Raw genomic sequence first — 140,744 nt, forward strand, 5'->3', positions numbered from 1 at the left:
TCTGTCAGTCCGGGCTCGTCGTGTCCTTGACCACCTCCTGGATAGCAGCAGCCTGTTGCTGGGCTACTGTTTCAGGGTCTGGTTTGAGGCCTTTCTTAGGGTGGCGTCGTCTCCTTACTTGCTGCCATCCATCAGCTTGCGATGAGGAGGGACCCCCGCCTCGCCGCCTCTGCGACAGTCCCCCAGGCGGCTCCTCCTCCTCAGCGTCGAGCCCCAGCAAGGTACAGGTGTCAACGAAGGATCTCATCTGGTGTAGGGCACCCTGCCACTTGAAGATTATTCGAAAAGGATGGCCCCATGAATATGGTATCCCTTTCTCTTGGAGAAAGGTCGTGACAGTTCGGAAGGATTTCCGTTTCTGTAGTGTGATGGCCGAAATAAGGCCACCGAGTGGCCTCGGAAGGTGAGATGCTGCTTCTGGCGTGCCTCCCTCAGGTTACGTTCTTTCAGCGGGAAATCGGGGAGGAAGGCCAGAACGTCTGGTGGAGGGGCAGGGCCCCGTCTGTTCAGCCCCACTCTGTCTGCTCGGTCAATGCGGACCTCAAAGTCGGCTGGTTCCCCAAGGATCTCCCTGAAGAGCTCTTGTAGGTAGCATGTCACGCTGTTCCCCTCGGCTTTTAATGGAATTCTCCGCACGCGGATGTTGTTCCTCCGGGAACGGTTTTCGAGGTCCTCCGCGTGCGCCTGAAGGTCTACCTGTTGTTCTCGGAGCTGGAGCACCTCTTGCCGCAAGAATTCAACTTCTTCGCTGCGAGCTTGGTCTGTGGTCTCCACTGCCTCCACCCGTTCACCCAGGCTGTCCACGTCTCTGCGCAATTCTAGTTGTTCCCCGGCCAGATCCTGTTTCAGGGCCGTAAAGTCGTCCCGCAGGGTACTGAATAGGGTTTCCAGGAACGCCTTCGTGATTGGGGCGCTACCGTCATCCTGCAGTGTAGCGGTGGCCTGGGTGGTAGGCGATAGGGGTGTGCGGGCCTTATTTCCTTTCGTGGCGGTCTTGGCTAGCATGTCCGGTATTGTGCGTGCTTCCCTGCGACTTGTGTTTGCCATAACCCCAGTCATCGGGGTGGATCAGGAGGGCTATAAAAACAGAGCGTTTCCTAGAGTCTCAGTGAGTGAAGCTGGGTGCAAGTGGGTGCAGAGGTGACGCTTTGGGGGGACTACGTCAGCCAGTCCAGGATGGTGCTGTGCAGCGGGTTAGGGCCCGAGGTATCTTCCACTCACCGCCCAGTCCGGTGTTCCTTGGGGTGCTGCGTGCGGCGGCAAGCAATGGGGGCCAGTGGGGTGGTTCTATCGGTGCTTGCGTTTCCCCCTCTCCTATGGTGTAGGCCTCTCCGGGTGTCTGGGTCTAGTCTTTTATTCCTTGGGCAGTCGGGCCAGGTCCGGCAGGGTCAGCCCAGTGGCAGCGGGACACCGGCAAGGCTTGGCTCAGCTCAGCGATGGCAGGGACCTCGGCAAGGCGTAGTTCGCTTAAGTGCCCTAAGCTTATTCCCTGTGATTGCCGCCGTGTGGGTCCGAGGCCGCAGGCTCCTGGGACTGGTCAACCGCTCTCAATACGCCGCTTTGGGCCGCTTAGGGTCAAGCTCCCAAGGCCGTGCCTCCTGCGGTATTGGGGGTGCGCCAAGGCGCCGCTGCAATGACCTGAGCTGGGGGGGCCTCGGAAGTGTGGGCCCGACTTCATCAGGACCGGGTCCGATAGCCCATCGGGGCGTCGCTGCCAGTCGTAGGCGCCAGTGGTGCGATGCCAGTGTACAGGTGTAGGCCCGTCTGTGCGCTCGGGTACAGCTGGAGGCCGCCTGGCCGGCTATGTTCTCCCGCCTCCCGACTAGGCCCGGCACCGGTGTCTCATTTGGCGCCTATCCGCCGGGAGGGCCGCTAGCTGGTGTGTGGGACTCGGCCCTCCAGGTCCGGACCCCTCGTCTGTGTCTGGGCGCGGGTCCTTGCGTCGGTGCATTCTGATGGCTGCGTCTGCCCAGGGATGCTGCGTGGGGGGCTCCGGTTCGGCACTCACCTGGGGTCGAGTCCCGCAGATGTCCAGGCTAGGCCCAACGCCGGGGCCTCAGGTAGTGGAGGCCGGCCAGGGCCGTAGGTGGTGCTCGGGCCCGTCGGACCCGTTGATCGCCCAGGTTGGGCCTCCCGCTGCGCCGGCGGTCCAGTTGCCCCTAAAGGTCCCCGGCAAGGCAGGATCCCACTCCAGCGGATCGTCGTCAGGCCACGGGCTCCGCTGGGCAGTTCGGCGCCGCCATTGCGCCGGTCCCGGCTTCTACGGTGTGAAGGCACCCGCCGCCGTTGCAGAAGTCGGCGAAAAGTGCGTTGCTTCGTGGCCCAGCCCTGTCGCAGCGGCGTGGAGGAGTTTCAGGGGGATTTCCCAGCTATTACTCAGGATTTTCGGGGTTAGGGCCGGGGAGCCACGCGAAACACGTCCGCTCAAGCCGCCATCTTAGCCACGCCCCCCAGGTTTTACTTTAGACAAAAGGTCCTGGAACACCTGTGTACAGTAGTTCTCTGCAATCTTCTATGCTGGTGCAGATCGGTAGTGCCTGGCTCTTCTTAGGTAGTCCGGAACGGAAGTTCATGGACTGGTGATGCCACCTAAAAACTAGATTTAAGGGTGTTACAAGAGAGTGACAGGTAGTGTCCAATGGGCCCTTTGCCTGGGTGTATTGTCCTCTAACATGCCCACCTTCTGTAAGAGGAGGACACAGTCCTAGCCCTAAGTAGATAAGTCCCATCATCTTCAAGATGGTGGGCACTGAAAAGTGTACTTGACCTAGCCTCCAGCACCCGAGGGGTGTAGTTGGCAGAGGGGGGCACATCTCCTATTCTACCAAAGGTTTCCGCCTGTCCTGCCACCAAAAAGGGGGTAAGGACAGGATGGAAGCCAGCTCCTTCGAACAGGAGAGGCTGGGGTCACATTACAAAGGAGGCAAGACCTCTGAAGCTCCCCACCACGGATGGCTCTTCCTGTCCAGGGGGAGATGTGAACACCTCCACCCAGGAAAGGCATTGATCTCAGCCTCAGAGTGCGCAGGCACTCTCCCCTGAGGTCAGAGCACACTCTGGTGGTAGCAGCCTGGCTCGGGCCAGTCAATGACCACACTAAGGATTGGTAGGTTTCAGGGGACACCTCTGAGGGGCCCTCTGTGTGCAATTTGTAATAAAATCTACACTGGAATCAGCACAAGTTTATTATGTTGAGATGCTTGGTGCCAAACATGACATATTTCAGTGAAGCCATCATGGAGCTGGCGAACTCATAATGACTAGTGTCCAGCCTATGTACTTACTATGACTTCCCTGGTCACTTACAATATCCTGGAATCGACTAGGATATTGCAGGGGCAGCAGGGGCATCATGCCCTCACAGGGGGGAGGGGATGTGGTGCAGCAGCCAGAGCTGCCGACTCGGGAACTGGGAATCCGGGTTCAAGTCTGTGCTTCAGCGCAACATCCTGTGGTTCTGGGCAAATCACTGTATCTCCTGGTGCCCATAGACAGCGTCTGTAAACCCTCACTGGTGATGAGCTGCAATATATAGTGTTCATGGGAATGGCACACAGGGATGTGTGCCAGGTCGGCTCTTCAGTTTTGTCAGTAGGTGACGGAGTCTGAATTTAATATTTGTCCCACTCAGTAAGGAGGGATCTATCACCCACTCCCCTTCTTCTCTGTTGTCGTCAGTTGTGTGTGCGTCCTCCGGGTGATGAGACATCGATGCCACCGGAGGGGGCAGCCCGATGATTGATGAAGGCAGAGGAAGAGGCGTCTGTGGGACAGATGAGGCCTACTCCGAGGGAGGAAATCGGCGGTAGTAGTCATCAAGCACATGTTGCAAGTTAGTGATGAGAGACATGGGCATCCGCACAGTTGGATTCTCAAGTGGTGGTTGAGTATTAGGCTCAGGGTAATAATCATATCCTTGGTCATCATCAATATCTTGGCATTTGATAAGAAGCTCAGAAGGAGTACGAGCAGCACGGAGCCTGTCATCCTCTTCCGAATCCTCCTTATCAGCCCCATAGTCAAAAAGCTCCACAGAAAGATTTGGAGATGGTTGAATTGGCAATAGATCCAAAGAAGAGTTCCTACGTTGACATTGAAGTAGGTAAACATCCGTCGATCCTGAAGGCGGCAAAAGTGTTGCTGAAGATTTCAAGGGGACTAGAGACATCAAAGCTGAAGGTGGAACCAAGGATGCCGCCGCCGACTCAGCGGTCGACAACGAAGAGCGTGGTTGAAGTTCCGTAAGGAAAGGCGTCTGTGCTGTCAACGAGGCAACCGTCGACGAGGCAACCGTCAACAAAGCAGGTGGAGCCTTGAGAGCCATCGACCGTCTCGTCAGCGAGGAGGCATCCATCGATGACTGACCGGAGACAGACCTCTTTTATGTCAACGACGAAGTGAGGGAGGTGGCAGACGAGCGAGGCTTCACCGACACCATGACAAACGTCGACGGAGAGGACGCTGACGACATAATCATTGTAGGTTGAGGAGAAGAGAAGGTGGAAGTCGTCGTTGTAGAAGTGGCGACGGAAGTCATTGTCGACGAGGAATAATTTTTTAGGCAAATTTGTTGCAGGAATAGACTAAGACGTCTGAGACTTAGAGGCAGATCTCGGAGGCGTAGAGGGCATAAGTAGTCCCTTAGAAGGAGCAGGAGCCCTTTTTGAGGAAGAAGTCTGGCCTTCATGAGTAGAGGTGTGGTGTTTCTTGAGCATCTTAACCTTAGCAGATACCGTCTCCTCCTCACAAGCCCTCTTCTTAGAGATAACAGTCCTGAGAGCGGAATCACTCTCAACATCTGATAAGGGATTATCCTTGGTCTTGAGTTTCTGTAACCACAGAAGTAGACGTCTCTCTCTGTCTCTTAAAGTCTTTCGAGGAAAAGTCCTGCAGATTTTACAATCTCTCACCTGATGCTCAGGGTGGAGGCAGTAGATACACTTTTTGTGGGGGTCTTCGGAATGAAGCCAGAATTTCCCACAAAGACTCACAGTGTCTGATGAGTGACCTCTTTGTAGTAGACAAAGCAGTGAAGATATTCTGAAGAGTTTCTGAAGGGAAAAGGGAAAGGTGCTGAGCAGAGCTCAGGGAGACTCCCTTCACACGACGTGCGGCAGACAATCTGAGAGCCTGAGCCTCTGAGGAGAAGATTCCAGAGGGTGCTGTAGCCTGATTGGCTGGAGTTTGTACCATATCCAATGACTTGGACAAGTTATTAAAGTGGCAACTACCCATTGTCTGTATCTACTCGGGTCCAGAGATATATCCACACTCGGGATCTTAGGTCTTCCCATTTGAATCCCCTAGCTACTTCGTCCTTTAAACGCTGAAATTGGGGGGACTACGATTTGCGGTCCTGGCCCCTCAATTTTGGAATTCTCTCCCTCAGGACATTAGATTGAGGATATCATATCCTCAATTTTGGAAACTCTTAAAAACCTGGCTCTTTCGCCAGGCTTATGAATGAATCACTTAGCGGCAGGACTCCCTTGTCCGCAGCGCCATGAAACCTTGTGGTGTGCACGCGCTTTATATGTATTTTTAACATAACGTAACATTTAACATTGTCTAAATGGGACAAACTGGTAAGTCCATCTGCATTGGCACTCCCAGGTCTCTGTTTCACTTCAAAGTCCATTCCCTGTAGGGAGATGGACTACTTTAGCCAATTGGGATTTCCACCTTTCATTCGCATTAACCATCGGAGAGGCCTGTGGTCGGTTTGAACTAGGAAGTGAGAGCCAAACAGGTTTGACCTAAACTTCTTAAGGGACCAAACCACAGCAAAGGCGTCCATCTAAATGGCAGTTCAACGCTGATCGCTGGGGATTAGCCTTCTACTGATGAAAGCCAGTGGCTGATCTTGACCTTGGTCATGTTTTTGGGATAGCACTGCTCCTATACCATATTCAGAGGCATCGGTCTGCACAATGAATTGCTTGACATAATCTGCAGCTTTCAGAACAGCTGCAGAGCACATTGCTTCCTTCAGCATTTCAAGAGCCTTTAGACAGCTCAGAGTCCAGTTCACTATTTTTGGGCATTCTTTTGGAAGTCAGTTCTGTGAGGGGTGTCACAATGGTGCCATAATCCCTCACAAACCTCCTATGGTCGAAGGGAAACCAAGGAAGGCCCTCACTTGAGTCTGGGTCGTTGGAGCCACCCAGTCCAGAATGGTCTAGATCTTGGATTGTAAGGGTTGAACCTGGTCTCCACTCACAAGGTGACCCAAGTATGCAACCTTTCCCTGCCCTATCTGGCACTTGCAGGCCTTGATAATGAGGCCTGCACTTCTCAGAGCCTCCGGTACTTTCCTAAGGTGGATCAGGTGCTCCTGCCAGGTGGAGCTAAAGACAGCAATATTGTGTAGATATGCTGCCCTCAAGGATTCCAATCCAGCAAGGCTTAGTTCACCAACCTTTGAAAAGTGGCGGGTGCATTTTTCAAACCAAAGGGCATTACAGTGAACTGATAATACCCATCTGGGGTTGAAAATGCAGATATTTCTTTTGCTCCTGGAGTCGTCAGACCTATCAGCCTGATGTGAGATCAAACATACTCAGATACTTGGCTGCTCCCAACCTGTCAATAAGTTCATCTGCCCATGGAGGTTGGTATGCATCACTTTTGGTCACAGCATTCATGCCCCAATAGTCCACACAAAACCCCATTTCTTTCTTACCATCCTAGTTATGAGGCTTGGGGATTAAGACAACTGGGCAGGTCCAGGGGCTCTCAGAAGGCTTTAGAACTCCCAATTCCATCATCATGCTTACTTCAGCTTTGATGATCTCTTTCACATGTTCAGTCTGCCTGTATGTTTTATTCTCGACCGGTAGGCTTTCATCAGCGTCTACATCATGGATACACCAGTTATTCTGGCGAGAGGTCAAAAAGAAGAGCTCAGCAAACTGATTTAGGACTTGCCTGCAATCAGTCTCCTGATGGGCAGGTAGGGCGTCTGACAAGACCACACCTTCCACTGACCCATCTTTTGGATTGTTGGACAGGTCAGGGACAGGTTCGCTCTTTGCTTCCTGATCCTCATCAGTAACCATGAGCATGGTCACATCTGCCATGTCATAGTAGGGTGTAAGGGGGTTGACATGGATGACCCTCTAATGATTCCTGTCAGAGCCAGGGTCTACCAGGCAGGTGACCGCCCCTTTTCTTTCTAGGACAGGGTAGGGTCCACTCCACTTACCTAGCAGAGCCCTAGGAGCCACAGGACCCAAACCCCACACCATCTGCCCTGGCTGGAACTCAACCATAGCAGCCTTTTGGCCTTACCAGAGCTTCTGGAGATCTAGGCTGGCCTTAACGTTTTTGCTTGCTTTTTCCACGTACTCATACATCCTGGAGCAAAAGCCAAGCACATAGTCCACTATATCTGCTAGGGTTCAACAAGAGGTTTCTCCAATCCCTCCTTCACAAGGCACAGTGGTCCCGGCAGGAAACGCAAACAGAAGCTAAAACAAGGAGGACCCCACTCCTTTCTGTGGCCCTTCCCAATAGGCAAAAAGCAGGCATGGAAGTAAGACATCCCATCTTCTTTTGAGTTTTTCAGGAAATCCACCGATCATGCCCTTCATGGTCTTGTTAAATCTTTCAACAAGGCCATTACACATAGAGTGGCTTTGGCCACACTGACCAGGACGTATGCAGCGGGGGATTGGAGGTCCCACATTTGGACCCCTAATATTATGCCGTTCAATTGCAACACGCAGCTCGATGGCTCAACGCAGTCCCTAGTTGGGAAATGCGGCTCTCGGCGGGAATGGTGGACGCTGGTTGTCTTCCAGAGCTGTTAATGGATGGAATCGGGAACACCGAGAGATACTCCATATATTGTGCGACAGACGGCAGAGTATGGCAATGGTTTGTAGTGAGAGTACTTCAGTGCGCACCATTCCATAGGGAGCTCCTAATCTGGATATTAAAACCAATCAGGCAGATGGCACTCAGTATGTCCTTCCAGGCATGGAGGGAGGGGGATGCGAGCAATAGGGTGAATTGTACCCAGATGAGACTTATCGCCTTTAACATGCCCGCAAAGAGTTTGGTCTAAGCCAGGGGCAATTTTAACAACATGTGGTGCTTGGCAGACACAACTAAGCACACCTGGCCATGCTATGTGAAAGCTCCGCCGCATACTCAAACCCTTGAGATACTGCTAACCTATGGAGCGTGTAGACACCTAATTATGCATCTTTACAGAACAATGCGATCAGATACAGTAGGCACTACACACGGGCCCGAGAGGCCTGGAATTTAGACTTTGACATTCCAAAGGAAGATCAAGACTGGCAGCGGGCCTGTGAACTAATACGCATGGTTTCTAGTAATGCCCATTTTCAAATGATACATTATAATTTTCTGCGAAGAACCTACTTAACGCCACAAGACCCTCATCGAATGGTCGTGTCTTGCCCAGATATATGCCTGCGCTGCAACACTGTGGGGGCTGATTTCTTACATTAACCGTGATCCTGCGATGCAATACACTCCCCTTCTGGCAACTAGCTGTCAAAGAAATGGTGCATGCCACATAACTAAGTATTGAGCTGACACCCAAATGTGGTTTATTAAGCCTTTTTAGATGCCAGAAGGGCGCAAGATAACCTATAAATTTGGTCAGTCGCCTATGGTACTGGCATGACTTAGAATTGCAATCACAATGCTGCCCCAGCATGGCCCAACGATTGCGCTCTGGGATAGAGATGGGCCTCTTCTTCTGCGGCGGACGCTTCTATCTCGTCTTGGTCAGATTCTTCCCCGAAGATATCCAGAGTGTGTTGAATGCTTTGACCCAGCCTCTCTCATCATCGAGCCTGATGATCGGGTAGAATCCTCTTGGACAAGCGTCGCAGTCTTCCTCCTTGTGCGCTGGAGAGAGGCACAAGTTACAAACTTGATGTAGGTCGGTGCGAGGGTACTTGGCGTGGCATTCAGGACAGAAATGGAATGGAGTCTGTTCCATTTGGAGATGGCTGGCCCTACGCAGCAAGGCCCAACGGTTGACCACGAGGGTTTCTATCAAAAATGGAGAGTTTGACGATCGATTTGAAACGCGGAGGACACGGACACGCGTACTAAAACAATACCGTTGAGGGTAAAGTGGACTGTGCACTGAGGGGAACCCAAAGAGCGGTTTTGGAGCGCAGCAATATGCATCCGAACCCGTTTGGGGTAAAAAAAACAATTAACAGTGGAGTCGATGCTCATGCGCACTATCACCGAAAGGATGAGTCACCTTACCTTGTGACTGGAAAGACTTCTTCAAAGAAAAACAACTTGCAAACATCCAGACCCAACACAAGATGGCAGGAGTATGCAACGCATGTGCATCTACAGCATACATGCCTTGAAAAGAGGATTAATGGCCCCAAATCCCTGCCGTGGTATCTTGTCATGTTGTGGCTGAGTGTGCCATGTGATACGGCTGGGTATAGTGCTTGGTGTGATTTGGTCATTTTTTGACAAGGTGGCGCGCTGAACGGTTAGGAACATTTTGATTTTCTTTGTTTTTGGGATCGTGTGATATAGTGCGGTACCTACCATATGATGTAAATAAATTACATTGCTAATATTCCATCAGGATGTGGGGTGAGTGTTATTAGGGCCGAAGCCTTGTTGATTCTATGCAGAATAACAGGTCTTGGAGGTCACTACTGACTAGGGAAACTGATTGGAAACTTTAGGACACAGTGCAGAAGCACTACAGAGCGCAGCACGCTTATAGGAGCTCGGAAAACGAAATTTTAAAAACTGTGATTTTATGTGTGTGTAAATTGTGAATAGCTGCCGTTTTTACTGGCTTTGAACCACTACCCACTCACCTGCACGATAATCGTTAATTACCGCGTTTGGAGCGGGTCATTTTCCCCGAAGCAGCACTGTAGCGGCCATCTTGGGTTGGGGGGGGCTGCTCAGAGGAGCTGCACACGGTCTAGTCGTCGCAAGGACGCCAGACCGGTATTTAAACGGGGCAAACTAGGTGGCCTGTGATTGGAAACTTTAGGACACAGTGCAGAAGCACTACAGAGCGCAGCACGCTTATAGGAGCTCGGAAAACGAAATTTTAAAAACTGTGATTTTATGTGTGTGTAAATTGTGAATAGCTGCCGTTTTTACTGGCTTTGAACCACTACCCACTCACCTGCACGATAATTGTTAATTACCGCGTTTGGAGCGGGTCATTTTCCCCGAAGCAGCACTGTAGCGGCCATCTTGGGTTGGGGGGGGCTGCTCAGAGGAGCTGCACACGGTCTAGTCGTCGCAAGGACGCCAGACCGGTATTTAAACGGGGCAAACTAGGTGGCCTGTGATTGGAAACTTTAGGACACAGTGCAGAAGCACTACAGAGCGCAGCACGCTTATAGGAGCTCGGAAAACGAAATTTTAAAAACTGTGATTTTATGTGTGTGTAAATTGTGAATAGCTGCCGTTTTTACTGGCTTTGAACCACTACCCACTCACCTGCACGATAATCGTTAATTACCGCGTTTGGAGCGGGTCATTTTCCCCGAAGCAGCACTGTAGCGGCCATCTTGGGTTGGGGGGGGATGCTCAGAGGAGCTGCACACGGTCTAGTCGTCGCAAGGACGCCAGACCGGTATTTAAACGGGCCATGTTGACGCACGGCGGGCACGCGCGGCGGGCTCGCCGGAGCACCGCCGGAGTCACGCCAGAGTCCAGCCCGTCTGCGCCCGTCCGCGCACAGACGGGCGCAGGGGCTGGGACGGCTGGTCAGCGTCACACTTACCCCCCCGGGGAGCTGAAATCCTTGAATAGAGGTGAGCCCGTGGTAGACCAGGCGGTCTCAACGCTGCTTAAACACTATGGTATATCCCGGAACGGTAGGTGTACACCTGCCGTGGGGAAACATCCCATCTTAAAAATAGCTAGTCTGAACACCCGCTCGCTTCACTGCCACCATCTGGAGGTATATAACATGCTTCAGGACAGTGAGATCGATGTCCTGACCCTCTCGGAGACCTGGACGGATGAGAACTCACTGCCGGACATCATTGCCGCTGTTCCAAGCGGATATGATATAATGTGGCACAACCGCCCAGGGGGCTCACGGGGGGGCGGGGTAGCTATCCTTTATAGGAAGACCATGACAGTGGAAAAGTTAGTAACAGAGACGATCGACCTAGCCGATTTGATCGGGGTAAAGGTCACTGTAAACAATGTGTGCTGGGTGATTTTGTCTGTCTATCGCCCGCCCAAGGCAACCCCAACATTCTTTGACCTCTTTTGTCCTATCATATCTGACTTCAGGTCAAGATATACAAAAATCCTGGTAACAGGGGATTTTAATTTACACTGGGACAAACCCAACTGGGACTCACCCATGCGTCAGCTAGACACTTTAATGTCTGCCCTGGGTTTTAAACAGGTGGTGGATGTTCCAACGCATGTAAAAGGCCACACTCTCGACCTCATGTGGACTACAGACGCTGCCCTAATATTTAGGGAGGCAGCGCCCTGTGTCTGGTCGGATCACCATTTGGTCTCATGTGAGATCCCCCTTAACAGTGGGGCTGTTTGCAGCCCACATGGGTCTAGAAAAACGCGGAAATGGGCTGAAGTCAACCTGCTGTCTTTGACCAAGGCTCATTTGGCCCCTCCCCAGGCCTCTGAGTCGGACTGTAACCTGGACCGAGAATACTCCGACCTAACGAGATGTATGACTCGAGCGATCGATCAGATAGCGCCAGTGAGAACACAGCAAATAAAGGGATCAGGGAAAGCTCCCTGGTTTACACCACTCTTAAGGGAAACCAAAACAAAGCTAAGGAGACTAGAAAGGTTATGGAGGAAATCCAAGCAGGACGTAGATAGGAATATCTATAAGGCCTCCCTCCACCAATACAAAAAACTTATGATCCAAGCTAAAGCGGACTACCTTGAGTTGCGCCTAAGTAAAGCCACTAACATCCAGAAAGAAACCTTTAAAGTATTGGCCGAGCTGAGTAAAAAGCCGGACAATGCTAAGGCCCCTTTTGACTGCAACACCTTCCAGACCTACTTCCTGGAGAAGGTGAAGATCATTGTCCAAGAGATGGAGAGTGTGGCGGCAACAGGGCCTGCGACTAGCCTAACATCTAAAAATGCGAATGACTGCTCCTTTGATGTGTTTCCAGAGATGGATGCACTAATTCTGGAACAACTGATGGGCAAAATTAAATCTGGCTCCCCAGCTGATCCGTGTCCACCTGAGATCTTTCGCATCGCACGTCCCTTATTAGAGGAGTATATCATCTCTCTCCTCAATAGATCGCTAGGCATGGGATATCTGCCGAATGAACTTAAGGAGGCGCGGGTAAGACCTCTATTGAAAAAGCTGGGGTCGGATCCTGCTGTGTTAAAAAATTACAGACCCATCTCCCAGCTTCCCTTTCTCTCAAAAATCCTTGAGCAGCACGTTCTTCAGTCCCTGTCCTGCTATCTGGAATCTCACCACCTACTCCATGATAGACAGGCAGGGTTTCGAGCCCACCACAGCACCGAGTTAGTGATGCTCTCGGTGCTGGATGATCTAAGAGGTCGAGCTGACTGTAAGAATGCGAGCGCCCTGATATTATTAGACCTATCAGCGGCGTTCGACACTGTCAGCCATGCTTTGCTCTTGGATAGATTGAAGAACTTTGGGATTAAGGGCTTGGCTTTTCAGTGGTTGGAATCCTTCCTTATAGGAAGGACCCAAAAGATACAACTGGGGGATGAAACATCAGAGGTGGGGATCTTGGAATGTGGGGTACCGCAGGGGTCTGCCCTGTCCCCGCTTCTATTTAACCTTTACCTGCAACCACTGATTGCTTCGCTAGCTGCGATGAACTGTAAAGTTTTTAACTACGCTGATGACACGCAGCTACTGCTAAGTATAAACGACACCACGGAGGCACAACTCCAATCCCAGAACATCCTGAGGTTCACGGTGCAATGGATGACGGATAACCTTTTAAAAGTCAATCCTGACAAAACTGAGATCTTGGTTATCCCATCCACTTCTTCACCTTGGAGTGACCTTTACTGGCCTATGGAGTTGGGCCCTGCCCCAAAACCAAGCCTGGCTGTGAAAAGTTTAGGGATTAAACTGGATGCCGACCTGTCAATGGCTGCTCAGATCGCATCGGTGGTAGGCAGCTGTATTAATATCATTCGGCAACTGCGGAAGCTATCCCCTATCCTTTCAGAGCCCATGATGCGATCAATAGTGGCTGCCACCATCATTTCCAGAATCGATTACGGAAATGCTCTCTATCTTGGCTTACCGAAAACCCTTACCAACAGGCTCCAGGTCTTGATGAATGATGCTGCCCGCTTGATCTTTAGACTTCCTAGGAGGTCTAGAGCCACTCCCCTACTACAAAGCCTACATTGGCTTCCAATTAAAGAGAGAGTGGAATTTAAGAGTTTGTGTACAGCTCATAAGGCAATTTACGGTAAGGCCCCAGCCTATATCAAGGAGCGCCTGCAGCTGTACTGTCCGACGAGATCACTTCGGTCCTCGGACTCGCAGCTGCTGACCTGCTCTCGCTATAGGCTGGCGACGAAGGGAGGGAGAGCTTTTTCAGTACTGGTTCCCCAGTTGTGGAACAGTCTGCCTGGAGGGTTGCGCGAGGAAGGAAACCTCCTAAGATTCCGAAAGAGCTTAAAAACGCTATTGTTTAGGAGAAGCCTGAGCATAGCATAACCGGAATGCTGCTCTTTGCTCTGACTTCGTTATGTTGTTGTCCTGTACCATCTTTTCCTGGCGCTTAGAGGCCTGCAGGTGATTAGGCGCGGTATAAAATTAAAATAAAAATAACAATAACAATAACAATAGGGCAGGTTAGCAGCTGCACAGGCCTTGGGCATTGATCCTAAGGAGGATAATATGTGACGGGCCACTGTTGACTGGAGCTGGCTAGCAACAACGCTGGCCTCTGGTATTCATTACAGGCAGGGTAACAATACATGTCAATATTGACTGGAACTGGTTGGCAGTAGAGTTGACCTCTGGTTTTATAGATTAGCAGGATTTAATGTACAGGGTTCACTACTGACTGGAGTTACTTAGCAGGATAATAGGTCTCAGAGGGCCAATACTGACTGAAGCTGGTTAGTATGATCACTAGTCCCAAGGTGCTACTAATGACTCAAGTTGGCTAGAATGATAACAGGTCCCAGGGGCCAGTACTAACAGGAGCTGGCTAGTAGGCTTACATACAGGCCCAAGGGGCCACTACTGACTGGAGCTGGCTAAAAGAATAACAGGCCCAAGGGTGGTGGGGTGCGAGTGGCACCAGTGACCGGAATTGGCTAGAAGCATTGACGACCTTTGGTATTGATTAAATGCTGGATTACAGGTCACAGGAGGCACTGCTGAATACAGCTGGATAGCAGCAGTGGGGGCCTCTAGGAAGGAGGAATTGAGAAAGCATAACTGGATATAATGGTTTCTTTAATACCGATAACTGGTTATACATGAATGCCACAACGTGCATTAATATATTACATTACCAAATTACAATATTCTTATATTAATTTGATGTGTCTGTTCGTCTTAATATGCCTACAAAGTTACATGATTCTATTAGGACCCAGAACCAATTTATTTAGTGATGTCCATCTGCACACTTTCCTGCATCTTGTAGTCAATTGAATATTGACAAACAGAAGTGTTATTTCCAGAAACAGTGAATTCTGCATCTTGTCTGTGTATCTTTTATCTGCACCTCACGGACTCCTCACATTCCTCTCGAGAGAACATCCTGCCTCCTACTGATTAGTGTTGTTTCAGTAACTGTTTCTATCACGTGTTCATGTTTCATTGACTTGTATTAGGAGAAAAGTGTATAAAAATACATTGTGTAGCATTAGCATTATATACTCCAACTTGCTTTAGAGTGGATGCTCTCGTCCATTGCAAAGACAATTGTCACTTGTTAGTTTGCTTGGCCTTTTGCTATTTTTGCAATAAATGTATGATAGATTTGTTGGCCTCCAGGTGTGTTGTGTTTTATTTTACATATCACAAGAGATGACGAGGAAAATGACAGTCCAGTATACACATTCTTCATATAAATCAACTCACAAAATACTGTTCTGGAGGTTCAGTCCCACAGACATTATCTCTAACTGAACACCCTAGGAAGAATGTGCTTTTCAAACCAGTTGCCCTCTGATGCGGCGTCCTCGCTATTGGATAAGTCAGTATGTCCTGACCCTTTGGAGGGTTACCGTATCTAGTGCACCCTATTAGGCAGTGCTCACCTGTAGTAGTAAGATGTTAATAGGCACCTTATCACCTATGTATGGTGCAGGGCTTTGAGTTACAGAGCTCCTCACGCTGTGGAGAAGATTAGGTCACATTTACCCACTTTCCCATATTTGGTCCTGATGAAATGCCAACAGATTGCTCCATGACTACACAAGGCATGAAAAAAGTTGACCTGAAGTATAGACCCCAGCTTACCGGCAGGTCCATAGGTGATCGATACTTTCACACAGTGATAGGGGCCATTAGTTCCTCAATTTCTCTGCCACTGTTTTTAAACTCAACATGGACCAGGAAGATCACATTTACTATATTGTGGCAACTGGTCAATAGTTGATCTTATATTCAGACTTCACCAATCTCACATCTTATGACACACCATCCTCTGTCCTACTATGCTCATCCAGCGTACTTAATAAAACATCTGCGGGGGAGGAGCCGAGCCGGCGACCATGATTGCCGCCTGATGACCGGCTCCGGCCGAACCTGCTTCACCGGCCTATTATCCGGTTAATCATCCTGCCCCCCGCCTTGTGCAATAGGCGGGGGAAGCCTTGCGGTGCCGGGAGCAACCATCCCGGGAATCCTGTGTGCCCCCGGGACTGCGCAGCGCCGCCTGGAATTCTGCGGCCTGTGCGGCTCTGAAGCCAGGGACTCGAGTGGCCGGGCCCCCCGACCTGAGTGAGTCAACTTCGGCCGCCGGGACGGCCTTTTGCCGCCCCGGTCGGCGACCGGCTGGCGCTTTGCCCCGAGGGCACTCTCTGGTGGCACGGGACCCCCACCGGACTGGTGGGGGGTCTGGTATAATAGTGGGGGTTGAGTTTGGTCCTCTGAGAGCCCCCGAGATCGTCATTGGAACCGGAGCAATTGCCCTCGCATCGCCGCCATTGGGGAGGGGCCCTGAGGCTTGGAGCGGACCCCCCTGGTGGCGTGGACTTGCCGGTGCTGTGCTAGGCATGGGCTGTGGGACAGGCGGCCTCCCCCCTGTTGGAAGTTTGGCGCGGGATCACCGCTGGACATGGGTGGTGTCTTGCCTGGCACCCCCTGGGATCCTTGAGCTGGCGTGGGCCCCCGTGTGGAGTGGGCCCCGCCTGAAGATCTTGTTGGCCTCAGATTAGTGTGGGATAAGCGCTTGATCCTGGTGGTGTTTTGCCTGGCACCCCTTATTATCCTGGAGGTGGCGTGGGCCCCAGTGTGAGCCGAGCAGAACTTCTCGGCTGGGGGGCCCGGACCAGTCGGAGCTCCGCAATTTGGCTGCTGGTGAGGGAGCGGACTTGATCGGCCGGCGCCCGCCTGTGCAACGCGATCCACGGCATCCTTGGCTGGAGCGTGGCCCTGGGTTGGAGATTGTTGGGGTGAGGTGCGTGGCCCTTGGTCTGAGATCGTTGGGGAGGAGTGTTCTGCCTCTGCTGTGGCTGTTTCATCCTACTGCGTTGGTGGCCAGAGCTGCCAGCAATGGCGACGAAGACGGACTCTGAGCGGCGGGGCCCCAGGACCACCTGGGGGGGCCGGCAAGTCCAGTCTAATTAACTTGATAGATATACTCTGCCTAAGGGTTCGCCGGCCGAACTTAAGAGGGGTCCGAGTGGTGGCGCCGGCGACGGTTCTGCAGCAGAGGAGCCCACACTGACGGATTTGATGGCGGCCATCACTGGAGTCCGTACATCTTTGGGGCAGCAGATGGGGACTCTGGATGCCAAGCTTGACACGGTGTCGATCGAGATGGGACTGATCAGGGCCAATCTGTTGAAAGTCAACGAGAAGGTCAAGTCGCTGGAGCTTAAGACGACTAGCCTCATTGACGATGTGAGCCAGCTCCAGCGTGAGGTGGGTGATCTTAGATCCTCGAGGGAGACCATGGTTCGGCGGCTGGACGAATACTAAGGGCGGGCCCGACGCAACAACGTCCGCATCCTTGGCATTCCAGACAAGGCAGAGGGGCAGGCCACATACCTCTTTGTGGAGAACCTTATCCTTGACCAGCTTAAGCCGAAGGGGCTTCGCAAGTTCTTCACCGTGGAACGAGCCCACCGAGTGCCTGGTGGCAGGCCCCGGGTCGGGGCACCTCCTCGGCCGATTATTGCCCGAATGCTGAATTTCCAGGACCGTGAAGCTATCCTGCAGGCGGCTCGTTCGGCGGATCCCCTGAAATTCGAAAATGCAACAATCTTGTTCTTTCCGGATTTCACCCAGGCGGTTCAGAAGCAAAGACAGAGGTTCATCGCAATCAAAAAGAAATTGAGGGACAGGGGCATGCGGTATGCAATGATGTTTCCAGCACGCCTTCGTGTGGAGCTCGATTGGAAGGCCTGGTTTTTCGACAATCCTGAGGTGGTGGCGGACTGGGTGGACACTCTTCAGCACCCGGATCAGGAGGCAGCCGATCGAGAAGAGGCTGAGGAACAATGATGTGGTTGAGTGGGGCTTAATGGGGGGTGTTGGATAGATGTGAGGGGTGTGTTTCTCCGGGTAGAGGTGTTAGGATTTTGGGCGGAATTTGGGTTCGTGATTTTGAGCAGTAATTATGATGTCCCATTGCATTGGGGGCCGGTGGGCGGGGGTGGGTGGGTCGGTCTGTAGGCCCTCCTCTGTGTTCTATTTTTAGATTTTCGTAGTTAATTAGGGGCGACAGGCACACTGCTCGTTGGGGATTAGCGGAAGTTATATGCAGGGGTGCAGAGAGGGGGGTGGGGGGTTGTAGGGGTTTGTTATTGTTTTTTGTATGTACATTTTTTTTGCACTGGGCGCTTATGCAGTATAATGTTTGCTTTTGCCTTTTCAATGTCTTCCGTTAAAGGGGCAGTATGGATCTCCACGCTGAGCTGGAATGTTAATGGGTTGGGGGACAAGATTAAGAGGGGTATGGTGAGTCAATTAATCCGTAGGCATTCCCCGGACCTTGTGTTGTTGCAAGAAACTCACCTTATGGGTAGGCGTTGCATGGCACTTCACAGGGGAGGCTATAAATTGGTTGCACACGCTGGCTTTACGACAGAGTCACGATGGGTCGGGATCTTGGTCAAGAACACCTTCCCTCTCTCCATACAGGCTACATGGATCGACAACAGGGGGAGGTATGTTGGTGTCTCTGGTTTGTGGGAGGGGAGAAGTGTGACCTTTTTGTCTGTTTATGTTCCTCCGACCCTCCAGACGGACACATTTCATGATCTTTGTAAAATTTTCCTGTCCTTGCCGGTCGGTTTGCTAGTTGTTGGTGGGGATTTCAATGCTGTGATGGATGGGAATGTTGATCGATGCCCGGCTCCTGAGCTGTTATCCGCCCAGAGGTGGTTGGCTGATGTTGTGGGCACTACGGGCCTGGTAGATGGTTGGAGGCTCAAGCACCCTGATGAGATACACTATACACAAGTCTCGGCGGCGCATAAATCCCTTTCTAGGTTAGAATATGTTTTGGTGCCGGCGGCTCAGGCTGCATGGGTCCGGGAGGTACGGCACTTGGCCAGGGGGTTCACGGACCACTCACCTGTTTGGCTTAGTTTGGCTTAGTTTGGATCTCGGCGGGAGTGATGTGGCCCAGGTTTGCCTTTTCAATGTCTTCCGTTAAAGGGGCAGTAGGGATCTCCACGCTGAGCTGGAATGTTAATGGGTTGGGGGACAAGATTAAGAGGGGTATGGTGAGTCAATTAATCCGTAGGCATTCCCCGGACCTTGTGTTGTTGCAAGAAACTCACCTTATGGGTAGGCGTTGCATGGCACTTCACAGGGGAGGCTATAAATTGGTTGCACACGCTGGCTTTACGACAGAGTCACGATGGGTCGGGATCTTGGTCAAGAACACCTTCCCTCTCTCCATACAGGCTACATGGATCGACAACAGGGGGAGGTATGTTGGTGTCTCTGGTTTGTGGGAGGGGAGAAGTGTGACCTTTTTGTCTGTTTATGTTCCTCCGACCCTCCAGACGGACACATTTCATGATCTTTGTAAACTTTTCCTGTCCTTGCCGGTCGGTTTGCTAGTTGTTGGTGGGGATTTCAATGCTGTGATGGATGGGAATGTTGATCGATGCCCGGCTCCTGAGCTGTTATCCTCCCAGAGGTGGTTGGCTGATTTTGTGGGCACTACGGGCCTGGTAGATGGTTGGAGGCTCAAGCACCCTGATGAGATACACTATACACAAGTCTCGGTGGCGCATAAATCCCTTTCTAGGTTAGATTATGTTTTGGTGCCGGCGGCTCAGGCTGTGTGGGTCCGGGAGGTACGGCACTTGGCCAGGGGGTTCACGGACCACTCACCTGTTTGGCTTAGTTTGGATCTCGGCGGGAGTGATGTGGCCCAGGTTGCACCGATAAGCACTTGGCGGTTCCGGGACCCAGGGGCTAAGAGGGAGATAGTGCGGGTGGCGGACTGGTACTTTCAGGAGAACGTTGACTCGGTGGCCTCCGCATGCTCCCTTTGGGAAGCTTATAAAACAGTCCTTAGGGGGGAATTGCTTTCGTATATTTCGGGTAAGAAAAAGGAGGGGCGTGCCGAGGTTGATAGGGTGGAAACAGATCTGCTTGAGCTGGAGCGAGAGGTGGCATTTGCTTCCACGCCGGAGGGGTTGCATCGCTTGTCTCTCCTTAAGGATGAATACAGGTCCTTTGCCCGTGATAATGCTAAAACACAATTGGCCAATACCCAGAGTAGAATATATGAGCATGGTGATAAGGCGGGAAGCTGATTGCTTGGTTGGAGAGGGGGGATTGGGCGTCCCAGCTAGTTCCGGTGCTGCGGTCCCCCGGGGCTGACAGGGTCACTGACCCGCAAGAAATTGTGGAGGTCTTCGGCAGATATTATGAGAAGGTCTACGTGGCCGAGTGTCCTTATACGGAGGTCGAGAAAGCAGATATGATTAGGGATATCCCGATGCCTATTCTTTCAGACGACGACAGGGGATTCCTCGATTCTCCCCTCACCAATGATGAGGTGGCGCAGGCGATCAGGGGGGGTTTGTTCAGGTAAAGCGTCAGGCCCGAATGGGCTTCCTATTGAGCTTTACAAAGTCAATGCGAATAAGCTGGCTCCCTTTGTCAAGGGTATGTTTATGGAGAGTAGGGGGAGAGTTCGGCTTCCATATGATCAGCGTGTGGCGAATATTATTGTCCTCCATAAGGAGGGTAAGCCGAGGACTGACTGTTCATCCTACAGGCCGACCTCTTTGTTGAATGCCGAACCTAACATTTTGGCGAAGTTGTTGGCAAACCACCTGGTTAAGGTGATTACTACACTGGTGCATCCCGACCAATCAGGTTTTATGCCCCGCCGTAACACAGCTCTCAACTTGCGCAGGTTACACGGGGTAATTGGTGGGGCTTCGCAGATACACGACCCGACAATATTGCTCTCTTTGGATGCCACTGTGGCCTTCGACAGGGTGGAGTGGCCTTATCGGTTTGCTGCCCTTGGTAAGTTGGGGATAGGCCCAGAGTTCATTTCTTGGGTTCGCCTCCTGTATTCTGGTCCACTGGCCCAAGTTGTCATCAATAATCACACGTCGTCAGATTTCGTGTTGGGGAGAGGCACCAGGCAGGGCTGTCCTCTCTCCCTGTTGCTTTTTGCACTGGCGCTTGAGCGGCTAGCGGCCTGGGTTTGTTGCGATAGGTCAATCAGGGGGCTCCGATGGATGCCAGACTGGGAGGACAAGATATCTCTCTATGCAGATGATATTCTTTTGTATTTGTCCTCTCCTCGAGCTTTGCTTTTGGCATTTCTGGATGTCCTGGAGGTTTTCAGTAGGTACTCAGGCTTTGCTATTAATTGGACGAAGTTGGTCCTGTTTGTATTGAGCGGTGATCCCCCGGAGGTCCCCCCGCGCTGTCCGGTTAAGTTGGAGGTCGCAGGTTTTAAATATCTAGGCATTTTTATATCCTTGGACCCCTGTAGCAGGTACTCTAATAACCTGTTGCCTCCGTTGGTTCGGCTCAGGCGTGATGTGGAACGCTGGAGGTCACTTCCTCTTTCCCTTCTTGGCCGAGCTGTTTTGTTCAAAATGATGGCTCTTCCTCATTTTCTTTATGCACTCCAGAATTCTATGGACCCGGTTCCGTAGTCGTACTTTAACGTGGTCGAATCTCTCCAGAGACAACTTCTCTGGGAGGGGAGGCCCCGAATTGCCCCGAATTGCGTATGTGAAATTGACGCTGCCGTGGTATAATGGCGGGATTGGCCTGCCCAATATCAGGAAGTATTATTGGGCATCACAGCTGGTGGCGGTTAACCAGGCTGTGTATGGCTCGCCACTAGACCCCGGCTACATTATGGACCGTGGCCAGATTCCTGGAGGGGACTTTACTAGGGTGCTGTATGCTAGGCGGGGACGTTTTCCGATGGTGGGACCAACGGCGGTGGCTGTTGGGGTCTGGCATGAGGCTAACCGCTCCCTTGGGTGGGAGGGGAAGATCACGTTGGCAACACCCCTCTGGAACTCGGAACGTTTGGGAAATCAAAGGGTTTCGATAAATGGGACCTAATTGGGATCTCCTGAGTTTGGGATCTATGGGGAAAGGATGGTATCCTCCCATTTGAGACCCTGCAGGAACGATATCAGATGCACGGGAGCGAGAGGTTTCGCTATCTTCAGATTAGGCATGCGCTGCTAGCTAATATCCCCCTTGGCGTGGCACCTCCGGAGGCCTCCCCGCTGGAGGATCGTGTACTAGATGGTCATCTTCCGACGAAAACGATTTCTCTGATCTACAAAAAACTAATTAACCATGCGGAGGATCCCTTGGTGGCCCTGAGAGACCAGTGGACGGCGGATGGTTTACTCCTGGATGATGAGGACTGGAGGGAGGAAGTGGCCTCTCCGAGGGTCGTTGCCATTCAGATGAGGCTTCGGCTGGTCCAATTAAAGATTCTCCATCGCTGTTACGTGACCGGCCCCCGGTTGGTAAGAATGGGTTTGGCTGTGAGTGGCGAGTGCAGGCGAGGGGGTGGTGAGTCAGGAACTTTTTTTCATGTATTGTGGGATTGTGCTCTAATTCAGGGGTATTGGTCAGCTATTCATGCCAAGGTGAGGGAGGTGTAGGGAGTGGGGTTTGAGTTGGAAGCGAGGCGTTGCATCCTGAATGTCTGGGACCCGACTGATTTTACGTCTTATGGAAAGACGTGGGCCACACTGGCTTGTAGTATTGCGAAGCGTAATATAGCTCAGCTGTGGGGGGCGGTTCAGCCACCGACAGTCGGGAAATGGATGGATGATTTGGATTGGTGCATGTTCAGAGAGCGGGCTGTGGATGTGGCACGGGGTAGGCCCCAGAAATGGGGGAAGATTTGGGGGCCCTGGAATGCTTACAGGGGTGAAATATGCACTCCCCCGGTGGCCATGGAAGACCCGGAGGTGCTGGTGGATCCCTGATCCCGAATATAAATCTTATTGTTGATCGGTATGGAACGAGAAGATGTGAACAGATTTGTAATGCAGATTGCGGCTCAGTGCATTTATTGTAAGTGTATTATTTTTGTTTGTGTTTAATAAAAAGAATTTAAAAAAAAAATAACATCTGCGACAAAGTGCCCTCTTGTGGTGCCCGCCAGGCATTGTAGCGCCGGCCTGGTGAGGAGTATAGCCCAATGATTAAGCATGTCACCTTCAGGTGAGTAAACGCAACTTGTCTTAAAAGCACATGCTTCCTAGGGTGTCTGCGTTCAGTTACGGATAATGTCTCTGGGACGAACCTCCGGAACAGTATACTGTAATTTGACTGTTTTATTTTAACAAATGTACATAGCAGATATTGGCCCTTCCTTGTTTCACAAAAATGATCGGATACCTGCCTCAGAGCGCACTTCTTACAGACAGTATGGGGTTATCATGTTGCTGCTACAAGCTCCTTACCTGTGTGAGTTATCAGGATCGATGCAGGGAGCAGACCCAAACTAGCTACACATGGAGATCAATGACAAATACTGAAGAATTAACCGAGCTTCCAAGCTGGTGACCATTACATAATTGACCTTGAAAATAAAAGACACGTTTTTAGTATTCTGGTGACTCATGACCATAAAAAACAAAGGTTATAAATTCAATATTGTGTCAAATACTTAAAATATGGAACTGGGTGTGCTGAATCGGATGTTGTCCCAGGTCATGTGTGACACCTTCCACCACTATTGCTTATGTGAGTTGTATTTTTTATTTATTTATTTATTTATTTTAAAAAAAGTTTTATATAGCGCTGGCTAGACCCGGAGGTATCAGAGCGCTTTACATGAGCATCAAATCATAGTTACAGGTTACATCATTACAAAGGTTACACAGTTCTTAGAGAATGGCAACATAGTTACATGTAAGGTCGAGATAAACAATAAGCACAAATACGTAAGGGGAAAAGCAGGCAAGGTGAGAGATTCCGGGGAGGGGGGGTTGGAGCACGGGAAGTAGACAGATAATGAGGGCGGGAAAGGGGAGGGGTGGGTGAGAGACACAGCATGGGAAGAGGAGAGGAAGGGTGATGGGGACACAAACAGGTAGACGAGTCAAGGCAACGTCCAAAGTCCAGTAAGGTGTGATCCCAGGGCAGACAAGGGGAGAGATTCAGGGGAGAGAGGATAGGAGCTAGGGAAGAGACAATAAGGAGAGACGAAAAGAAGTCTGCCTAAAGACCGACTGGGTAGGTGACGACCAAGGAGGGAATCCACGGCCCATCTCCTCTATAGCTAAACCAAGTAGCTCCATCGGGCGTCAGACAAAATAGTTCAGTCTCAATACATTGAGAGAGGAGGGAAGGAGAGACATAAATAGAGGGAGGATGCGGTAGGAGACGACAGGAGAGACGAAAGGAAGTGTAACTATGTGGTTCAACAATAAACCAGAAAAGATCAACAAGTAAACATTATATCAAACAATCAGCAATACAATTAGGGGAGGAGAGAAAGGAGAGAGAAAGTAGTGGGGGGTAGAGGAGGAGGGAAAGTGAGGATAAGGGAAGAGACAACCGTAGAGACGAAAGGAAGTCTGTCTAAAAACCGACTGGGTAGGTGACGACCAAGGAGGGAATCCACGGCCCATCTCCCCTATAGCTAAAACCAGGTAGCTCCATCGGGCATCAGACAAAATAGTTCAGTCTCAGGTGGCGAGGGAAGAGGTTCACAGAAAAACAGGGTGGGGACAAAGGACAGGCGCAAGCGAGGGCAGAGGACAGAAGCTGGAAAGAGTAGGAGCGGAGGGGGGGGGGAGGTTGGGGGAAGTGGGAGCACATATTTCAGCAGCCGCAGGTTCATTTCTTTTATATAGCGCTGGCTAGACCCGGAGGTATCAGAGCGCTTTACATGAGAGTCAACAATGTAACAGAAAAAGTTCAACAATCACACAAACCAATCAAAACATAAGCAATACAATTAGGAGAGGAGAGAAGAGAGAGGAGAGAGAAAAGTAGTGGAGGGGACAGGGGAGGTGAGAAAGGGATAATAAGGAAAGAGACAATAAGGAGAGACGAAAAGAAGTCTGTCTAAGGACCGACTGGGTAGGTAACGACCAAGGAGCGATGTTGGTTAAAATCAGAGGCCTGACGGAGATGAAGCATGACATGGCTCTGCTTAGCAGTGAGATGAATGACAGTTACCCAGCCCTTCCATTTTTTGACCTACAGAGGCTCATTGGCCATTCATATTTTTTTGCAACGACAAAGAAACTTATATTGCAGCTTGTGTCAACTGAAGAGATAAAACGTCTGGGCGTGTTTCATTAACTACTGACAAACATGAACAATCAAGAACATGAGTTTCTGGAAAACTATCAAGCACCCAATCAGAATCAGCCACCCTTCACACCCAGGAATTCTTGAGGCTTTGGAGAGGGTGAATTGCACGTGGTATAAGAGGAACACTACATTGACTCAAAGCTCACTTCTCAGGGATGTACTGTAATGCCAGCTTCATGGCACACTTAGCCAGCTCTTTGCCTCCTCCTCCTCAAACTGTTGACCAGCTATCAGGGCAAATAAGCCTGCAGCAAAGCATCGCTGGCTTGGTTCCACTCCAGACCAGGCAAGGTGGTCAACTCCATACTCCTCCAAGTCAGCAAGCACTCCGGTCGAGCCAGTCCTAACCCCACATGGATGTTCCCCATCACAACTATTTTAATGGTACTAAGTTATGTTTCTGCCAAATGATTGAGTCAAAAATTGAAAGGTTTTACTATGAAGAGCTGAAAGAGAAATCATGAAGTTTTTCGATATTTCTGAGTCTGCAACAGTACACAGGAGCATTATTTCTCTACAGCAGCAAATCATGTATGTGCCCTGTAGAAAGCATGTTTGATCATGTATGTGCCCTTTGGAAAGCATGTTTGAATGAAACATTGAATGCATTGCAGCCAAAAATCCGTACAACAACATAGAGTGCAAGATAATTTGTGTTATTATTCCAGCAGAACGAAATGCCATTCCTAATGTGTACGTAATTTTAAAGACAACCCCAGATAAATGTAGGGTCAGTGTTGTTCTTCTGCCTGTTAAAAGGCTATCTCCATTAATGTGCCAGGAAATAAAACACTATGAGAAATCCTACTCTATGGCAGGGTGCTGCCTGCTACTATATTGCAGGTTACTTCCAACATGCTGATTTATACATACATACTCCAGGGTGCTGCCAGCTATCGGGTCTGCACACAGCAGACTGGAGCCACTCAGGAAGGAGGTAGGCTCTACATTTCATCTTAAGCCCTTAGGTTATATTCACAGCCTGATTGGTCCGGAGAACTTTTTTCTTCGCTCTAACTGCGCCGAGCAGATTGACTAAGCCCAACACAGGCTGTGCTGTGTGCTGGGTGATGCCTGGCATCTTATTTTCGTTGGCGGGAGGATGAAGCTTTGATAGGAGCTACTACAAGAAGAGCAGAGAAAGAGGACCACAGATCGCCACAGAGCGACAACTGCCCAGAAGCTGAAGAAAGAACTGTGAAACAGCAAACCTCCTCCACCCTGGAGATTCTCCAGGGTAAGCAAATGATGGTAATGAAATGCAAACTGCAGCATTAAGGTCACACACGACAACATGGCTCCCTTTAAACCACAGGTAACAGCCTACAAGAAAAAACTAAACAAAAAGCAACAAAACTAGAAAATGCATTTCCAAATACTGCAAAAGAGAAACAGTTAATACAAATGAACAATATTAAACTTTGTTGGTACCTTAGTAATGTGCTCACTTCTTGGCTTCACTCCATCTGCAGCGATAACGCTCTGAAAGGAGAAAATACTGCTGTGAGTCTCAGAGTCTTCAGTGTTACTGGTCTCAGTCACGAAGACTGTGGTGTCGGAAGATAACTTTCTCTTATTTGGCTTTATAGTTCCACCAGTCACGCCATCGCTTTTAGCAGACATGCTACTGTCAGCGGCATCATAACTTCAGGCAGATCAGCAGGGCGGATATCACCACTCACATTGGGTGAACAGACTCGTCTCTGCTACATACATCCACTCTGTTCTCAAATTTGCTTGGGGCTGTCAAAATACAAAGAGCTGCAATATATTCTTCACACTTTCCTGACTACCTTGTTTTAAAAGGTGTGACATTCAAGCGTGATTCTTGGTTCATCTGCAAGCTGAATATTTTGTAGAGGTTCTATTGCCACAAAATACTAGTCCCACATTCCAGTTTGTCCACAGGGTGTTTCAACCCTGGTAGGTTATCAACTGCCTGTTTTGCAGATAATTTCAGATAGTTTCTGTAAGAAACTGAATTATTATTTGTCGTAGATGAGGAACAATCACAACCATTGTCAGAGTGAACTTTCAAAGCCGTTCAATTAATCTAGGATCAACCCCCTGGTACCTAAGCACCGAACAGGCAGGCTTAACTTAAGGTAATATGTAAAATATTTATGCAGAAACCAAAAAAGTAAAAGTCAAAATGCAAAACAATAAAAAACCCAAACGGAAACAGAAAAATTTAAGTAAAATGTATTGAACAAAATGACACTAAAATGACAAAATCCATTAAGGGGAATGAGATATGAACTGTAACGCTGTAAGCATCACAAGATGCCAATGGATGAGGGGCCCGGGAATGGATTAGTCACTCTGGAGTTGACTGCCAAGTCAGAGGAAACCGGAGGCCATGGCCTGCAAGCACAAAGTGCAGGAATTAGACGCAGTGGTCCAAGAAGACATCTAGTGCTCCAGGCTCAGATAGGGCTGCTGGCCTACAGGGGGATTCACGACAGGTTCGGTAGCAAAGTACTTAGACTATTGAGAACAAGCAGTAGATGCCCAGCAGGGCAATAGCAGATGGTCGAAGGCAGCAAGGCCCAGGCGAGACTGAAAGGGAGTGACACCTCTGGCCCTCACCATCATGCAACAGTGTATTGGAGCTCAGCGGGAGGACAAAACCTGATGACAGCCACTCACTGGGGCTGGGACCCCCACAACAAGGCAGGCCGGTCTGGTGGTGTGGCAAGAGATATAGCAGCCATGTCCTCAGAGAGAAGCAAGAAGGATCAGAATCTAAAAAATATGCTGACCAAGCTCCTGATGACCGGCAGAGGAGAAGGGAGGATCTCCCCAATGACACAAATCAGCCAAGATGCAGACACCTCTGAAGCCCCAGTTACCCGCGCCTTTTTAGAGTCGCTATTTGGTGCATTACGAGGCGACTTGCAGACGCTGAAATGGGAAATAGCGGGGGAGATGAAGGAGATAACCGATGGAGGCCACACGTTACCAAACGGCATCAACGTCCCGCCTTATGATAAGGCGGGACGTCGATGCCATTGGGGACCGCGTGGCCTCCATTGAGGATCAGGAGCAAGCCCGGGAAGAGGAGATGGAGCATCTACAGCAAGAGACACTCGGGCTCAAGGCTCAACATAGCGATCTCCAGGCACACACAGAAGACCTGGAGAATCGGTCTTGGCGAAACAACATCCACGTTAAGGGAGTTCCCCCTAAAGAAGAAGGGCCAGACATAACACAATACCTGCAGGGTCTCTTCAGGAGCATACTGGGTGCCCCCACCGGATATGTTGGCTTACATTCCAGACTTTCAACTAAAAGAGTGAATACTACGTGCTGCCAGGGACAAGCAACCACTAAGATATTAGGCCGACTCCATAGCTTTGTACCAGGACCTGGCTCTAATACCCCTTCAAAAGTGTTGGGTGTTCCGAGTGGCAACCACGCGTCTTCGAAATCAAGGAATACCGTATTCTTTGGGTCACCCTTTCCGGCTGATTTTCATATGGCAGGACAAACTCCTCCAGCTCAGATCCATGCAGGACACTTGCCAGGTGCTGGGCATCGAGAATCCAATCCAGGAGGAGACAGAGGGCCCACAGACCAAAACTCCTCGAGAAAGATGGCATAAGCTCTACAGGAGGCGTAGCACAGAGCGAGCGACGAGACCGGACCCCAAGACCATGGCACAAGAAAGACTGGTAGTGCTGGAGACATTGTCGAAGGAGACATTCTCTCATGATGACACCGTGAACGACTGAGGGATAGATAAGTGACATTTGTAAGGCTGGGTGGGCGGCGAAGAAGTCTGCGGGGAGCGTAGAGACACAGGGAGTGTAGAGACACGGGGAACTGGCCACACACGTTCCCAACTATTCCGACTTCCAAGGACACGCACGCATGAAAGGCGGGCCCTGGACAATTTGAGGTTAATGGGTTTCTAAGTTGGGGTTAGGGAGGGGAGGGTGGAGAACGGGTATGCAGGTTAAAGGCATTGAAGAGAGGATCAAAGTGCAATGAAGGCCAGGCAGACGTTGGGAGCTCAGGGGGAAGAGGGATCACAGGGTCCCAAATACTGGCCAAAGCTGGTGCACTCACTATGACACGTTATTTCCCAGCCCACACTGAAAATTCTCACTCTCAATGCAAGAGGTCTCAACAATCCCAATACAAGGAGGTCCATCCTTTCCTGCCTTGATAACATGGAAGTTTAGGTACAAGTAAACCACAATTTATTAGTTTACTCTGAACAATTGATGTTTTCAATTTACATTTACTTTACAAACACAAAGGAGAAGTTCAAAATATGCAGAACTAAGATCGCTGTCAACTTTACGTCTTAGCCATATACAGTTTCACAAACATTTAGAGAAAACAGACAGTAAACCAAACATATATTCGACATTTGACATTTGACGAAAATTGACTTCTTAACAACACAACAAATTCAAACAGATGGACATAAAAAACCTTATGCATTTATGAATGAAGGAACACTTTTTGCAACCGATTACTGAAACACGGGGAGAACACAGAAGAACAAATTGTTTTCAACAATTAGTTGAACTCCCACAGCCTGAACAAGATATAATCAATAGAATATCAGGAATATAGCCCATTTCTGCGTCAATAGCAATGGCCAACTGGCCAAGAAAAGAGGGGGTGCCGACGCGTTTCGAATCCTGATTAAGGATTTACAGGATTCTCTTCAGGGCAGTGTCAGTCTAGTCCATGGGAACTGTTTAAAATGAAGAACAAAGCAAAAAATGTTTGTTAAAAGGGGGGTCCTCTAGCCACTACTCTTAGGCCGACTCGAGTGCCAGAATAAAACATACCTTATGTTTATCCTGCCCACGGTCAGTCTTGTTTAGGAAGAAATGTCGTCGACGACATTTCTTCCTAAACAAGACTGACCGTGGGCAGGATAAACATAAGGTATGTTTTATTCTGGCACTCGAGTCGGCCTAAGAGTAGTGGCTAGAGGACCCCCCTTTTAACAAACATTTTTTGCTTTGTTCTTCATTTTAAACAGTTCCCATGGACTAGACTGACACTGCCCTGAAGAGAATCCTGTAAATCCTTAATCAGGATTCGAAACGCGTCGGCACCCCCTCTTTTCTTGGCCAGTTGGCCATTGCTATTGACGCAGAAATGGGCTATATTCCTGATATTCTATTGATTATATCTTGTTCAGGCTGTGGGAGTTCAACTAATTGTTGAAAACAATTTGTTCTTCTGTGTTCTCCCCGTGTTTCAGTAATCGGTTGCAAAAAGTGTTCCTTCATTCATAAATGCATAAGGTTTTTTATGTCCATCTGTTTGAATTTGTTGTGTTGTTAAGAAGTCAATTTTCGTCAAATGTCAAATGTCGAATATATGTTTGGTTTACTGTCTGTTTTCTCTAAATGTTTGTGAAACTGTATATGGCTAAGACGTAAAGTTGACAGCGATCTTAGTTCTGCATATTTTGAACTTCTCCTTTGTGTTTGTAAAGTAAATGTAAATTGAAAACATCAATTGTTCAGAGTAAACTAATAAATTGTGGTTTACTTGTACCTAAACTTGTGTGTACTTTAACTAAGCTGTGAGGCATAGGCAATTTTCTCTAATTCATAATAGTGTGGCCCTGCCTACCCTCCTTCCCATTGGGCCCAGCCACCCCTGTTTCTTTTGATAACATGGAGGCAGATGTGTGCCTCCTCCAGGAGACACAGCTCCTCTCCAAAGATTGGCACAGGAACTATCTTGCTGGTTCTGGGAATTGGCTGAACCACAAGAGTCAAAAAGAGGAACTATCTTGTGTAAAACAGAGACCATCTGCTCTCTGGCTTGCAGTCAAGGACAAGTGGATGAGAGCAGCAGATCAGCACAGGAGAAGAGAACAGGGAGTTAGAGAAGGAGTTGGGTGGAAGAGAGCAGCAGATCAGCACAGCAGAAGAGAACAGGTTATTAAAGGAGGAGGTGGGTGGAAGAGAGCAGCAGATTAGCACAGGAGAAGAGAACAGGGGGTTAAAGAAGGAGGTGGGGTGGAAGAAAGCAGCAGAACAGCACAGGAGAAGAGAACAGGGAGGCAGAGAAGGAGGCGGGTTGAAGAGAGCAGCAGATCAGCTCTGGAGAAGAGAAGTGAACAGGGAGTTTGAGAAGGAGGTGGGTGGAAGAGAGCAGCATAACAGCACAGCAGAAGAGAACATGTAGTTAAAGAAGGAGGTGGGTGGAAGAGAGCAGCAGATCAGCACAGGAGAAGAGAACAGGGAGTTAGAGAAAGAGGTGGTGGAAGAGAACAGCAGATTAGCTCAGGAGAAGAAAACAGGAAGTTAAAGAAGGAGGCGGGGTGGAAGAGAGCAGCAGATCAGCACAGGCGAAGAGAAGAGAACAGGGAGTTAGAGAAGGAGGCAGGGTGGAAGAGAGCAGCGGAGGGCATGAGGGTGGTAGAGTGGTAGAGTGAGGGCGGTATAGTGAGGGTGGTAGAGTGAGGGCGGTAGAGTGTGGGCGGTAGAGTGGTAGAGAGGGCGTGAGGGCTGTAGAGTGAGGGCGGTAGAGTGGTAGAGTGAGGGCGGTAGAGTGGTAGAGTGAGGGCGGTAGAGTGGTAGAGTGAGGGCGGTAGAGTGGTAGAGTGAGGGCGGTAGAGTGAGGACGTGAGGGCGGTAGAGTGGTAGAGCAAGGGCGGTATAGTGAGGGCAGAGTGAAGGCCGTAGAGTGGTAGAGAGGGCGGTAGAGTGAGGGCGGTAGAGTGGTAGAGTGAGGGCGGTAGAGTGAGGGTGGTAGACTGGTAGAGTGAGGGCAGTAGAGGGGTAGAGTGAGGGCGGTAGAGGGTTAGAGTGAGGGCAGTAGAGTGAGGGTGGTAGGGTGAGGTCAGTAGAGTGGTAGAGTGAGGGCAGTAGAGTGAGGGTGATAGCGAGAGGGCGGTAGAGTGGTAGAGTGAGGGTGGTAGTGTGAGGGCGGTAGAGTGGTAGAGTGAGGGCGGTAGAGTGAAGGCGGTAGAGTGAGGGTAGTAGAGTGGTAGAGTGAGGGCGGTAGAGTGGTAGAGTGAGGGCGGTAGAGTGAGGGCGGTAGAGTGGTAGAGTGAGGGCAGTAGAGTGGTAGAGTGAGGGCAGTAGAGTGAAGGCGGTAGAGTGAGGGCAGTAGAGTGGTAGTCTGAGGGCGGTAGAGTGAAGGCGGTAGAGTGAGGGCAGTAGAATGGTAGAGTGAGGGCGGTTGAGTGAGGGCGGTAGAGTGGTAGAGTGAGTGTGGTAGAGTGAAGGCGGTAGAGTAAGGGCAGTAGAGTGGTAGAGTGAGGGCGGTAGAGTGGTAGAGTGAGGGCGGTTGAGTGAGGGCGGTAGAGTGGTAGAGTGAGGGCGGTAGAGTGAGGGCGGGATAGTGGTAGAGTGAGGGCAGTAGAGTGGTATAGTGAGGGGCAGTAGAGTGGTAGTGTGAGGGCGGTAGAGTGGTAGAGTGAGGGCGGTAGAGTGGTAGAGTGAGGGCAGTAGAGTGGTAGAGTGAAGGCGGTAGAGTGAGGGCGGTAGATTGGTAGAGTCAGAGGTGTTGGTAGGGGTACCTGTCAGACAGTGATTTATGAGTTGAATATGCGCTGATATTGTTTCCTGAGGTGGGAAAGCTGGTATGTGTAAAGCAGTGTCCCCAGAGGTGGTAATGGGGCACGTGCGAAGCAAAGCTTCCAGAGTGACATTTGTGATTAAGTTGTCCCCTTCTTCACATTACATAGTGCTTCGCTTACATTTTTGTCTCTTGTGGTACAGGATGAATTCATGAAAAGAAATCGTGAATTGGAGCACCTCCATCGTAGCAAAATGTCAAAAATAAAACTCAGGAGATTAACAACATCCACGAAACCAACAGAGTCCTGAGAGGTTGGAGAAGTTTTTGAAAAGAAATGAAATGTGAATAAACAAGGGAGGGTCAGTAGTGTGTTGATGAAGGAGAAGAGAAGTGGGGGCAGAGCGTTGAGTAGGGCTAGCAGCAGTGCGAGGAGGAAGGGGAGCAGTAGCACATGGAGGAAAGGGGAAAAGCATTGCCACTAGGTGTTGGAGAGCAACAAAGGAGACGGTGGGGGGAACAATGGTTAGTCGGCGGGTGAGGGAGCAACCGAGGTGCTTGAGACTGACCAGCTGCACGAAGAGGAAGAAAGTATTCGCAGAACTTTAAAATGCAATGGTAGGGGACCGTAGAGCCTGAGGAGGAATGGACTCGAATCTGAGGCGAGTGAATCCTGCAGGGTCTGCGCATATTTGTTTGCAATGGTAGGGGACCGTAGAGCCTGAGGAGGAATGGACTCGAATCTGAGGCGAGTGAATCCTGCAGCGTCTGCGCACATTTGTTTGCAATGGTAGGTGACCGTAGAGCCTGAGGAGGAATGGACTCGAATCTGAGGCGAGTGAATCCTGCAGCGTCTGCGCATATTTGTTTGCAATGGTAGGTGACCGTAGAGCCTGAGGAGGAATGTACTCGAATCTGAGGCGAGTGAATCCTGCAGCGTCTGCGCATATTTGTTTGCAATAGTAGGTGACCGTAGAGCCTGAGGAGGAATGGACTTGAATCTGAGGCGAGTGAATCCTGCAGGGTCTGCGCATATTTGTTTGCAATGGTAGGTGACCGTAGAGCCTGAGGAGGAATGGACTCGAATCTGAGGCGAGTGAATCCTGCAGGGTCTGCGCATATTTGTTTGCAATGGTAGGGGACCGTAGAGCCTGAGGAGGAATGGACTCGAATCTGAGGCGAGTGAATCCTGCAGGGTCTGCGCATATTTGTTTGCAATGGTAGGGGACTGTAGAGCCTGAGGAGGAATGGACTCGAATCTGAGGCGAGTGAATCCTGCAGCGTCTGAGCATATTTGTTTGCAATGGTAGGTGATCGTAGAGCCTGAGGAGGAATGGACTCGAATCTGAGGCGAGTGAATCCTGCAGGGTCTGCGCATATTTGTTTGCAATGGTAGGGGACCGTAGAGCCTGAGGAGGAATGGACTCGAATCTAAGGCGAGTGAATCCTGCAGCGTCTGCACATATTTGTTTGCAATGGTAGGTGACCGTAGATGCCTGAGGAGGAATGGACTCAAATCTGAGTCGAGTGAATCCTGCAGCGTCTGCACATATTTGTTTGCAATGGTAGGTGACCGTAGAGCCTGAGGAGGAATGACCTCGAATCTGAGGCGAGTGAATCCTGCAGCGTCTGCGCATATTTGTTTGCAATGGTAGGTGACCGTAGAGCCTGAGGAGGAATGAACTCGAATCTGAGGCGAGTGAATCCTGCAGCGTCTGAGCATATTTGTTTGCAATGGCAGGTGACCGTAGAGCCTGAGGAGGAATGGACTCGAATCTGAGTCGAGTGAATCCTGCTGCGTCTGCGCATATTTGTTTGCAATGGTAGGTGACCGCAGAGCCTGAGGAGGAATGGACTCGAATCTGAGTCGAGTGAATCCTGCAGGGTCTGCGCATATTTGTTTGCAATGGTAGGTGACCGTAGAGCCTGAGGAGGAATGGACTCGAATCTGAGGCGAGTGAATCCTGCAGCGTCTGAGCATATTTGTTTGCAATGGTAGGTGACCGTAGAGCCTGAGGAGGAATAGACTTGAATCTGAGTCGAGTGAATCCTGCAGCATCTGAGCATATTTGTTTGCAATGGTAGGTGATCGTAGAGCCTGAGGAGGAATGGACTCGAATCTGAGTCGAGTGAATCCTGCAGGGTCTGCACATATTTGTTTGCAATGGTAGGTGACCGTAGAGCCTGAGGAGGAATGGACTCGAATCTGAGTCGAGTGAATCCTGCAGGGTCTGCACATATTTGTTTGCAATAGTAGGTGACCGTAGAGCCTGAGGAGGAATGGACTTGAATCTGAGGCGAGTGAATCCTGCAGCGTCTGCGCATATTTGTTTGCAATGGTAGGTGACCGTAGAGCCTGAGGAGGAATGGACTCGAATCTGAGGCGAGTGAATCCTGCAGGGTCTGCACATATTTGTTTGCAATGGTAGGTGACCGTAGAGCCTGAGGAGGAATGGACTTGAATCTGAGGCGAGTGAATCCTGCAGCGTCTGCGCATATTTGTTTGCAATGGTAGGTGACCGTAGAGCCTGAGGAGGAATGGGCTCGAATCTGAGGCGAGTGAATCCTGCAGCGTCTGCGCATATTTCTTTGCCATGGTAGGGGACCGTAGAGCCTGAGGAGGAATGGACTCGAATCTGAGGCGAGTGAATCCTGCAGCGTCTGCGCATATTTGTTTGCAATGGTAGGTGACCGTAGAGCCTGAGGAGGAATGAACTCGAATCTGAGTCGAGTGAATCCTGCAGTGTCTGCGCATATTTGTTTGCAATGGTAGGGGACCGTAGAGCCTGAGGAGGAATGGACTCGAATCTAAGGCGAGTGAATCCTGCAGCGTCTGCGCATATTTGTTTGCAATGGTAGGTAACCGTAGATGCCTGAGGAGGAATGGACTTGAATCTGAGGCGAGTGAATCCTGCAGGGTCTGCGCATATTTGTTTGCAATGGTAGGTGACCGTAGAGCCTGAGGAGGAATGGACTCGAATCTGAGGCGAGTGAATCCTGCAGGGTCTGCGCATATTTGTTTGCAATGGTAGGGGACCGTAGAGCCTGAGGAGGAATGGACTCCAATCTAAGGCGAGTGAATCCTGCAGCGTCTGCGCATATTTGTTTGCAATGGTAGGTGACCGTAGATGCCTGAGGAGGAATGGACTCGAATCTGAGTCGAGTGAATCCTGCAGCGTCTGCGCATATTTGTTTGCAATGGTAGGTGACCGTAGAGCCTGAGGAGGAATGAACTCGAATCTGAGGCGAGTGAATCCTGCAGTGTCTGCGCATATTTGTTTGCAATAGTAGGTGACCGTAGAGCCTGAGGAGGAATGAACTCGAATCTGAGGCGAGTGAATCCTGCAGCGTTTGAGCATATTTGTTTGCAATGGCAGGTGACCGTAGAGCCTGAGGAGGAATGGACTCGAATCTGAGTCGAGTAAATCCTGCAGCGTCTGCGCATATTTGTTTGCAATGGTAGGTGACCGTAGAGCCTGAGGAGGAATGGACTCGAATCTGAGTCGAGTGAATCCTGCAGGGTCTGCGCATATTTGTTTGCAATGGTAGGTGACCGTAGAGCCTGAGGAGGAATGGACTCGAATCTGAGGCGAGTGAATCCTGCAGCGTCTGAGCATATTTGTTTGCAATGGTAGGTGACCGTAGAGCCTGAGGAGGAATGGACTCGAATCTGAGTCGAGTGAATCCTGCAGGGTCTGCACATATTTGTTTGCAATAGTAGGTGACCGTAGAGCCTGAGGAGGAATGGACTTGAATCTGAGGCGAGTGAATCCTGCAGCGTCTGCGCATATTTGTTTGCAATGGTAGGTGACCGTAGAGCCTGAGGAGGAATGGACTCGAATCTGAGTCGAGTGAATCCTGCAGGGTCTGCGCATATTTGTTTGCAATGGTAGGTGACCGTAGAGCCTGAGGAGGAATGGACTCGAATCTGAGTCGAGTGAATCCTGCAGGGTCTGCGCATATTTGTTTGCAATGGTAGGTGACCGTAGAGCCTGAGGAGGAATGGACTCGAATCTGAGGCGAGTGAATCCTGCAGCGTCTGAGCATATTTGTTTGCAATGGTAGGTGACCGTAGAGCCTGAGGAGGAATGGACTCGAATCTGAGTCGAGTGAATCCTGCAGGGTCTGCGCATATTTGTTTGCAATGGTAGGTGACCGTAGAGCCTGAGGAGGAATGGACTCGAATCTGAGGCGAGTGAATCCTGCAGCGTCTGAGCATATTTGTTTGCAATGGTAGGTGACCTAGAGCCTGAGGAGGAATGGACTCGAATCTGAGTCGAGTGAATCCTGCAGGGTCTGCACATATTTGTTTGCAATAGTAGGTGACCGTAGAGCCTGAGGAGGAATGGACTTGAATCTGAGGCGAGTGAATCCTGCAGCGTCTGCGCATATTTGTTTGCAATGGTAGGTGACCGTAGAGCCTGAGGAGGAATGGACTCGAATCTGAGGCGAGTGAATCCTGCAGGGTCTGCACATATTTGTTTGCAATGGTAGGTGACCGTAGAGCCTGAGGAGGAATGGACTTGAATCTGAGGCGAGTGAATCCTGCAGCGTCTGCGCATATTTGTTTGCAATGGTAGGTGACCGTAGAGCCCGAGGAGGAATGGGCTCGAATCTGAGGCGAGTGAATCCTGCAGCGTCTGCGCATATTTCTTTGCAATGGTAGGGGACCGTAGAGCCTGAGGAGGAATGGACTCGAATCTGAGGCGAGTGAATCCTGCAGCGTCTGCGCATATTTGTTTGCAATGGTAGGTGACCGTAGAGCCTGAGGAGGAATGGACTCGAATCTGAGGCGAGTGAATCCTGCAGCGTCTGCACATATTTGTTTGCAATGGTAGGTGACCGTAGAGCCTGAGGAGGAATGAACTCGAATCTGAGTCGAGTGAATCCTGCAGTGTCTGCGCATATTTGTTTGCAATGGTAGGTGACCTAGAGCCTGAGGAGGAATGGACTTGAATCTGAGGCGAGTGAATCCTGCAGGGTCTGCACATATTTGTTTGCAATGGTAGGTGACCGTAGAGCCTGAGGAGGAATGAACTCGAATCTGAGGCAAGTGAATCCTGCAGGGTCTGCGCATATTTGTTTGCAATGGTAGGTGACCGTAGAGCCTGAGGAGGAATGGGCTCGAATCTGAGGCGAGTGAATCCTGCAGCATCTGCGCATATTTCTTTGCCATGGTAGGGGACCGTAGAGCCTGAGGAGGAATGGACTCGAATCTGAGGCGAGTGAATCCTGCAGCGTCTGCGCATATTTGTTTGCAATGGTAGGTGACCATAGAGCCTGAGGAGGAATGGACTCGAATCTGAGGCGAGTGAATCCTGCAGCGTCTGCGCATATTTGTTTGCAATGGTAGGTGACCGTAGAGCCTGAGGAGGAATGAACTCGAATCTGAGTCGAGTGAATCCTGCAGTGTCTGCGCATATTTGTTTGCAATGGTAGGTGACCTAGAGCCTGAGGAGGAATGGACTTGAATCTGAGGCGAGTGAATCCTGCAGGGTCTGCACATATTTGTTTGCAATGGTAGGTGACCTAGAGCCTGAGGAGGAATGGACTTGAATCTGAGGCGAATGAATCCTGCAGGGTCTGCACATATTTGTTTGCAATGGTAGGTGACCGTAGAGCCTGAGGAGGAATGGACTCGAATCTGAGTCGAATGAATCCTGCAGCGTCTGCGCATATTTGTTTGCAATGGTAGGTGACCGTAGAGCCTGAGAAGGAATGGACTCGAATTTGAGGCGAGTGAATCCTGCAGGGTCTGCGCATATTTGTTTGCAATGGTAGGTGATCGTAGAGCCTGAGGAGGAATGTACCGTTTTTTTGGGCCGGTGGCTGTATTACGTTCAAAATAAGGTTGACTTGTTCTGACAGCTTGTAAGAGAACGCAGTGCATTGTCTCGTAGGTTTTTTTCAAACTGCATTAGGAGCAAGCATGGCAGTTATTGTGTGTTTTTTTGCAGGTGTAGAAAGTATTGCTGCTTTTTATATTTGTACGTTACGGCGTTGTGATCGGTTGCACGTTGTTGGTAGTGTCTCACAGAGAGCAGTTAATAAAAGCAGATTCGCTGCGTTTACCTAATAGGCTTTGACCATATTTAATCGCACTTACACGTCTATCAGTTAGCCTCAAAGATCCCCGTTTTTTTCGTTGCATTCTTCCTCTTCTCGGAACTAATGATCATCACCCGGCTCTAGATGGGAGAGGGAGCAGATGTGGCTCATTTGCTGCCACATTCACAGCGTTAGTTGTTGACCCAAGCTCTGGCTTTGGTCAACCACCACAGCTGTTCAACGTGGCTGCTTAGAAAATAAACACACTGCACCCAAATACCTTAACTGTAAAGTAGTGTTTAAGACGTTTTTCATCTGTGACGAACACTTGCTCTAATATATATGATTACGAATTTAGCTTTAAGAGTTTACCCACAGGTGTGTATGTATGATTGTGTGTATATCTATCTCCTACTGGCGGTCGCAAATAAGTTAACTGTGTAGCTTCGGTGAGCCGGACCATTACACTGTGGCTGCTCACTTTACTGGTGTGACAACATTTTAAAGTAATACTGCCTGCCGTGCTGTGATCGCTGTGTGTGTGTCGCAGCCTCTCATGAGGCTTGCCCAGAAATCAGGCTTCCATGCCACTACTGACTGCGTCGGCCAGAGTCCTAAAGTCAGCTGACTAACTAATTTATGGTACAGGCCCGACGCAGCTGAGCTCTGTGTTAAGGCCTCTCACATCCTGTTGTATAGTCCTGTGAATCTGCTGTCTAAACACAAGTCCTTGCTCTTGTTTGCTGGTAATTCTTAGCGGAGCCATGTGAGTCCTGCTTTCTAGATGTCCGTATTTTATTATTTTCTAGTGGTGATGTCTGAGGCTGGTATTAGTAGTTACTTCACAAGCCTTACATTAATCCTGCTTACAGCATTCGCCTATGAATAAGGTTGCCCCTGCCCCCTCTGTTGTTCACCCCACTCCAAGTGACCTGTCATGTACAACAAACACCACCCGATAAAAGTGTTTTGTTTTATACTCCTTGTTTCACCATGCTCCTTATCTTTTATTTGGGCATTTTTTCAGCCTTTTTATCCTTATTCGCCTTATGTGTCATCCAAAATTCACAAGTTTATTATATGATCAGCATTGTACAAGAGAAGCAATGCAATACAAATGGCAATACAATAAAACACATACTTCCTATCACTTTTATGAAATATGTAAGTAAAGAAGACTCGGTGTCAAGAACAGGAGAATGGTCACGGTCTTCAATGCTATGTCATGTGAAGTGATGCCCGCCCTCTTTCATAGCAGCCAAGCTTATGTGTGACATTTTTATAATGTCATTATAATTTAGAGTTACCCACGCAGGCCTTTCTTTCTCATTGCTCAAATAGGTCTAATTTCTGATATTTATACGTTTCCCTCGTCCTCATTGCTTGATTTTTTTGCTCGCAAGAAAGAGTCACTCATAGTTGTTGAAATGTCACTCATAATTATCCTGAAATTATGAAAATGTCACACATAGCAATCTGAAACCTTGGCAGCTATGCTTCTCATCACAGGCTTTTCAGGCGAAAAAACATGTAAATGTTTGCTGAGGCCTTCAAAAGAGTGACCCAACTCCAGCAGTGAGGGCCAATGAGCATTGTTGATACAAAATAATCATCGATCGATGCAACAACAACAACAACAGATGATTCCCGTGACAGCAGGCTCGAGACCCTCCAGCAGCAGACAATCTGTGTATCTCTGGACCTCACCTGGGGTTTCATGTGGGTGCTGTGGGCCCTGCTGGGGTCGGGCCTCTCCTGGGGTTCAATGTGGGGCCTGCTGTGGGTCTTGACCTCACCTGGGGTTCAATGTGGGGCCTGTTGTGCTCCCTGCTGTGGGTCTTGACCTCACCTGGGGATCAATGTGGGGCCTGTTGTGCTCCCTGCTGAGACTGAGGCCAGGACTGAACCATGAGCGCGAGGTTAAAAGGGGGCCTGATCATAGACAACTGCGCATGCGCTGGGGATAGACACTGCTTCTCACAGTGCAGATTAAAGAGACCTTGGATTAACTGCGCATGCGTCGAGAACAGATACCTGTCTTTCGTTCGTTCACAGCACAGTAAAGGGCGACAGCTCAGCGCCAGCACAGGTCCGCGCGGGACAAAATGAATGAGAGACAACTGCCTCCTCTATGTGGGGGGTAGTGTCTTTGCTCTGCGCAGGCGCAGTGAGACTGAGTATCCTCTGTCCAGGGCTGTTCACAGTCCGTTCCCCGTGCAAGGGCCTAATTCGGCGCCAGGAAGTAGTGTCTTCGCTTCGCACATGCGCAGCTGTGGCGCGCGGTCCTGGTGTGATGGATGTTTACTTCGCGCGTGCGATGGTGGCTCGTGGGAAATAACACACCGGGCCCCACACACTCCTCACAGGCATTCGGGCCCCCGGTGCCGGACTCAGGCAGGCTGCCCGCCTCTCCCCCAGGCCCTGCAGCCCCCACGGGCCGGTGCTCAAGCAGAGGTGAGGGAGGCCTCTCACCCCGCGCGCTGCATGTCACATCCAATGTCCAGACGTTGAATGAAGAGCATCAATGCAGCTGCACCAGCAGGTGGAGCTGCACTGAGGGCGGTGGAAGCTGAAGGGGATCCCTGCAGGGTCTGTGTGTGACCTCGAGGATGCATTGGAGACCAGGAGCATGGATTGAAGCGCTGTGAAGTCCTGGCCTCTGCAGCACTATGAGCATGCATGGCACTATTTCAAATAGTAATAGTAAGAGAGGCCACCATAAGAATGAGCACAAATAACCAGGGACTATAACAACACCCTCCCCACCCACAGAGTGTTAGAGAGGCCACCATAAGAATGAGCACAAATAACCAGGGACTATAACAGCACCTCCCCGACCACAGAGTGGAAGAGAGGCGACCCCCCACCCACAGAGTGGAAGAGAGGCTGCCACAGAAATGTGCACAAATAACCAGGGACTATAACAACACCCTCCCCGCCCACAGAGTGTAAGAGAGGCCACCATAAGAATGAGCACAAATAACCAGGGACTATAACAGCACCTCCCCGACCACAGAGTGGAAGAGAGGCGACCCCCCACCCACAGAGTGGAAGAGAGGCGACTGTAACAATGAGCACAAATAACCAGGGACTGTTTAGGATTTGGCAAGGGTATAACAACACCCTCCCTACCAACAACGTGGAATGGACCCCTTGGGTCCCAGCCCTGAAAGTGCCACTGTAGCAAATGTATGCATGTGGGATGGTGTCTGCTGTGTAAATGTATGCATGTGGGATGGTGTCTGCTGTGTCAAATGTATGCATTGGGATGGTTTCTGCTGTGTTAAATGTTCAGCATGTTCTTTAGGCAGTCCTCGAACAGAAATGAAAAACAAAGTTAGTTTGTCATTCAGTTTGGCAAGTCTCGGAGAGGCCTCATTTATGGTATAATCTCCAAATTGCACTTGCTATGCTATGAACTTTGTTTTTTAGGCTAGCGTGCTGTCATGAATAATCAAATCAGTTAGATCTTCTGAGCAGCTGCAGTGCCTGCTTGCCTTATGTTACTGAGAGCTGCAGTCACGCAGTCTGACTCTGGTTAGTGCCCTTCCATTTCTGGTGCTTTGTAGTAGTTTTAAGATCTTTTTAGAGGTTCCTATTACTCAAGTGAGTGTCATTTCTGATTTTTAGACGTTTCCCTCATCTTTATCGCATGATTTTGCTCATGGTAAAGTGTCACTCATAGATGTTCAAATGTCACTCATAATTACAATGAACTTATGAAAATGTCACACATTGCAATCTGAAACCTTGACAGCTATGAAATAGTGAAATAAGAATTAACTTGCAATGCACTCTAATCCTTCATATACATAATTAATAGTTTACTACTTGTCCTAGTAGAGCCTAACTGCATGTCTGCATGTGTGTTATACCAGGGTCTCCACCTTTTCAATAGTTAGAGCTACTTCTGATCGAAGAGAATCAGATCGAAGAGAATCATCCTAATCTACTGCCTATATTATGTGGCTTCGCTAAGGGTAGATAAATGCCAAGCAACTTAATTTCTGCCCTAGAGCACCCAGTCCTGCTGCAGTAAGTACATAGCATTTGTAGGACAGGGTTAGGAAAGGTTTACCTGTAGGGCCCATAAGCCTTTGTAGCTCTGTTAGGAACCTGTGGGTTCCTCAGAAGTCACAAACAGGTGACATCTGGTTACACTTAACACTTTTTATAATAATAATGGCGTAAACACAGCATAAACAAAGTGTAGATTAAACCGCAGGGTATAAATACACCTACACACACACACCCACCAAGTTTTAACCTGTACTAAACACACAATCCTCAATAACAGGTAGATAATACAAAGACTGATGGGCATAATTAAGCAGACCTAAAGATGCATACATAGCACGGACAAGATGAAGGTCTTGATTTAAAGTTTGCTGAGCAGGGTACTCCTTCACAAGCGTGGTGGAGTATCCTGTCCAACAAATGGATGGTCTGCCTGACCTAGTGCAAGTCAGGTGGATTGTTTTACGTCCAGCCTGACTTGAGTGCCGTCACTGTAAATACATCATGCGGCCCTTCCTTTCTAGATCAGGCTGCCTGTATTTTTCTCTTATTCAGGACCACCAGGGAAAACGAGGCGGTCATGAACAGAAAAACTCTAAAATGAACACCACTCCCTGGCAGAATATGTCAGGGGTGGGAGGGTGAGTAGTTATTTGTTTTTAAAAACAAACACCCACTTTGGGAGCGTGTTTAAAAAGAAATACCTGTGTACAATGGACAAGGAAGGAACAAGGAGACTCAGTTTGATTTTCATATGTGCTCAAGGCATCATTTTATCAGCATTTCAAGACTTCCCAGCAAGATATTAGGCGCCCTTCTCTCAGTGGTTTTCGAAAAAATGGAAAACATAAATTGAATTGTCAACCACTCTGCTTTTACTCACTGTATATAATTATTCACCAATACACTTTGCGCCGTCCACGCTGCTCTCACTGTCACTTGTGTCGCCGTAGTGCCACTCACTTTTTGCACTCGTGCACCTTGTACAACTTTGGGCTGTCACTTCTTATTTATAAATTGCAGTGCTGATACTAACTGTAATTATCTTTGCCCTACATTCCGTGAAATGCTGATAAAAATGATGCCTTGAGCACATATGAAAATCAAACTGAGTCTCCTTGTTCCTTCATGAATAATACTGTATAGATATCCTTTATATTTGTCTGCAAATAATACCAGTTGGGATATTGTCCATTGTACACAATTGTTCACCCCAAACCCAACAAGGTTGATGGGTTTTTACTCCTGTTTCTTTTCCACAATAAAAAAAATACCAGCGTTGGTGAGTGGCCACCTGAAACATGGCAGCCGCTCACCAATCTTTCCATGCCTTCAGAGAAACCACAGTGGCTCCTCTGAATGGACGGAGTGCCCCCAGGGCCAGCGGAAATCTCTACACAAGACAGGCGGCCCGTTGGACCTAAAATCAGGTCCAGAGTATTGATCACTGGCAAATAGAAGAGTAGAGAAAAGAAAAAGATAATAAGAAAGCTGACTGTATGTGATTTACTGTATACGAATAAGTAAATGACAAGACACTGCTGTGTCTCTTGCCACAGCTTGACAAACCCAAGTAAGGGGTTTTCTTCCAGCCTCTATGTTCAGTCCAGTTCAGGTGGCACGGTGTAGGCAGGGGCTACTGAGTTGAGGTTATTTTCCTTTGATGTCCCGAGACCTATCCCAGAATGACTGTGCAAACTGGGCTGAGTAAATCCTTTTTGTACTTGAGTCTCAAGGTAGCGAGGGCGAGCAGTTACAGATTTCCCAGCTTGGTAATGTTGGCTGCTTGAACTCAGCGCTAAGCAATAAATCAAGAGTCTTAATAAAAATGAATGACCGCACACTGCTTATCTTGCCAAAAAAAAGTACTTTACTCTCTCAATTGCACCCAATACTACATACTACATAATCAAAAACAAGTCAATATCTCTAGCCTCTAAGTTGGCAGGTGCTGCTGTCCCTCATGGCTATCCCTCTCCTCCCTAGAGGCATGAATATAGTACAGGTGTAGTTCATTCAACCTCATACACAAGTGCTCTGTTAGACCTGGCGCCATTGGCGTGGGTCTCCCTTCCATTTTTCACTGTTGCCTCCTGTATTTTTGCTATGTTTTTGCTGGTCTAGATGCTTTGGGCACGTTGCCACTGCTATTCATTGCCAAAGTGCAAGTGCTCCCTCTTGTAAATTGTTGCAATGGATTAGTGACGTTATGATTGGCTTTTTTGATTTACTTGTCAGACCCTAGTACAGTGCACCATGTGTGCCCAGGGCCTGTAAATCAAATGCTGCTGGTGGGCTTGCAGCACTGGTTGTGCCACCCACAGAAGCAGCTTGTAAAATGTGACTCAGGTCTGCCATTGCAGAGCCTGTGTGCAGTCTGGGGCTGCCATGTTGACATGGCAAGTGAACCCACTTGCCAGTCTCTAAACCTTCCCTTTCCTCATATTAGTCACCCCTAAGGTAGGTCCAAGGTACCCCCATGGGCAGGGTGGATTGTATGTAAAAGGAAGGACATGCCCTAATAGGTGTGGCATGTCCTGATAGTGAATTACAGCCAATTTCGTTTTTCATGTTGCAAGGCTACCTGCTCCCATAGGCCAGAATGGGTAGTTTTGTTATAACATTTTATAATCCTAACTGACCCAGGGAACTAGAAATTCGTGTTTAGTATGCCTGAACTCAGAATGATAAAATACATCTTTTAGTGAAAGTGGTTTTAACATTCTTTGTTTGAAAGTACCACTTTTAGAAAGTAGGTATTTTCTTGCCTAACCATCCAGCCTGCCTCTGCTAGTTTGTGTATTCTGTGAGAAGTTAGCCTGGCATATGATGTCCACTAGTTCTAGCGGGCACCTTGCATCAGTCTAGTCAACACTTATTGATAATGGTTGTAAAGTCAACCTTATAGAAAGCTATCCTAGTGGTAGCATGGACCAGTAGTCATCAGCCTAAGACTTCTGTAGGCGAGTTAAACGAGTTGTTTTACCATTTATAATCTCTTGAGTACCAAGTGAAAGCACACCACACAAGGTATATATCAAATATATATGTATTTATTCTAAACACAACCCCTCTGCACTCTTTATGAGGTCAGAGGTCAAAGTACATTACAAGAATCTCAATCAGCATACGATAAGTTGCACAAATACAGTTATGCCCTAGGGACCTCACTAACCATATACTAAAATAGTGGTATAAGAATCACGTGAGGATTAGAAAGCAGGCCTGGGGCCTGTGGAATCGCTGGGGCTACTCTAAACAACCAAAGGTTAGGAAGTAGGAGGCCCACGGGAGACGCGTGCAGTGTCTAAACACAGCAGCGGGTTACCATTGACTTTCTATGGGAAACAAAGAAGTTTCAAATATAAAATGTAAGGACACTTCCGGATGCACTTGGATGGAACCCTTTTAAACTAGGACTCTTCGAGAGTCAAGACCCACGGGAGCACCGGAGTACTCATGTTACCTCACACAGGGAAGTCGGGTGCATTGGTACCTTTTCGTGTCAGGTTTCGTCGTCGTTTTCTATGGAGACCTGTAAAGAAGTGCTGCAGGCGACCAAAGGAAAAGTGTCCGGGTGGATCCAAGGGTGGATCGAAGATCTGTAGAACCTGAAAGCAGAGGGGACAGAGTCTGGGTCACTAGCCAGTGACCAGGAAGGTACCAGGAAGGAACCAGGTGATGTCGGGTGCTTTCGAAGTGAAGAAGGTGAGCTTGTTTCTTCAGCCACATGTTCCAGGAGGCATCGACGATGACCAGGTGCTGGATTCGAGCTGTCCCACGAAGGATCTAGTTGACTGCGGTGTCGGTATCCGGATTGGACCCAACAAGCCTTGGTAACCGCAACCCACGCAGGAAGGTGAGATGAGCTCTGTTGCAGACCAGCAAGGTCTGGGGCGCTTCTCCTTAGTAGGGAAGCAGGAGCAAGCCTGGAGCAACCAGGAAAGCAAGTTAGTTGTTAAAGGAAGTCTTCCAGGGACTCAAGAGCCAACGGACTAGGAACCGGAAGGACGCATCGAGCAGAAATGCAAAGCGGGGCCCACGGGACACTCGTGGAGTGTGCGGGTTTGAGCTTCGGTGCAAATGGCGCTCGGGGCTGGGGCTTCAAGTACCCCAATGCACAACCACGAGTTACCTCAGGAGTCGATGCAGTGAGCAAAATGCAGGATGTCCAGGAGTTCCGGTCCCACGTCTCTCGTGTCCATCACGGGTCTCAGCTTTGCTGGGATCGAAGGTCGGGGTCAGAGAAGTCTGGAAGTCTGTGTCCTGTGTCACAGTCTCTTTAGGATCCGTCGGGAGCCTCGAAACTGCAGACCTGCAAAGTTGCTTGTGGTGCCTGTTTGAACAGGGTGGTCACTCCTTGACCACAAGGGAGATGTCCTCAGTCTTCCAGTTAGAATGGAATGTCGAAGTTCCGGGATAGAGAGAGTGCAGCTAGGCTGTGGTCCTGATTAGCAGGGCCACAGGCAGCCTAGAGTCGAAAAACCAGTGAAGCACAGCAAAAAGTGGGGGTAACCATAGGAAGCAGACCCTTCTCTCCTACATATTCTATGTCTGGTTTGTGAGTGACAGGGACTGGGGTGGCTCCAGGAGGCAGGGTGAGTCAGCACTAGGCTGAATAGACCTATCTGCATTTGGAGTGGTGGGAAGAGTAGCACCTGGGCCTGAATAGGGCTGTGCCTGCCTTCCACAATGCTGGCTCCACCTCCTGTGTGGCGTCTGATGACCCTGGCCCGCACTGACAAAGGAAGAAGTTGTGCACTGGCCGAGTGCACCCAGAACTGGTTTGGGCTGGACACAGGCACCCTCTGCCTTCAGAGGACACAGGATTTTGCAGTATAAATATTAGGGCCCAGACCCCAGAACTTTGGATCACTTCTGGGAATCAAGACAAACCTTTGCCAAGGAGAAGAACCAAGGAAGCTGAAGGAGAAGTGTTGTTGGGGTTGGCCTGCAGTGGTTGCTTTATTGCCAAGTAGAGGAGAAAAGGAACTTTGTGTGTACTTTTACTATCTTGAAGAAGATCTCCAAGGGCTTGATGCTTGAAGCTGAGCTTGCCTCCTGTTCTGAAGTCTCAGGGACACAAAGACTTCACCACCAGCTCCCCTTGAATTTTCTTGCTGGGAATTCTACTTGCCGAGAGGTACCTACTGTTGTTTGGGCCCTCTGAGAAGACTGCGTGTCGCTTGGAGCTGGAAGCGCGACGCAACAAGGAGAATCGTGTCGCCCCCACAGCAGTCGCCGAAGAAGCATGCCGCCACCGCAGCTGTTCGCCGTCACATCACAGACGAAGGTTGTCGCATCACCGGAGAAGCGTTTTGTCACCGTCGAATCACCGGAGAAGCGTGTTGCAGGGCCTGTCGCTGGTCAGAAGTTACTGAGTTCGCCGTCGGGCGTGCACGCATCGCATCCAACGTTGTCGCATCACATGAAGGACGCAATTTTATTGCACCGGATTGTCGTGTCGCGTCGTCACCGGGCTGCAGTAAGAAACGACGCATCAACTCCCCACATAGTAAGGAAGCGAACTCCCCTGCTCAGTAGTAAGTAACCAACGCATCCTCCCTCCTGAGTGTAAGGAATGGTGCATCATCTTCCCTGCGATCCTTTTGCTTGTTTTGCGTGACGCATCTAAGGTACTTTGAGAGCAAAGTGTCGCAGTTACCATCTACATTGAATTAAGCTATTTCTACCATTTTAAAGTCTATTTTTGATTACAGTATTGTGGATTTTTGTTGTTTGGTCTTTAAATCTATTAAGTCTATTAAAGGTTACTTATTTTTCCTTACTGGTGTGGTGTCCATTTGTTGTGTTTTCACTGTATATCCTGAATGTGTTTACACATGCTTTACACACTGCCTCTGAGATAAACCTGTCTGCTCGTGCCAAGCTACTAAGGGGGTGAGCAGAGGTAATCTTAGAAGTGTAGCCCCTTACCCTGACAGAAACAAGGGTCCCTATTTGGTCAAAGGTACCTACCTCTTCCAACTAGAGATCCCCATTTCTAACATTGGTGGTCAGCGCTGAGGATTTGGACTTGCATTTGTGACTCATACACAGTGATTGATGTACACTACTAGTGAGTGCAGACCATAACACAACCCCATACTTTTTGGTAGAATTTTCCTTGGAACTTCTTTTTGAGAACTACCAACTGTTTTTCACCATGAGCAAAGCAGCATCCATTGCATCTGTTGACATTGATTTTGAAGACGTGTCTTACCTCAAAGCTGCTTGCTGGAAATTTAAAGTCTCTATGAAAGCCTCACCAAGAAAGAGGTATACCAGAAGGCGCTGAAGGCCTGGGTAAAATGTAGAAATGCCATTGAGCGTCCTGAAGAGCCTAGGGAGGAGGTAGAGTATTTAGATGGGCAGCTAGAGGGCCCAGTGGGCCTGGATGGGAGGAAAGTGCCTTCCAGAGCAGGCAGCAGTGTTTCTTCAAAGGACCTGTCCCCAAGAGAGTTGGAGGACAAGGAGAGAGATAGAGTGCATAAGATGGAGGTGGCCAAGCTCAAAATAGACGGGCAGATGGAGTTGGAGAATAAGAAATTGGCCTTGGCGGAGGAACAAAGAATTCATTTGGAGCATGCGAGAATGTTGAGGGAATTGGAATTGAAAGCTAAGACTTTAGAAATGTCTCCCTTTGGTGGCAGCGCACCGTCCATGCCTGTAGAATTGAGTGTTTATTCCTAAGGACGTCATTAAGGAGTTTCATAAGAATGAAGATATTGGGCAATGGTTTAAGGCCTATGAGGTAGCTATGACATCCTGAGAAGGATTGGGGAGCGTTGTGGGTGCGGTTTCTCAGTGATGGGCGGGATACCTTATTGGATTTGCCTTCTGAAGATCAGACTTCCTATGTGAATATAAAAGAAGCCTTAATATCCAGGTATGGTTTGACCCCAGAGCTTTATAGACAAAGCTTTAGGAATTGTAAGAAACTGGAGTATAGCACTTGGGTAGAATATGTTTCTTTCTTTGGCAGAGCATTGGATTGTTTGGTGAAGGGTAGCAAAGTGAATGATTTTGAAGCACTCTATAATTTGATTGCATGGGAGCACGTGTCCAATAATTGTTTTCCAGAGCTACGCCAGCACCTTATTGATAGCAAGCTGACTAACCCTCGGAAGCTTGCTAATGAAGCGGGCTGCTGGTTGAGTACCCGGGTCATGTGGGAGACTTTGCCAAAGGTCAGCAGAATCAATTAATAAATCAATCAATCATTTGTAAAGCGCACAACATACCCGCGAGGGTCTCAAGGCGCTGGGGGGCTGCTACTGATCGAACAGCCAGGTCTTGAGTATCCTCCTGAAGGTCAGCAGGTCTTGGGTCTGTCGTAGGCTCAGAGGGAGGGTGTTCCATGTCTTGGCAGCGAGGTGGGAGAAGGATCTCCCACCGGTGGTTGTTATTCGGATGCGCAGGACATTGGCGAGTGAGAGGTCGGCGGAGCGTAGCTGGCGGTTGGGGATGTAGAAGGAGAGCCGTCTGTTGAGGTAGGCTGGGCCGGTCTTGTGGAGTGCCTTATGTGCGTGGGTAAGGAGCTTGAAGGATATCCTCTTGTTGACGGGGAGCCAGTGCAGGTTTCTCAGGTGGGGGGGTGATGTGGCCGTGGCATGGTACGTCGAGGATCAGTCCTGCCGAGGCATTTTGGATGCGTTGTAGTCGTTTGATGAGCTTGGTCTGAGCTCCCACGTAGAGGACGTTTCTGTAGTCGAGTCTGCTGCTGACGAGGGCCTGGGTGTCTTTCTTGCATCCGTCGGGATCCGTCAGTAGATCTTGCGGAGCATGCTGAGGGTGTTGAAGCAGGAGGAGGAGATGGCGTTGACTTGCTTAGTCATTGAGAGCTTGAGTCGAGGGTGATCCCCAGGTTGCGTGCGTGGTCGGTGGGTGTCGGGGCAGCCCCCAATGCCGTCGGCCACCAGGAGTCGTCCCGCGCTGAAGGGTTGGAGACGAGGAAGAGCACCTCCGTCTTGTCCACTCGGCGATGGCCATCATTCCTTCTTGGAGGTTGTCTTTGGCGGTGGCGGGGTCCTTGGTGAGGGAGAGGATCAGCTGAGTGTCATCGGTGTAGGAGATTATGTTGTGGTCAGGCTACGTAAATGTTGAACAGCGTCGGGCTGAAGGAGGATCCCTGGGGTACACCGCAGATGATCTCGGAAGCTTTGGAACAGAATGGGGTGAGGCGGACGCTCTGGGTTCTGCCGGAGAGGAAGGAGGTGGTCCAATCCAGAGCCTTGTTTCGGATCCCTGCGGCGTGGAGGCGTTCGTGTAGTGTGCAGTGGCAGATGGTGTCAGAAGAGTGTGGGGGACAAGGGTAAACAGAGGAAGTTCCAGAAAGGGCCCCAAAGTAATACCCAAGAGAACCAAGGGATGGGTGCTCAGCTTCCCCTGAGAAGAAGTCAGGGGCCATGACAGGTAAACATGTTCATAGGGGACCCCTGAAATGTTTTTTATGTGTTGAAGAGGGCCACCGTTTCTATGATCCCCAGTGCCCACAGAGATGTAAGACAGCGCCCACTGGCGCACCGCCCCTGCAGATGGCTAGTGTAGCCCTGGGTGAGGAGATGGGAGCCCAAGGTGGGTGGGGTGCCGCAGAGATGTCCCCAGTCTCTTTAGGAGACTGTGAGGTGGTCCCCAGGACCCAGTTGCCTTATAACACTAAAATGTTCAGGCAGTGGGTGACCATCAATGGCCATAGAGTGGAGGCTCTTAGAGACACCGGAGCCAGTGTGACAGCTGTCAGTTGTCGGCTGGTGTCAGGGGACCTGCTTGAGCTGACCCATTGGCAGCAGGAAGGGGGACCCTCCAGGGAAGAGTTCTGTGAGGAGCAGAAAAAGTGCCCTTCTCTTGCGGGTTTGCGGCAACAGGCTGCATACCAGGCAGCAGGTTATTAGTCTGGATCACATTGGATCTACTGGGAGAAAGGTTTCCTGTATAGTGAGCCTAAGGTTGCTGAGCCTGGGTCAGCCCGTGTGCTGGTCGCACCCATGCGCTTCAGAGCCATCCTACTGGGTTTGCCAATGCCCCCACCCTAATTAAAATTTGCCCAAAAAATCCCTGGCGTCTACTGGGCTTTTTGCCCCCTGGGGGGGGCAGATTGGGGGCTACTGCACCATCTGCCCCCCTGGGGGGTCAGGAAGACTGTATTTTTTGCGGGGGAGGGAGTGGGGGCATGGGCATGCCCGTTTTGGAAGCCCTCACCCTAATTCAAATTTGCCCTAAAAAAATCCCTGGCGTCTTGTGGGCTTTTTGCCCCCCCCAGGGGGGGTAAAAAGACTAAATGACACCAGAAAAATTTGGGGGGAGCAAAAGCCCTTGCCCAAGGGGCCCCTCCCTGGTGTCTAGTGGGTGGATCCCTTTCCAATGATACATTTCCCGTCTTTCTACGTGCCCAGGGGGCTGAGATAGCCCCCTGAGCCAATAGAAAGTGAAACTGAAATGAGCCTAAAGGCTCATTTCAGTTTCAGTTTCTGTGCAATAACGACAGCACAACATGCATGCTGATCGTCATAGCACAGAAACCAGGGAGGGGGCCTCAGGAGCTGGGGAAGCTCTACCCCAGCTCCCAAGCTCACAGGGGAATAATAGAAATCCCTCTGCTGTCTGCAGCAGAGGGATTTTGTGCCCCTAGCCTCATGACGAAATGGTTCCGTCATGAGCACAGGGACACCGATGCTCATGACGGAACCATTCCGTCATGAGCATCCAAGGGGTTAAGTAGCAGGCAGAAAAGAAGCAATGCACCACCAACGAGCAAGAGCGCATGGGGAAACCCACCAAAGTTACTGGAAAAAATAGAATGAATAAAAGCAGGTATAACACCAAATATAGTCTAAAATGATGACACCAGGCCGGTTCCCACAAGTTTGAAAAAATGAGCCAGTCCTTCGGTGTCAGACGCATTAAATATTTGGTGTATTAACTCCCCAAAATGGAGCAGGAGATTTGTATTCAGCAGTGACTTAATCTCACTTGAAGTTCTAGTTTCTAGCCACCTGCAATTTGAAGGTCTCTAGCGACTTCTTGTTGAAACAATAGTGCTTTGAGTCTGCTTAACTTGTTGAAGTCTGTCTTCAAAGTTGGAATTGAGGGCCACAGCGAGGTATCAAAAACTTCCCTGTGTAGGTGGAAAGAGAACATTGCTGCAACATGTAACACATTGGGAAATGGTTACTATATATAGGATGGCTGCCCGTAAGCCGCAACAATTATGGTTATTCAGGATAAGATAACTACCATTAGAAAGTAAAGTTAGCGTGGGAATTATCGTAGGGACTGGAGTCCCTTCTAAAAAACATGCCAAATTAGGAGCTGACACGTTGCAAGCGCCATGCAATTTAACTTGTTTACATACTTATGAATTTCCTACGGTAGAATCACAGTCCTCCACTGTAAGGTAATGATATAACCCCTTGTATTAACCAGACCGAAGATTCGGTCTCAGCTATAGTGAAAGGTAACTGATCCAACTGTTCAATGTGTAGCATAGTGTATGTTGCGTCTTTCATAGACACAAGTTTCTGTTTATCTGTCAGATTAAATGGTAAAAAATAAGGCAGAATCATTCAAATATTCCCATGGAACTTTTCCATTCTTCAACATTTGCAATGTCCAACCAAACTGCATTACAGACTGTAATTGATTTTGACCATGGTATAGCACAGATACATCATTTTGAACTATGTCAATCACAGATGAAACAATTTTATCCAGTGTATAAATCCAAGAAGACAAAGTGTTAATGCTATAATCAAACACATCAAGAAATTTGCATAAATTATCCTGATCACATTTTTTTTTTTTTTTTTTTTTGTCCTCTGTGCAAAAGGTGAGATAGAGGAAGACAGCTATCCCTCTTTTCGGAACTTTACCAGCTAGGGAATTTTCTCGCCTCATCTGGTAGATGGAAGAGCTTCTCATCTTGAGGTAAGTTTGTGTCTTACGATCTACAAATTTACCGGTAAAGTCCACCATGGTATCAATCCCAAAATTTGTTTATTGCATTATGTGTAATCCTTGGACATCCCTTCCTACCCTACCTCTACTCTCCGTCTTGGAGTTTGTTCCCATATCTCCCAGAATTTCGTTCGGTTACTTCCTTCTCTGCTAAAGTACTATTTCTTAATCTTACACACTGAGGTCAGCCAGTCCTGTAATGTCGAGGGGGGTGGGGGTTGCAAGTATCTACTTTATACATATCTCCCGTCTGGCGAGAAGAATTAGTACAAACAATAGTTTATTTTGCTTTTCGTTTAAACAAGGTACAGCCCGCTTTCACTCATAGTTCCAAAAATAGTTATATCTGTGCTTACCTCAATGTCTTGTCCCAAGACTTCACTTATAACATTACCCACGTTGGACCAGAATAGATGGAGTGGAGGGCACTGCCGAAACATATGGATGTCGTTTGCATTTATTTCTCCACACTTTGGACATCTTTTCACCACTTACTTGTTCATCTTTGTCAGCCTTTCTGGCGACCAGTATGCCCTCTGTAGTGTAAAAATATGTTTTTTCCTAAGAGGTGCAGATTTTATTACACGCCATAATGTAGAAAAGGATACTTGCATAGATGTTGTAAGTCCTGTGATGGCAGGTCTTTCTTCCATAACTCTAGTGGTAGAGTAAGATCTCCTGCTTGGATCATAAGTCGATACCATTTTGATACTTCCTTTCGTACTGGATCACTTTGTAGTTCTTCCTCTAGCTCCATATTCTCATCCTGATATTTCTCCATGCCTTTTGCCCAGCTTGTCAGTTGGTAATACTTGAATCTTTGAAGTTCCCACCCGTACTCGCTAGTAGAGACTCCCAGCTTGTCAAAGCTCTTGCTTGTATCAGCTGTCCCCACTTTGCTATACCTGCGTTCTTTATGGGGACTGCCAGAACGTCTTTCAAACATTCTGGGCTACCTGGGGATTCCCAGATAGGTGCAAAGGTACTATAGTATGGAATTTCTGGTACTTGCTTAACCTGGTACCAGAGTTAAAGGCTGCACCTAAAACTTCCAGCTTGATTATTTTTTAAGTACTTTGGGTGGCCAAATTTGTATAGACAGAAGTCCCCTTCCACCATCACTTTGTAATACGGGGCATAGAGAGAATGTTCCTTGAGTAGTACCCTGATATTCTTGAACTGGAAAACCCTGTAGTAATATAGAAGGTCAGGCTAGCGATACCTCCTTGATCTTCTCTCCTACGTAGTTTTTCCAGGCGATTCTTACTCTTTTCTAGGTTCATATGAAACGTTTAGTTCACCTTGTATCTTTTTGATCCACTGCAGTTTAAATTCTAGAGGAATAGTATTAAAAATAAAAGAGAATTTGGGTAGGATAGCCATCTTAATTGTGTTGGATCTCCCCATGAAAGACAATGGTAAACCACTCCAGGTTCTTAGCAGCTTACTTGTCTCTTTCACTTTAATCTCGAAGTTTACTTGCGCAATTTTGTCAATGTTTTTTAGTATCTCTATTCCCAGATACTTAATTCTATTCTTTACTAAGGGAGATGGTATAGGGGTATTCCAGTTCATGATTTCCATTTTTTGGTGGTTGACTTGGTACCCCGAAACCTCTCCAAATTCATTTTGCAGTTTTGTAATATTAGGTAAGGATACCTTCAGGTTACAAGTAAACACCATTAAGTCATCTTCATATAATGCCACTTTCTTTTCCCATCCTTGAAAGTTGACCAGGGTTATTCCTTGTGAAGATCTTATGGCGTTAGCCAAGGGCTCAATATATAGGTTGATTAAAAAAGGCGAAAGTGGACAACCTTGGTTAGTGCCTCTTCTGATTTTTATTTCTTTAGTAAGGCTGCCATTTATCAGAATTTTTGCCACTGGGGATGTGTATATGTTTATTACTGCTTTAAAAAAATTCTCTCCTAAGCCAAATTGTGTTATTACTTTGCAAAGAAACATCCAGTTTACTCGGGCAAAGGCCTTCGCGGCGTCAAAAGTAAGAATTGTGAGAGGAATATTCTCTTGAGTGGCAATGTCAATAGTGTCAATCAATTTGTGTGTATTGCCATGCAGCTGTCTCCCCTTAATGAATCCTTTCTGGTCTTCATGGCTCAAATTGCTTGTAGTAAGACCTAATATTGTTGCCAAGATCTGCGTGCAAATTTTATAATCCTTGTTTATGAGGGATATAGGTCTGTTTGATTCACACTTCAAAGGGTCTTCAAAGGGTCTTTTCCTGGCTTTGGGATTAGAGTAATAGTGGCATCATTCAAGGAATTTGAAAGAGTAAACCCTTTGAGAAAGATCTTGTTTATCAGAATAACCAATATGGGGCCCAGTATTTCTTTTAACCCCTTGGCGCGCAGCGCTAATTCCACGGCGGTGCTGGAGGGTTGGAGGGTGAGAGCACGATGCCATGCTCGTGACGGAACCAGGCCGTCATGAGTCACGGGCGAGCTGTGCTCATGACGGCGTGGTTCCATCACGACTCCGCCCACACACTAATTCACCCGCACAGGCGGGGATTCAGTGACATGTTGGCGAAACGGCCGCAGCATGAAAGAACCACTCCGTCATGAGCACACGCCGCCCGTGACTCATGATGGTGTGGTTCCATCATAAGCAGGGAAGGGGTTTAGACCATATGTAACTCGTTTGGTAGTGGATCTGGGCCCGCTGCCTTCCCTCTTTTTAGTTTTTTCAACACCTCAATCACTTCTTCTGTGGTTATTTTTGAGTTGAGTGTTTCCCTATCTTCTGCTTCTAAAGTATGGACACCCGACTTGCTCAGGTAGGAGTCAACTTGTTTGTTAGACTCCTCCAGAACCTCATTATATAGAGATAGAAAAAAATCAGTGCACACCTTCTCAATCCCTGAGTCATCTACTTCCTGTTTACCCAGATTATCTCTTTGTATTTTACATGCTAGGAGTTTCCCACTGCCTTCCGCATATTCGTAGGTCAATAGCTTACCATTGTTTGCTGATTGTTTCATCTAGTATATTAGTCAAATCATTTTCTTTTTCTCATGTAAATCTTCTATTTTTTCCTGATCTTGTATAGACAGCGCTACCTCAAGTTTTCTTTGTTGGTCTAGAATTCTGGCTTTTAGTTGGCAAATTTTGTGTCTAACCATCTTATTCCTTAAAGCAGCCAAACCAATTAAAGCCTCCCTAATGACTGCTTTATAGGCATCCCAGACTTTTGTTTAGGGGTTTGGCTGTTAATATTGATTTTAAAGTATTCTTTGGTTATTGATTTCAGCTTCCCTATGATCTACTGATTTAGAAAAAGGGTGCATCTACAGTCCATCTGGATGTTACCTGGGATTTCCCTGTTTTTATTGCCATGTAGACTAGGGAGTGGTCAGATAAATGTAAGGGTATATGTTCAACCTTAACATTATTATTTAAGATTTTATCTATTAGGAAAAAGTCAATCCTCGATGCATGACCTTACTCTTTAGGTCGTGCATGCGCTGCTCGCCTTGGCGAGAGCTATAGTTGTTGTTTTTCTGTCTGTGTTCTTTGGAAGCTGGGTTTGTGTCCACCCTGTCTCCTTTAGGCCCTGCCCACCCTGACAGGAGATTCTGCTCACGCACGGCATCAATGCAACACAGGACCTTCAGGCAGTCTCCTAACACAGTCCGCCCTCACGCCCCAGCCTACCCATTCACCGCTGTGTCCCACATGTGCAGCCAAGTCCTCCGGCAGTGCAACAGGTCTGCTGCCGAAGCCCTGGAGCAGCGCTTCCGACGCGTCTTTTTCGGCGTGCCTGCCCAGACATGGCATGTGCACGCGCCTGGACTCCTCTTTGCTGTCTCTTCTTTGCCCTGCCTGCACGTGACTGGACAGGGCATGTGCATGCGCCTGGACTCCTCTTTGCCGTCTCCTCTTTGCCGTGCCTGCAAGCGCCCGGACAGGGCATGTGCACGCGCCTGGACTCCTCTTTGTGTCCTCATGTTTGCTTTGCGGGCTCGGCACGCTTTCACTTTTTCTTCTCAGGAGGCATTAGCCCAAACACAGGGGCTTAAAAGGCGGCAGCGCAAGAGGCCATCCTTTTTGTTCTATTTTGAAAAGTTGTTTTCCATGCAGCAAATCCGCCTGCTTGGAACCTTGCCACTGCATGCCACTTAAAACCACCATCAGCCAAATGATAGCACAACATAAACCGCATTAATCCCAGAAATCGACTTCAGCTGCGGCGCCACGAAGACATTTAAACCTGGACAAAACCATTACAAACACCTATATAGTTCCTGTAGTGGCCAAGTTGGTGGAGCTGCAGGTCCTGAGCTGTGACAAAGTAAGTAGGGAAACGGGGGACACCGCTGCCAATCCCAAACCTGCGGGACTTGCACTGGTGACTACCACACGGTCACATCCTGAAGGACTGGGTTTTCTTAAGACCCAGCGGTGCCAGGGATAACACCTAAAACCTTTGTGGGTAACCTGTTCCGGCGTACAAATGAGAGAGACACGGGACACTTCCTTCGGTGTCAAAGATTCGAGGTTTATTACTGTGTGGTAAATAAATTTTACCAATGCATTTTTCCGTATAATTATCAATACAAGACAGCTCATTCAAATGAGAGGCAGAGTCCGTGGTATCTGAGTCATACGGGCTTTAATGGACAATGATCCTCGAGGATGGGATATCATGTTCCATCACCTCTAAGGTTCAGGAAGGGACATTCAACGTTTTATTAGCATTGCACATTATATATAGTAAAACGATACAGTTGAAACCAATACAGTAGGCGTAACAGGTGAAAAGAGAGGGATAAGAACACATGTGCGTAATAGGAGGCGTGTAAATTGGCGTACACATGGGTGTGCATAGTACATGTCAGAGAAACATCATAAGATACGTCACATGTGGGTGGATGCAAAGAGAAAGTTGCAGGATCAGCAGAAACCCTTGACCTGCATGCGCGCGCAACTAGCATGACGTGTAACCGGGGAGAACTGGGGGCTTTGACTTTAGCACTAGTGGAGGAGACTGGTGTCTGGAATGTCAGGGTAACCTGTACCTATAGCATATCTAGTATCTTCTGTTTGGAGGATGTAGTGTCTGAAGTAAAAGGTCTCTCGGGCAGAGGCAATTCAATACTGAATGCTTGTGCGTGCATACGTGTCTTGGTGCAACGTGCGGAGCCATGGGCCTATCATGGTAACGGATTCAGTAAATCACTTGCAAGGAGGACAGGAAAGCCGGGCCCTTTGCTCTGCAGCCGGGAATATATTTACCTATTTTACTAGACTGGAATGTGTTTTCGAGGAGGCTGAGCAGATAACTGTAGGCAAAACATGAATTTGGCAGGCAGTCCAGGCCGAGCCGGGCACCGCTGCGCTGGCAGGAAGTAAGGCAGGGGTCAGGGATGCGTACAGCTTTCGGAGACAGGAGAGATGAGGCAAAGAGGCCTCGTTTAAGGGCCTAGCTCGACTGGGCAAGGAAACATGGAGAAAACGTGTACGAATTTCAGAAGTGCACCATGTAAAGACGTTGGCACCGTATGCCTAGAAGCCTAATTAACGGAATTTCTTTGCATGACTGGATAGCTAACATGTTAAGGTTGGACGCAAATGTATTTGCGTCTTTCTAGCATGTACAGAACAGAAGTTACACGACATACATGGAACATGGGTGCATGGATAGGGTGCGAGTGGGGGACACATTAGCTACCTGAAAATTTCTATTACCTCATTCCCTCCTTGGACAATACTACACCCTTTAGGATATATCTATATTCATGAGACCATCTATCTGTTCATAAAGCATCATTTGTTCTTCTTTCTTTATTCGGGAGCGGGAACGTGTACTTGAACGGGGAATACAAGCTGTGGCGCACAAGCCGCAAATCGCTGGCCCACATTGCTGACAGAGACAACAACTGAATACTATGACCAATATTATTCCTAGGAATGATAACAATTTCCATCCCAGGCGGATATTACACTCCAGAACCAACCGGACCAAGTCCAGGAGCCTGGATTCTGGTGTATCAGATGGGCTATTTCATGAAGCCGAGTTATGGCCTTATACACGGATGGCGCGTTATCAGGAATAAACACGCAACAACTGGATCCGATGACTCTACAAGCCCCGCCCCTATCTGCCAGGATGACGTCAAGGACAAGGCGATTTTGGAGAACAACAAGTCTCATAGCAGACTGTTCCTCGGTCAGGTTACCTAAAGCAGAAGTAGTCTCGTTCACTACTGCCTCTAAAGTTCTAGTCAATTTGCGTATCAATTTACTATTCTGGACAGGACCTACAAAGAAAAAGAATCCTTTATTGAAATCTGTATATTGCTCCCATGTGGTTTCTGTCTGGTCGACAATCGGGGTCTTGATCTCCCTTCTTTGTCTTACATGCACAAGGTTTGGATTTCTGTGATAATCAGGCGGGGCTAGAAAAACAGGTGGCAATAGGAACGCAATATAGCACGTCCCATCCCAATCCAATGGCAGACGTACATAGGCTGTCTGACCACATATGAAATAAGAATGGCGAGAAGCTTTGAAAGTAGACTTTCCTTTATCACTGAATTCGACAACAGTATTACAATCACTGTGTCCTAGATGTACTGAACCATTCTTTCTGACGCATAATTCGCCTTTCACTGGCAAAACTGTAATAAACGGCAAGTCCGAATTAGTCTCAGACTGCACATTCAGAATCATGAGGTTAAGTGTAAAATTACCTAATCCATACACTTCATTTTCTAGATCGGTCCCTGCCCTCTGGGGAAGACCTTCTTTGTCTGGGAAACATATTTTATTCATGACTGTATTCAGGTTCCCCCATATCCAATTGCCTTGGGAAACCGTGGACTTACTATCTAGGGAGGACATTAGAGTAAACCATGCACCACACGAACCATTATGTGTGAACGGATAAGGAAAGAGGGGCAGAGCTCCCTTGTACTTCTGGTAGGGAGGGAGTCGGCCACATACCCAGCAATTAGTGGCATTGCTGGTCTGGTGAGAATGGTGTAACATACGGATGAATGTATTGTTGCGCATGGCTAAACGATAGGATAATTCATGAGGGGGCAGATCACTAAAAGTGTGCTCCACAGTGTCATTAGAGGAAGCATGTACATGTGAATCAAGAGGGAAAAAAACATGTAACAGTAAACTTATGCAGATTATCGTAAGACTCAGAAGAAACATGGAAAACAACGCGATTATGCATCCGCTGTGCAAAACTTTACAGTGCTTTTTTCTTTTCTCGTTACGCCTATCTCTCTGACTACTTGGGTCTATCTTATACATTGTCAGAAACCTGTCTAACCGCTTCACCCGAGGGGGACTTAAACAATTAAACGCTGTCTGACTTACTAGACCTTAACTTTAAGCGATACTCCTCTTGGGGAGTTTTCTCTAGCAGGGGGAGTTTAGAGTCAGAAAGTGGGCAGTCCTTAAACGGAGTTTCTGGACACAGTCCGTGAACTTTTTTCACATGGCTCGAATGCAGCCATCCCTTCCTTCCTTCCTTCCTTCCAGCTTGACCGCAGTCCTTGTTGACAATGAAACCAATTTAGGCTGTTTCCATCTGGGTTCCAGCAGACTCTTCCTGTCGAAGTTCCTCACACAGACGAGATCACCTGGAACGACGTTGTGCGATTTTACTTGGGTGTTGTCCGGAAAGGCAGCCGCGACCTGTGAACGACAAGATTGTAGTGCAGACATCAAGGAGGCCAGGTAATCTGTCAGCATAGAACTGTCAACATCAGTAATCTTACGGGGCATAGGCGTCCCCCACATATTCGGAGGCCTACCGAAGACCACCTCATACGGGGATAGCCCTGTCCTAGAATGAGCTACCATTCGCATGTAAAAGAGTGCAACTGGCAAGGCAACTATCCAATCTACACCTTTCTCGGCACATATTTTGGCTAGGCGTGTTTTCAGAGTCTGATTATGTCTCTCTACGAGACCTGCGGCTTCAGGATGTCGGACGCAGTGGAACTTCCACTGGTAACCTAACAGGAGTGATACCTGCTTCATAAGCTCGGATGAGAATGGCTGTCCATTATCAGAGTACACGACACGGGGCAAACCGTACCGTGGGAAAAACTCACGTACCAGCTGTTTGGCAGTGGTTACAGCAGTGTAATCGGGGACTGGATATGCTTCTGTCCATCGGGAAAGAGCACATACAACTACGAGGACATACTTGAATCCTCGACATCGGTCCATCTGGATATAATCCATCTGGAGGACTTCAAAAGGATGGTCAGGAGGATGAAATCCACCCTGTTCCACGGGGACACCTTTTCCTGGATTAAACTGACAACAGATCATGCAAGTACGCACTTTCTGTTTTGCTGCTGCTCGTAAATGTTTGTTGAACCAGAGATTCTGTAAACTGTCTAACATTGCTTTCTCTCCTAAGTGTGCTGGACTATGTGCTGTGTTAATTATGATTTGAACCATAGAGTCGGGGAGGAACCATGTGGCCCTTCCCTTTGTCATCCATCCCTGATCTGTTTGGATCCCTCCTTGTTCAGTCCATTTCTTGATTTCATCTGGTGTGGCATGTGTCTGTATGTCAAGTACATCTAGAGTGGGATCCTTAACTGTCAGGCAATGTGTCAGTGTAGGTAGATCAGTCTTTGTCATGTCAGTCGGAATGTCTGTCTGAGCTGTGAGTTTGGCTGTTCGATCTGCCAGGTCGTTACCCTGGGAAATAGTGTCGGTGACTTTGGTATGTGCTTTGCATTTCATAATGGCTATGGCTGTAGGCAAGTGTATTGCTTCTAACAGGGCTTGAATAAGGGGACCATGCTGGATCTTGGTACCGTGAAAAGTTAAAAAACCTCTCTCTTCCCAAAGGACTCCGAAGTCGTGAATGACTCCGAATGCATACTGTGAGTCTGTGTATATGTTTACTTTCTTGTTCTTGGCTAGTATACAGGCTTGAGTCAGAGCAATGAGTTCTGCAGCTTGAGCAGATAGTGTGTCAATACGGTGTGTTTCTATGACTTCAGTTTCAGTGGTCACTGCATAGGCGGCCACTAACTCTCCTGTACTTGTTCTCATACATGAACCATCCACGTAAAGTGTCAGGTCTGGATCGGTCAAGGCAATATCTGTCAAGTCTTGTCGGGGCTTCGTTACTGTATTAATGACGTCTACACAGTCATGTGGTGCTGGATCTGTTGTACTCGAGGGTAACAATGTGGCAGAATTAAGTATGTTGCAGCGTCTGGTTTCTATGTGTGGCTGGAACAGTGTCAATTCATAACCTGTCAGTCGTGCTATGGTCAAGTGCTGAGTCTGGGTACGGTTCAGAAGAACTTCCACGGAATGTGGAACCTGTACTGTCAAGGGATGTCCTAACACTATTGCATCGCTTTGTCTGATAGCTAGAGCTGTTGCTGCAACTGATTTCAAGCACGCGGGCAGAGCCTGGGCTACTGGATCCAATGTACTAGAAAAATAAGCACAAGGCTTATGGTGTCCTGCTTGATCTTGTGTGAGAACAGATAATGCTGTGCCATCACGTTCTGTGACGAAAAGTGTAAAAGGTTTACTGTAACATGGTGTTGCTAAAACTGGCGCTTGACATAAAGCTTTCTTCAATTCATTAAAAGCTTGTGTATGTTCCTGAGTCCAAGGGAGGACAGTCGAAGTCGCTGCCTCCTGTGTTGTTAACTGTATGAGTGGCTTGGCTAGAAAAGCATATTGGGGAATCCATTGTCTGCAGTACGAAGTGAGGACAATAAAGGCCCGTACTTCCTTTTGTGTCTTGGGTTGTGGCAGATGTGCAATTAACTGGATACGATCTGGTGTCAACTGTCTACCCCTCTTGGACAGCAAGTGTCCAAGGTATACCACTTGCTGGGCACAGAATTGGAGCTTCGAAGGGGACACCTTGTGCCCCTTTTCGGCCAGAAAATACAAGACTGTCAGTGACGCGCGCTCGCATTCACGTTCGGTCCTTGCTGTGATCAGTAGATCATCAACATACTGTAGTAGAGCAGTGTCAGTAGGCATGTGAATACTGTCTAGTTGTCTTTTCAATGCTTGACTGTAAATACTAGGGCTTTCCGTGAACCCTTGAGGTGCATGTGCAAATTTGAAACTTCGGCCATTTAAACAGAATCCGAAAAGGTATTGATATCGGGATGAATGGGGACGCTAAAGAAGGCGTTCTTAAGATCAATTACAGTAAAGAACGCGGCTTCGGAATCAATGGCAGTCAATAGTGACGAAATATCTGGGACCACTGGTACTGTGGTACTATACATTTATTGAGTTCTCGAAGATCGATCACCAGTCGATAGACTGGAGGTGCATTTGGATCAGTTCGTTTAAGAATCGGAATGATAGGAGAATTACATACATTGGAGTCAGTTTCTACAACTACTCCTTGGGCAATGAGTTCGTCAATAATTTTCAGTAAGGCTGCTACAGCCTCGGGGCAGTACAACACCTTGCTTGAGTGTGACACGATAAGGAGTAATGTGCATACAGCCTACATCAGTTGGACCTTGCGCCCATAAATGCTGAGGAACATTTTTCAATCTTACATCAAAATCTCTCAACACATAATGACCCTTAAAATCACGAAGGAATAATCTCACTCCTTCAGGAGAACAACATATAACAGCTCCTAGAGCTTTCAGCGTTTTAATACCAAGCAAGTTTTCAGGACACGCTTTCGTAAGTAACAAATCTGTAGTACGGGACAATGGACCAACTGCAAGGGGAACTGGCTTTGATACTTCGTTAACAATAGGCTTTCCTGAAAATCCAAGGGAAACATTCTGTGAGCCTGAGAGGGGTGCCCCTGGAACCTCGTCATGACTAATGGTAGTTCTGCTCGCCCCTGTGTCAATCAAAAATTTTCTGTCTTTCCCTAATACCTGACTATGTACATAGGGACCATCTTGATCTACAGGAACCTCGATAAGGGGCAAGCCAACCTCCCTCTCTAGGCTGTTTCATGTGTACTGCTGATAATCGGGATAATCTGACTGTGCATACTGGTACATTTGTTGTGTGACGTGTTGTGTTGCGGCAATGTGTTGGGGTTGGGGTACAGCTACTGTCTGTTGCTGTGCATTCTGTGGAGGTTGCGGATTCTGTGGAATATTCTGTTGAACGTGTTCTGGTCTAGGCGGACGTGGTCTTTCTTTCGTTTTGCCTGTAGCAATATTATGTCTGAGAACGGCACATTCATTTATAAAGTGACCTGGCTGTTTGCAGTAATTGCAATTCCCTTTAACAGGAGCTGCAGAATGACTAGTCTGTGTGTTCTGCGTGTTACCCCTCTTCTGACCATCTGCTGGAACAGACTGGGCAACTAGTACTTTCCTTTTCGTGTCTTTCATACGTCTCTGCTCATGATCGTGTTCCTCTCTAATTCTGTTCTGGTGGTACTGTAACATTTGTAACATTTGGGAAGGCGTATTAGCTTGCCATGTACTTTCGACTTTCAATACTCTGTTCTTAACCTGGGGTAAGGAATTCTCTACTAGTTTGGTTACAAAAAGATGTGGATATGACTCGCTACTTGTTTTCAGGCCACTATTAATAATGAAACATTTCTCGAATCTGGAATAGAAATCACTAGTGTCTTCGTCTTGTTTCTGTTTGCAGGCTGAGATTGCATCCCAGTCTTCCTTTTTAACTGTCAATAATCTAGGCAAAACCTGTACTAATAATCCTGGTAATGCTTTAGTTTTTTCCCCAAGACCCAAACCTGGGGTACGTCTATTTTCCTCGTCTTCTAATTCAGTCCAAATAATCTTTTTATCTCCCACCTCCCATTCTTTTTCTTTCAGTTTTTCATAAATCCCTGCTGGCAACAATACTTTTAGCATTTTAAGAATGTCGGAATACGTGTAATCTCCCATAAGTAACATGTCTTTTAATTCACGGTGGAATCCTGCAGGATCTTTATCGTGACAAATTACAATTTTCTTCATTTCCAATAATTCCATTTTGGTCAAAGGAGTGTATACGAATACGCGTTCAAGCGTACCTCCTGTATTCAGAATGGGATGTACTTCTCGTAAGGGATTCTGTCTATCTAGGTGATATGGCTGTCTTACTGGGGGTGGAACGGAAACAAGATGTGGAGTCAGGAAAGTTCTGTATTTATGACGTTGTTCTAGAATTATATCAATTAAATCGGTACCTAGGCCTCTCCATCTTCTCAGGAGTAAGTCTTGCAATAAATTATACAATGGACCTGGATCAGATTGCTGATTTTCATATAATGTAATGAGATGTTGGATCATGTATATACCAGCTAGTCGCTGTTCTTCTGGAGTAAGGCTCAAAAATGTTTGCACTACTAAATCATCTTTATATATACTGTCATTTCCAGCCCATTGGACTGCTGACCGGGCTAGCTCCTGATCACGTAAGGTATTAAGTTCATGATAACCTATCCTTTCTTTCAGTATTTTATCAGTAACTTGGAATACATGTTCAAGAGAACATTGCTCTGGTATCGGGGATAGGAAACGTTTCTTGTTTTCTAGACGAATGGGTCTGTCAAAAGGTCTGTCAAAAGAATACTGTTTAGGGAGTTTCACTCTACCTACGTACGCTATTTTATCCTCAGTCTCTACTGGAGTCTCTGTTTCTTCCTCCTCCTCCGAGGAGTCATTCTTGTCTGACTCGGCTTCCTTTTCAGCCTTCTGTCTGTTATGTATTGCTACTATTTCTTTACGGATCTTTCTGGACATGGCATCTATACAATTCTGTTTATCGTGTTTACAATCTGCAATATTCTGACTCCATTTTGTCAGTACATCCATCTCTTCTTGAACCACACCTGGCCGATCTTGTTCCCTTATCAAACAATTAATTAAGAATCGTAATAGTAAACCTTGTGTCTCAACTTTCTGATATGCCATGGCTTCACGAATACATTCTGGTCTCTCCCCCGTTCTAATAAAATGATATATTTTGTCTAGATGATCTGGCATTTCTGGTAATAACATCAAATAATCTGTAACACGTCATAGACGTAACGAGGCTAACATCATGTCTCCTTTCTTGCCAGGTACTGAATCATATCTACAATCCGTAATATACTGTCTAAGTTTTTCATGTGTCATCGCTTTCGGAGTACGCTGTGTTGCTAATTCTCTGATTGTCATTCGTTGTAACTGTGGCGGGGTGCGAAGGTGACCTCCTACGGCACCTCCTGAGGCAGAAGCGAGGGCATGACCTGACGTCATGGCGGGTAGAAGAGATATATGTAATGGAGATGGACTCTGAGTTATATCTGTCGCAAAAGGATTGTGAGGACCAATAATAGGGGGACCAGTAGCAGCAGCAGCAGAAGGGGAAGTGACAGCAGAAGGAGAAGTGACAATAGGTGCAGGAAGCGAATCTTGGCATGGAGGGGTCGTGGCTTGATCCGCCGGAACATGCTGCTGTACATTATTAGCGGGTGGTACGGGTACATTGGTATATGCTGGAGCTACATCGTCTAAATAGGAAGAAAGGAAAATGTCAGCTGCGGTCTGTTTGTGACGGAGTTTAGTCGGAACCAATGGTGGTGGCAAGTTACGGGGTACTTCCGGGGTCGCTTTGGGCAGGCCCTCGGCAAGAACTGGATACATGCCTTTAATGAGTGCATTTCTTTGGCGGTCTAATTGTTCTAATCTGACCTGTTCTCCTTCTTCTAGTAACTCTTTTTCTCTGGCTTTTTCGGATTCTTCTCTACTTTTCTCTGTTTTTCTGATTGCTTTTTCTGTTCTTCTATGCGATTCTTTACGCCACAATTCTATGGCATCTTTCTGAGATTGTCTGGCTTTCTTTTTCCACAACGCTTCTTCTACTCTCATGATGCATTCGGCATCCCATGTCCCTGAGACAGGCCATCTAAACTTCTCTTCCAGATTCTTGGTGTAATCCACCCATAAGTCTAAATACAACACAGCATCTAAGCCGTGTTTGTGGTACATAAAATATCCTGGAGTGTCCCTAGGCGGGACGGGAACTGCTTCTTCAAGTATCCCTTTCCTAGTACCTATCTGACGTAATTTCGAAAACAGCGGCATGACTGGAGTGATTCGGACGTGAACACAATAAACACAGTAATAAACAGTAAACAATCATTCATCCCACGACATTAAAATACATTAAAACATGTCGGACTGAAATTACCTGGAACACAGAAAACACATATTCTGAAAAATCTTGAGATAATACTGAATGACTAGATGCACTGCTAAAACAGTACAGACAATACCGGTCCCATAAAGAGACACGTCGGACCGTATTCACCTGAGTGAACACGTCAGGACCAGATCTGTGTACTCAAACCTGTCTTTACCGGGCACAAATTGATGAACCCGTCTAGATGCGTTCCCAACAACGGTACTCACCGGGAAGCAAGAAACTGAAGGCCTCGGAAACTGGACTGGACTGGACTGCTACGACATCTGACTGCCACGCATCACGCTACCACGCATGCGCCTCGGAACAGGTGGGCCTCCGGACACCTCGGACCTTGCTCTCTCGACTAGGGCTCTGGTCGGGATCCTCCGCATTCCTCACCGCCTCGTCTGGACGCCGGACCGCAGTCTCCGTCTCCCTCGTGGGCCCGAGGGAAGATAGCAGGAAAAACCCGCAAACGTGCACGGTTTCCGTCGGGGCTGTAGAAGGGGTCAAAGGCTGCGTGACTTCACCGGCGAGTGGGGAAGGGGGTCCCTGTTCGGGCGCCAAATTATGTGGTAAATAAATTTTACCGATGCATTTTTCCGTATAATTATCAATACAAGACAGCTCATTCAAATGAGAGGCAGAGTCCGTGGTATCTGAGTCATACGGGCTTTAATGGACAATGATCCTCGAGGATGGGATATCATGTTCCATCACCTCTAAGGTTCAGGAAGGGACATTCAACGTTTTATTAGCATTGCACATTATATATAGTAAAACGATACAGTTGAAACCAATACAGTAGGCGTAACAGGTGAAAAGAGAGAGATAAGAACACATGTGCGTAATAGGAGGCGTGTAAATGGGCGTACACATGGGCGTGCACAGTACATGTCAGAGAAACGTCGTAAGATACGTCACATGTGGGTGGATGCAAAGAGAAAGTTGCAGGATCAGCAGAAACCCTTGACCTGCATGCGAGCGCAACTAGCATGACGTGTAACCGGGGAGAACTGGGGGCTTTGACTTTAGCACTAGTGGAGGAGACTGGTGTCTGGAATGTCAGGGTAACCTGTACCTATAGCATATCTAGTATCTTCTGTTTGGAGGATGTAGTGTCTGAAGTAAAAGGTCTCTCGGGCAGGGGCCATTCAATACTGAATGCTAGTGCGTGCATACGTGTCTTGGTGCAACGTGCGGAGCCATGGGCCTACCATGGTAACGGATTCAGTAAATCACTTGCAAGGAGGACAGGAAAGCCAGGCCCTTTGCTCTGCAGCCGGGAATATATTTACCTATTTCACTAGACTGGAATGTGTTTTCGAGGAGGCTGAGCAGATAACTGTAGGCAAAACATGAATTTGGCAGGCAGTCCAGGCCAAGCCGGGCACCGCTGCGCTGGCAGGAAATAAGGCAGGGGTCAGGGATGCGTACAGCTTTCGGAGACAGGAGAGATGAGGCAAAGAGGCCTCGTTTAAGGGCCTAGCTCGACTGGGCCAGGAAACATGGAGAAAACGTGTGCGAATTTCAGAAGTGCACCATGTAAAGACGTTGGCACTGTATGCCTAGAAGCCTAATTAACGGAATTTCTTTGCATGACTGGATAGCTAACATGTTAAGGTTGTACGCAAATGTATTTGCGTCTTTCTAGCATGTACAGAACAGAAGTTACACGACATACATGGAACATGGGTGCATGGATAGGGTGCGAGTGGGGGACACATTAGCTACCTGAACATTTCTATTACCTCAACTGCAGGGAACACAGAAGTCACAGGAAGTACAACAAGTGTATGTTCGAGGAGTCTGATTCAACTTGCATCTGTGGGTCGCTCCTTTTTATACAGTTCTAATGCATTGAACATCATGGTACACAAAAGGTTACAACTCGGTTCCCATCGTAAAACCATAAGGGGTTACTTTCATGTATTCAAGGCCCGGAACATAAGTACGGAAACGTTTGGTGGTTCCCAACTGTAAAAACCCATCTTCCCACCATTAGTACATTCCAATCAGCAGTAAACAGATCGAGGAAGGGACAGAAACAGGTGCAGAGGAAGACAGAAACAGTGGGGAGATCGGAAAGGGTGTAAAAGGAGTGGTATCGGGAAACACGAGCTGCAAGCATCAAAGGGGACGTGCCTAATGAATGCACAACTAAGACAATAGACCGGCACGGCAAGATGAGCCTCGAGCGGGACCATCTGCCTTACAGTGCCGTCCCCCTCATCATAAAGACACTTTCAAGAGGAAACGTGTCTTCCGCAAGAGTTTGGGAATCCCAGGGTCGCGAAGCGGACAGCATCCGTTCGCTGGCTACTTGAGGGCAAGAGACAAAATGGATGCCGCATCTAAGATGGAACCCGTGGGCTCGGATGTAGAAACCCACGAAACAAACGAACTGTTTAGGCCAGCACAGCAAAAATGCGTACACCCACTAAACTCGTCATTTGCGGTTCATAGATACCAGACGCGACCATATTCGTACGAGTCGAAAACACCACTTACGATCGTCACGGAACCTCAGACGCTCCTTTTGCCCTCATGTAGGCAAGCACTAGTCGGAATCATATTCGATATTCATCAGACCATCTAGATGTTGCTGCAACATGATTCTATCCATCATAGTACCTTTGGTAACAGGCAGCTGTCTTATACACGTCGTAGCACAGAGGCCACATAAGGCAGGACCACACTGCACACAAAGGCAACACGTGAACAGAAATGCTACAACAACCCAGACGATCATCAGAATTTTCCAACCCCAAGTCGACATCAGGCCCCAAAACCACCCAAGTAGCGTCCAATCCCCTACGTCCACGTGTATGGACTCAGAGATCTTATGCAACTTTGAGATGGCTTGATAGACAGTCGGAGCGTTATCTGGAATGAAAATACAGCAGCTCGAATGGATCACCTTACATACTCCACCTCGATCTGCTAAAACAATGTCTAAAACCATACGGTTTTGTAACGTCATGAGCCTATCCGCCTGAAGTTCTGCTGTGATTTTACCAAGTGCACAGGCAGTGATATTAGCTGTCGATTCCACCACTCGGGTCAACTGTCTCAGGTTCCTACTATTAACCATAGGTCCCCAAAACGGAAAGAAACCCTTGAAAAAGTCTCCTGCCTCTTGACCGGCAGTGTCCTCTTTGCTAATCACGCCCCTCACAATTCGAATCTTGTGGTAATCGGAGGCGACTGTAAAAGTCGGAGGCAACAAATTTGTGATATAGCATGTGCCCGTAAAGTCGGAGGGCAACCACGTATACGCACGATCATGACAAACAAAGTACGTACCCTTGGCAGTCAGAAACACAGGGGAAGAGAGCATCGGTAAGACATATGTCTCGGAGCAAGCACTCTCTCCAAGATGAGCTCTCGGTCTTCGGCCACGACCTTTTAGACAGAAATTACCAAGGTGGGGTACGATCCATATTGGAGACGAGCTTCTAAGCTGTCTTTTACCCACGAGCGCACTATACTCAGCCTCACTCAGATCCCTATAGGCTCGCACCTCCTCCTCTGGGATGAGCGACGGCTCATAGATATCCCTATCTAAATCAGCGATCGCTATAGCCAAAGGCTTGTGGTACGGACCAGGACCAAAGTGCGGTGATCGTGGCTCTCGATTGGGGTAGGAATCTAGTGCACTTCGAAACATTGTTTGGAATGCTCGAGCTGAACCCTGGGAACTATAAGGAAGGACCAAGTACGGAATTCCCTTATCAGTGGTATGTGGCATTAACCCACACACCCAACAATTGGTAGTGTTAACCACCAACTGATGTTGATGGAGGAGCTGAATAAAAGAATTATTCATAAATTCCGCACGTCTGGCCTGCTCGTGTTGGGGTAAGATGTGGAAGGAATGAGGAGAAACAGTGGAGGTAGTTTTAGGTTCAGGAGAAGGGGTAGGTGAGGCAGGAGGCAAGAACGTCAATATCAGGTAATACACCCCACCCACCAATAGCAAAGAAACAGTTAGGAACAAAAGGAACACTTGAATCATGAAGCATTTCGTGCGAGTAATTTGCTGCAACTTGAATCTTTGGGCCTGAGCTTTTTCCAAATCCACCAGCTTAGAGAACGGCATCCTCTAAAACCGTCCGCAACCTTTCTTGATGCACTTCATTCTGTGTAGCAGTAGTCAATCCCCAGGAGTTCCCAGGAACCGACGGCCTTCGACCTAGTGTCAAGACCTACTAACCAGAAGGAAGTACACGCGCGGCCCTACGGTTCACCCGGATGTAAGGTAATTTATTCACAAATATACACAAAATCTCCTAGCTGTGGAAGCAAAAACATATGGAAACAAACTCACAATATTTACAAAACCAAAATTATACGAGTGTGTTCAGACTGACTGGTGTCAATGGGGTGATGTGGATGTCAAGGGAGAATGCAAAACCTTTTTTTATTTGTCCTTAGTATTGGATCTCAGGAAGTATCGGCTTCTCCCAGGACGTGTCTGTTCATCAAACAACTGATTCGATGGTGGGACAGAGTTCTGCTGGTCAGTCAATTGTTCAGATCTTGAATTTGTAGGTGGCAATTGTTCAACAATGTCGTCCTGCTGCGCTGAGGGTTCTCCAACAAGCTGAGCGTCGCTAAAAGGGACGAAAGTCTGTGCAGTTTCCGTTTCAGACGAAGCATTGCCCTTCCTCACCCACGAGTCTGCCGGTAAAGGTATGGGTACCTTTTTAGTATGGGTGGCGTGCACCCAGTGTTTACGACCTTCCAAACGAACAGCAGTCCTCGTGGCGAGAAGAACTTGGTAGGGTCCAGTAAAGCGGGGCTCAAGATTGCGTTTTCTTCCGAAGTTCCGCGTCACCACCCAATCTCCAGGCTGGAGCTGGTGGCCTGGACCCTCCGTCTGCGTCGGCAGTGCTTCAAAGACCTGTTGGTGAATTAACCTCAGTTTAGCAGTCAGATCATGCAGATAATCGATCAACATTGGATATTGAAGATCAGAGAACACACTCGGTCTAGGAACCCCCCAAACATTCGCAGGGCGGCCGAACACAATCTCGTAGGGACTAAGCCCTACTCGGGAGTGTACAGTCGCCCTAGTAGACAGAAGGGCTAGAGGTAAGGCGTCAGGCCACGAGAGACCAGTCGTAGCCTGGACCTTCACCAGCTTCAATTTGAGGGTGCCATTATACCCTTCAACCAAACCTGCTGACTGGGGATGATTGGCGCTGTGGAATTTCTGGGTAATTCCAAGGCCCTTACACACACTCTTCATCACACTCCCCACAAACTCACTTCCGTTATCAGAACATACAATTCGTGGCATTCCATACCGAGGAAAGTATTCCTTCAGCAGGATTTTCGCAGTGGACAAAGCAGTGTTATCTTTGAGAGGGTAGGCTTCGATCCATCGGGAGAACGCGCAAACCACAACTAAAACGTATTTCAGGTTATTGCATCGCTCCATATGGATGAAGTCTAGCTGAATCACCTCAAAGGGACATGAAGGGGGAGCAAAATGGCCAGGAGGTGTAGGTGTTCCCTTTCCAGGATTGTACATCATACATATCATACAATTCTTCACCAATCTCTCAGCACACTTCGTGATACCATCATTCTTCCATACAGGGGACAACAACTTACAAATACCTTTTGCGCTAATATGTGCCAAGCCGTGTGCCATCGGTACAACAGCTAGTACATACGCATCTGGCAACATCCACCTCTTATTCTCCGACAGATCAATCCAGCAACCATTCGCATCCAACTTTCCCGTACTCTCTTTCCACTTCGTCTTTTCAGTTTCGGTGGCCTCGTTCTGAATCATTTTCACGCTCTCGATGGTATCCTGACACATACTAGTCTCTGTAGGCCACCTAACCGAACTCGTAACTTACATTCTGGTACTAAGATTCCGAGCAGTCTCCTTAGCAATTTCGTCAGCGAACGCATTGCCACGACCAACATCATCTGTCACCTTACGGTGTGCACTACATTTAATAATTGCCACCTGCTTGGGCAATGTAAGTGCATCCAAAAGATCATTCACGAGCTGTCCGTGTTGGATCTTCGTACCATGCGATGTCATAAAACCTCTCTCGCTCCACAATCGTCCAAAGCTATGCGCTACACCAAATGCATACTGACTGTCGGTAAACACATTCACCCGTTTCCCTTTCGACAACACACACGCTCTAGTCAAGGCAATCAACTCTGCCGCCTGAGCAGAATTCTGATTCAATCTCGCAGCCTCCACAACAGTATTCAACGTCACCACAGCATACGCAGTCGTTACATCGCCATTCGGCAACTTAAAACATGAACCATCCACATACAAGGTCCCATCGGGATCTTCCAATGGAGTATTTTTCAGGTCTACACGACCTTTTGTTTCCTCTTCAGTTCGCAAGTAGCAATCATGAGGTGCTACTTCATCTGACTCCATACTGATTGGCAACAAAGTCGCCGGGTTCAGGACGTTGCAACGTTTTATTTGAATATGACTTGCCAAAAGCGTCAACTCATAACCGGACAACCTTGCACTCGTCAAGTGCTGAGTTTTCGTACGATTTAAGAGAGTGTCAACTGCATGCGGAACCATCACCGTAAGCATATTATCCATGACCAATCCTGCAGATTGTCGGATGGACACCGCAGCTGCCGCTGTTGCTCTCAAACAACTCGGCAATGCTCTAGCTACTGGGTCCAAGGTCGAGGAAAAATATGTACATGGACGTTGCTTACCACCGAATCGTTGCGTCAAAACACTCAACGCACAACCTTCTCTCTCGTGAACGTATAGTGTAAACGGCTTACTGTAGTCAGGGGTCCCTAACAACGCGTCACGCAGTTCAGAAAAACTTTTCTGACATTCTTCCGTCCATGGTAAAGGAGTTGGAACATCCTTGCACGTAAGAGCTACCAATGGTTTCGCTAGCAATGAAAAATTTGGAATCCACTGCCTGCAGTATGACGTGATACCTAAAAAGGCACGCACATCTCTCTGAGTCGTTGGCACAGTCATTCGAGCAATCGCTGCAATTCTCTCTGGGGTCAACCTTCTTCCATCCTTTGACAATAAGTGACCTAGATAGGTTACTTCTTGACAACAATATTGAAGTTTAGAAGGCGACACCTTGTGATGTAAGTCACAGAAATGCTGCAACAACGATACCGTGGCAATTTTGCAAATGTACTGAGTATCTGCAGCCACCAATAAGTCGTCAACGTATTGGATCAAAGCCGCACCAGCCGGCAACACAAACGCAACAAGTTGGCCCTTCAAGGCTTGACTGTATATCGATGGACTCTCACAGTAGCCCTGAGGAGCACGTTTAAACCGGAAGCTGCGGCCACCAAGAGAGAAACCGAAAAGGTCTCTACTTTCCTCAGCAATCGGAATGCTGAAGAAAGCATTCTTCAGATCGATCACAGAGAACCAAGATGCAGAGGCTGGAATCAGAGTCAGTAGCGCCGTGATGTCAGGCACCACAGGGAACTGAGGAATCACAATTTTATTCACCTCCCGTAAATCGATAACAAAACGATAAACAGGTGGTTTTGATGGATCCGTGCGCTTCAAAATGGGCAGTACAGGGCTATTGCACACGTTTCCCCGAGTCTCCTCGATAACATCTTTTTCAGTCAAATGGTAGATGATAGCTAACAACGCTCGTTCACCATCAAGGGAGATACGATACTGGGGAATACGTGGCAGTCGCACGTTAGATTTTAAGTGAACAACATAAGGGGAGATGTCAAGCAGGCCCACGTCATTGGGACCTGTTGCCCACAAAGATGCACGAAGAGAACTCAATTCCGGTGGAAGCTTATCGATGGATAAGTACATAGGAGAGACAACTCTCTCACCTAACGTAAGCTTTACTCCCGCAGGAGAACAATACAAAGTCGCATACAGACGTTTTAGCAAATCCAGGCCCAAAAGATTTTCACCACAGCCAGTGGTCAAAATCAACGGAGCTTTCAGCTCACGAGGCCCAATCGTAAGAGGCAAAGGGCACGAAACTGGATTGCTAACAGGGGCACCAGAGAATCCAACGGAAACATTTGTTAAGCCAGACAAAGGTGCGCCAGGAAGTTTCGAATGCATGATGGAACTTTTCGCTGCACCAGTGTCCAACAGAAAAGGCTCAACGACGCCCGAGGTGGCAACTGCGACGTAAGGCCCTCTCTGATCAACCGGAACTGATACTACTCCCTCTCCTTGTCTATGGCTGTCCTAGTAATTACCGTCGTCAGCATTCTGATCGACGTAGTAATCATCCACATTGTACTGAGCAGATCGCCCTTGCGACGACCCGCGCTGATCAAAACAATTATTAGAGTCAGAAGTATTAGTGGAACGATCGTTTTGAGCACCGCGACCTCTACCACGTGATGTCTGCTGAGAACCACCACGACCTCCTCTAGACGAATTACCACTATTACGCTCATTTAAAACAGGACAATCGAATTTTAAATGACCCTCTCCTCTACAATAGGCACACTGATTGTACCCTAACGAAGATCTCTGCGAAGAGGAATCATTTCGCGACTGCGACCTATTCGACTGAGATTGTGATCTGTTCCGTTGTTGCGAATCATTCTGATTTGAACGCGGAGGATACGCCTGCTGCAACAACACTTTAGTTTTGAGCTCTTTCGTCTTTTGTCAGCACGATCATTCTCCTCTTTCTCCCTATTCTCATAGTATTGGGCCATGGCCAATATTTGAGCGGAAGTGGAAACAGCCCACGCACTTTCCGAATTACGCAATTTGTTGCTTAAGTCAGGTAGCAAATTAGAGACAAACTTATCCACAAACAATCGCTGACCTCCTTCAGTACCCATATCTTGACCACTATGGTCAATGAATGCCTCCTCAAATCTCGTAAAGAAATCAGAGACACTCTCATCCTTCTTTTGCTTGCAAGCGGACAGTTTGTCCCAATTTACCTTCATGGCTGGCATAAGCGTTTTCATCAGAGTGATAATTCTTTGAGGCAAAGCCGTAATTAATTGATCAGGCTTGGCCCCACCAACTTGCAAAGCGTCAGCAGCCCGCAAAGCATTCCAGTCACCGCCTAGTTCTCCCGCATGGTCTTCCTGACGAATCTTTGCCCATACCGGTTGCGGTACGACATTGCCAAACAGCATATCGATATCAGCAAGATTCATTATCGTAGCATCCACGAGCTGCGATAATTCTTTATAATACCCTGCAGGATTTTTGCGGGGGTCAGGCAAAGATTGCTTTACCTGCAAAACTTCCGATCGTTTCCATGGAAGATGGATCCACACTCTCTGAAAGTGCGGCAAGATTGCAGGATTTTGAGTAGCATCACCTGGCATCCACACTGGTGGAACTTCGCGCATGGGATACTGACCAGGCGCTGCAAACGGTCCTTCGATGTTTTCTACAAACAATGCCCGAGGCATTATAGAAGGAGGAAAAGACAATAATTGCTCGACAGCACGTCGAACATTAGTGCCCACCAACATTCCGCTCGCAAACTGAAGCTGAAGATCAGTCAAGGCAGTCAAAACCTCGTCAGATGCATCAGCCGATATTTGGTCACGTAGAACCTTACACATTTCTTCAAAAACAAACCTTTGTGTCGGCATATTGAATTGGCAAAACGTATCTAACACCACATGTGGAGGATTTCTAATGGGGTGTTTCATCCAACCCATCGCCATATTATACAGTGCGTCACGTTCCCGACTACCGGGAAGCTGACTACGTCTTTGAGGACCGTCCGAACCAGCGGACTCAAGAATAGGTCCAAGGGAATTGAAAAAGTTAGCAGCAACAGAGGGGGTACGACGTCGAACAGATGGAGACGAAGAGTAACACAACGGGGTAACCAGAGAAGTACCAGAAGCAGAAGAGACAGCAGGAGTAACCAGAACAGCAGGAGCAGCGGGAACAGGAGTATGTGGAAGTACAAGCGGAGGAGCAGTAGGGACGGGAGCAGGTAGAGGAGCAGGAGCAGGTTGAGGAACAGGTTGTGGAACAGGAGCAGGAGGAACAGGGGCAGGAGGAACCACAGGTGTTACAGTACCCTGTGCGTACGGAGGTGGCGATTTCAAGAGATAGGACATTAAAGGGTCATCTGCAGATTCCTCCTTCCTATCCGTACCCGTTGGTAAAGCGGGGTAACACTTGTCTACAGACATACGCTGCAATCTATCGAAGACTTCCTTTTCCTTTTCCTCCTTATCTCGCTGAAACTGTTCTGCATTTCTTACCGTGGTAACAACTCCTTCTCTCTTATTTCATTTAATCTCTTTGATTTCTCTCTGTTTGGCTTCTTTATGCCACAACCGAAAGGAATCAAACATGGCCGGCCTTGATTTTCTCTGAAACAATTTGGCTTCTAGATTGTCTAAAATCGGAGTCTCAAAACTACCATGAGGTGGCCAACTAAGGACACCATCCTTTTTAGTATAGCGGATCCAACACTCATTGAAAGTAATCGGGCCTAACCCGTGTTTGCTATATAGCTCATAAGTTGGAGTTCCAACCGGAGGTATCGGACATGAGTCCTCCAATCGGGAATCCGCACCACAACGTCTAAAACAACTGAACAAAGTACTACGGCCAGGCATCTTGCACGCTAGCCGAGTTTCACAAACTTCAAGGGTTATAGGATTAACAATGTCCCTGCAAAGAGCAAAAACCCTCGGTTTTTGGCGACTGCAGACGTCAAATATTACAACAAAGAACCAAGTACTAAGAACCACAAATGCAATGGAACCATGCAACAACTAAGCACCCACAACTAAGGACTCTGGGAGCGACCCACAAATACTTAACTCAAAGATCGATGGCGTCACCAGGAAGGCCCGTCAATCGTCTCGCTGTACCAAGGTCTACGCCAGGCGCCAAAACAGGTCTACAGTCAGGGCAGCAGTCCGTCGCAGCCGTCAGGAGGCGGGGATCTTCGCGGGAAAAGTCGTCGGGCCACTTGTTTCGACAACAGGATCGATGAAGCAGGGTGCACCTTCCCTCGGAGATTTCACACGAAGTTCCTCACGATCGTCGGGCTTGGACCGGTACCACTGATGCAGCCCACGTGTCGGGCGCCAACTGAAGGACTGGGTTTTCTTAAGACCCAGCGGTGCCAGGGATAACACCTAAAACCTTCGTGGGTAACCTGTTCCGGCGTACAAATGACAGAGACACGGGACACTTCCTTCGGCGTCAAAGATTCGAGGTTTATTACTGCAGGGAACACAGAAGTCACAGGAAGTACAACAAGTGTATGTTCGAGGAGTCTGATTCAACTTGCATCTGTGGGTCGCTCCTTTTTATACAGTTCTAATGCATTGAACATCATGGTACACAAAAGGGTACAACTCGGTTCCCATCGTAAAACCATAAGGGGTTACTTTCATGTATTCAAGGCCCGGAACATAAGTACGGAAACGTTTGGTGGTTCCAACTGTAAAAACCCATCTTCCCACCATTAGTACATTCTAATCAGCAGTAAACAGATCAAGGAAGGGACAGAAACAGGTGCAGAGGAAGACAGAAACAGTGGGGAGATCGGAAAGGGTGTAAAAAGGGTGGTATCGGGAAACACGAGCTGCAAGCATCAAAGGGGACGTGCCTAATGAATGCACAACTAAGACAATAGACCGGCACGGTAAGATGAGCCTCGAGCGGGGCCATCTGCCTTACAGTGCCGTCCCCCTCATCATAAAGACACTTTCAAGAGGAAACGTGTCTTCCGCAAGAGTTTGGGAATCCCAGGGTCGCGAAGCGGACAGCATCCGTTCGCTGGCTACTTGAGGGCAAGAGACAAAATGGATGCCGCATCTAAGATGGAACCCGTGGGCTCGGATGTAGAAGCCCACGAAACAAACAAACGGTTTAGGCTAGCACAGCGAAAATGCGTACACCCACTAAACTCGTCATTTGCGGTTCATAGATACCAGACTCGACCATATTCGTACGAGTCGAAAACACCACTTACGATCGTCACGGAACCTCAATCCCTCTCTCCACCCCCCTTTAATCATTACCTTTTAATCATAACTAGAGTGAGACTGTAAGCCGGACCCACCCCAGGGGCTCATGGAGTCAGACTATTTGAACATAAGAGAAGGCCTTTTTGTTTTCCATGTTTCATGAGCACTAAAGTCACCAATTGACCACATTGACATTTTCAAAGTGATAGCACGGTACCCCATAATTCCAAAACGGCAACTAAGTATCACATGCTGAGACGTACCGCATTATTCCGACTAAAGGCACGACGATACTAAGTCACGTTGAAATTTACAGTGCCTTATCGTATTTCTTACTATTGATGTATGTGTGTCTTTCTATGTTTGTCCATTTTGTACCTTTGCAGGTAAAACTCTAGAGGAAACCATCCTCTTACACTTCTCGCACCTTAGCATGTGCGTCACATAGCAGCCTGTACACACTCTGTAGACTCCTGTTTTAATTCACAAACTCAAATAATGGTCCTGATGAAAGCCAGTTTTACCACAAGGCCTGTCTGAAAGTAGTTGACCACACTGAATGTGAGAGCCCATGATTACCTCCAAATCACATCCATAGCATTTCTTTTAAATACTGCGAAGAGCCCACAAATAAAAAACCCCTGTGGACCGTGGGACCATTTGGACAGTTTTTTATTCCACACTCCCAACACCATCACTGCACACTCACCTACCACAGTCCGCTCCGCTGTAAACACATCCCAGCACACCCGAGGCACATTCGGTGCCCTTGGTGTGGCCCAATGATGAAGCATGCCACCAACTAGGTTGGTGGATGAAGGCCTTCATATAAAACAAAATGTAATTTTCCCAGCCGCTTGTGAGCCCCCTGTAAGCGATCTTGGCAGCGTCTCTCCATGACCAGTGCAGCTCTTTAGCTGCTGCCCACACGCCGCCTCTGTGTACGCGCATTCCCACAATTTCTCGAGGGTCAGGTATACTGAGCGTAAACCCGGTGGAAGCATTAGAAAAGCGTAACTGACACGCATTGGTACTTATTGGCCACATCCACTAGCCAAATTGATTACTGTCTGAGGAGTTAATAGTACCATCCCAAACGTATGGAATAGTTGCAAATGGAACTTGACCAGGAGATAAGTGATATGAATATTGTGACGGAAAACCTTGTGGGAACTACGTTCCGTTCTTCATCGCAGCAATAGCCGCAAGAATATCACTATCCATTATAGACATGGACCTCGTAACTGCTGCTACTGAACATGAGTTAACTGCCGATTTGGTTGCCTCATCAGCCAAAGAATTACCAACAGCATGTGCTCCCACACGCTGATGGCCAAGTGTAAGTGACAAACGTTCCTTAAGTTCAGCCACTCAAACCCAAAGCGTTTAATGCTTTATTGCGCTACCTTTAGAGTGTCAATACTCATTCTGAGACCAAAAGAATACATTTTCATTGGAAGCCTGCATACAGTAGAAGGAATCGCACACAACAAGAGTGGGTACATCAGGATCAGTGAATTCTAGAGGTAGTGACTGTGTGTTCACAATGGAAGATTTAAACTCACCATCAACAATTGAGCCTGCCACTATAGCGCAGGCGGCTGAATAAGCATGCTCAGACCAAATGGCTGGCTGAGCAGAACCGTCAGTATGGATGATACATATGTACTGATCAAGAGGAAGCAAAGACAATGGAGGAGGATGAGCATGTTCATATTGTAAAAACTCCTGTGTCTGCAAAGAGGGATCAAAGATAAACGTGACATCAGCCGATGTCAAGGAACTTGCCCATTGTATACAATAGGGGATGTAAAGCTTTAGAATTTGGAACACTCGCCTATGTCACTGCTTCCAAAGCAGGTACTGGCGAGACCATAAGAATGTGTTTTCCCTACGCCAGAGAACGTTCTTTCAGAATCGCCATCTGCACAGCCGTCAAAGATTTTTTAACCCTGGAAAAGCGCATTTCTGCTGATGTGTAGATTTGCAAACTATTGGTACTGTGTCACACTCACTGAACGTTAAATAAGTGAAACCTACAGTCCCTGGCACAATTCTTATGACCCAGTTTGTAGAATTTCACATGTTAACAAGAAGTTAGTCGCAAGCAGATCAGACTGCAAAGACCGAAGTATTTCAGTGTGTTTCGGATGCCAGCTGGAAGACGAGAAAGTGGGTTGTATCAACGTGTAAAGCAGTTTTATATGCTGGGCATAATCAGGACTGTATGTCCTCCCAAAGTTTAAAAATCCCAGCAAGGATTGCAGTTTTTTCAAAGTAGATGGAGGTTGCAATTGTGCATAGTTCTCCAGAAAGTGGAGGGCCAACCCCCTACCTTCATTATTCAGTTGGTATCCCAGGAAAAGCACCGACAAGCAGGCGATATGGAATTTTGCAAAGTTGAATTTGTTACCCAAGTTGGCAATACTCAGTATGATACGATCTACGTGCACAAGATGCGGTAATAATTCATCATCCATCAACTAGATGTCATTGACTTAACCGATTCTAATTATATTAGCCATTTTTGTGCTTCTGGACATTTGTTAAAAAGATTTCAATTTTGGTTCTTTTGGACATGTGTCAGAAACTTGAAATGGTTTATGTCATCCTGATTTGATTCCAACTATGTTAGCCATTCAGGTTCTTTTGGGCATTTGCAAAGAATTTGAGTATGTTGTTGTATTTCTATCTAGGACCCTAATTCCATATTCCCGATTCATGCCCTTATGTGGTTATAACAAATAATATCTTTATAAAGGCATAGGAATCATATCCATATTTAGTAATAGCCCATGCAGTCCAAACACGGCAAGGCTACTCCCATAGACTCCTAGAAAGCACAACGCGTTCTTTAAACAAACCAAAACCTCCAGCAGCCCGGGAATTCCCCTTGCTTTTGTTTTGATTTGCACAAGAACTCCTGGAGTCCAGAAAGAACTGTTAGTTCTTAGTGACGTCTTATGTCCAACCTTACGTCAAACCCGGCACCTTTCAGGTATAAATATACCAACGTTGCCTTAAGCAAGCACACGGTGGTTGGGAACAGAGCGACGTTTTACTTGCCCAGGAGCCCAGCTGGTGCTAGAGCCAAAGGAAACCGCCCCTCCCTTCGAGGCACTGAGAGAGACGCTGTCTTTTTCTCCAGCCGAGAAAATACAGCTCCGGTGTTCCAAGGTCACCCTTGCGGGTTGCTGGGAGATCGAGTCCTGAGAAGCGAGATACAAGACCTCCTTCATTCTATAACCAAGGTACGGAGCTGATTAAAACCTTAGAGAGAATTCCTAATTCCGATTCTTGGCAAAAACCTAACTTAACTTAAAACTGCAACTTACTTACTCCTTCCCGCGTATTAGGCTTAGGTCAGGTACACCGGGGTAGGCGTATCTTAGAAGCACCAGTTGAGTTCATTAGTCAATGTTTTTATGTATGTATATATTTTATCCATTTTAAAGTATCATATGGCTAAGAAACCATATCAATGCTTTTACAGTGTTATTTCATAATACTACTTTTACTGTACGCACTTTACTTTATAATAAGTATTGCAATTGTGGCAATTCATTTCTCTTGCATGAGAAAGAAGACTGCTCAATAAAATAACACCTTTTATTGAAAACGCCTGTCTCTCTATTTCTCTGCACTCTGTGAAATTAAGCATGCACGATTGACTGAGTGAAATAGTTGTCTATTGTTTTCACACGACTCTAGAGATATACTCTTTATTCTGAGGGAGCAAAGTTGTCATGTTTATGCGGTTGTCAGAAACAAATCCCTTCTTGTCTAAATCAGGACGGTTAACCCTTTCCTGAACATTCAAGAACGTTTTTAGTGACCTCTGAGCTAGCTGGCAAAACTAATTAAGTCTAACATAGTCAGTAGAGACCTAGATGACCTCAGTCCTACGTCTACACTGCTGTTTATGTTATTCCAATGCGCAGAGCCTGTTGGGAATATAGGAACTTCACTACATGGTGCCCAACGTTTGGTAAAGGCGATAATGTAACGCAAGACACTAGAGTAACTCAGTCGTGCTTTTCACACAGACCCCTTTTTCCGTAAAAACTCCAAAAGACGTCTGGAGTTGGTAAAAAGGTTAATATCCGCCTGAACTTAGTAGGACGAGAATCCTATGCATTCGTTTTTGGTATAGTCAACGTTGAAGGATAGAGTGTTCCAAAATATTGTGCACCTAATCTTTGTTTCCTTGAAACTTGCTCTGCAACATAAACATTTTTGGTCAATAAAATGACGGAAAGTGAAGAAGAAAGAGATAGAGAAGCTTTAGCAACTCAACTCATAGCGGAAGACACAAGTCTCCGGCAAGAAGACCCGAATGCTATAATCATTCCGGTCAATATAAGAAAAACTATAACTCTTAAACTTATAGAAAATGGACTATCACCAAGAGGTGGTACGGTCATATTCGTGATAGAGGCACATGAGTATCGGCAGACAGAGGTATTCTATTCATGGATACATTTTCCAGCAGCACACGCTGTGACAAAAGATTTCCACTATTACAAAATAGAGGAACCTCCGGATGTATACACTCCTTTCGAGGACGTTGAAATCCCACTAACTTACAAAGAGCACCTGCTCTGGTTTAATGGCGCCCTAAAACATCAAAATCACATCACCAGGCACGGTCCACTAGGTAGACCAGGAGCCACGTGGCCGGTTCTAGCCAGCTACACACCACATCCCGACATTGAAACAATGTCAAGCGAAGAACTCCGAGTTAAACTAAAAGAATTAACAAAGGCATATAGAGAATTAGTTCAATTGGCAAGGGACGATATAACGTACCTGCAGAAATTGAAGGAGACAGATATAACAGACCAACCATTTGAACTTGCCAGAATCATAGAAAAAAGCCTATGAAGAACTAGGAAGTGATAGTTTGGGTGGGAATCCAATAAAACCCCAACAAACTGAAAATCCTGAAAAAACATTTATTAAAAATAATCTAAACACTCCAAAAAAGAGTTGGGATGGTAATAAACAATCCACTCCCAAAGAAAAACGATTCCAGTCCAGAGGAAGGTCTCCTCAACGGAGAGAAAGATCTCCTGGCCGAGAAGGCAAGTCTCCCCAAAGGGAACCCTCTGAGAAAAGATACAACCTTGGAGATAGGGATAAATTGAGAAAACCTGATAGATATCAAGATATTGATACACGTCCCTCTCGATCTTTTCAGACTTCCTCACAGAAATCGGAAAGAAGAGGACGGTCAGAACACAAAGAAGTCCAAAGACCAGGAACCTTCTCATCAAAGTAAAAAATTACATTATCCAAAGAAGAAGGTAGCCAGTATTAATATTAAACATGCCGAGGATTCTGAGGACACAACTGAAAACGGAGAGTGGGCCCAGACAATGCCAGACAGCGCAGCAGAAGTGACCATAGCTTGCAAGATCCTGATGAATCTTCTGGAGACAGTGGACACGAATGAATACATTCAGGTGGAAACTGCAGACACGCGAGTTAGCGTGCCCCATAAACTATATGAAATAACATTACGTATAGAGGGAGATAAAACTAGGAAAATAAAAGGTCTCTTTTGGGAGAATCTATCTAAAGGCTATGACATCCTGTTAGCTGAAAAAGACTGGCCACCAGAGTTTGTCAGGGAGTGCCCTCATGGTGATGAAATGATTATGCCTGCCTTCTCGAATCACATTCCAATTCATAAAAAATACACATTCACACTGCTTTATACAAAAATCATGTAAGATGGGATGAGGACTCTCCTCCCCACAAAAATGCAGTTAAAAAATCAACCCACTGCACAAAGGCAGTACCCAGTTAAACAAGAAGCTAAAAAGCAAGTCAGGGAGATCTTAGATCAACTTGAATATCAAGGGGTGATTGAAACATGCACCGCACAAATGAACAATCCTTTGTTTCCAGTCTCGAAGCCAGACGATTCATATCGTCTAGTTTTGGACTACAGACATTTAAACTCCTGCTGCAAAACTTTTGCAGTACAAAACTCACATAGTGCAGTACTAATGAACAACATCGTGCGCAAAAAATATAAAACGACATTAGATATCTCTAATGGATTCTTCTGTCAAAACATTGCACCTGAAAGCAGGTATTTGACCGCTTTCTCAATAATGGGGTCGCAAAAACAATGTTGGCGACTCCCACAGGGATTCAAGAATAGCCCAGGATTATTCTCAGCAGGGGTAACAGAGTTACTACAAATATATGATGATGAGGCATTATCCTATGTCGATGACATCTATCTTACAGACGATGACCTGGAGACTCACTTAAAAAAGAGTGAACACCATAATACTTGGGTTTGCATTAGAGGGTTACAAATTCAACTTTAAAAAGTCAAGAATTGCCCATCTAACAGTCCTATTTTTAGGATATGAATTATCAAGTGAAGGCAAAAGTCTGGCAGACAACTTCCTAGAGAAGTGTGCAGTACTCCAAGCACCAAAAACGCTGAAAAATTTACAATCAATACTAGGTTTCCTGAATTTCGGTAGAACGTACATTCTGAATTATGCAGAGAGGGTTAAACCTCTCTGTGAATTAATAAAACCTGATTTCAAACCAATAAATTGGACTCAAAAACACACAGAATTTTTAAGATCATTACAAACAGACATGTTAGCTAAAACAAAATTGCAAACTCGCGAAAACGTACGCAAACTTGTAATCCGAGTCATCCCAGGAAGATGCGGAGTCACATACCTGACCTCTAATGAGGGGGAAACGGTGCCAATAGCTTACAAATCACACTTGTACACACAAGCTGAAATGAAATTCAGTTCAACTGAAAAAATTCTAATAGCGGTTCAAACTGCTGTAGCAAAAGAAAGAACCCTAGCCCAAGGCAAAATAATATCTGTTTTTACAGCAGAATCAGCCCTTGAGGCATTAACAAGTCCACACAATCTGAATACAGTGGCATTAGATCCAAAATGGATACAATGGGAAAATTCTCTTGCTGCAGAAGATGTGAAATACTATTTTGACCCGAAAATGAAAAAACGAAATGATCTAGAATATCAAGAATATCCTCTGCCAATCAAAATTCTGCCTCTCGAACAATATACCTGTGTAATCTATATGGACAGATTTGCACACCATCACGGTGTAGAGAAAAAATCCTACAATGCAGCGTGCGTGATTGTTAAAGGTCGCTGGCGCTCTGGTAAATTCAGACCGATGATTACCAAAACTGAATCACTCAGAAACTGTTCAGCTCAGCGAGATGAAATAAGATCTTTAAAGATGGCGCTTGAAAATGCTGATCGCGAATTCCCCACACTGATAGTGTGCGATTCGCATTACTGCGCCAAGTTATACAATAGTGATATGCAGACATTGAGCAAAAACGGTTACAAAGATGACACAGGTGCCACAATAAAGCATAAAACGCTTTGGGAACAAGTAGTTCTTTTGCAGAAAGAACTACAAAAGACTCACGTGATACATACGCTGAGTCTTCAACGTGATGGCGTTCACGTTGTAGGGAATTCATTGGCTAACAGAGCCTCAGCGGCAGCGGTTCAACCGGCTTCCATAGCCACAAAAAAGCGCTCTAAAAAACACATAGATGGAGAAACCATGCTGGCGGTAAAAGTGTCATTAAAAGGCGATTATGCAGCATTACCTCTCAACTATCCACTCAGTAATACATACATAATTGATGCAAACTCCGTTCCTTTTGCTCAAATCCCTGGAGTGGGGGATAGAGTGATTCCTAACACGAACCGGAGAGTTTTCTTGATTGAAGACGCGCACATGGGTTTGGGTCTAAGGCACCAAGAGATCTTGAAATCTCTAATAGAATTACAATCAGAATACTGGTGGCCGGGGATGAGCTTGCAAATTTACAAATTTGCAATGGATTGTACAGACTGCAACAGAGATCGCAGTTGTGAACTGGACCAGACTATTGCCAGGACACCTTTTATTAGAAAGCATCAGGCGATCTATACGCAGAAATCCAGCCGGAGATATGCGTCCCCATAATTATTAAGACTAGATTCACTTAAAAATGTGGCCCCAGCACTCGGCTGACTCAGAACTGTTATAAAAGATTTGCGAGTCTTTCTCGGCACATACGCAAATGGCATGCTACATTCTGATCAGGGTCCTGCGTTTAGCTCTCGAGCTTACAAAGAGGCCGTGAACAGCATGGGCATTGCATTGCGATACTCTTCTCCCTTCCATCCTGAGGGAAATGCGGTTGTGGAAAGAAAAAACCGTGACATAAAGCAATCTATAATGGCGAGGGTATTAGGTTCGGGTGATGGGTGGGTCAAACATCTAATAAGTGTCCAACGTAGTCTTAATAACATGCCAAGAAATTCTCTAGGAGGTATCAGTCCATATGAACTTTTGTTTGGTGCTAGAATGATTATCCAGGATTTGGATCGTCACACTTCAGTGGTAGAAGAAAAAACCTTTGATATCAAAGATCATTTGGCTGTTTTACAGGACTTGAATGAAACAAGAAAGAGTCTAAGTAACATAAAGTTAAGCCAACAACCACTGAAGAACCACCTGTCCCAGCAAGACCTGTCTGGATTCCAAAGATTGGGGATCTGGTCAGAGAAAAAATCGCGGTGAAGAAGGAATTTGGACCTTCATACAGAAAAGCAGTACCTGTCTTAGCTGTCAGCGGAACTAGATCAGTAGTACTACCGCCACTTGCTGGTAAAAAGGAAAACAGAATTGTTTCCATCGACCTGGTGAAACCACAAACATTTGCCCGATAATAAATAGCAGGCCCAGTGGACTCCCAACAAATAGCAGAAGACCAAACTTTGCTACAATCCAAGAGGTTCAAACTGAGAGACTAATCACATTTGAAAAACCCGCAGTAAATAAAAAAGGACTATGCAACAAAGCCATGAAACTTGTGCCTCTTGAAACCCAAATTGCTACAATTCATGATGATACACCAATCTACAACGATGTAGCCTCAGACTATACAAATGTAACAAAAGAAAATGCAAAGATCAATGGAAATCCGGAAGCAATCCCACCAATTGACAGAACTGCATCTGGCTACTTTATCAACTTTGATGACTTTTCCGATGATCCAAGTGAACATGGAGACAGGCCAGCAACAAAAACTTTCAAAGAAAAAATAACCGAGCTTTTTCACCAACTAAAAGAAACATATCTGATTTCACCATGGATTGAATTTTGGACTATGTTAGGTGTACTTTTCCTCCTGCTTTGGCTCATCATGGTTTTATGCTTGGGTAAATTCATTGATGTAAAATATAGTACAATGGACACAGCAAGAGAGAACATCAACTTGGTCCTAAAGTCTCACAGATCCTCTCACATCGAGAAAAGAGAACTATCATCAGTGAACATCACAGCCAATCCAATACCTGGTGGTAAAGCATGGACAGAACGGACTATGAACTCTATGGCCCGATTGAGCTCTTGAAGTATTCACACCAGTTTAAGGTTTCCTTAAGTGACTTTGTGATACTAAGTTCTTTCTCTGATGATTGGGATTTTGATAATATTAATAATATGATGTCAGGTTTAGTAATGTCAGCTAAATTCACAGAACATGATTATTTGCAGGGTTCATAAAATTATTAAGAATTATACTGTTACAATCACTATGGTCATCACTATTTGCATAAATCTGCTCAACCTAGAAATGTTTTTACTTATAATCAATGGGAACATTGTCCAACTTCACCAAAAGGAAGTTCGAAGACATTTAATGGAAAATTTCCATACTTCTCAGGGTTTAACAACAGTGATCTAGAAACGTTTTATTTTAAAATGTTAAATAAGACAGCAATGAAAACAATGTTGACAAATACTAAATTGATTTATTCTGAAAAATGTTATGACAAAATGTCAACATTTGGTTTTGAATTTTGGAAAAACAACATTGAAACAAAAACCATCTGGGGAACAAAAGACTGGCAGGTACAAGGTCTAGAATCATAATTTAGAGCCTGTATGATCCCAGAACAAATAATATTCCTGAATGATACCATTCAACAAACTACTTGTCTTGGTTTAGCTAAGATAAAAGACTTAAATAAACCGTCTATTCTGAAGCCCATACCTGATAGCAATAGTACTATGGATGTGGAAATAGACGTATCCCATATTTTTCACCAAAACAGAACAAATCCTGATTGGAAAAAATGGTTGATCTGGCCCACAGACACAAATAACTGTCAAGATAGATTCCTGAACAAAAGACAGGGGTTCAAACTGACTAGGCCAGTCCCAAGATATTCCCAGAGACAACATCCAGGGATAGTTACAACATACAGTGTAGGGAAATTATGCCTTGAGTGGCTACAGAAATCCACGCTGGCTGAAATTAAGCAACACTTGACTTTACTTAAAGAAGGTGCTGACTTGCGAGATTTCATAATGGGACCTCGCAAACAGCGTCAAAAACGTTTCATAGCGGCCGGTATATACGCTGCATACAACGAAGCTTGGAAAGTAATGCAAATTGAAACAGCAGAAAAAATACGAGAAATTGATTGTATAAATTTGGAAAAATCACTTTCTGTAGTGGACTATGGGTTAACGACTCTGTCCTCCAGAAAATATTCACTGGACAGCATTGTATCATCTGCCTTTGATATAATAGAGCAAGACTTGCTAATGTTACAACATGGTCAGTCCTAATTGCGTTCTATTGTACAGCTAGGCTGGACGTTGCAAAACCTACGTTCAGGCCACGTGCCATGGCATCTAATCAACATAACGTCATTATTTTCTATCTTTAACCTTACTGATAAACAAATCAGTTTGGCACAAAAAGGAGCAGACTGTTCGATTCTGAGCACTGAAAAACTTGAGAGATTACCATTGACAATGTCAGAGAGACCTGTCATTGAATGGATTATACACGGAACAATTACAATTCCGATAACAACTTTCCAGTTTAAATATTGCCAAGAATATATACCAGCAGGCCAGTATAAAAGGTTGGATAAAGGATACATCAAATCAACCTGGGATTTACCTTACACACACAAATGTTATAGTGAAGGGAAAAAGGAGGTATTCTTTAGTGGTAATAATTGTAAAAAATAACTAAGCGGTACACTTCTGTGTCAAGGTATTAACTTGCATGAGCCTGCGAAGGGTCTTAAAATAACCTTTCATGTCACCTACAAGGCACTCCTGCAACATAGATAGAGCCATTTTTCAGACAGCTATCCAAAGGCAGCTACATTCTAATAAATGACCACAGCTGTTGTGGAATGGTTCAAGGAGAATCCTATCTCGTAACTGTTACTTCCAGGGTCATTTGCTGTATGCAAGTATTGTATCCAAACAGCAATCCAGACATGGAGGCGGCAATATGGCCTTATGTGAATATCTCTTCTATTCGAATTGATACTTTAAGCAGAATGAAGTCTATTCTTTTACAGACTACTGTGCCTTTGACCTCGTCCAAAGAAACATATGATCTGCAAGTTGCAATGACATCGGCAGAGATACATACCCTTTTATCGACAAATTGCCCCGTGCATTTCGTAGAAATGTTAAGTCAAATTTTAAACATGTCTGATACCAGTGGCATCGCACATGTAGCAACAGACCGCCTTCCTCCACAGACCCCATGCGGCTTCCTGGCCCAGATACAAGGTAGATCCAGATAACGGCCACTAACTCGTACCGCCACCTACAATTACACACAAAAGGGACCGCGTGCTTCTAAAGCTCAAGGCTCATTAATCCTGGGCACAACGCATGTAAGAACCAGTATTATGAGTGATTCCGTACCCCGCACTACAGACCTGCAGGAGTCACCCAAGCAGTTCCCTCGAGTCCTTACTGTGCACTGTGCCTTATAGATACAAACGGTGATGTATCCTTCCTAGACTTTACTCAATGTGAGGTTTTGTAATCGGGTTCACTACGCTGTATTGATGCACATAAGGGTGACAACAAGGGGAGGACATTACATTCTCCAAATCTCTACAAAGTGAATCCACTTGCAACATAACTGGCAAGGGAAAGCGCCCCTCACTCTGACTAGTATTGTGGTTGCTGCTTGAACAGGGCTCACACCCCAGTCAACCAAAACCTCAAATTCTAATTATTTCTCATTCGGATTATGTAGCGAATGAGAAGCAACATAACAAAATGTTGAAAGGTCAGGTTAAAAAGACCATTAACCATTGGCTGGATACAAGGTTGAGTTTACGAGAAAAAACATGGAGGGGGGAGGTTACAGAAGCAGCGGGTGATTTTACTTTGATTACTGATGACTTAGACAAAAGGAAAATAAATGCTGATAAGAAATGTACAACAACAAGGATGACAAAAAAAAGAGATGGGAGAGAAGGAGCGGGGTTAGGAAGAAGAAGACCTTCTAAATGATTTGTTGGTTGAGAGAGACCGCCACTACATAATGAGGCTCGTATGGAAATGCAAACGGTGGAGAAAGGTGCAGGAGAGAGAAATGTAAGGATAGTTGAAGCAGGACTTAGCTCAGTTACCCCAGTTCAGCAAACTAAAGAGATTGATATTTTAAGATTAAAAATTTAATTAGAAGATATTATAAATGTTACGATTGTCTCAGAGATGACAATGTGGTATGATAAGAATTGAAATATTTGAATTTGGAAACATCAAAATGTGCATGTGACGCTTATGAGAAACTTGAGGATTTATAAAAAGAGCATAATGTGAATTCAGCAATATGAAGTGTGACAATCATACCATTGAGAACACATCTGAGAGAACTAATAAATACAATAAGAGATTGGGATGATGTGAAGAAATAAAAAAGAAATGGACAACGAAGGGGAGAAAATCACAAAGGAAAAATATAGAAATAGGGGTTGCTGACGAATGTGGTTCAGAGATGGAAACAGTTGTTTGAAAAACAATTTCCTTTTAGAAGTGCGTGGAGGAGCGTATGTGTATGTGCCGTGGTCGAGGGCTGATCTTTTTACATTCACAACAAATTTCCACAAGCTTAGAATGAACCAGAAGAGTGGTGCTCGGAGGTGAAGAAGATTGTAACTGGTTTGAAGGTGCTGTGGATGGGTTTGAATCTGGTCTTTAAAACTATTGTCCGAAGAGATTTCTGTAATGAGTTAAATTTGGTTGTAAACTGGCCAGTTGAAGAGCCACAGAGTGAAGCGCCCCAAAATAAACCAAGATTCTTTGCAAAAGTATAAAGAGTTAATCATTTAATTTAAAGACAAAGGTTTAAGCAAGTCTATTGATCAAAAATAATGAGAGCGGCACAAGTTAGTGCAGATTTACACAATATAGCAAAGTCGAAGACCGGACGAAAGTGGTTTAGTGTCTGCCTTCCTTTTAGCGTTGTATCCAGAAATGTTTTTTCTCAAGTTATTGGTATTACTAACCATGACAATAGAAATACCTAAAATAGTAATAATGTGCAGAATAAGACACGCCCCTTGCCATGCTTGCAGCAAACTGGGAAACAGGAATATGATTCAGATGGCACAGAATGGGATGTCCCAGCCAATGGTCCCAGCCCAACTGGTCTCTGTGCCGAGCATGCAGAATCAAAGGCAGATATATTGGAGCATGCCTTCAGTCCCGATAGTCCCACAGCCCAGATCAGAATAGAATGTCAAATTCTTACCAAATTTAGGATTTTAACAAAATCCTTTAGTGATTAATAAGGATTTTCCACAACTTACATCTACACTTGGAGTTTCTACTGGACTGAATCAGACACAATGACGGTGCTTGAGACGGGAGAAGGATTGCATGCTTGGTGCAGTCCTAGAGGTCACCCAGAACGGCCCTTTTGTAGAAGAAGTAAATGGGAATCCAGCATCTCTTTTAATCAATAAATGTGCTACCCGTTCCACAGTCAGACTGACGGGAGCTCCCAACCCACCCCTCTTATGAAAGGAGTCCAAGTTGTAGGCATTTCTAATGAACAACTAATAAGCTGCCAGCAAATGTTCCCGTACAAATTGGGTCAATGATGAATGGCCACAAACTTAAACTGTGATTAAGAGCCAGTTATTATGCTAGGGAATTACCTTGTAAAATGACTTGTGTAATTTACTAATCACCGGATGGTGTTGGTATTCAAACACAATGAGTAGACTCTATATTACATTCGGCGGCTCGAGAGTTAATTTGTTTCCAGGCTTTACATAAGAGTATTTAACTCCAGATTTAAATTGCACGAAAAATAAAGAGGCTTGGGATTTTGCAGGAAAGAATCTGGATTGATTGGAAGTGCAGTTAACAGCCGCAAGCAGCACCACAGTGGTTAATTGTTGAACATTCACAACAATAGCTGTGAAAGGAGGCTGAAGTCGGCTGCTGGTTCTCCCTGGGCTCGGCTAAACTGCTTTTCATCATTCAGGTGAGTCAAGAGATGCAGGAGATGAGCAGAACCCTCCCTCTTCCCTCTGAGACGCCAGTGACACTGCGAGCTTCGGGAGGAGGGAGGGTGGAGGCTCCTGTGTGCCCTGCTGCAGGCTCTATCTTCTGCCTTCTCCTGCCCAATCCATATATTTAGGAGAGGCAGAGGAATAGCAAGGAAGAGGAAGTGTATAAGGACATTGTAATGTTGAGAGTAGCGGGCCTATATCAGGTTTTAGAGGCTGCTGCTGCTCCGTTGTCTTCAATGGATCTCAACATTCCGATGTTCTAAGCTTTGCCTCGGAAAGGATTTATTCCAACTCCTAGTACTTGGGTCACCATCCTATATGGCTCATAAGACACTGACCCTCCACATCATCCCTTTAGATTATTTATTGATAAAAAGCGGCAACACATTGATGCCTTGCTGCTTCCATTGATCAGCATTCAAACTCTGCATCAGCTTGAACTTGAATTGCAGTTTCTCCGAGAGCATTTTTTCAATGAATCTAAGAGTGTGGTTGACTGATTTATGAAGTGTGGGCAGAATTATGTACAAGGACTTTAACATACCTTTGCAAATAAGATTGTTGTGATTTGCAAGTTTCATGGTCTGTAAATGTTAAGATGGGGGTTATGAAGACATGGACTGTGTTGTTAGGGTCTGTTCTCTGAGACTGTGGGTGCACTCCATATTCACAGAGACCTTTTCCAGCAAGTGATCATGGTTCTTGGTGAACCAAAACATTTTTTTATTCATTAACCATAGTTGCTTCACAATGGCCTCCAGAGAACAAGAGATTCTTTTGTTTTGGAAGTTCTGGACGGTTATTTTTAAAATGTGATGAAGTGTGATTGTCGTCTGATGCAAAATGATTTCTTTACTTCCTTTCAAGGTTTTCTGGGATGACCAGGCAGTGCAGCGTGTCTGCTAACCTTGGGGGAACAAAAAATAAAAGAATTGTCAGGTAGGGATTCCTATAACTCTATGTTTCTTTTTCCCCTGTTTCTTCTTTCTCTATTCCCTTTCTTGATCTCTGTTTTTTTGTCTCTTCACTTCAACATTTGGCTCCCTCTGTGCACTATTCTTGTTGTTTTCAAACTTCTAATAATCACCTGATGGAGCCACATTCTTCCTGGTACATGTTGGGGGGTGTAGTGCAGGTCTGGTTCCTTTGTAGGTCAGTTTAGCCCAGCAGTCCCTTAACTATTATCACATTTGTCTCCTCTTCTACACCATGTGATAATGGTTCACCCTGATTAGAGGTGCCACGCTGTTGCGCTGCTACTGAGTTTAGAAAGTGACTGTGATTTGAAAAAAAATTGAATCATTGTGTGCGTTCTAATGGGGGAATATCTTTGAAAACTATTTTAATTGCTTACTTTTGTGGGATTACTGCATTCTGTCCAGGCACTCTTCCGCTTTTTTCTTCATTTGGGGGGGGGGGGGGGGGAGGAGGTCTTGTGGTGCTCCTTTTCCGGTCCACCACGTCTCGCCAATTGTGCGTAGGGAAATGAGTGTTTCACTCTTGCTGCTCTACTCCACTTCCTGTCCCAGATCGATGTGCAGCGCTCTAGTTGTTCCTGACCTTTCCAGCTATTTAATCTGCATGCCGGGCAGGACATGCAGCGGATAGTGGTTCACCCTGATTAGAGGTGCCATGCTGTTGCGCTGCTACTGCGTTTAGAAAGTGACTGAACGCCAGATCTAAGATTACATTTACCGCAAAATGTAATGATTTTGTCTCCTTCTGTAGGCCTGATTGGGTATTTATCACTGAAACCTGTGCCAGAGAGTGTTCAGGTCCTGACCTGGCGGAGCCCATCTGTGGTATCTTCCTTCCTGGGGGGGGGAAGTCTTGCTACACCATTGCACCTTCGCCCCTGCAATCACCTTGGAACGCACCGCTAGTGACGTCATTTAGAATGTCACAGCTGTGAAGGTTCCAGGGTGAGCGCTGAGGCGAGGAGATGAGTTTGAAGAGCGTGCAGTCAGCTGTGGCTGGGGTCGTTGTCTTTTCTACACTGCTTGTGACAATAAACGCCTATTTTATTTCAACTGTGACCGGTGTTCTTCAGGTTATTCAGCCCATTACACCATCCCTTCAGGGTATGCTCTGTCCAGACTTGATAGGGAAGGAAGCATGGGGGGGGGGGGGGAGGGGGGTTGGGACTACTTTATAAAGACACCTTCTCGTGCTTCACTGAGGTCCTCACCTCTTCCTCAGATCCCTAGCAGGCCCTATTCTTCTCCTTGAAGATCCTACCCATTGGTAGTTTTGTTCCCCTACCCAGAGGAATGTTTAATCAGAACTTCAGCAATTGAATTGAGCCTTATTTGGCTAGATCCAATGTCACTCTTTTGGGTGATTTTAACTTCCATTTGGATAAAACACTGAGCTCTGGAAACTATGGACTCCTGCGGCCTTACTCAACTGGTGAGGATCCCCTCTCATACGGCAGGACACATTCTGGACTGGATCTTTTCGAATGATCCTAGGATAGAGGTGAATAATCCCATTCCATTTTTTCTGGGAATTGCAGAATCCCACCCAGATCCTAATTTTAAGAACAGGGTGGAGATGAAGAGAAACCTTAGCCACATAAATAAGGAGGGTCTTCTAATTAAGCTTAGCAATTATTTCTGTCTCCCCCACCTGGATGTTAACTCAATTTATGATGATTTTTCTAACCGGATCTTCGCGGCTATGGACTCTCTTGCCCCTCTTAAGGAGCATTATGTGGCCAGAAAACGCCCTTCGGCGCCCTGGTTCACCGAAAGGTTGAGAAACCTTAGGCAGGTATGCCGACAGCAGGAAAGAATATGGCGCAGTAAGCGTATCCCAGCCGAAAGGGACCTGCATAAACTCAGATTGAAGAAATATAGGCTAGCTATTAATGAGGAAAAGGTTATCTATTGCTCCAAGATGACAGAATCCATAAAATCCCAGAGGGAACTCTTCACTGTGATTAATTCCCTCCTAGCCCCCTCGGCCTCTGCCAACACCGAGGTCTCCCAGGAGCTACGTGATAAAAAGGCATGCTTTTTTATGACAAAATCAAGGACATATATTCCTCCCTGGAGATATCCAATGTCGGAGGGTCAAAGGCCGATTGTCCTTCGGATTCTCTGGTAGCTCCTCCAAAGGATTGCCGTTAGAGCACCTTTCCCTCTATACTTCAAGAAGACAAGGAGCGGATGATAAGTGGAGTTAGACTGGCTCCCCTATGGAGCCCTGTCCCCTGAAGATCCTGAAAATAAGAATGGAGGCTATTGTTCCATCTTTGACCATAGTTCTTAATGTCGTTATTACTTCTGGCCAGTATCCCACTGCCTGCTAAAGAATCCCTCTCTGGATCTGGCAGAGCTAAAGAACTACAGTTTCATTTCCTGTTGCTCTTCCCAGCTAAAATCTTTGAGAAACACCTGATCCTCCATCCTATCACCTATCTGGAGGACCATCAGTTGCTCGATGGCTCGCAACATGGGTTCAGAAGTGAGCACAGTACAGAGACGGCATTAACCGTTGTTTTTAACAACATTCGACAACAGGTCGACCAGGACACACCACCTTACTGACCCTTCTGGACCTAACGGCAGCCTTCGATACAATCTCTCCCCTTAGATTGGCTGGGAGGCTCCGGGAAATAGGGATTGAGTGCTCTGCCCTTAATTTGCTTACATCTTTCCTTACGGAACAGGCTCAAAGAGTTTGATGGGTCAATTCCTTTCTGCTCCTAAATGGCTGTTCTGTGGAGTTCCCCAGGGATCCTCTTTGAGCCCCACCCTTTTAACCATTATGTAGCCCCGCTTGCCAGGGTTGTAAGATCTTTTGGCCTAGAAGTGTTATCCTATGCTGATGACACTCAGATCATGATTACCATCACTGAGAGTGTTGAATCTTCAGCAGCAAATTTTAAAAGCTGCATGCGGGACGTATCTGCATGGATGGTAGAGAACTATCGAAGACTCAATGATTAAACCCAGAAAGCCGGTTGGGGCTGCCTAGTAGATTGCAATTTAACTAGTTCAAACAGTTTTTAGGTCTAATCCTGGCATTGTTTAGCTATTTCCTAAAGTCGTTTGCTTTTGAGCTATGTATGTGTTTGTTGTAAATGATTCTTAGAGATCTCACTTGCTGGAGGTGTTCAAGCGAGGAGAAGAATCTCCATGACCCTTCACTCAATCTTAGATTGCATCTTTCAGCGTTTACACTACCATTGTACCAAGGTTTTGAGTCTTTGGTGGGTACTCTTTTTAGCTGGAGGGGTGCCATCGAGTCTAGAATGTTTGTCATTGAATTAGTGTAATGATCAGTAAGGTTCTGGACATCTGGCATGTCTTCGGGAGGGGGAAGGATATAATTGCTGATTGATGTAAGTTCATTCAGGTTTATGTTTCAAAGGTTCTTTTTCCAGTGTCTGTTTTCTTTTATTTGAACCTTTTATTAGGATAGCGATTCAGCCATGAGCAAAGTGATGAAGTGATGGTCTGTCCAATCACATGGAATGATAGATTCAAGTTGAATTGAATTAGCTTTAGAGATAATTAGATCCAATGTCGCTTCCAGGTTCTGGGTAGGACTTTCGCATATTTGGATCAAGTTTAGGTCAGCTATGAAGGTTTTTAGGCTAATCACTGATTGGTCATAGGGTCATTCCAGTAGAGGTTAAAGTCACCAAGGAAGATTTGGGTGCAGTATACACCAGAGTTGTGTCTGATGATTTCCTTAATTTGTTCAATGGATGGGAGGTTATCTCTTGGAGGGTGGTAAAACGCATATAGTTTGTATCGAGGCCTATCTGTACTCAGGATATTGATGCATAGATATTCACACGAGATGAGAGTAACATTTTGTGCTTGCTTCATAGAGAGATTATTGCAGAGAGTACAGGGGTTACCTCCACCAGGTCTGTTTCGTCTATCTAATCTGATGATGTCGTATCTGGGCGGTGCTAGAAAGTCGAACGATGGTGTGAAGGAGTAATTTAGCCAATTTTCAGTCAGGACTATAAGGTCAAGCTCATAAGTACATTTCAGGTGGGGTATGGCGACAGCGGAGGCAATCTGAGTGATGGGAATTTGCTTGAAGTAGGAATTGGTACCTGCTCTGAGATTGAGCCTAGCATCTCTATGTGGATTTGACTGAAGGAGGAGGGAGTAAATATTGTTGTCCGATTGAGTATCTTTCATCCTGATGTGATGAGTGATTCTTTTTAATCTTCTCATGGAGCCCCTGGCAAACGCATTGACCTCGGCGAACATTCTATATCACCTATATGCGGACGATGCCCAACTGTATATTAAAATCTCCTCACCAGAAGACTTCCTCGCCCTCAACACTATTCCACAGAATACTCAATGTTGGCTCACTGGCAACCACCTCTTGCTTAACACCAAAATAACGGAATTCCTCCTCATCTCCCCACCCAATCACACACCCAAGATAGACTTAGAAGGACATTCCTTTGATTGCGCTCCGCACATCATTGACTCCGCAAAGTCCCTGGGAGTCACCATGGACAAACACCTGAACATGCAGGCACAAATCACTAATGCCACCAAGGGAGCTAATCACCAGATGAGTATACTAAGGAAACTTAAACCCTTCCTCCCACAGACCGACTTAAAAAGGGCTATACAAGCCCAAGTGCTACCAAGATTAGACTATGGAAGCACCACTCTATGCGTTATCCCCAAATACTGGCCGACCCGCTGAGGGCATCGCTTAACGCTGCGGACAAACTGGTATCAGGAACTAAAAGAAATAACTACATCTCTCTGACCTTGAAAGTTCTGAACTGGCTGCCCTACGAGGCAAGAATACACCTAAATATAGCTTGCATGACCCATAAAGCCCTGCACAGCAATACCCCCAGTTACTTAGCTCTAAAGCTAGTGCGATCGGGAGGATGCAGACAACTGCGTAGTGTGCGCTCACTACTACTGAAACCACAATTCTACCATAAAAAGAGAACAGGCTGCAGAGCATTCCCAGGGATTGCACCAAAGATTTGGAACTCCCTACCTCCAGTGGTACGTGGAATCTCTTCCTTTACCTCCTTCAAAAAAGAAGTAAAAATGCTTCTAATAAACAATTTCACATCCTAAGACTTTAATTCTATCTTGACCTCTAGTCACCTGTGCGATCCATATATTATTGCCTACATCTTTTGAATTGAAGGCGAATACCGATTGTATGTTTACTACTTCAACCACCTAATGGTAAATAACTGTGTATTGTGAAGCGTTCTGATTAAGCATGGGCTGAAAATTCGTTCCGCTCGCAATATTTGCGGATTTTCCGCAATTTCGCAATCTGCAAATCTCGCGAAATCGCTGTAAAATCCGCAAATCCACGAGTGGGACGAATTTTCAGCCAAGCACTTACAGGGTTACAGCAGCAGGTGTAAAAGTTGAAGCTAATTTTTTGTAACCTTTTACAAAAGGGTTACAAAGAAATTAACTTCAACTTGGGCACCTGTTGCTGTAAGCCTGTAAGTGCTTCCTGGCGCCTCGTTGCCTACTTGCAACTATTCTCTGACCCTGCTCTTACCCTTGAAGAAGGGTCAGAGAATAGTTACAAGTAGGCAATGAGGCGCCTGTCATGAAAATTAAACCTCAACAGGAAGCACTGACAGATATAAAAACAAGCATTTGCAATGCAATAGGTCTCGCATTAGGAAAGTTTGAGCTATTGGTCTTGTAAATGACAATTTTTTTTATTTATGTGTTGGTTTTGAAAATTGCTAAATTAATAGCTTTGTCATTTACAATGCCAATAGTTATAACTTTTGCAAATGTGACACCTATAGCATTTGTAATGCAACATGTTTTGTATTTACGTGACTTAGATGTATTGATATTACAAATTACAATGGCTTTTAATTTTTTTAAATAATTAATACTTAAATAAAAGTGATTTTAATTTATAATGGCAATAGCTTAAACTTTTGTAAATAACTTTTGTGAAGATTATGTTCAGTGTATTTTATTGTGACGAAAATCCAAGAACAGAAGTGAAATATTAACATCTTTTGTGACATTTGTAATAAAGCTTGAAACATTGAGAGAACATATTTGAACCAGTTGTTATTGAATGGTTGCGCTGATTGATGCTAGGGTGGCGCTGAGTGGCGCTGTGGTGGTGCTGTGCTGATGCTGAGTGGTGGTGTGGTGGTGCTGAGTAATACTGGGATGGTGCTGAGTGATGCTGGGGTGGTGCTGAGTGGTGCTGTGGTGTTGCTGAGTGATACTGTAGTTGTGCTGAGTGATGCTGTGGTGGTGCTGAGTGATAATGTGGTGGTGCAGAGTGATGCTGTGGTGATGCTGAGTGATGCTGTGGTGGCGCTGAGTGGTGCTGTGGTGGTGCTGATTGGTGCTGTGGTGGTGCTGAGTGATGCTGTGGTGGTGGTGAGTGATGCTGTCGTAGTGCTGAGTGGTGCTGTGGTGGTGCTGAGTGATAATGTGGTGTCGCTGAGTGATGCTGTGGTGACACTGAGTGATGCTGTGGTGGCGCTGAGTGGTGCTGTGGTGGTGCTGAGTGGTGCTGTGGTGATGCTGAGTGATGCTGTGGTGGTGCTGTGGTGGTGCTGAGTGATGCTATTGTGGTGCTGAGTGATGCTGTGGTGGTGCTGAGTGGTGCTGCGGTGGTGCTGAATGATAATGTGGTGGTGCTGAGTGATGCTGTGGTGGTGCTGACGGATGCTTTGGTGGCACTGAGTGGTGCTGTGGTGGTGCTGAGTGATGCTGTGGTGGTGCTGTGGTGGTGCTGAGTGATAATGTGGTGGTGCTGAGTGATGCTGGGGTAGCGCTGAGTGATGATGTGGTGATGCAGAGGGCAGAAAGGCACAAAAAGCAGTCTAACAAAGGGCAGAAGGGCAGAAAAACAAGGGAAAAACGAGTCTAACAGAGGGCAGAAGGGCACAAAAAACCAGTCTAACAGAGGACAGAAGGGCAGAAAAACATCGGAAAAAGGGAAAAACCAGTCTAACAGAGGGCAGAAGGGCACAATAAATGAGTCTAACAGGGGGCAGAAAGGCACAAAAACAAGTGTAACAGAGGGCAGGTGGTGCTGAATGATAATGTGGTGGTGCTGAGTGATGCTTTGGTGGCACTGAGTGGTGCTGTGGTGGTGCTGAGTGATGCTGTGGTGGTGCTGTGGTGGTGCTGAGTGATAATGTGGTGGTGCTGAGTGATAAAGTGGTGGTGCTGAGTGATGCTGGGGTAGCGCTGAGTGATGATGTGGTGATGCAGAGGGCAGAAAGGCACCAAAAGCAGTCTAACAAAGGGCAGAAGGGCAGAAAAACAAGGGAAAAACGAGTCTAACAGAGGGCAGAAGGGCACAAAAAACCAGTCTAACAGAGGACAGAAGAGCAGAAAAAAAAGGGAAAAACGAGTCTAACAGAGGGCAGAAGGGCACAAAAAACCAGTCTAACAGAGGACAGAAGGGCAGAAAAACAAGGGAAAAAGGGAAAAACGAGTCTAACAGAGGGCAGAAGGGCACAAAAAACGAGTCTAACAGGGGGCAGAAAGGCACAAAAATGAGTCTAACAGAGGGCAGGTGGTGCTGAATGATAATGTGGTGGTGCTGAGTGATGCTGTGGTGGTGCTGAGTGATGCTTTGGTGGCACTGAGTGGTGCTGTGGTGGTGCTGAGTGATGCTGTGGTGGTGCTGTGGTGGTGCTGAGTGATAATGTGGTGGTGCTGAGTGATAATGTGGTGGTGCTGAGTGATGCTTGGGTAGCGCTGAGTGATGATGTGGTGATGCAGAGGGCAGAAAGGCACAAAAAGCAGTCTAACAAAGGGCAGAAGGGCAGAAAAACAAGGGAAAATGAGTCTAACAGAGGGCAGAAGGGCACAAAAAAAACAGTCTAACAGAGGACAGAAGGGCAGAAAAACAAGGGAAAAAGGGAAAAACGAGTGTAACAGAGGGCAGAAGGGCACAAAAAACGAGTCTAACAGGGGGCAGAAAGGCACAAAAACGAGTCTAACAGAGGGCAGAATGGCACAAAAAACGAGTCTAACAGAGGGCAGAAGGGCACAAAAACAAGGGAATAACAGAGGGCAGAAAGGCACAAAAAAACGAGTCTAACAGAGGGCAGAAGGGCAGAAAAATAAGGGAAAAAAGAGTCTAATAGAGGGCAGAAGGGCACAAAAAACGAGTCTAACAGGGGGCAGAAGGGCAGAAAAAAAAGGGAAAAACGAGTCTAACGGAGGGCAGAAGGGCAAAAAAACAATGGAAAAACGAGTCTAACAGAGGGCAGAAGGGCACAAAAAACGAGTCTAACAGGGGGCAGAAGGGCAGAAAAACAAGGGAAAAACGAGTCTAACAGAGGGCAGAAGGGCACAAAAAACAAGTCTAACAGGGTGAAGAAGGGCAGAAAAACAAGGGAAAACGAGTCTAACAGAGGGCAGAAGGGCAGAAAAACAAGGGAAAAATGAGTCTAACAGAGGGCAGAAGGGCACAAAAAACGAGTCTAACAGGGGGCAGAATGAATCCCGCCCTGGGTGTTAGTCCACGAAGAAGCCACCTTTTTGTGCAATACCTTTACTCAACTGGAGTACTTTCTACTGTCTAATCAGTAAGTGCTCCCTCGTTGACTAAATGTATATGGGCAGATTTACAATAACTGGTGCATCCCCAGGGATGCGCCAGTTATTGTGCGCCGCAGCTCCGCCACCCATGGTGCGCGGCATTTACAATGTGGCGCACCATGTGGCAAAAACGGCACAGATGAGTCACGCATCTGTGCCGTAAAAGCAGCACATTGCTGGAGCTGCGTTGCAAGGGCGACGCAGCTCCAGCAATACTCTGAGGGTCCCTATTTTCTCAATGCTGCGTCAAGACTTGTGCCTGCTTCAAGCAGGCGCAAGGTTTTGACGCAGCATTGGCCTAAAAGTGACTGAGTGAAATCTTGTAGATTTCACTCAGCCACTTTTAGGAGGCGTTCCTGCGCAGAAACGCCCTCCCCTGCGCCGGAACGCCTCCTGATGGCGCAGGGCTTTACAACGTGACGCATCTCTCAGAGGCGTCACGTTGTTAATACCCAGCACCATGGCGCATCTTTTGTGCTGCCGCTGCATCACAAAAGTGACGCAACTGCGGCGCAAAAGAGGCGCAAGCGGCTTGTACATCTGCCCGATAGTGCTTTTACTACACTGTAGCTATGTAAAGGGCCAGAAGATGTGTCTCCAGTGACCATGTGTGCCTGTGCCTGTGTTACAGGCACACATGGTCACTGGAGACACATCTTCTGGCCCTTTACGCAGCTGCAATGTAGTAAAAGCACTATACATTTACCCAATGAGGGAGCACTTACTGGATTAGCCAGTAGAAAGTACTCCAGGGCAAATCACTAAAAAATCAGTTATTTCGCGGGAAAATTCACGAATTTGCAGATTTTTTGTGCGATTTCGCAGGGAAATCCGCGAATTCGCAAATTTCGTCCATGCTTAGTTCTGATTCCCTCGCGGATCATTATTTGTTGACTACTAGTCACCTATGCTATCCATACACTACTATCTACTATTGTAAAGCGCTCTGATACCCTCGTGGGTCTTATTGTAATTGTAATTGTAATTGTAACAGTATTTGTAAAGCGCGATTGCTGCCCGTGGGCGTCCAAGCGCTGAGCTGACCAGAAGTGGCGGAGGGGGTGCTAGGGTACAGGGAGTTTGTCAAACAGCCATGTTTTTAGGTGTTTGCGGAATGAAAGAAGATCTGAGTTGGACCGGAGTGAAAGGGGAAGGTCATTCCAGAGCCTGGCGGTATTCAGAGAGAACAGTCTTCCCCCGGCTCTGGCTCGCTTTACTCTGGGGATGACAGCAAGGAAGGCCTCCCTTGATCGCAGGTTCCTGTTGGGATGATAGGGGGTGACAAGATTTCTGTTGATTGGCGGGCTTGTGTTCCAGAAGGTGCGATGCGCCAAGCATAGTGCTTTGAAGGCTACTCTCTGCCTCACTGGCAGCCAGTGGAGACTTTTTAAGGCAGGTTTGGCAGACTGAGTGCGCGGGATTTCCAGCAGAGAACGTGCTGCACAGTTTTGCACCACCTGTAATTTCCGGAGTGTAAACTCAGGTGCCCCCATGTATAGGGCATTGTTCGAGTCCAGGTGGGACTGGATTAACCCTTGGACCGCAACCTTTTTAGCTTCTAGCGGCAGCAGCGGAAGAACCTTCCTCAGGGTTCTCAGTAGGCCAAAACATGTGGCAGATAGTTTTGTGGCCTGGGTGGAGAAGGAGAGTTTGTTATCCAACCACACTCCCAGGCTCTTCACGCTTTCCTTTGGGGTGGGGGGGGGGACCCAATGCATTGGGCCACAGGGAGGTGAATGGGACTGGGGAGGGTGGGCCTAGGAGCATGAGCTCCGTCTTGTCTCCATTTAATTTGAGGAAGGAGCTGGTCATCCAACTCTTTCTATCCTCTAGGCAGTGTAGCAAATCAACTGAGGAGTGCTTGCTGTTCTCGGTGGCAAGTGAGACCACCAACTGGGTGTCGTCGGCGTATGACACGATTTTAATGCCATGCGGTTCGACGACACCTGCCAGCGGCCTCATGTAGACGTTAAACAGCGCAGGGCTCAGGGAGGAGCCCTGTGGCACTCCACAACTCAGAGGTTTGCTGGTGGATACTGTTACACCGTCGAAGATCTGAAACGACCTCCCAGACAGAAAGGATTCAAACCACCTTAATGCGTCACCTGAGACTCCGATGTTGTGGAGACGGTCCAGCAAGGTGGAATAGCTGACCGTATCGAAGGCGGCGCTTAGATCAAGGAGGATCACTGCCACTGATCCTCCCTGGTCCAGGATCCTTCTAGTATCCTCGGTGACTGCTAACAAGGCGGTTTCTGTCCCGTGCTGTGGCCTGAAGCCTGTCTGGGATGTGTGTAACAGCGCTTTATAAAACTAAGTAAAATAAATGTTCAGAGGTAAGGGCCAGAGATGAGGTGAAGGTGTTAGTATCGAGTCAGTGTGTTTCAGTGGTCGCTGCTCTGGGGGTGTGATGAGGGCTCAGGTTATTATGATGAAAAATGTTGGTTGAAACAAGCTGCAAGGGTAATGGTAAATGAATGCTGTTGGGTAATCTGATGAAGGTGGATAGGGAGGAGGGGAAAGGGGTAGAGCAATACAAGTAGTGGGGAGAGAGGAGGATACAGAACGAGGTACCCGTGGGATGACTAAAGGGCTAGGATGAGCTTGGGTCAGGGAGGAAACTTATTCATCACAGAGAGTTTGATGAGAGGAAAATGTAATCAAGTAATTCTAGGCTGCGTTTAGATGCTTGGATGAGGATAATCCCATTATAATAAAGGGAGATGATAGCCTCTGCTCGGCCAACAATAGAGGAAGTTGCAGAGAGTCTGAGACTGTGGGGGGCTTTAGTGGATGCAGTGATCCAGAGCAGAGAGCAAAGGGCTTTCCTTCATTGTGCTGGTCTTTTAATGCAAAAGATAAGGGGCCATATGTAGGTAATCTCTATTTACTGATTCTTAAATACCGAATTTTACCGATTCTGTATTTAAGAATCAATAAATAGTATGTAGGTAAAAATTCGGTAAATTTGACAGAATTGGTAATATTCGGTATTACCGATTTGGTATTTACAGATTCAGTAATTGCCATTCATTTCTATCGGCCTGGAGGCCCATAGGAATGAATGGGAAGCCATTCACTATTTCCGATTCGGTAAATACTGAATCGGTAATAGGCGGAGCATATTCAAGGGTGGCAGGGTGTCACATTGACACCCTGTTGCATCCCTGAATCGTGCATTTGTGCACATGTAGCGCACATACATGCCCTACGGACTTTTAAAAAGCACAAAATTGCTTTCTTAAAGGTATTCAATATTTACCACCAACTTGTAGTTGGTGGTAAATAGCGTATCCTTAAATAAAAAATGCACTCACTTGAGTGGTCCCTACATAGGAGTTAAGGATTCGGTAATTTACCGATTCTGTATTTTAAGAATTCGGTAATTTACCGGTAATTTACTGATTCCTTAAATTACCGATTCGGTAAATTACCCAATCCTTAAGCCAGCTACCTACATTAGAAAAAGCTAAATACCGGTCGGTAACAGGAAATTTACCGATTTTCGGCCGTTGCCGACCGGTATTAAGCTACCTACATACGGCCCAAGGTCACTTATGGTATCGTCTTCATTCGTGAAGACATAGGGGGTGGAAATAAGGGTTCATGAGAGAAATCTGAGAAGCCTGTGTTTGAAGTTTTTGAACACGCTATTAAGCTACCTACTTATGGCCCAAAGTCACTTAGGGTAGCGCCTTTATTCGTGAAGACATAGGGGGTGGAAATAGGAGTTCATGGGAGAAATTTGAGAAGCCTGTGTTTGAAGTTCTTGAACACGCTTTTAGTTTATGGGGTATATGATAGTGTAGGAATTTCAGCCGTCTGGAACAAATTTGGAGTCCAGTGATCTTCGAGAAAGGGAATCCATGGTTAAAGGCACCAAATTTCCATAGTGGAAAGAGGGGAGGGACCGGAGTACTACATGCGCACGTGGGGGGAAGCTTAGGGGAGTTGAGGAGAAGGGGGTATGGTCAGATGAAGGAAGGAAGGAAGGGATGGAGCAAATTATGGGGTGGCTGGAGGAAAGTTCCATGACTCCGTTCTACAAAGACAGCCCATTAAACAACAGCATAATGACAGAAGATCAAGAGAGAAGAAGGTACTCTTTCTTTTGTGGGCTTCCCAGCGTTATGTGCATGCAATTACTAGGTGGAAAACAGCAAATCCTGAACAGAGGGCCCAGCTGCAAATATAAAAAAGGGAAGTTGAAATACATTAGGTCAAACTAGATTATGCAATTAGGAAGATAGAATCCAGAAGAGAGGGATAGGGGGGATAGGATGAACAGTGGACTAAGATGCACTTGGAAATTCGACCCAGCCAGTCTGGAAATGTAAGCAGAATTAGTAAACAACAACATTCTAAGATGGCCTCCACCTTAGAAATACTTTAAAGCTACAGAACATGATGGTCCTTCTTTCATGTCCACAAGAAGGACATGCTAAGTTCTTTGTCAATATCTAGATTCCTAGAGTCTTAGAGGTGCCAACATTTTAGATTGGGCAGGGACTTTATATGGGGAGAGGGTCGATACATGATGCAGGTTCTACAAGGCTCAGATAGAGCCCCTTTACGCCACAAGGGCCCCAAACACAATCAGCTCACAAAAGGCCCCCGTAATCAAGCCTTGAGACAACAGTGAGGGGAATCCTCCTGAAAAAAGAGTTAGTAGTTAGTAGTGAATGAAACCAGGCACCTCAGTGAATAATAGGATTTTATGCATGGCACAACATTCTGATATCCACCTTGCTGTCTTGAGTCTTCCTGATCCTTCTCTTACTCTAAGAGCTGTTCTTGTTTTAACAAAACCTTGACCATATGCATCTACCTAAAGCTGTAACTAGTATATGAGTGCTATGCGAGCGCCCTTTTTTAGCTAAGTTACTCTATGACCCCTTTGCTGAAATAAATAAGATGTGGCGTATTCAAAGGAACTGTTATGCAAATATCTCTGTATGGTTAAATGTGTCTTAAATATGTCTTCATAAGTTTCAGCAATAGTAATAAATGAGATGCTTTTACAATCAATTAAAAATTGTATATGCACATTCTGGTATTTTCCATTTAAGTAATTTAAATCTTTTTACATCCGACAGAAAATAATCCTTGATTGCACAAAATGTTTAGGAATAATGAAGATAATACTGTAAATCTGCAAAAGCAAAGTCAGAAACATTGAGTTCCAGTATTCAGGAAAACATAAGTGCCGACAGAGGCAGCCGAACCTGAACATAAACTGAAAGATCTTTGAAGTACCGTCAAGGGCAATTCGGTGATTCTACGAGTCTCAGCTGTCACCTCCGTGCCTCAAGATGAAGAAATTACCCCCTAGAAAATTAAGGCAACACTGATCAACCACTTTTTGTGTAAACATTTCCAATACCAGCTCTGATCATGAGGTGGTTACAGCAGTACTTTTCTTCCTAAAGTGATATCAGGCCACCATTCAGTGCTAAAGGTGTATTGAATGGATCTTTCAGGCCATTCCACAGCAACCAGCGAAAACCACAGTTAAATGAAAGTTAAAAGAAATGGGGGATCTGCTATATAAAACACAGAGTATATTTACCAAGACTAAAACTGCATCAGAGAACACACACAGAAAAGCCATACAAATGCAATGCATGTCTGAAGTGCTTTAGTCAATTATCAGGCCTAAACAAGCATCAGCGAACACACATAGGGGAAAAACCCATATCATTGCAGTGAATGTGGAAGTAGTTTTATGGAATTATCAAAACTCATGAGTCATCAGCGAACACACACTGGGGAAAAACCATTCAAGTGCAATGAATGTGGGAAGAGCTTTATATATTTATCAGGCCTAAAACGGCATCAGAGAACACACACAGGGGAAAAAACATATCCTTGCAGTGAATGTCTGAAGAGCTTTAGTCTATTGTCAGGCCTAAAACAACATCAGAGAACACACACAGGAGAAAAACCATATAATTGCTGTGAATGTCTGAAGAGCTTTAGTCAATTAGCACACCTAAAACAGCATCAGAGAACACACTCTGGAGAAAAACCATATCCTTGCAGTGAATGTGGAAGTAGTTTTAGTTCCTCTTCAGGATTAATGTATCATCAACAAACACACACAGGGGAAAAAACATATTATTGCAGTGAATGTGGAAGTAGTTTTATAGAATTATCAAAACTCATGAGTCATCAGCGAACACACACTGGGGAAAAACCATTCAAGTGCAATGAATGTGGGAAGAGCTTTATAGATGTATCACCCCTAAAACTGCATCAGAGAACACACACAGGCGAAAAACCATATCCTTGCAGTGAATGTGGAAGTAGTTTTAGTTCCTCTTCAGGATTAATATATCATCAACAAACACACACAGGGGAAAAACCATATCATTGCAGTGAATGTCTGAAGAGCTTTTGTAGATTATGGTACCTAAAGGAGCATCAGAAAACACACACTGGGGAAAAACCATTCCAGTGCAATGAATGTGGGAAGAGATTTTGTCTCTCATCAGTCCTACATAGACATCAGCGAACACGCACGGGAGAAAAACCATACCATTGCAGTGAATGTGGAAAGAGCTTTAGTCGATTATCACACCTAAAACTCCATCAGAGAACACACACAGGGGAAAAACCATATCATTGCAGTGAATGTGGACGTAGTTTTATTACATCTTCAACATTAAGGATTCATCAGCGAACACACACTGGAGAAAAACCATACCATTGCAGTGAATGTGGGAATAGCTTTTGTCAATTAACAAACCTAAAACAGCATCAGCGAGCACACACTGGGGAAAAACTGTAGTGCGGCCCCTAGTGTCACGCTAATATTTGCTAAAGTTAGCCTGAGGTAGCAACCATTTTATCTACGTGTCTTTTTATTTTTGCGCACAACACTCTGTATCTTATTGTGCAAAATACCTTTGTGCCCACATGAGCTCATATTGTTATAGTTTGCTCATTGCGTACAAGGTCGATAAACAAGCCACTGTGCGTTCCACTTCTGGTCAATCCGCACTACCTAGACATAACATTAGGCACTTCTTTGCACGATTGAGAAATGCTTGCGTTTTACTAACACGCAGCAGCTTTCTCTAGACAGACGGAAGACTAGAGCCTTGCTGAACCTATGATGTAACCTTACTCCTACGTTCTAAGATGAGGGGTTCCCCAGAATTGGCCCAGAGAGCTTCTTTTATATAATATACATATTCCTACCAGGGGAGGGTGGTCTAGGCGCTATGGCCATAATATCCACTGGTCATTCCGAATGATCTCTCCCTTCTTATTTTATGGTATTGTAACTTTGATCATTGTTTTTATCTTATGTATTATTCTTCTGGTGCTAGCTCATTGAATGCATTATAGAACTACGCACAGAGTTTGTTAGTTGAAAAATAAACACTATAAACTTTACATAGACTCTGCATTGTTTGGTGTGGACAAGCACAGGTAAGTGAGCAAAAGGGTGTGCATTGCTACGACGACTCTGAGAGGTCGGGAGTTCCGTGTTCTGGGTTTGTCTAAGCATTAGGTATCTTCGGATGGGCTGGGGAGCTAATGAGACACTATAGCTAGTCGGTCGAGGGATTGTGGGTTCTTAGGTGTAAGTGCAGTACAACCAATCTTGCACTAACGGCCCATTTTCTTGTGCATAGTTCTATACATCAGCGAAGACACACAGGAGAAAAGCCATATCATGGCAGTGAACGTGCAAAAAGCTTTTATCAATCTTCAAACCTAAAAAAAATCAGCAAGCATTCTGGCATCAACTTAAGTGTCTATTCTGTGCTATTGTTTATTTCCCTACAGCTAGGAAAAACAGGAAATATCAGGAACCCATTGGGAGACTAGCACAAAGAGGCCTAAAGGTAAAGAAACGTTCTTGGTTTTTATTCTGTGAGAAAGAAATCCAAGCACATTACAAAACCTCGCATTTCATTTTTAGTGTATCAGACTAGCCCAGTTAGTTTCCAGATGGCAAGAGATAACGCAGGATCCTTGGGTTTTGGAAACTGTAGTTGGATACAGGATAGATTTTATCTGTGTGCCAGTTCAGGAAAGGGTTCCAAAGGTTTTAAGGTTTTCAAAAGAGATGGAAAAATTAGTAGCATACCTCTTTTATTACCGCCCAAACACAGCAGCAACAATATCTTAGAACTTAGAATACTTTAAAACATTCCGGAACTTAGAACATGTATAAGTCCCCATGAGCAGCACCCATCTTCCTCTTTTGTGACTGCGAAAAAACAATAAATATTAAGCTCCAAATTTCCTCTGTCTCCAAACTTCTCCAGACTCCATTTCCAAACTTCCTTTTTCCAACTCGAACACAACGTCGACGTTTCGACCCTATAAGATGGTGCTGGCTTTATCGCATTGATCGCCAGATCGTGAAGGAGAGAGACGTTCCTTGATCTTATCCTGAAGTGATCGCACAAGCGGCACTCAACCGAAATCTTCCATTTTTATCCACCGGCTGGTGGAGACATTTTACGCATTTACTGCACAAGATACTGCGATTGAACCCTTGGTCGTGGATGGTGTCGGCTGACACATCCCCACCCTCCTGCCTATATAGAAATAGGTGCTGAAAGATTCAAAACCAACAGGTTGTCCACTTGCTTGTTAGTCCTTATGAAGACTCGACACGGTTGCGATAAAGCCAGCACCATCTTATAGGGTCGAAACATCAACGTTGTGCTACTAATCAGTCCATACCAAGTTTCAACGACAATAGGAGAAAACATATGTACTTGTTGAAACAAATTGATGTTGAATTTTGGACTTATCTTTATTTGTTTTTATGTATTTGTGTATCCACACACAGTCAACATCACTTGTCACTATTATTCACCTAAGCACGTATCTGTTATTTGTACGTTTATGCTAATTTTGATTTGGACAACCCATTCCCATGTTTACCAATGCTATATCTATGTCAGATTTTCTAAAAATGAGAATATTTTGGATTAAATCCAAAATGGTGTGTGTTTCTTCCTTCTTTCCCCTTTTCTCCCTCAACAAGTAATTCTGTTCCAGGGTGATTATGTATTTCTAAAAAACTTTGTGAAATACATTGATAGTTTTGCCTACCATTTAGATTTACAAAGAAATTGACTTTTCACCCAACAGAGCCATTGTTTTTGTATAATCTTGGAACCCAGGTTCTGAGGGTCACTGGGCCACCCCATTATAGTTAGAAGCTTAAAACAGTGGCACAGTTAGCCCAGGACCCAAGTCTGAGTATACCCGGCACACTTAGGGTGAGAAAGCAAAAGACACACAAATGATGGACGGAACGAGGAACAAATCAAACATTGACTCCCAGTCAAGAAATCTGGGTTCAATCCATTGTACTTTTGCACACCATGGCACACCAATTTAGAGCCAGCCATATGCAAATCAGTCTTGAACCTGCTCCTCATGGAAACAATCCAGCCCTAGCTGCCAAGGCAGGTCCTCCCTGGACTAGAAACAAGCATCCTAGGATCAGTTTTGAGGTATCGCTCCTCATCAGCCAGGCTAGCTTGAATACCATGGCACAGTGATCATGAGACCAATATCTGTTCTGACCTCCAATGTTCCAATGTTTGTCTTCATGTTTCTTCCTTTTTAATTTAGAACATTCTACCCACAGTGGATGGAATATTCTAATAGCCTTTTAGTCTTTCTGTCTCAGGGTATACCGGTTGTTAAAGATCCTGAACCTGAGTTTACGCCCGAGCCGCAGTCCCTCGGCAGCGGGCTACTAAGCTGTAGTAAGGCCTGTCTGACTAGAACAGTATGTTGGGCAATCATGCATTTGATTGCATTTTTAAAACAGAACTTAACTGCATTGCTTAAATAAGTCTAGACATATTTAAACATTGACAATTTAATACAATAATTGTGAAAATTTCTAAGGGGCGCCCTATGATTGCTGGGAGGAAGGGGGGTGGTATTAAAAGGTTTTAAGACCACTGGTCTAGGGTGTTCCTCATCGGAGAGGTGTGAGGGGCCTGATGTAACACTGTTGGTTAGCCGAATCTTAAAGGGGAGAGCACAGAGACTTAAAGCCGATGGATTTCAATGTCGGATCTGTTTATAACCACTTAATCATCCTCACTGATCGCAATAAGTGACTGTATCAGGCCCCTCCTACTATGTCCTGATGCGCTGCCAGCTGGGAATATTCAGCACAGGTTTGTAAATCAAGGTTTGTGATGTAAAACATGAAAGTAATAGAAACATGTAAACTTTACAAGGGAACGGTGATGGTGATCAACACTCTTAGTACTACTGGCAAGAGTGTGTATATTTATCTGCTAACAGTGCCCCACCATGGAAAAGGTCAGCCATACCTTGACTCTCTCCCTGTCAAACCCAACCCATTCTAAGCTCTCTCCAGCAGGACCTGCAGACGGCTGGCGAGTGAACACTAAGCATTCTCCCACAAACCCAACCTATTCTAAACTCTCTCCAGCAGGACCTGCAGACGGCTGGCGAGTGAACACTAAGCACTCTCTCACAAACCCAACCTATTCTAAGTTCTCTCAATCAGGACCTGCAGACGGCTGGTGAGTGAACACTAAGCACTCTCTCACAAACCCAACCTATTTTAAGCTCTCTCCAGCAGGACCTGCAGACGGCTGGTGAGTGAACACTAAGCACTCTCTCACAAACCCAACCTATTCTTAACTCTCTCCAGCAGGACCTGCAGTCGGCTGGTGAGTAAACACTAAGCACTCTCCCACAAACCCAACCTATTCTTAACTCTCTCCAGCGGAACCTGTATATGGCTGGTGAGTGAACACTGAGCACTCTCTCACAAACCCAACCTATTCTAAGCTCTCTCCAGCAGGACCTGCAGACGGCTGGTGAGTGAACACTAAGCACTCTCCCACAAACCCAACCTATTCTTAACTCTCTCCAGCGGAACCTGCAGATGGCTGGCGAATGAACACTGAGCACTCTCTCACAACCCCAACCTATTCTAAGCTCTCTCCAGCAGGACCTGCAGACGCCTGGTGAGTGAACACTAAGCACTCTCTCACAAACCCAACCTATTCTTAACTCTCTCCAGCAGGACCTGCAGTCAGCTGGTGAGTAAACACTAAGCACTCTCCCACAAACCCATCCTATTATTAACTCTCTCCAGCGGAACCTGCAGATGGCTGGCGAGTGAACACTGAGCACTCTCTCACAAACCCAACCTATTCTAAGCTCTCTCAAGCAGGACCTGCAGACGGCTGGTGAGTGAACACTAAGCACTCTCTCACAACCCAACCTATTCTAGACTTTCTCCAGCAGGACCTGCAGTCGGCTGGTGAGTGAACACTAAGCACTCTCTCACAAACCCAACCTATTTTTAACTCTCTCCAGCAGGACCTGCAAATTGCTGGTGAGTGAACACTAAGCACTCTCTCACAAACCCAACCTATTCTAGACTCTCTCCAGCAGGACCTGCAGACGGCTGGTGAGTGAACACTAAGCACTCTCTCACAAACCCAACCTATTCTTAACTCTCTCCAGCAGGACCTGCAGTCGGCTGGTGAGTAAACACTAAGCACTCTCCCACAAACCCAACCTATTCTTAACTCTCTCCAGCGGAACCTGCAGATGGCTGGGGAGTGAACACTGAGCACTCTCTCACAAACCCAACCTATTCCTAACTCTCTCCAGCGGAACCTGCAGATGGCTGGCGAGTGAACACTAAGCACTCTCTCACAAACCCAACCTATTCTACACTCTCTCCAGCAGGACCTGTAGACGGCTGGTGAATGAACACTAAGCACTCTCTCACAAACCCAACCTATTCTAGACTCTCTCCAACAGAACCTGCAGACGGCTGGCGAGTGAACACTAAGCACTCTTTCACAAACCCAACCTATTCTTAACTCTCTCCAGAAGGACCTGCAGACGGCTGGTGAGTGAACACTAAGCACTCTCTCACAAACCCAACCTATTCTTAACTCTCTCCAACAGAACCTGCAGACGGCTGGCGAGTGAACACTAAGCACTCTCTCACAAACCCAACCTATTCTTAACTCTCTCCAGCAGGACCTGCAGACGACTGGCGAGTGAACACTAAGCACTCTCTCACAAACCCAACCTATTCTTAACTCTCTCCAGCGGTGTTAGAATTGGGGGTCTCTGATTGGCGCAAGTATTCACTTGTGACAAGCAGGGACCCTCTCCTCTAAGTCAGGGTGCAGGATGACCCCTTCAGAATTACCCTTGCTCACCCTCTAGGTGCGTGGCTGGAGCAGCCAAGGCTAATCTTCAGGCGTTAATGGTTAAGCATTTGTAGGTACACACAGTAAATACATTAATCCCCCCACAAATGGACACCATTCATTGGTTATGTGAAAATATGAATACTTTATGTAAAAATATATATCTATCTATGCAGGCAAAACATTACAAGACCTCTGTTAACGTTTTAGCTTTGGCCACAAGATGTGAAACAATCGCAAGTGTTCTTCTCAATTTGTAGATTTTTTCTTCTCTCAGTCCTTGTTTGTCTTAAACTACTTTTACACACTGTGGGCACCTTATCCAGGCACTGGGGCACGGATCGTACCGGCTGTATGCTTAACGAACTTCCCTGCGCGTCGTACGGGCCAGGGAGTGAAGTCCTGCTGACTCTCACACTTCCCACGGTATGCCGCGTACAGCGCTGCTGAAGTTAGAGGTGGGTACGAGTCGTACTGGGCTGTTGCGACTCGTACGCTCATGGGAAGAGGGGGGGGAAGCTTTCCTGGGTACGCGCCAAATTCTACCAGTGGTCCAGTCGGCAGATCGGCGTTCCGGGCACGGTGGGGGCGCACAGTGAATAACGGGGAAAGAAAACGTTGCGGGCCCTGAGCCCGTAGTGTGCAGTTCGTCCTGGGAAATGCGCGACGTCTGCTCCTGGGCCAGGCAGGCAGACGCGTCATAGAACGCTTCTGAGGTCAGACGTACCTTGGGGTCTGTGGACAGCGGGTGGCTTCCAGATGGCGGGGCGCGGCACAGAGACCTCCAATACAGGCTGTAAAGGTGGCGAGTCCTTTGGTTATGCGGCGCGGCCTCTTCCTGAGATCAGAGGGCACATCGGGGCGTCTGGGTGCGATCACAGTGCACGGGCGGCCATCCAGGCTATGGATGTGCGCTCGGGGAGACCAGGATTCTGGCGGGAGGGGGTAGACAAGCACTCCAAGTACTCCAGTAACGAACAGTGGCAGAGGAGCAGGCGGCCTGACCAGAGGGGCAGAGAGCGGCTCTGGGCAGAGCGAGGCTCTCAACGGTTGAAAGGGCAGGCAAGCTCCAGAGTGACATACTTCTAGGAGGGGGCTAGGGGGGCGCAGTCTTGCCTCCGGCGGGAGGAAACACACGGCTCAATCGCAGATGAGCCAAGGCACAGAGAACCCACTAGTCCTGGGGTTCAGGTCAGGGGCAAGCTCAATCAAGCCCTTGGAGAATGTTTCAAGCACACGTCAGCAAAGTCCTCTTTAGGTCTCTTCCCCTCCTTCCTCAGCAAGGCAGACAGCAGGCCAGTCCTTCCAGCTTCTTTTTAGGTCTCCTGGCGTTTAACAGCGCGTCAGCGCTGTGTCCGCCAGGAGATCTTTTGTCAGCGACTCTCAGTCCCAGGAGACAGTCCAGGTCACGCGCATCCTTCCAGGCGATTTGTAACTGGAACGCGCGCTGTGGCCAGGCGCTGTCTCCTGGGAAGCGCAAGCACCCCACACGCATGCGCATACACACACACAAGCGCCCATGCACGCACGCACATACATACATACAGAGACACCCCCCCTGACTCATACACACACGCGCGCACACACACAAGTGCAGACACCACCCCTGACTCATACACACACGCGCGCACACACACAAGTGCACCGAGGCCCCCCCTCCCCCGCCGTCACTGTCGCACACATAAGTACACACACACACACGAGCATACACACACACAAGTGCACCAATCGCGCTCCAGAACTTACCTTACCTCAGCACGCGGCGCCCAACCTCCTGCTGGCGCGGCCCCGGGGCTCTACACCGCTCACAGGAGCCCCGGGCCGCGAGACGCTACGACTCCGCCTGCCTCCTCTTCCGGTGTGAACGTGGCCCCGCCCCCGTCACAGGCGACCGTGCCTGACTTCCGGGGCGGCCGCGAGTTGGGGGTCTCTGTCCCCCAAATCTATCGGGATCTTCTTATTGAGTGGCTGAGCATAACCCAGATTTTCTTTCTTCTGATCTTATCTGCCGGCTCTTTGCCTGTCCTAGTCTTCGTAGGGCACTGCTGCAAAGAAACAAACCCCCAGAGCAGATGGATGCGTTTGTAGCATCTCCTACTTATTGTTTCTAGCACGTGTGTAACAGATTTTAATTTTACCAATGGATTATTACAACTGCTTTCTACTATTTGGGCTCAATTCATCCAATTCATTAATAATGGAATAGGTATGATGCCTAAAACGTATCTTTTACAATAACCGTCGTATGAGAGTCTTCTGAAAACGTACACGCATAACAGGGTGATGATTCATCGCCTTTCGACCTCTTTTGAAAGTTGTTGTTTTCTTTTACCCAGAAGGAGTTAAACTGAAGGTTATATATAATATGTAGACCTTCTTATACACATGAAGCCATAACGGTATTTACCTTATTGCTGTGCTACAAAAAAAACAGTTTCTGGTGCATTTAGTGCAACAGCAATACTTAATTCGTTTATAGAAAATTCAAAAGACCTCATAGCAGACACGTTATTACAAAAAGTGCACTCGACCAATTCGTTTTTTGAAAATGCTTTCCAAATATGCAAATGTAAAGATATTCAGCAAATAAGTATAAACGGGCACTAATTATAAATATTCGGATAGAACAAGAGGGCCCTCTGTCAGAGAATGGAACGGCATAACAAAAAGACGTGCGCCCAGGAGAGCGGCCCTCTTGCGCACCTTCGCCTGCCGCATTTTATTTGATGCGACTGTCGTATCAAAGGCCTGGGAGGACGCCTCACCACTAACATATTCTTGAATTAATTCAGACGCCTAAAAAGGCAAATCTTTTGTTCTTCGGTCTGGAAATGCTAAATAAATGCGTTTGAATCTGTTTTGTGTTTTTTACTTTGTAATTATCCGTGCCTTTAATGCACAGACGCTCAAGAGCTGTTCAGCGTTAACATTAGTTATGTATAGATCTGAAGACAGGGCGCGAATGGTCGCGTTTTCGATACATATGCGGACCCCTCCCTCAAGTCTCAGCCCTTCAAACACAAAGCCGCATGCTGTGGGCTTCACACTCTTTTGTGGGCAGGGTGATGATTCATCGCCTTTCGACCTCTTTTGAAAGTTGTTGTTTTCTTTTACCCAGAAGGAGTTAAACTGAAGGTTATATATAATATGTAGACCTTCTTATACACATGAAGCCATAACGGTATTTACCTTATTGCTCTGCTACAAAAAAAACAGTTTCTGGTGCATTTAGTGCAACAGCAATACTTAATTCGTTTATAGAATTTCTGTCCATGGTTTATCTCTGTGCCTGGCAATAGTGTGCATGAGTGGTTCTTTACAAATTATATTTATGGCCCATAATGTTCTCTATTCCGTCTAGTAAACATGGGGATTCTCTCGATTGATTTGAACGTTCACACCCAAACTGAAGACTGTATGTGTGACGTTGGTTAATAATGACTCGCAGGCAGTCGTTGGGGTACTGTGCACGTTTATTTATATATTAGATAAACTCGTCCGAGGAGCGCCGGCCGGCGCTCTGCTCCGGTGAATGTCAAGCGCGCCAATGATGCGCGCGCATCCCGGCGCCAACATGGCCGCCGTGCGTCACGTCAACGTGACGTGTAACAACTAGAACGCTACATATCTCCCCCTTTTACCAAACCCAAGATCAGTCACTTACAGTTCGCAGTCTAGCTCAAAGTCTCGAAATCGGGCAGGCCTTACAATTTGTCTGCCTCTCCTGGTCACCTTGCCAATGTTCTCTCGGGCACCTTGCCCCTGCGTTTCCGTATCTTCTGCTCCTCCGCTCATTGCTCCTTCATCATTCGTATTACCACCCGACACGTCCATCTCCGCTCTCTGAGTCTCGCTTCCTTCTTCACCTTCTTGCTCTCCTCTTGCACTTGCTCCATCTTCTTGCTCACTTCCACTGGGCTTCTCTTCCCCGATCACGTCATCCATATCCACACCTTCTGAGGACCGTCGTCCCCACCTCACTATCTTGTTGCACCTGGCCATTCGGTCCTGCGACCACACATTCCCGTCGCTGAGCAGAGCCGCTCGATCATATACTTCCTTGACTTGCAAGGGTTTGCTATACTTGCTGTCTCCTTTTCTTTGTAAGGTGGCTAGCCTTACTCTTACCCACTCTCCTCTTTCCAATTGAGTGTCCTTCACATTCCTGCGTTTGTTGTAGTTGTTGGTGTAGATGGCTTGTGCTCTTTCAAGATTGGCCCTTACTACGGCCGGAGACCACTCGCTGGTTACCACCTTCTCCTTCCAGACCCTGTTGTCATGCGTGAAGGGCTCACGTCCTCTCAATATTTGAAATGGGCTGTACCCCGTACCTGTGGGGGTTATTCTGTAGGCCCATACCATATTCTCCAACGCTCTCTTCCAGTCTTTGTTGTTAGAAATAGCCGCTTGTATGGCTCCCATCACTACTCTGTTAAATCTTTCGACTAAACCATTTCCCGCTGGATGGTAGATGGCTGTGTGCTTTATGGAGATGCCATTCCTTTCCATGAATTGTTTCCATCTTTCCGACGTGAACTGAGGTCCATTATCACTTAGGATGGACTTAGGAATACCTTCTCTGGTGAACGTTTCGGACAGAAACTCTAGAATGTTCTCCGTGTCCATGGATTCACTCACTTTGATCTCTGGCCACTTGGAATAACGGTCTATGATGACGCATACATAGTTCTGTGTGCTCTGGTCATCAAGCACCGGTCCTAGGATGTCTATAGACAACTCTTCCCATGGATTTAAGGGATTGTCAAATTTTCCTAGAGCTGGACGTAGTGGTCTCAACGTTTTGTCGGCCCCTTGGCATTGGGAACACTCTCTGACATGCCTCTCTGCTCTTACGTCCATTCCTGGCCACCAGTAATTTTGCTTCGCTCGGGCCTTGAGCTTTCCTATTCCAAGATGGCCTTCATGTAATAAATCCAGCAATTTGTTGATGAGATTTCTTGGGGGAACTACCTTGTCTCCCCGGTAGATGAAGATGCCCTTGTCTCCTACTGACAGTTCTTCTTTCACCTCATAAAATGGTTTGAGGTTTGTCCTCACTTTTCTCTTCTCTGGCCAACCTTGTATGATGTGCACCCTTACATCTTTGATGTCGGGATCTTCTTCGTACGCTTCCATCCATTCTTGTATGCTAATTACCTTCTCTTGATCTTCTATGAGAGCCACCAATTCCCCTCCATCTGCTGGATCTTCCTCCCCAGGCTCCATGGCTGCTGCTCGGCTCAGGTAGTCCGCCACTCGATTCTTGTTCCCTGGGATGTACTCTACATCATATCTGAATTCCAGCAGTTTTAAGGACATTTTCGATATCCTGGGTGTGGCGCTGGCATGTCCACACGATGTTAGTACCTTCACTAACAGCTTGTGGTCTGTCTTAAGCAGGAATCGGGTGCCCCATAAGAATTGCCGGAACCTCGTCGTGGCCCACACTACCGCTAGCATCTCCTTTTCGATGACGCTGTATTTGCTTTCGGTCTCTGTCACCGCTCTGGAGGCGAAGCTGATTGTCTCCATGTCCCCTCTTCCTCGGTCTTGCATGAGGACTGCGCCTAGGCCCTTGTCGCTGGCGTCGGTGATGAGCACGGTGGTGCCTTGTGGATCGTACCCCTTGAGCGGTATGGCTCCTGAGATCTCCTTTTTGATGACTTCAAACTCTGCTTGGGCTTCCGGTGTCCACTGGAACGCCGTGCTTTCTCGGGTCAGCAGTCTCATGTTGTAGGTTTTGGAGGCGAAGTGTACCACAAATTTGCTATAGTACTCCGCCATTCCCAGGAACGACCTGACTTCCTCCTTGTTCTTGGGGGGCGGTGCTTCTGCAATGGCCTTCACGTTCTCCGCCTTGGGCGTGATCCCCTGTTGTCCAATTTCGTGGCCTAAGTATGTCACTGATTGTAGGCCCAACCGACATTTCGACCACTCTGCCGTGAGACCTTTGGCTTCCAATGTTTGCAGTACCTTCTCTAGTTTTCGGTCATGATCTCTTCTGTCTCTTCCCATCACCAGGATATCATCCTGGAAGTACTGGACGTCTTCACAGCCTCTGAATAGGTGGTGCATCATTTTTTGAAAGACGGCTGCCGCCGAGGCCAGCCCAAACGGCATGCGACAAAATCTGTAGCATCCAAACGGGGTAATGAACGACGTTAGGCTTTTGCTGTTTCTTTCGACATACCTTCTCGTAGTGACCTACGATGCCGCAGTGTAGGCATTTGGCCCGGAATGCCGGACATTTTCTGTCATGGGCTTCATGGGACCAGCTTCCGCACCTGTAGCACGTTTTCTTGTTCTCACTGCTCGCCGGTTTCCCTTGCCATCTGCTGATTCCTTTGGTTACTGGTTGCTTGTTTCTTTGGTCTTTACGGTGATCTTCCTCCTGTATTCTGTTCACCATGGTGGGAGTGGCTACCTCTTTCTTGGTTGCATTGGCGCATCTCTTTGCGAGTTCTGCTCTCTTCACTATAACCAACACGTCTTTAAGCGTGGTGTCACCGCTCGCCCACAGTTTGTCCTGTACATTTGCACTCGTGGTATGCATGACCACCTGGTCTTTTATGAATTCATCCTCCCACAGCGCGTATTTACACGTGGCCGCCAGTTTTCTCAATGCTGCTACATACTCTTCGATAGTTTCTCCCACCTTTTGTTTCCTTTGCTGGAAGTTATATCTATCCACTGACACACAGATGGTGGGGCGATACCTTTCGTCCAGGTCCTCCACTGCGTGTGCATATACATCGTTGTCTGTGTCTTCTCTCTTTTTCGGTACTAGACTCTTGTATATTCTCAGTCCTTCTGGTCCTAGATTTAATAGTAGGATTCGTTTCTTTCTCTGGGGAGTGAATTTTTCTTCATTTTCATCTTCTAGGACCCCTATGAAGTTATCTATATACTCCTTCCAGTCCTCCCACTTCATTAGAGGCTCTCCGGGCTTCGGTAGGAATTGTACCGGTGCAATTGCATATCCCGCCGGGGTACTCATCTTCACTTCCTTACCGCCTGTCCCTTCGGTGGTTTTTCCTGGGGGGCTGCCTGGGGTGCTGTTTTCGTCTCCTGTGTGCTTGTTCCTCTGGGGGCTCTTGTCGCTAGACCCCACTTCCTCCTCTTTAGTAGCCAGCACAGCGCTCCCTGTGCGTGGTTATGCAGGAAAGTGGCTCGTGTGCTATGGCTGCACTGTGGACTTGCTGTCTCTCTGGCCTTTATGCCGCTTGAATGCTGTGCTGTGGCACTGCCACGCTCCTCGGGTTCCTCACTGCCTCTGTGCGTTCACCGGGGCCGTTTGCGGTGTGTCCCCACCCTTGCTGCTCCAGGTGTACCTTGCTGGTGCTTGGATGGGCCTGGTGTCCCTGTGCCTCGTGGGAGCCACGTGGGTTGGTGCTCCCTTCTGTGCTCCCAGCGTCGGTCTGGTCGTCGTCCCGACCTCGTCGCCACTGTGACGTTGGTTAATAATGACTCGCAGGCAGTCGTTGGGGTACTGTGCACGTTTATTTATATATTAGATAAACTCGTCCGAGGAGCGCCGGCCGGCGCTCTGCTCCGGTGAATGTCAAGCGCGCCAATGATGCGCGCGCATCCCGGCGCCAACATGGCCGCCGTGCGTCACGTCAACGTGACGTGTAACAACTAGAACGCTACAGTATGTCTCTGGAAGTGTCACATGGTAATCCTTTTTACTGTGTTTGAGAAGACGAATATTAAGGAACATAGATTTCAAATGGACACAAACTGACAACAATAAGTACAGACTATGGATTGACAATACACATTAGAGCATATCATAAAAAGGGGGTACTTTATTCAATAATATGATTATTGGGGATCTGACTTTTTAACATTCATTGTCGATCCAACATTGATTCTCATAATATGCACTTTGTACTTGTTGTGCATCACAATACATTTTAATATAAATATGCAGTTCATAAATAGATCCAAAAGATAGAAACGATGATAGAGATATATATATATATATATATATATATATATATATATATATATATATATATATATATATATATAATATATATATTGTTTAAGGAATGAGACTCCACGGGGGGCTCCTCCTCTTCTGTTTAATAGCCCAGGTGTCTCACCTCCTAATTAATGCACCCTGTTAACCCAGCCTTTATTTATATTAAAAGATAACGAGGTGGCAATTTATTTATGTGAACAATCGGATCAGGTTATGATGCTGAAACTGTGCAATAGTCTCCCCATTAGGACCACTACCCAGCAAGTTGTGGGTGTGGGTCCCAGGGCCGTCAATCTTTAGCGCTACCAATGACGGCCCTGGGACAGCCCCTGCGCGCTGTGCGCTCTTGCTCTGACACGTCACGGCGGTCACGCGCCAGGAGGGAGGAGACGAGACCGACGGCAGCGCGAATAAAGGAAGGAATTATCTGACATCTTCTTTGATATCGTCGCGAGGCAGTCGGTGAGAGAGAAATAATATATATTATAATGAACTAAGTTAAGTTAGAAATGTGGCAGTGGCACACAAATGAATCAGATTCAGTAGCTATCGAATCGAAAGCAGACTTTCAGTGAGTGTTTTTTTCATTTATTTTTTAAATCGATTGTTATGACTATGCTTTTGTCCCTGCCTGTTCAGCTTCATTACAATAGCGATTGCGAAAGCTATAAATTTCAGTGCTGCTTTTTCTTGCAGCATTTACCATCTTTATACAACAATTCAGAGTTTGATAACAAATTAAAGTAACACATTGTAATATACAATGCCAATAGCTCAAACTTTAAAGCTGGGAGACCTATTGCATTGTAAATGCTTGTTCTTCCTTCTAGTTGGGCGGAGGTTCATTGTGGGAAACAGGGTCTAGTTACTTGGGAGCAGGGCTCCTAAAGGTATACTCAGTTTCTTTTGTTCTTTCAGGCCAGGGGGACATTTGCATAGCCTATTTCAGTTTTGAAGCACTCTGTTGTGCTGTTTATGGCTTTTCCTTTCAGTGTGAGGTGCAGGCACATCGGACGCTCTGCAGGAGGTGGAGCCAGCATTGTGATGACAGGGGAAGCCAGGAGTACTCTGTTGACAGTCCTCCCTCTTCCTGGGCCAGGTGTCGGGCTGAGTCATCAGTCGCTCCCCAGGAGGTGAAGCCAGCATTTTGGTGGCAGAGCACAGCCCTATTCAGAGTCCAGGGGCACTCCCACTTCCCACTAAGGTGTAATCCTTTCATTCACCACCTGTCATCCCCCAGCCCTGTCACTCACACAACCCAGACAGCAGATACACATCCTAGCAGAGGCGGGCTGAAATGGTTAGGCAAGCAAATGCTAGCTTTCTAAAAGTAGCATTTGCAAACACAGGATATTAAAATAAACTTTACTAAAATAAGTATTTTATTATTCTGAGTTCAGGGATTATAGGGTGTAATAATTCCAGCAGCCCATCTTGGCCTAAGAGAACAGGTAGCCTTACAATAGTGAAAAATGAAATTGGCTGTAATTCACTATTAGGACATGCCACGCACACCAGGGCTTGTCCTACCTTACACTTACAATGCACCCTGCCCTAGGGCCTACCATAGGGGTGACTAATATGAAGCAAAGGGAAGGTTTTGAGGCTGGCAAGTGTGTGCACTTGCCCAGCCAGCATGACAGTACCAGACTGCACACAGGGTCTGCAATGGCAGACCCTAGACACATTTTAAAAGGCTGCTTCTGTGGGTGACGCAACCAGCGCTGCAGGCCCACTAGCAGTATTGGCATTTACAAGCCCTGTCACTCCCGGTGCACTTTACTGGGGACTGACAGTAAATCCAATGAGCCAATCATGGAAATCAATCACATATACATTTTATATTGGGAGCACTTGCACTGCAGCACGGATTGGCCGTGGCGCAGTGCCCTGAGCAGCGAACACCAGCAAAAACATTTGAGGCACATCAGCAAAAAGTGGAAGAGAGACTCACGCCAAGGTGCCAGGTCTAACACGTGTCCCCTCCAGCTGAAATGTGGGGAGAACTACCCTTCCCCAGGGAGTTCCTCATCACTAAGGCGGAAAAACCTGGACAGACCGTCAGCATTAGCGTGATCTGTGCCACGTCGGTGTTCTACCGTGAAGTTCATACCCTGTAGAGAGATGGATCACCTCAACAGTTTTGGGTTCTCACCCCTCATTTGCATCAACCTGAGGGTCCTGTGGTCTGTCTGAACCCGGAAGTGAGACCCAAACAAGTAGGGTCTTAGCTTCTTCAATGCCCAGACCACAGCAAAAGCTTCTCGCTCTATTGCACTCCACTTCTGTTCCTGTGGAAGTAACCTCCTACTGATGAAGGCTACAGGTTGGTCCCAGCCCTCCTCAGTCATTTGTGAGAGAACAGCCCCCACACCATGCTCTGAAGCGTCTGTTTGCACTAGAAATTCCTTGGAGAAATCAGGGGCCAGGAGCACGGGCGCCGTGCACATGGCAGTTTTCAGGGTGTCAAAAGCCTTCTGACAGGTGTCAGTCCAGATCACTTTACTGGGCTGCTTCTTAAAAGGCACCTCTGTCAAGGGGCAACAATGGTGCCATATCCCTTGACAAACCTCCTGTAGTACCCAGTGAGCCCCAGGAAGGCTCTCACTGCAGTGTGGGTCTTGGGGGGCTCCCACGCCAGGATGGTCTCAATCTTGGGCTGTAAGGGTCACCTTGCCACTCCCCACTTGGTGTCCCAAGTATACCACTGAGCCCTGCCCGATCTGGCACTTGCTTGCCTTGATCGTGAGGCCTGCCTTGCGCAGTGCCATCAACACTTCCCAGAGGGGTCGCAGGTGTTCTTCCCATGTGCTGCTGAACACTGCAATGTCATCCAGGTAGGCGGCACTGAACTCAGCCAGTCCCGCCAACACCTGGTTGACCAGTCTCTGGAAGGTGACAGTGGCATTCTTCATTCCAAATGGCATAACCCGGAACTGGAAATGCCCATTTGGTGTGGAGAATGCTGACCTCTCTTTTGCCCCATCAGTCAAGGCGATCTGCCAGTACCCAGACGTCAAATCAAACGTGCTGAGGAACTGTGCAGCCCCTAGCCGATCAATGAGCTCATAGCTCTGGGGATGGGGTGTGTGTCAGTCTTGGTGACTGAATTGAGTCCTCTGTAGTCCACACAGAACTGGAGTTTAGGTGTGGCTCCCGGCGCGGCAGCCTTTGGGACCAAGACCACTGGGCTGGCCCAAGGACTGCTGGATGACTCAACCACCACTAGAGCAAGCATTTTGGAGACCTCCTCCTTGATGCAGGCTCTGACCCTGTCAGTTACCCTGTAGGCCTTGTGCCTCACAGGTAAGCTGCCTCCTGTGTCCACATCATGGACGCACCAACTTGTGACACCAGGAACCAGGGAGAACAGATCTGGAAACTGCCCCAGCAATTGGTGGCAGTTATCCTGTTGCTCAGGCATCAGGGTGGGTGAGAGGTGAACTCCATCCACTGACCCATCTTTCTCAGAGGCTACCAAGAGGTCAGGAAGATGCTCAGTCTCCTCCTCCATCCCATCATCAGTTGCCAAGAGCATGCCGACTTCGGACCTCTCCAAGTGGGGGCTTAAGGCAGTTAACATGTAGGACCCTCAAAGGGTTCCTGGGAGACTGTATGTCCACCAAGTAGGTGACAGGACTCTTGCACTCCACAGCCTCAAATAGACCTTTCCACTTATCCTGAAGTGCACAAGGCTCCACTGGGGTCAAGACCCACACCTTTTGTCCAGGTTGAAGCTCTACCAGAGTGGCATTCTGGTCATACCACCGCTTCATCTCTTCCTGGCTGGCTTCCAGATTTGCCTCAGCAAGTTGCCTGAATCGCCTGGTCTTGTTTCTGAAGGCCAGCATGTAACTGTATACATTCTGGGGAGGTTTCCTGGGAGATTGCTCCCAGCCTTCCTTTACCAAACTCAGAGGTCCTCTCACTGGGTGGCCATACAGCAGTTCAAAGGGGCTGAACCCTAGGGACTTCTGTGGCACCTCACGGTATGCAAAAAGAAGGCATGGCAAGAGGACGTCCCAATTACGCCTCATTGGACCTTCCAGGCCCATGTTCATGCCTTTTAGGGTTCGATTGAATCTCTCAACCAACCCATTTCCTTGGGGGTGGTAAAGGGTGGTGAACTTGTATGTTACACTACACTCTTGCCAAAGGGATTTCATATACTTGGATATGAAATTGGTGCCCCTATCATTCACCACCTCTAGAGGGAATCCCACTCGTGAGTTCAAGTTCAAGTTCTGGAATTTGTATAGTGCACTACTCACCCAGAGGGTCTCAAGGCGCTTGAGGGAGGGTGGGTGCATTACTTATCGAATAGCCTGGTTTTTAGTTGCTTTCTGAAGGAGAGGTGGTTCTGTGTAAGTCGGAGGTGAGTGGGGAGAGAATTCCAGGTTTTGGCCGCTAAGTAGGAGAAGGATCTTCCTCCCATGGTGGATCTGTGGATGCGCGGAATTGCGACGAGGGCTTGATTGGATGATCGTAGTTGGCGGGTGGGTGTGTAGAAGGACAGTCGTGTGTTGAGGCATTCGGGTCCTAGGTCGTAGAGGGCCTTGTGTGCGTGGGTGAGGAGACGGAATGTTATTCTCTTGTTGACGGGGAGCCAGTGGAGATCCTTCAGGTGACCGGAAATGAGAGCATGACGGGGAATGTCCAGTATGAGTCTGGCTGAGGCGTTTTGGATGCGTTGGAGTTTTTTCTGTAGTTTGGCTGTGGTCCCGGCGTAAAGAGTATTTCCATAATCCAATCGGCTGGTGACCAGTGCGTGGGTGACTGTCTTTCTTGTTTCGGTGGGGAACCGATTTTTGGATCGGTGGGGAGTAGTCTAGGATGAAGCCCAGGTTACGTGCGTGATCTGTAGGTATGGGTGCTGGACCCAGGGCCGGTGACCACCATGAGTCGTCCCAGGCAGAGGGGGATGATCCTAAGATGAGGACTTCCGTTTTGTCCGAGTTAAGTTTTAAGTTTTAAACGGCTGTTCTTCATCCATTCGGCTACTTTTTTCATTCCTTCGTGTAGATTGGTTTTGGCGGTGTTTGGGTCTTTGGTGAGGGAGGGATGGCTTCAGGGTACCGGGTGGCATGGTCCACCAAGACCAGGATGAACCTGTTGCCCATGGCTGTCCTGGGGTCCAGAGGCCCTACAATGTCAATACCCACACGCTGGAATGGAGTACTGACCACGGGGAAGGGTTGCAGAGGAGCCTTGTGCTTCCCTCCGCTCTTACCACTTGCCTGGCAAGTCTGACAGGTCCTACAGTAAGCATCTGAGCTCCTGTGCATTTGGGGGCCAATAAAAGTGGGTGACTAGCCTGTCATAGGTCTTGTCCATCCCCAAATGTCCTGCTAAAGGCACATCATGAGCCAGCCCCAGTAGGAAGGCTCTGCATTTCTGGGGTACCACCAGCACACGGGCTGACCCAGGTTCAGCAGCCTTAGGCTCTGAATACAGGAGGTCATTCTCCCAGTACACATAATGTGTTCCAGACTGAACACCTTTGGCCTGGTCTGCAGCCTGCTGCCGCATACCCACGAGAGAAGAGCATTCTTTCTGCTCCCTGCAGAATTCCTCCCTGGAGGGGCCTCCTTCTCGCTGCCAATGGGTCTGCTCAGGCAGGTCTCCCAGTTCAGCAATCTGTTCCCCTCAAGGTCTGCTTACTCCTGGACCGTGTGAACTCCGGGGGCCGGTTTCCCGTGCCCCCTGCGCCTTCTCTCTATATTTCTTAGTGTTAGTGGGCAGGTAGTTCTCAAGGACCATTTCACTGTCTCCTAAAGAGACTAGGGTCATCTGGACAGGATCTCCACCCCTTGGGACTGCTACTTCCTCCCCAAAATTAACACTAGCCATTTGCCGGGGTGGAGCACCAGTGGGTGCTGGTTTACCAAACAGGCGACACTTAGGGTCAGTGGCAATGTGACCCGGGTCACCACATCTGTAACAATTGTCTGCTTCGGGGGTGGGGGAGGTTGAGAAGATTTCCCCTGGTTCCCTTGTGGGTTACTTTGGGGGCCTTTATGGAACCCTTTCTGTTTACCCCTGTCCCCCCCCACTCTTCTGCTGGGGACCCTGCCCACCTCTGGCTGAGTCTCCCACTGGACCCTTGTGGACCCTGGTGCTGAGCCAGAGGTCCGCCTCCTCAGCAAGCTTCCTCAGGTTGGACAAGTGCTCCCAGGCCATTAAATCAAGAAGCCCTTGAAAATCATTCACTTTACTACCCTTTACCCATCCATCCAGTGCTCTGCGGAAAAGGTTACATACTCCACATACTTACTCCCATGAAACTTAGTACAACACCTGAACCTCTGTCTATACATTTCAGGAGTTAACCCAAACCTGGTCATTAAGGCATCTTTCATGCAGGAATAGGAATTGTGTTCTGCAGGGGGCAATTATAGTAGGGTGTCCCGCCCTTCGCTAAGGAACCTCCCCCACAACCCCGCTCCCCAATCCTTGTCAGGGACCCGGTGGGAGGACATGGCTACTTCATAAGCCCTAAACCACTGCCCTATGTCATCCCCCTTAAAGTATTCCTTTACTGCATCTTAGGGTATGTACACCCTGGACTCTACCTGCACCGGTGTTGTGCTGCCACCCGGAGGAGTTGTTTCCAAACTTTTCGCTTTCAGCTCCAACTCCTTCAATCTCATGTCATGATCCTTTTGGCTTTGTTGCGCTTCCATTGCCAATTTTTGCTTCTCCATTTCCATTTGTCCAGTTAACTTTGCCATCTCCATTGCATGTGCCCTGTCTGCTGCCCTGTCTGCCAGCTCCTCTGGTGACAGGCCTCTGCTGGGATCCACAATGCCATCTGGTGGTATGACTTCCACCGCATTCTGTGGCTCTCGACTCCTTCCAGGCTCTCAGCGCCTTGATGTATTGGGCTTTCTTTTTGCACCCTGTGTGTGCAACTCTGTATTTTTGGCAGTAGCCTCTCAATTGCTCTACTGTGTAGCCCTCCAGGCCTCTGTGTTCCCAATCTACATCTTCAATTCCAGAGATCTCAGAGGGTGCTCTTCCAGCAGGGAGTGAGCCAGGCATGGCTTTAAAAGAGTTCTCAACAAAATTAAAAAAACAGGAATCTGTTGCTGCGATATAGGTCTGCTCTCCCTATGTGGTGATCAATAATTCACTGTATGTTAACTACAAATGCAAATCCGCAAATCCTCACTGCTGCCAGCAATGTTAGAATTGGGGGTCTCTGGTTGGCGCAAGTATTCACTTGTGACAAGCAGGGACCCTCTCCTCTAAGTCAGGGCGCAGGATGACCCCTTCAGAATTACCCTTGCTCGCCCTCTAGGTGCGTGGCGTGAGCAGCCAAGGCTAATCTTCAGGCGTTAATGGTTAAGCATTTATAGGTACACACAGTAAATACATTAATCTCCCCATAAATGGACACCAGTCATTGGTTATGTGAAAATATGAATACTTTATGTAAAAATATATATATATCTATGCAGGCAAAATATTACAAACCTATGTTAACATTTTAGCTTTGGCCACAAGATGTGAAACAATGGCAAGTGTTCTTCTCAATTTGTAAATTTGCTTCTCTGTAGTCCTTGTTTGTCTTAATATACTTTTACACACTGTGGGCACCTTATCCAGGCACAGGGGCACGGACCGTACCGGCTGTATGCTTAACGAACCTCCCTGTGCGTCGTACGGGCCGGGGAGCGAAGTTCTGCTGACTCTCACGCTTCCCACGGTACGCCGCGTACAGCGCTGCTGATGTTAGAGGCGGGTACGAGTCGTACTGGGCTGTTGCAACTCGTACGCTGATGCGAAGAGGGGGGGAGCTTTCCCGGGTACGTGCCGAATTCTACCAGCGGTCCTGCTAGCAGATCGGCGTACCGGGCACAGTGGGGGCGCATAGTGAATAACGGGGAAAGAAAAAGTTGCGGGCCCCGAGCCCGTAGTGTGCAGTTCGTCCTGGGAAATGCGCGACGCCCGCTCCTGGGCCAGGCAGGCGGATGCGTCGTAGAGCGCTTCTGAGGTCAGACATAGCTTGGGGTCTGTGGATAGCGGGTGGCTTCCAGATGGCGGGGCACGGCACAGAGACCTCCAATACGGGCTGTAGAGGTGGCGAGTCCTTTGGTTATGCAGCACGACCTCTTCCTGAGGTCAGAGGGCACAGCGGGGCGGCCGGGTGCGATCACAGCGCACGGGCAGCCGTCCAGGTGTAGTACCTGAAAATTCTGAAAACTTCTCAGGGATCTTACCAATAAGTACGTCATTCAGAATAGGCATGGGCGGAAAATCCGTTCCGCTCGCGGATTTTGCGGATTTTTGGGAAATCCGCAATCCGCAAGATTTGCGAATTTCCCGCAAAATCCGCAAATCCGCGAGCAGCGGATTTTGCTCGCACTGCTCGCACTGTTCGCGTGAGTTCGCGCCCCGCGAATAAGTGCAAAATTGCAGAAATACGATCTTAGCAAAACTGAAAGTAACTACTTACCAGGTTCAAAAGTTCAGGCACATCATTAGTAGCCATTTCCTGTAGTGCTTCCTGAGGGGCCCCTCCAGAGTTCAGTTGCCAGTTGAAACTATTATGTGACCCTGCTCTGAACCTCAGAATAGTTACACATATGCCACAAAGGTCCTGAATTACAGCTAAGGGAGACAAGCAGGAGCCAGGCTGGAAGTTAAAATCCATTAATCAGCCCCTAATTCATTATTGTCAGTTGGGGCAGGGCAGGTGTTGTAACTAATTTTGCAACAATGAAAGCACTTAGCAAGTGCAAAAGATCACTAATCAGGGCGCACTAAGGAAGCAGGTGCCAGCTAAAAAAATATTCGTGACACATTAATCAGCCCCAAATTAATTCAGGTCACTTGAGGCAGGGAAGGTGTGCTTTGCTTTGCCGAAAATAATGTACACTGGACAACCAGAGGGTGTGGTGATGAAACAGAGGGTGGCATGGGTGGGCCAGAGGGTGGCATGAGTAGTCAGAGAGTGGCAGTGGTGACAGAGAGTGGCAGTGATGAAGAAGAGTGTCCCAAACAGGCTGGACACGTAGAAACAACAAGTTCGCAAAACTTGCGACCCGACAGGTAAGTTCGCAAATTGCGAAATTGTAAAAACCCTCGCGAACTGGCAGAAACACGGGCGAACACAAAAAAAAAAATCCGCAAATTCGCGGGAATTCGCGGATTTTGCGGATTGCGAATCCGCAAATCCGCAAAATTCGCGAACGCGAGATCCGCAAAATTCGCTCATGCTTACCCCAGAGTGAGCAGCAGATGGACCCCAGAGGGAGCAGCAGGGGCCCCAGAGAGAGCAGCAGGGGGAGCCCAGAGTGAGCAGCATGGGCCCCAGAGTGAGCAGCAGGGGCCCCAGAGTGAGCAGCAGGGGGACCCCAGAGTGAGCAGCAGGGACCCCAGAGTGAGCAGCAGAGGGACCCCAGAGGGAGCAGCAGGGCCCCCAGAGTGAGCAGCAGGGTACCCCAGAGTGAGCTGCAGAGCCCCCAGAGTGAGCAGCAGGGACCTCTGAGTGAGAAGCAGGGTACCCCAGAGTGAGCAGCGGGGACTCCAGAGTGAGCAGCGGGGGGACACCAAAGTGAGTAGCAGGGGCCCCAGAGTGAGCAGCGGGGACCCCAGAGTGAGCAGCAGCAGCAGGGGCCCTAGAGTAAGCAGCGGGTACCCCAGAGTGAGCAGCGGGGACCCCAGTGTGAGCAGCAGGGACCCCAGAGTAAGCATGGGCGAATTTTGCGAATTTGCAATTCGTGAATTTGCGGATTTGCGAATTCACAATCCGCAAAATTCACGAATTTGTGCAAATTTGCGGATTTTTCTTTTTTGGCGTGTTCGCGGGGTGCTTTGCGTGTTCGCGGGTTTTTTTTTTTGCGAGATCGCTCGTTGTTGTGCCCTTCTGCCCTCTGCCCCACTCGTTTTAGTGCCATTCTGCCCTCTGCCCCACTCGTTTTTGTGCCCTTCTGCCCTCTGCCACACTCGTCGTTGTGCCCTTCTGCCCTCTGCCCCTCTCCTGTTTTATTTTAGAATGGCGCCGGCAAGCTGCCAGTGCCATTCTAAAATAGTTACTAAGTTAGCTTCATCAGGGAGCACTAATAGATAAAATAAAGCAGGTGCTCGAATTCAGTTAAACTCGAGCACCTGCTTCAATTAGTGCTTCCTGTTGAAGCTAACTTAGTAACTATTTTAGAATGGTGCTGGCAGCTTGCCGGCACCATTCTAAAATAGTTACAAGCTTGAAGCTTGAACTTTTGCCCCCCGGATCCGTTCCACTCGCGGATTAGCGGAACGGATTTTGCGCCCATGCTTACCCCAGAGTGAGAAGAAGGGGGGCCCCAGAGTGAGCAGCAGGGGGACCCCAGAGTGAGCAGCAGGAGGGACCCCAGAGTTAGCAGCGGGGACCCCAGAGTGAGCAGCGGGGACCCCAGAGTGAGCAGCAGGGGGACCCCAGAGTGAGCAGCAGGAGGGACCCCAGAGTGAGCAGCGGGGTCTACAGAGTGAGCAGCAGGGGGACCCCAGAGTGAGCTGCAGGGCCCCCAGAGTGAGCAGCAGGGACCTCAGAGTGAGAAGCAGGGGACCCCAGAGTGAACAGGAGGGGGCCCCAGAGTGAGCAGCGGTGTCCACAGAGTGAGCAGGAGTGGGACCCCAGAGTGAGCAGCGGAGGGACCCCAGAGTGAGCAGCGGGGACCCCAGAGTGAGCAGTGGGGGCCCCGGAGTGAGCAGCTCGTGCCCCGGAGTGAGCAGCAGGGGCCCCAGAGAGAGCAGCAGGTACCACCGAGTGAGCAGCGGGGGGACCCCAGAGTGAGCAGCGGGGACCCCAGAGTGAGCAGCGGGTGACTTAGTGTGTGCAGCTGGGGCCCCAAAGTGAGCAGCGGGGACCCCAGAGTGAGCAGCAGGGGGACCCTAGAGTGAGAAGCAGGGGGACCTCAGAATGAGCAGCATGGGCCCCAGAGTGAGCAGGGGGGCCCCAGAGTGAGCAGCAGGGGGGCCCCAGAGTGAGCAGCAGGGGGGCCCCAGAGTGAGCAGCAGGGACCCCAGAGTGAGCAGCAGGGGGGCCCCAGAGTGAGCTGCAGGGGGGGCCCAGAGTGAGAAGCAGGGGGCCCAGAGTGAGCAGCGGGGGGGCAGAGTGAGCAGCAGGGACCCCAGAGTGAGCAGCAGGAGGGCACAAGAGTGAGCAGCAGGAGGGCCCCAGAGTGAGCAGCAGGGACCCCAGAGTGCGCAGCAGGGACCCCAGAGTGCGCAGCAGGGGAGCCCCAGAGTGAACAGCTGGGGTCCTAGAGTGAGCAGCAGTGGGACCCCAGAGTGAACAGCAGGGAGACCCCAGAGTGAGCAGCAGGGGGCCCCATAGTGCGCAGCGGGGGGACCCCAGAGTGAGTAGCAGCAGGCCCCAGAGAGAGCAGCAGGGGGACCCCGGAGTGAGCAGCAGGGGGACCCCAGAGAGAGCAGCAGGGGGACCCCGGAGTGAGCAGCAGGGACCCCAGTGAGCAGCAGGGACCCCAGAGGGAGCAGCAGGGACCCCAGAGTGAGCAGCAGATGGACCCCAGAGGGAGCAGCAGGGGCCCCAGAGAGAGCAGCAGGGGGAGCCCAGAGTGAGCAGCATGGGCCCCAGAGTGAGCAGCAGGGGCCCCAGAGTGAGCAGCAGGGGGACCCCAGAGTGAGCAGCAGGGACCCCAGAGTGAGCAGCAGAGGGACCCCAGAGGGAGCAGCAGGGACCCCAGAGTGAGCAGCAGGGTACCCCAGAGTGAGCAGCAGGGGCCCCAGAGTGAGCAGCAGGGGAACCCCAGAGTGAGCAGCAGGGACCCCAGAGTAAGCAGCAGAGGGACCCCAGAGGGAGCAGCAGGGGCCACAGATTGAGCAGGGGCCCCGGAGTGAGCAGCAGGGGTCCCAGAGTGAGCAGCAGGAACCCCAGAGTGAGCAGCAGGGGGACCCAAGAGTGAGCAGCAGGGGCCACAGATTGAGCAGGGGCCCCAGAGTGAGCAGCAGGGGTCCCAGAGTGAGCAGCAGGAACCCCAGAGTGAGCAGCAGGGGGACCCAAGAGTGAGAAGCGGGACCCCAGAGTGAGCAGCAGGGGGCCCCAGAGTGAGCAGCAGGGGGGCCCAGAGTGAGAAGCAGGGGGCCCAGAGTGAGCAGCGGGGGGGCAGAGTGAGCAGCAGGGACCCCAGAGTGAGCAGCAGGAGGGCACAAGAGTGAGCAGCAGGAGGGCCCCAGAGTGAGCAGCAGGGACCCCAGAGTGCGCAGCAGGGACCCCAGAGTGCGCAGCAGGGGAGCCCCAGAGTGAACAGCTGGGGTCCTAGAGTGAGCAGCAGTGGGACCCCAGAGTGAACAGCAGGGAGACCCCAGAGTGAGCAGCAGGGGGCCCCATAGTGCGCAGCGGGGGGACCCCAGAGTGAGTAGCAGCAGGCCCCAGAGAGAGCAGCAGGGGGACCCCGGAGTGAGCAGCAGGGGGACCCCAGAGAGAGCAGCAGGGCGACCCCGGAGTGAGCAGCAGGGACCCCAGTGAGCAGCAGGGACCCCAGAGGGAGCAGCAGGGACCCCAGAGTGAGCAGCAGATGGACCCCAGAGGGAGCAGCAGGGGCCCCAGAGAGAGCAGCAGGGGGAGCCCAGAGTGAGCAGCATGGGCCCCAGAGTGAGCAGCAGGGGCCCCAGAGTGAGCAGCAGGGGGACCCCAGAGTGAGCAGCAGGGACCCCAGAGTGAGCAGCAGAGGGACCCCAGAGGGAGCAGCAGGGACCCCAGAGTGAGCAGCAGGGTACCCCAGAGTGAGCTGCAGAGCCCCCAGAGTGAGCAGCAGGGACCTCTGAGTGAGAAGCAGGGTACCCCAGAGTGAGCAGCGGGGACTCCAGAGTGAGCAGCGGGGGGACACCAAAGTGAGTAGCAGGGGCCCCAGAGTGAGCAGCGGGGACCCCAGAGTGAGCAGCAGCAGCAGGGGCCCTAGAGTAAGCAGCGGGGACCCCAGAGTGAGCAGCGGGGACCCCAGAGTGAGCAGCGGGGACCCCAGAGTAAGCATGGGCGAATTTTGCGAATTTGCAATTCGTGAATTTGCGGATTTGCGAATTCACAATCCGCAAAATTCACGAATTTGTGCAAATTTGCGGATTTTTCTTTTTTGGCGTGTTCGCGGGGTGCTTTGCGTGTTCGCTGGGTTTTTTTTTTTGCGAGATCGCTCGTTGTTGTGCCCTTCTGCCCTCTGCCCCACTCGTTTTTGTGCCATTCTGCCCTCTGCCCCACTCGTTTTTGTGCCCTTCTGCCCTCTGCCACACTCGTCGGTGTGCCCTTCTGCCCTTCTGCCCTCTGCCCCTCTCCTGTTTTATTTTAGAATGGCGCCGGCAAGCTGCCAGTGCCATTCTAAAATAGTTACTAAGTTAGCTTCATCAGGGAGCACTAATAGATAAAATAAAGCAGGTGCTCGAATTCAGTTAAACTCGAGCACCTGCTTCAATTAGTGCTTCCTGTTGAAGCTAACTTAGTAACTATTTTAGAATGGTGCTGGCAGCTTGCCGGCACCATTCTAAAATAGTTACAAGCTTGAAGCTTGAACTTTTGCCCCCCGGATCCGTTCCACTCGCGGATTAGCGGAACGGATTTTGCGCCCATGCTTACTCCAGAGTGAGAAGAAGGGGGGTCCCAGAGTGAGCAGCAGGGGGACCCCAGAGTGAGCAGCAGGAGGGACCCCAGAGTTAGCAGCGGGGACCCCAGAGTGAGCAGCGGGGACCCCAGAGTGAGCAGCAGGGGGACCCCAGAGTGAGCAGCAGGAGGGACCCCAGAGTGAGCAGCGGGGTCTACAGAGTGAGCAGCAGGGGGACCCCAGAGTGAGCTGCAGGGCCCCCAGAGTGAGCAGCAGGGACCTCAGAGTGAGAAGCAGGGGACCCCAGAGTGAACAGGAGGGGGCCCCAGAGTGAGCAGCGGTGTCCACAGAGTGAGCAGGAGTGGGACCCCAGAGTGAGCAGCGGGGGGACCCCAGAGTGAGCAGCGGGGACCCCAGAGTGAGCAGTGGGGGCCCCGGAGTGAGCAGCTGGTGCCCCGGAGTGAGCAGCAGGGGCCCCAGAGAGAGCAGCAGGTACCACCGAGTGAGCAGCGGGGGGACCCCAGAGTGAGAAGCAGGGGGACCTCAGAATGAGCAGCATGGGCCCCAGAGTGAGCAGGGGGGCCCCAGAGTGAGCAGCAGGGGGGCCCCAGAGTGAGCAGCAGGGGGGCCCCAGAGTGAGCAGCAGGGACCCCAGAGTGAGCAGCAGGGGGGCCCCAGAGTGAGCAGCAGGGGGGGCCCAGAGTGAGAAGCAGGGGGCCCAGAGTGAGCAGCGGGGGGCAGAGTGAGCAGCAGGGACCCCAGAGTGAGCAGCAGGAGGGCACAAGAGTGAGCAGCAGGAGGGCCCCAGAGTGAGCAGCAGGGACCCCAGAGTGCGCAGCAGGGACCCCAGAGTGCGCAGCAGGGGAGCCCCAGAGTGAACAGCTGGGGTCCTAGAGTGAGCAGCAGTGGGACCCCAGAGTGAACAGCAGGGAGACCCCAGAGTGAGCAGCAGGGGGCCCCATAGTGCGCAGCAAGGGGACCCCAGAGTGAGTAGCAGCAGGCCCCAGAGAGAGCAGCAGGGGGACCCCGGAGTGAGCAGCAGGGGGACCCCAGAGAGAGCAGCAGGGGGGCCCCGGAGTGAGCAGCAGGGACCCCAGTGAGCAGCAGGGACCCCAGAGGGAGCAGCAGGGACCCCAGAGTGAGCAGCAGATGGACCCCAGAGTGAGCAGCAGGGGCCCCAGAGAGAGCAGCAGGGGGAGCCCAGAGTGAGCAGCATGGGCCCCAGAGTGAGCAGCAGGGGCCCCAGAGTGAGCAGCAGGGGGACCCCAGAGTGAGCAGCAGGGACCCCAGAGTGAGCAGCAGAGGGACCCCAGAGGGAGCAGCAGGGACCCCAGAGTGAGCAGCAGGGTACCCCAGAGTGAGCAGCAGGGGCCCCAGAGTGAGCAGCAGGGGAACCCCAGAGTGAGCAGCAGGGACCCCAGAGTAAGCAGCAGAGGGACCCCAGAGGGAGCAGCAGGGGCCACAGATTGAGCAGGGGCCCCGGAGTGAGCAGCAGGGGTCCCAGAGTGAGCAGCAGGAACCCCAGAGTGAGCAGCAGGGGGACCCAAGAGTGAGCAGCAGGGGCCACAGATTGAGCAGGGGCCCCAGAGTGAGCAGCAGGGGTCCCAGAGTGAGCAGCAGGAACCCCAGAGTGAGCAGCAGGGGGACCCAAGAGTGAGAAGCGGGACCCCAGAGTGAGCAGCAGGGGGCCCCAGAGTGAGCAGCAGGGGCCCCAGAGTGAGTAGCGGGGACCCCAGAGTGAGCAGCAGGGGGACTCAAGAGTGAGCAGCAGGGGGACCCCAGAGTGAGCAGCAGGGGGACCCCAGAGTGAGCAGCAGGGGGCCCCAGAGTGAGCAGCAGGGGCCCCAGAGTGAGTAGCGGGGACCCCAGAGTGAGTAGCAGGGGGACTCAAGAGTGAGCAGCAGGGGGACTCAAGAGTGAGCAGCAGGGGGACCCCAGAGTGAGCAACAGGGACCCCAGAGTGAGCAGCAGGGAGACCCCAGAGTGAGCAGCAGGGGGACCCCAGAGTGAGCAACAGGGACCCCAGAGTGAGCAGCAGGTGGACCCCAGCATGAGCAGCAGGGACCCTAGGGTGAGCAACAGGGACCCCAGAGTGAGCAGCAGGGGGACCCCAAAGACAGCAGCGCGTGGACCCCAGAGTGAGCAGCGGGGACCCCAGAGTGATCAGCGGGGGCCCCAGAGTGAGCAGCGGGGACCCCAGAGTGAGCAGCGGGGACCCCAGAGTGAGCAGCAGGGGGGCCCCACAGTGAGCAGCAGTGGCCCCAGAGTGAGCAGCAGGGCCCCCAGAGTGAGCAGCAGGGGGACCTCAGAGTGAGCAGCAGTGGGACCCCAGAGTGAGCAGCAGGGGGACCTCAGAGTGAGCAGCAGGGGGGCCCCAGAGTGAGCAGCAGGGACCCCAGAGTGAGCAGCAGGGGGACCCCAGAGTGAGCTGCTGGGCCCCCAGAGTGAGCAGCAGGGACCTCAGAGTGAGAAGCAGGGGGACCCCAGAGTGAGCAGCGGGGACTCCAGAGTGAGCAGCAGGGGACACCATAGTGAGCAGCAGGGGGACCCCAAAGTGAGTAGCAGGGGCTTCCAGAGTGAGCAGCAGGGGCCCCAGAGTAAGCAGCGGGGATTCCCAGCGTGAGCAGGGGGAGCCCAGAGTGAGCAGCAGGGACCCCAGAGTGAGCAGCAGCAGTAGGGGCCCCAGAGTAAGCAGCGGGGATTCCCAGAGTGAGCAGGGGGACCCCAGAGTGCGCAGCAGGGGACCCCAGAGTAAGCAGCGGGACCCCAGAGTGAGCAGGGGGACCCCAGAGTCAGCAGCGGGGACCCCAGAGTGAGAAGAAGGGGCACCCCAGACTGAGCAGCAGGGGGACCCCAGAGTGAGCAGCAGGAGAGACCCCAGAGTGAGTAGCGGGGTCCACAGAGTGAGCAGGAGGGTGACCCCAGAGTGAGCAGCAGGGGGACCACAGAGTGAGCAGCAGGGGCCCCAGAGTGAGCAGGGGGACCCCAGAGTGAGCAGCAGGGGGACCCCAGAGTGAGCAGGGGGACCCCAGAGTGAGCAGCAGGGGGACCCCAGAGTGAGCAGCAGGGCCCCCAGAGTAAGCAGCAGGGATTCCCAGAGTGAGCAGCAGGGGCCCCAGAGTGAGCAGCGGGGGCCCCAGAGTGAGCAGCGGGGACCCCAGAGTGAGCAGCGGGGACCCCAGAGTAAGCAGCAGGGGGACCCCAGAGTGAGCAGCAGGGGCCCCAGAGTGAGCAGCGGGGGCCCCAGAGTGAGCAGCGGGGACCCCAGAGTGAGCAGCGGGGACCCCAGAGTAAGCATCAGGGGGGCCCCAAAGGGAGCAGGCGAGGCCCCAGAGTGAGCAGCAGGGACCCCAGAGTGAGCAGCAGGGGGACCCCAGAGTGAGCAGCAATGGGACCCCAGAGTGAGCTGCAGGGGGACCCCAGAGTGAGCAGCAGGGGGACCCCAGAGTGAGCAGGAGGGGGACCCCAGAGTG

General features: G+C 48.1%; 1 protein-coding gene across 1 annotated transcript; it reads left to right on the forward strand.

Moving 5' to 3' along the window:
- The first annotated feature begins 40,799 nt into the window (after nucleotides 1-40,799).
- On the forward strand, nucleotides 40,800-110,947 carry LOC147662016 (uncharacterized). Its single transcript, XM_086951183.1, has 4 exons — nucleotides 40,800-40,981; nucleotides 53,373-53,470; nucleotides 94,845-94,916; nucleotides 108,643-110,947. Exon 4 carries the CDS (start codon nucleotides 109,272-109,274, stop codon nucleotides 110,334-110,336), a length of 1,065 nt encoding a protein of 354 aa, XP_086807309.1. The 5' UTR covers nucleotides 40,800-40,981; nucleotides 53,373-53,470; nucleotides 94,845-94,916; nucleotides 108,643-109,271; the 3' UTR covers nucleotides 110,337-110,947.
- The last annotated feature ends 29,797 nt before the right edge of the window (nucleotides 110,948-140,744 follow it).

Source organism: Lissotriton vulgaris, unplaced genomic scaffold (assembly GCF_964263255.1).
Source record: "Lissotriton vulgaris unplaced genomic scaffold, aLisVul1.2 SCAFFOLD_2592, whole genome shotgun sequence".
NCBI lineage: Eukaryota > Metazoa > Chordata > Amphibia > Caudata > Salamandridae > Lissotriton > Lissotriton vulgaris.

Bases quoted from the DNA above. Each gene is read 5' to 3' on its own strand.
- LOC147662016 (XM_086951183.1), top strand. From the start codon at position 109,272: ATGGAATTATCAAAACTCATGAGTCATCAGCGAACACACACTGGGGAA.